The 101526-nt window shown below is 33.4% G+C and overlaps 4 protein-coding genes across 4 annotated transcripts; 1 reads left to right on the top strand and 3 right to left on the bottom strand.

Moving 5' to 3' along the window:
* Window positions 1-12369: 12369 nt before the first annotated feature.
* On the bottom strand, window positions 12370-37603 carry LOC145323671 (protein kinase C-like 1B). Its single transcript, XM_080166114.1, has 29 exons — window positions 37527-37603; window positions 37019-37046; window positions 35913-35944; window positions 35664-35721; window positions 35138-35210; window positions 34767-34843; window positions 34293-34342; window positions 33517-33642; window positions 33106-33160; window positions 32379-32496; window positions 31113-31215; window positions 30523-30597; window positions 30019-30111; window positions 28822-28906; window positions 27812-27893; window positions 27298-27397; window positions 26866-26939; window positions 26429-26488; window positions 19415-19463; window positions 19288-19339; window positions 19068-19166; window positions 18551-18601; window positions 18395-18468; window positions 16761-16816; window positions 16324-16378; window positions 14709-14779; window positions 13940-14006; window positions 13228-13290; window positions 12370-12566 (listed from the first exon to the last, which is right to left on the bottom strand). The coding sequence occupies exons 1-29, from the start codon at window positions 37539-37541 to the stop codon at window positions 12525-12527; spliced, it is 1983 nt and encodes a 660-aa protein (XP_080022240.1). The 5' UTR covers window positions 37542-37603; the 3' UTR covers window positions 12370-12524.
* Window positions 37604-40156: 2553 nt separating this feature from the next.
* Window positions 40157-95069, bottom strand: LOC145323670 (neo-calmodulin-like). Its single transcript, XM_080166113.1, has 11 exons — window positions 95036-95069; window positions 94295-94328; window positions 90764-90832; window positions 88522-88563; window positions 86705-86758; window positions 85227-85286; window positions 80696-80754; window positions 44542-44581; window positions 42468-42536; window positions 42172-42243; window positions 40157-40357 (listed from the first exon to the last, which is right to left on the bottom strand). The coding sequence occupies exons 1-11, from the start codon at window positions 95065-95067 to the stop codon at window positions 40256-40258; spliced, it is 633 nt and encodes a 210-aa protein (XP_080022239.1). The 5' UTR covers window positions 95068-95069; the 3' UTR covers window positions 40157-40255.
* LOC145323669 (uncharacterized) lies at window positions 55575-57389 on the bottom strand. Its single transcript, XM_080166111.1, has 2 exons — window positions 57278-57389; window positions 55575-56897 (listed from the first exon to the last, which is right to left on the bottom strand). Exon 2 carries the CDS (start codon window positions 56893-56895, stop codon window positions 55612-55614), a length of 1284 nt encoding a protein of 427 aa, XP_080022237.1. The 5' UTR covers window positions 56896-56897; window positions 57278-57389; the 3' UTR covers window positions 55575-55611.
* On the top strand, window positions 59203-62129 carry LOC145324033 (uncharacterized). The gene is made up of 5 exons (XM_080166663.1): window positions 59203-59263; window positions 59726-59818; window positions 60033-60157; window positions 60563-60622; window positions 62070-62129. Exons 1-5 carry the CDS (start codon window positions 59203-59205, stop codon window positions 62100-62102), a joined length of 372 nt encoding a protein of 123 aa, XP_080022789.1. The 3' UTR covers window positions 62103-62129.
* Window positions 95070-101526: the final 6457 nt, after the last annotated feature.

Genomic DNA, 101526 nt, shown 5'->3' with positions numbered 1-101526 from the left:
GCACGTTTGTCCATCAGGAAACTCAATTGACCCTATAAAATAATTGTAAATACTGAAATTGATGAAAATCGCTTCTTAGTAATATAATGTCATACTAACGACTGCGCCACTAGCATCTTGGGGATCTAAATCCATCCTTTTACCTATGTAAAGCTTTCCTAAAATAATTGTTAAAAATTAAAATTTCGACATATTAATTTTTTTAAAGGGAGCATAGGTTCCCTAAAAAAAGTATTCTCATTTTTTTTGGGGGGGGGGGGTGGCATTTTTAAATTTTAAAACTAAGAAAACGAAAAACCAAATCCAAGCCTGGAGGGTAAATAATGAAATAATAAAGATAAAGACATATACCCAGTATTTATAATTCTATGTTCTAATGTTAATTTTATAATTCTTGGTTCTTATCACGGCTGTAATGGACAATGGACGATAATTCAATTATTTCCATTTTTTAAGTAATTAAATCATGCCTTGTTATATGACCTTCCCATTATAGTGAGGAAGGAGAAGATAGACTGTAAATTACACTGGTACCAAAAGTATTATTACAAAATGTTATCTTGGCCTGAATAAGTCTCAACTCATTTTCATACACAGTTGTGATTTTCAGACAAAAGTCTTGCAATTAAAGGTGCTAATGGTCAAATACCCAAGGTGTTTGAACATATAAGGAGATAATGGCTTCCCCATATAGTTATCCTGGTTGTATGGACCTTATATTAAATTTAAATCATGGACAGCAGCCTCACCAGTATGAAGTAAAAGGAGGAATGAAAGGTATGTAGATTGATTTAGGCAACATTAATCCCGCAATCCCTGTGGTGTAATATCTAATATTATATTAACTGTCATCAGATTATTTTATTGGTGGTCTTACATAACAAAGAAATACTTTGAAGTAGCGAATCCAACTTCAATACAATATAATAAGATTCAAAAGATGATGGACTCCAAAGGGATAAGACAATGGCAGATATTTTGATTTTTATCCCCAATGATGATACACAAAATTACCCTTTCTGTAGAATACAGTTAGTGGCTGAAACGTTTGGACACTTAACTAAAAGAACAAATCAATCAAAATTCAATAAAAGTCCCTAAGGTTGTTAACCCAATAAATAAGAAAACGTTATTGACACCATGGAAACTGTCCCAATTTTGTATAACTTTTGCGGAACATGTTCCAGTTACGTCATATTTTTCTTTCCCGAAAAAGAGAAGGGGGGAAGAAAATCTCTTCAAAAGAGATGGGGAAAACCCCCTTTTCTCCCATCTCTTTTTTCTTCCCCCCTTCCCTTTTTTTTCTTTCCCCCTTCCCTATTTCGGGAAAGAAAAATATGACGTAACTGGAACATGTTCCGCAAAAGTTATATAAAATTGGGACAGTTTCCATGGTGTCAACGTTATTTAACTGTATAGAATTTGGGGACTAGTGTAATAAACAGCCTGAAAATAGATAGATTCAAATTTTTTCAGAAACAAACTCTCAGTAATACCTTAAATGGTAAAATAGAAAATGTGTTTTCCCCAAAAATACGAACAATTGAAATAATACAGTAATTTCGATGATTGAAATATGAAAAACTTAGTTTTTTTTGTTGTTGAACGAAATGATCATCGAGTATCTTTCATATATAATAAGCCATTTTTATAAGATTAAGAACAATCAGAAGAAGAAAAAGAATTAATAATTAAATCGCTAAAGTAAGTATGTCCATTATTGATTTGTCAATAGTAGAGAAGCTACTCTATGTTAGTGACTTTATTTATCTGTCTGGCCTTTTGTAAATCTCAATTCTCTGCTGTATGCTCTGCTACGTTATTATTAAAATCTGCTTTAATGTAATCACACTGTCAAACAAAAAATCATTTCTGCTGAATATTATAATAGTATTATCACAATAGAGTGACTAACTATCATAGGTCTGTGCATGTGTGTGATAATTCGGTTTTAACTAACCATAGACTTGACCTATAATCTTTAGAAACCTATCACGTTATGCAAATAGCAAATCGTAATGGCAAAATGATACTTAATCTATTTATGCTCAGGGGTGTAAGGAACAAAAATATAATTACTATCTTTGTATCAGAAGCTTTTTATAGTGCGTAAAAATGACGCCATACTGGTCTACCATTAGTCAATTAAAATGTATACTGGCCTGTTATTGATAATTTAGTCTGTGTATTGGCCTATTATTGGTCATTTGTATTGTATGACTTCATTTTTATATGCACTACAAACAGCCTAAAATATGAAATGCATATATCTTTTAATAGCTTTTGACATTATTTTGTTGATAAGATTTATTAAGAACAAGTATGACAACATCCATAAAAATGAAGCTCTGAAACGGTAGAACAGACGAACAATAACACTTGTAGAACTGAAAAAGCAGTATAGAAATGTATAAGTTTTGACAAAATTGTACGTAATTGCAAAACTCCTTAAATACTGTTAAAGGACAAAATAACATTTTTAGGGCTTATTTATAGAGATAATTCGCTTATAATATTGTACCTTGTTGTAATTTAAATCAGTATTCCAAAAATGAGATGAATAGGATAGTCACATAAAAAATTTATGTAAAGATCTAACCGTTCCGGACGTACTCTAATTATAGAAAAGTTTCCCTTATAAAATTGCTAAAGTATGGAACCACAAGTAAACAAAGTAGAAAAAATCCTTTTTGTGCAATTAATTTAATTTCTAGTAGCAACGCTTCTCTGTAAGCTGTTTGTATTAGTGACAATTAATTGGTCTGTAGTAATCTTCTAAAAAGTTATGAAAACTGCTTAAATCTTAATTGTTGATTCTAGAATCTAATAAGCAACACAATTTTTGAAGAGCTTACTTTGCTTTATTTAAAACTAGCAGCTACGCATTTATAGGCCTCTAGGGGATGATGAAGGACGAATTTTTAATTTAAAAAAGAAAGAAAAAATGAGGAGGATTTCTCTTGGGAGGGTGGTGGTAATCTTTCCCAAAATAGTTTCAAACCTCCTAGCACCTATAAGAAGATTTACTTTAATGGAAAAGCATATACAAATATAGTTTGAGATAGTGCCTGACAAGTTAATGCCTTTTTCCACATTTTAAAATAAGTTGCACTGAATGTAAAGTAATCATCCTTGTTTAACCTTTTAGTAAAGCGTTAAAGATGCAAAACCGCATTTCTATTTATTTGAAATAAACAAAAAGAAAGCAGTAGAAAGAAACTTATAAACTACTAGTTGATTAGCCCCTAGTCTAAAGGTAAAGAATCCATTTAAAAGGCTTCTCTTAAAGTATAACAAATTTTGGAAAATGGACGTACGAACATTCTGGTAATGATTATAGAGTTGATACGATTCCTAAATCGTACCTAACCACTAAAGGAATCACCATGTAAAGTTTGAAATCGGTATGACAATTTTAACATGCCTAACTTAACGAAAAAAGCTATTTGTCGGTTACGGACGTACGGACGGACCGACCTTAATTATAGAAAAGCCTCGCTTTTAAAAATACATTCTCTTAATACAGAGAGAGAGAGGGACAATAGGCTGTATATTACACTAGTCCCCAATGTTTTTCTTGCTCGTTAGCTTGACAACTTTGTGGACAACCACTAATCTAAAGAAAATTTTGTGTATTAACATTGGGAATAAACATCAATTTATCGGTCATTGTCTTAATCTTTTAGATCCCTGCTTTTAATATCTTCTTAATTAATACAAGAACCAAACAATTCACGAATTGGAACACAATCAATGCTTAATTAAAAATTTTAAGGAAAAAAGAATTTTAATTTTGATTTTAAACAAGGACCTTCATAATCAATTTATGAATAAACGAAAAGAACTGTTCTTGAGTTGCTTTTCTGGTATGGCTTCGAAACCGATTTATATCCGGTATATTAGAATTGGCCTCAGTCGTACTGAAAAATCATGTGTAGTTTCGAATTACAGTTAATTTTGCACGAATGTTAAAATAAAAATCATAAAATTATTACAAGTGTTGTTATCCCGGGCCTTCGACCCATACTGGAATTTAACTCACAATTTTTGATCCACGGAAAGCTGTCTATAATGTGATGCGATGAATAAATATTGTAATTTAAAATATTTCACCCATATTATAACGAATTTCAACAACATTCAAGTATCTAAGTGTCTCTCTGTCCGTATATCAGTAACGCTATGCATAAAGTATAAGTTACTTGCAGTTTTAGTGCTTATTCCTGAACCAAAAATATTCGTTGGTATATTCACAATGCCATAAAGAAGATTTGCAAAATATTATTTTCTTTTGGAATTTATTGGAGTTTATCGGCCACTATGCATCATAATTTGCTTTAATTAATTAAAATACTTTGTTATTATCATTTTCTTATTTGTTGTTACTTAATTTATCAACTAAGCTAAAAAGTTTAAGTCATAGAAAAGCTTTCCTCTTGGATGAATATTAATTTTTTGGCTCTCTTCATTCTACATTCCTAACATTTTAGAAATGTTATTTCTTTCTCACAAAAAAATATAAATAATAATGAATAATGCCTACATATAAAAGGTTAGGAAGTTCGTCTGTCTGTATGTCGCTAAAAAGCTATGATTCTCCTCTTTAATGAGATTTTTCTAGGTCCCAGATTTTTTCTTCTAGAATCTTTTTTAATGTATAATATTTTTAACTAGCTATGCTTTAAAGGGTGAATATAGGTTCGATATGAAAGGTGCCATTTCATACTTTTAGAATATCTATGCCAAATTTAAAAATTCAAAAAAATCCTTAAGTAGATTTTGCAATTTTCTATTTCAATTGAACATATGATAAATCAGATTGACGACAAACCGTTTATTTTAGCCTTTTACAAGACTTTTTTTGACTATTTTGCTTAAGTTTGATTGACTATTACATTGGCATGCACCTTAAAAGATGATTTAAATGTTTATTATTTTAGATTATATACTAGTTTATTTAATTTTTAAAAAGCGTAAAAATAATTTGCGTAGAAGGGCGTCAGGAGTATTGACAGGGTAAATAATACGTCAGAGATCTTTGATTAATTCATGATGATATAAACGGTTGTGGGGGAAAAGGTGGGTCCGGCTTTCTGGCATATCTCAAATTTGGCGAACTTAAAACTTTGCAACGCCTAGATAGAAATTAATTTGATTTTAAAAATTAGAGATGGTATCGGAAACAACTTCGCAAGAAACTAAATAAAATTCTTGTTACATCTAGGATGACTTTAGAGTTAAAGTTTTAGTAGCAAATTTACTCTATGTTTAACCCTCCTTTTTGGACCTTAATAGGTTTGGGGGGGGGGCGTTGAAGTTCCCCCCTATTAAACAAACATCCTGTTATTTTCTTATGAGGATTGCTAAATATTTTTTTTAAAAGCGAAGCTTTTCTATAATTAGGGTCGGTCCGTCCGTCCGTAACTGATTGGTTGGTACCATCACCCCAAATAGTCATAAACCTTCACTGAACCTATGAGAAGCTACCCTGTTAAGGAGAACTTGATTGGTTCAGCAGTTAGCGAGATCCTTCAGAACAAACACACAGACACACAAATAGACATCCTGTTACTTTAGTGTAAGGATAACTGGATGACATATTAATATTTCCTGAAAATCTGCCGCGGTTTATCTGCAGACTGAGGCAGCTGCTGCTCTCAAAATTTATGTTTTAAGGTTTCTAATATAAAGTTTACATACTTTGGCAAAAACCAACAAACATTCAAACACACGACAAACATCCTGTTACTTTTACCTTTTTTTTAAATTTTCCTTTACAGCTTTATTGAAATTTATGTTGAAAAAGTTTACTTTAAAAAAACAGGTTCATATCATAAGCTCAGAATTTTTATTTTTAGTGTGTGGGGGTCTTATGCTCCACTAGCCCTTAGAAGGAATGTCACAAATGAAATCTATGATGATAACTTAGTTTGGTTATGTTAAAAAAGTTTTCTGAAAAAAATCATCTCAATATCTCTAAAAATAAGCTGTGAACTTAAATTTTTAAGAGGAGGGGAAGAAGTCGTTGTAGAGACTTCAAGCATCTCATTGATGATGAACAACTTTTAGAGGCGGACAATTCTTTACTTATGTTTTATTGTCCTCTGGCTGACCATTTAGCCGTTATTCACCGCGCGCCGAAGGCATGATTTTTGGCGATTTTTGCCGTTTCCGAGGTTTTAATGGACAGTTTACTCTCTGTTCCTATGAAGTTTTAAGTTAATTATGCTCCATAATGATTTAAATGTTGACTAAGAATTTTTAGCCTTCTATCTTAAATGGCAGCTTAGAAAATCACATTTTCCCAAAAGTATTATTGACTGACAGACTGATGGACTGATGGACAGACTTACAGATAGATGGACAGACATCTCAATATCTCTAAAATTAAGCTCAGAGCCTAAATTTTTAGGGTTTTTTAGGGTCTTTTGCTCAACTAGCTCCTAAAAGGAAATTCCCAATATGAATTCTGTATTGATTACTTAGTACGGTTATATTAAGAAAGTTTTCTGGAAAAAAGCATCTCAATATCTCTAAAAATAAGCTCAGAACTTAAATTTTTAGTGTTTGGGGGTCTTATTCTCCAATATCCCCTAGAAGGAAAGTCCCAAAATGAAATCTGTAATGATTACTTAGTTTGGTTATGTTAAGAAAGTTTTCTGGAAAAAAAATCATCTCAATATCTCTAAAAATAAGCTCAGATTTAAAATGTTAATGTTTGGGGGGTCTTTTGCTCCAATAGCCCCATAGAGGGAAAGTTCCAAAATGAAATCTATAATGATTACTTAGTACGGTTATGTTAAAAGGTTTACTACAAAAAAAATCATCTCAATATCTTTAAAAATAAGCTCAGAACTTAATTTTCAGTGTTTTGGGGTATTTTGCTCCACTAGCCCCTAGAAGGAATGTCCTAAAATGAAATCTGTAATGATTACTTAGTTTGATTATGTTAAAAAAGTTTTCTGAAAAAAAAATCATCTCAATATCTTTAAAAATAAGCTTAGAACTTAAATTTCTAGTGTTTGGGGGTCTTTTGCTCCACTAGCCCCCAGAGGGAAAGTCTCAAAATGAAATCTGTAATGTTTACTTAGTTTGGTTGTTAAAAAAGTTTTCTGAAAAAAAAAATCATCTCAATATCTCTAAAAATAAGCTCAGAAAGAACCTAAATTTTTAGTGTTTGGGGGGTTCTTTTGCCCCACTAGCCCCTAGAGGGAAAGTCACAAAATTAAATTTTTAAAGTTTTATGGGTAGATCCAGTCATGTAAGAGAGCTTACAAAAAGAATTAGATTAATAACTAGAAAAACAAGCCAGGGCAAAATTTGGTATTGAATTTCATTTCCTATAAGTGTACTAACTTTCCCCCTCCCCCCTTATTTCATTTTTTTTTGCCAGCCGTTAAATATTAAAACAGCTGTAAAGCGGCCAATTCTAAAGCTATGATAACCAAATTTTAGGACGAACTCTTAGTTTACATAACAAAAAAAAATATTTTTCTGACCATCGCTGAAAAACGGCAAATAACGGAAACCGCCATTTTCGGCGTTTACGGCGGTTGCTGACGCCAATTAAGTTTTTTATATGTTTATGATTACAGTAATAGACTACATACAAAATTGGCTGGTCTAGAGCTGTTTTGCTCCACTAGCCCCTAGAGGGAAAGTCCCAGGATGAAATCTGTAAGTGTACAAAACTCCCACCTTAAATTTGTTTATGGAATATGGATATGATTATACATGAATTATATTAAAATTAACAATTGACTTCCTCACTTGGCAACATCCATATAAGAAAACCTCTGAAATGTAGAACAAACAAACATAAACACTTGTAGCGTATCAGAACTTAATGAGAAGAATACTAAACACAGGTCTAAAAAAATTTGAAGTAAATTTAGTAAATTTGTTGCAATCTTCTTTAATACAGGATAATTTTTAAGGACATACTGACATTTCAACTTATTTATAGAGATGATTTGCTTATAACAATGAACCTTGTTGTAATAGGAATCAGAATCCAAAAAATTAGCTGAATAAATAAAAAATCATCATGTTTTAGATGTACTTTTTAGTAACAATTATAAAGTTGCTACAATTCAAATACCATACCTAATTATTATAGGAATCATTATACAAAGTTTGAAATTAATAGGACAATTCTAACCTGTTTAAATTAACCAGAAGAGCTAACTCTGCCAGAATAAAAAACAGAATAATACTGATTAATTTTCCAATATTTTTCTCAACCAGAGTACACTTGAACAGAATATATTTGTTTTATTTTCTAATCTTTAACCATTTGAGGGTGAGGAGAAAGTTTAATGGCACTCAGCAGGAAAATGTTGGCAAATAAATTAATCTTTAAAAGCAAATCTACACTGCAACTAACTTTGTTTTTTCTCCCTGTTAATCTGTCACTCTGAAATCCTATAAAGAAAATACCTAAAAAATATATAAAATTAAAAATAAATGTAATAAAAAAGTTACATTAACAGACTGACAGACATCTAAATTATAGATAAAATTTGCCAACAATTTCAAGATCCATATTTCAACTCCATTTATCCCTGCAAACATAATTTACATTGATGCGAATACATTCAAACACATGCAACGCATGCAAATTAATTGATACTTTATCTAAAGTCGCTTGTAATAAAAATTTAAATATACAGTGTGTTTTTTTTATGAGCACTTTTTTGAAAGCAATTTTACCCCACTTATAGTTATCAGAATTTAATGATTAATAGCTTATTTTCTTCGTTTTTTAAGGGAAATTATGAAACAACAAAAAAAATTACAGTTTTTGTTGAAAAAGTACAGTAAAGTTGAAAATTAAAAACTTAGGTGTCAACATCTAAAAATGGTTTTAGCACATTTTTCTTATGCTCAAATAATCAACCTTTTGCAAGAATGGCTGCTAAACACTTCAAAGTTGAGATATAGAGCTAAAAATGTTTACAGATACTATTAGGGACATGTACTAGAACATATCAAAGTTTGAAGGTCATATCTCAACCAGGGAGGGAGTACTGGCCCCCCAAAGTCGACTACAGAAAATCCATTTTTTTAAGAAAAATGCGCTAAAACCATTTTTATATGTTGACACCTAAGTTTTTAATTTTCAACTTTACTGTACTTTTTCAACAAAAACTGTAATTTTTTTGTTGTTTCATAATTTCCCTTAAAAAACGAAGAAAATAAGCCATTAATCATTAAATTCTGATAACTATAAGTGGATTAAAATTGCTTTCAAAAAAGTGCTCATAAAAAAAAACACACTGTATCTATGTATATAAAATACATTAATATACAGATTTTTATTTTTGTTTAAAATTTAATTATTGGTGGTGTTTAAACCACTTTTTTGAACAACGCCCCCATAAAACGTTTCCATGTATAAATTGAAGAAAAGTACATTAAGTTATTAAGTACATCGATAAAGTATTTTTTTTCTTCATAGTATTTAAATTAATTTTTGAAACAAACTTAGGAAAGAAGCTTTTGAGATTTTAATAATCATTAATTAATTCTTTTTTTTTAAAATAATTTAAATATCTGAAAATTTGCCGTTAGTTCCCAGTTGGTATAAAACAAAATAATTTATAGTAGCGGGGCTACTCTATTACTATTAATATTACAGAAATTTTAAATGAGTAGTAAGTAAATATCATAATATTAGCACCAGTTTTATTAGCTCAGGCATTTGGAACCTTGTTTTCAATTATTATCCACGGAAAGATGTATATAATACGATGTGGTAAATTACTTAGCTAAATTTATTTAGGATCTACAATATTTTGATATACATGATACAAAATATATTTTTTTTATTTAATGAAAAAAATATATTTCTTTTATTTCATGAAAAAAAACATTTTCTACTTTTCATCCCTTTTGTCCTTGTTAACACAGTATAAACTTTGTACAGCAGAGAAAGAGTGGGCAATGACAATAGTCCCCAAAGTTTTAAATAACGTTTTCTTATTAGTTGGCTTAACAATTTAAGGGATTGAGTCAATTTGAATTGGTTGCATCAATAGGTTGAGTGTTCACACTTTTTAACCACAAATGTTAATCTACATAAGGGGTTATTCTAAGTATCATCATCGGGGATGTATATTAATTTATCAGCCATTGTCTTATCCCTTTAGATCCATTACACTCACTACTGTATACCCCTTCTAATTTAATTTGCTTTTGTGTATTGATAAAACAATATGCGTATGTGATAATATGCGGAAATGACCGCACACCGTTGAATTGGTCTTTTCCCCCCCAACTAATTTGTTTCACTACGCCTCCCACTGTATAAAAGTAGTCAGTAATTAAGAACGATAAATCATGAGATATTTGATCATGCACGGAATGCGTGGACCCACCATATTCCCCACAACCGATATAAACACCCTTGAGTACGCATTTTCAACACACACATACATGGCCACAAAAAAACAGGGATTTAAAATCATTCTTCCTCCAAGAAAATTTGATCGATTATTTTTTTTTACTTTTTACATTATTTGATGTTTTTTTTAACTTTTAAATAATTTACTTTATGAAGGTAAAAGGAGGGTATATTTACCCCTGATTAATTGGTTTCCACGTTATTACGACTTTCATTTAACGAAAGCTTTTTAATTCAACCTTGCTACGAAGCCTTGTGTGATACTAGGGTGTTTGAGTTCTTAGGGAACCACACTAATTACATAATATTGTCTTCAGATTGACGGGTTTTAAGCTATAAACAGGCTTATACAATTGACTATGTTAATATTTTTAAGTTATTTATAATCTATGGAATGGCACCTTTTATTTAAGCTAATCTCATATTCAACCTATATTCGCCCTTTAAACTTTACATTTACTAATACATATTACATATTTGAATCTCATTTACTTTATTTTTTTCTACCTGTTTTTCCGTATCTCAATAAATGGTTTTTCTTTCACAAGATAAACTGTTGATTGAAATAATTGGTTGAAAAGTTGGAGCCAACCAATCAAAATTCAATAAAATACCAAAAGTTTTAAGCCAAAGATAACGTAATTTCAAAACTATGGGCACCACAGTTTAATGTACAGTCCAATGTCCCCAACCCTACCTGGCTATTTGGCTGTTACAGATATTTTAATAAATTGTGTTCATATTTCTGTGCTTCTATTCGTATGGATTTTGTCTCCCTTGATTCTAGAAGGGGAGGGATCATTGGGCTGTTTATTACACTAGTCCCCAAAGTCTTATTATAACTTTTTCTTATTCGTTGGCTTAACAACCTTGGGGATTGGTTGGTTCATTTAGTTGAATGTCTAAATGTTTCAATTACTAATTGTAATCTACAGAATTGGTAACTTTTTTATCATCATTTGGGCATGTACATCAATTTATTGGCCATTGTCTTATCCTTTTAGACCCGTGCCTGAGTCACCCTATTTTTGTGGACACATAATTTTGTATTTTATTTTGTCTAATTTAGAAAATGGTCACAGACACAATATTAAAGTCTAATTTACAAGACAAGCAAATAAAAGAATTCTTTTTTCTTAAATATAAAAAAGTAAACCGAGAGTAGATTTAACATTAGAATATCTTACTTTCTCGTATTCATTCGAATCCGGTTCTCATCCATACGAAAAAAAGCTATGTCATGGTATTCTTTACAGTTTTCTACGAATACTAAAATGTACGTAAGATTAAAACCAGTTTTAGCCTTGCCTTCGGCACCTCGGGGCTAAAGAAACTGGTTTTAATGTTATAATTGTACATTTCTATATCCGCGGAAAGCTGTTTATAATACGATGCAAGAAATAACTATTATTATACCTGCTTTAAATAAAGAAAACAAAATAGCAATAATTTTTATACAAATCTGAGCCTTCGGCATCTCGGGGCAAAAAAATATATCCGCGTAAAGCTGTTTATACGAAGCGAGAAATAACTATTCTAGTATCAATTTACTTCCAACTTTTTTTATTTAGTATGACAGTGTGCATTGGGTGTTATATTTCATGTTGAGGAATGTAATAAAAAAAGAAGAAATCTTGCACAAAATTTATATTAAGGTGTATTGCAGGAAATCAGGGATAGATCAATGGGCAATAAGATAATCTTACTCTCAATACCTGTATTTTATACTTAGTATCTACTGCACTTATATCATGTTTTGTATTATAAAAATTCTATTTTAAAAACCTCATAAATAAAAACAAATTGTCTTATAACAATTAGGCTTTAATGATCTCATGATTGTATTTTCACAATTTGATCTTAATTAAGTATAGCAAATTAAGTATAGCAAAAGATCCGAATTAAACTCTATCTTTACGGGCTAGATATCCAGGCTTCGCTAAAAGAATGCATAATAAACTACATCAGATTTATACTTATATATTTTTTTATTAAATGATAAGCAATAATTAAGACATCTAAAAACTAAAACATTTATTGAAATAACATTGCAAAAAAGTAAGCAAAAATAAAAGTATAAATTTCAAGCAAGCAAAAACATATCTTTAAGTTTCCAAGATTATGCAGCACTGTCAAAATTTTTATTGTAGAAATCAAAATCCTAAAAATAAATTTTTTTAGGGCGTTTAGCTAAAATATTATTAGTTTATTTTTATTTTTTCCTTTTTTGCTATTCCTCTTATTGCAAAAAAAAAGAACGGAATACAACGTTGTAAAGAATGCATAGAGAGTGATATACTTTGTAGACACATTTATTATTGTGTATGAATTGAATTGGGGGCTCTCTGTAATTCGTTACATTTCACAAGAAGCAGCTTATAGTGCCTAATAAAAAATGACGTGATACAATACAAATGACCAATGATGGGCAGTATAAATTTTACCATTGGTCAATTAAAATGTATATTGGCCTTTCATTTGGTAATTTGTATTGTATGGCGTAAGTTTTTATTAGACACTATAAGCTGCTTCATTTCACAAACGTTCAGAACAAAACCTAAATAGTTATAAAGAAACTTGGTTGAGGAAAGTTAAATAAATGGATATAGAATATACGTGGATATTATGACAGGGGTAAAATTGTTATCAATTTATGTTGCTAACATTGATCTCATTTATTTCTAATGTCGTTTATCCGGTAGAAAGTGAGGGGGTGGGGTTTTATGGGGGTGTATCCTTATTTAGCCAGCTGGGAAGTATCACTATATTAGAGAACATGAAAATCTGGTGTAACATCCAAGTAATAATATATATAATGGTACCTTGAATGGATCGAATGTGTCATCATAGTCAGGTTTATCCACTCGAGAGAGTTGCGCAGGCTCCTGAAATTGTTATTCCAGTTTGGTTTCGAAACCGATTAATATCCACTAGATTAAAACTGGTTCTCAGCCATACTAGAAAATTATGCATAGAATCGTATTATAGCCAGTTTTCTACAAATATAAAAATGTACTACAACCATAATATGAAAACCAGTTTTTTTAGCCCGTGCCTTCAGCATTTCTGGGCAAAAAAGATGTCTTTAATTTTATAATTGTACATTCCTATATCCGCGGAAAGCTGTTTATAATACGATGCGATAAACAAGTTTTCTTAAATTATGGAATTAGTAGGGAGTATAAGGAAAAAGACAAGGAACCTAATGATGATAAACAAAATTACCTCTTCTGTAAATTAATTTATAAGTGGAAAGGTTTAGACATTGCAAATTTTAACCAAATTTAATCAAAGTGTTCAAAGTTTTTGACCCAGCGAATGAGAGAACATGCTTGCTTATGAAACTTGTGGTACTAGTGTAATTTACCGTCAAATGTCCCACCCCCCCCCCCCCCCCCCACTGGAAATTAGAAAATTTGTTTCAAAAACATATATAAATCAATATAATAAATATTAATCAGAAGACAGCTTTGCTGAAACTGTAATTAATCTATCAATGTTATTATGGACTTATTTTTTCTTGTTATAGATTACCGTTCTAGTAATTTCGTCATCTACGTTTAATTCTTCCTTGTTTGGTACATAAGGAGGAGTTACCATCCTAAATAGAAAAACGAATGTCCAGAAACTTTCTTGAGAAAAAATCCTCCTACTCAAAACAAATTCAAAAAGTAAAAGGGATAACGCCACTCTTATTTAAGAAGAAAACTATCCTTTGTTTTTTGTAGCCAAGCTACTCTGTGTGTGTTTGTGTCTGTATGTCCTTCTGTGGGTCTGGTTAATGCCAAGGTAGCCCCATTTTTACTATGGTTGCAATTGAATACCTTTCCCTTTTTTAACCCATCCCTGCACTTATGTTCCTGCCCTTCCACGTACATACGTCCGGAACGGTTAGCTCTTTACGTAAATTTAAACATATTAGAATTGTCCTATTGATTTTAAGCTTTCAATGACAATAAAGTACGATTAACCAACTCTATAATTGTTACTAATAAGTCCGTGCTTCCATTTAAAACATGCTGATTTCTAATTTTTTTGATCTACTGATTCTTAATACAATAAGGTAGTGTATTTTAAGCGAAGCATCTCAATAATAAATTCCTAAAAATGTAAGTATGCCCTTAAACAGTTTCCTTCATTTAATCAATTGGAAACAAATTTGCAAACAATTTTGTTTAGACTTTTGTATTTATACTCTGCTTTTTCAGTTCTAACACTCTACAAATGTTTATGTTAGTTTGTCCTACCGTTTTAAAGCTGTGCTTTTAAGGATGTTTTCATCCTTGTTTAAATGTAAACAAACCTCTTTTCATATCTATCCCAGTCAACGCCTTTGAAAAATTCATCTTTCTTAATATCATTGTATCTCCCATCCTGCTAGCAAAAATCAATTTAAAAATGATAATTAATATCAAATTGAATAATTTAAATGTTTAATGGTCCTAAAACTAAGGCACGAGTGTCAAACGTCGGAGTGGAGAAAAGTCGGATTATAACCTAACCAAATCTAATTTAAACAATCTTATAGGTTTTCAAATCCCTGACCTAACCTGTATAGATATACTTAATTAACCTAATATTATAGTCTCCTGGGATGGTAAAATAAATGGTAAAATGTTCACTTTAAACTTTTCAACCTTTTTCTCACATTTTCAACGATAGCTCCAAAAATACAATTAGCACAATTAGAGGAAAAAATACGCACATTTTTAAAATTCATATTGCGCGGCTTGTATTAATAGTAGAAAAATGTTATGCATACTGTTAGAATCGTCATAAACTCTAGTTTTTGGAAATATAAGTACTATTTTTGTGCTAATTGTAGTTTTGGAGCTATCGTTGAAAATGTGAGAAAAAGGTTGAAAAGTTTAAAGTGAACATTTTACCATTTAGCTCCTATACTATACGTAGCACAAGAATTGTCCTCATATTTCCAGAAACTTGAGCTTATGACGATTCTAACGGTATGCATAGCATTTTTTCTGCTATTAATGCAAGCTGTGCAATTCGAATTTTAAAAATGTGCGTATTTTTTCCACAACCTTTAAATCCATAAATCTTCAAAAATAAGGCCTTTGGAAAAACCGGTTTTTACGGCATAATTTGTTAAAATAATCGTTTTTAAATATTCAAAACATAAATGCACCAGAATCAGTTCTCCAAATAATAATAAATATAAAAAATAAATATATAATTGTTTTATTATCAATGCATACTTAAGTTTAAAAAAGACATTTCCCTTGAAACACCCTGTAGATTTTAAACGTCATTTGGACTGACAGACAGACATAGCTCTACTTTATAGAATAGACTAGACCCCTTGCATCTAGAGGCTTTATATCCAAACAGGCTAGAAAAATAGCTAATATCCACCCCAGGACATAAATTTGAAAATGTAATAGTCTAATACCATTACGGGACCTAAGTAAAACTTATCAAATTAGAGAACCCAATCAGTTCAGTAGTTAGCAAGATCCTACGCTACAGAAAAAATCCTTACTACTTTATATAGAGGACTAGCCGCTTCGCCCCTAGCCTCTGGGGGCTTTGCCCCAAGTGGTTTGATCAATCTAATTTTTCGTGTTTTAGATTTTAAAGAAAAATTTTTTTTTTAATTTTGGAGGGGGAGAAATTTTTTTTTTGGAGGGGGGGGGTAGTCCACCCCACTTTTTTATTTTAGTTTTAAAAAGAAATTTTTTTTTTTTTTTGGGGGGGGGGGTATTTTTCATTTTTTGGGGGGGTTAAGGGTGTCCCAGTCCCCAAGAAAATAGTTATAAACCTTCCCGGGACCTATGAGAAGCTACCCTGTAAAGGAGAACCTGATCGGTTCAGCGGTTAGCGAGATCCTTTGCTACAAACAGACAGACAAACAAACAGACAGACAGACATCGTTCTACTTTGTATTATAGATATATTGCCTGAGAAGCAAGTCTTTCTTCTGGATCCTTTTTTAACAACTTCTTTATCATTTCTCTAAAATAAACACTCTTTTATTTCAATTTTCTTTATGTCAGGTTTAAGGAAATCCATTTTACTTAGCTGCAATTGAAAATAAAAGGACAATATCTTTTTAGAAGAATTCCCCTACCAAACACCAGATTTTCTGTAATTAGTATAATATGTCCATGCTTTGAACATTGTTACTGTCTTAGAACCAATCAATAATCAATAATTGGCTCCAATATACATTAGTTTTTTAGGATAGTCTATCTCTCTGTGCATTAATATATTCAATGAAATATTGTTTAACGGATTTTTTGGGCAATGGGTATTTACTCAATTTGTTCGTCGATCTGTTTGGCTATTCTGGTAATCAAGAATTTATTTCTTTTTATTTTTAAGATTGAATAGCTACTTTAGTTGTTTAGACATCTCTGGAGGTTTGGGATACTCAGGTTCATCTTTTATAATCTAGATAGGTAAATAAATTATAGATAAGATTGATACTTGATCAGTAGATACATTAGTTTCATTGATAGATCCAATAATAAATATATTGAAAAATATATTATTAGATACATTTATAGATTATTATGCATTGATAGATACATTATTGGATATATTAATAGATACTTTGACAGATATATCAATAGATACATAAATAGATACATTTATAGGTGCATTGATATGTAAATTAATGGATACATGGATAAAAACATCAATAAATACATTGATAGATACAATGATTAATACATCGATAGATACTTTGATCGATACATTGATAGATACAGCAATAGATACATTGATAGATACATTGATAGATACATTGATTGATACATTAATAGATACATCGATGGATACATCAATAGACACATTGATAGATACATCAATAGATACATCAATAGCTACATAAATAGATACATTTATAGGTGCATTGATATGTAAATTAATAGATACATTGATAAAAATATAAATAGATACATTTATAGATACATTGATAGATACATTGATAGATGCATTGATAGATACATTGATTGATACATTAATAGATACATTGATAGATACATTGATCGATACAATGATAGATACAGCGATATATACATTGATAGATACATTGATAGATACATCAATAGATACATTGATATATACAATGATTGATACATTGATAGATACATTGATAGATACATTGATAGATACATCGATAGATACATCGTTAGATACATTGATAGATACATCAATAGATACATCAATAGATACATCTATAGATACATAGTCAGATACATTGTCAGATATATCGTCAGATACATTTTCAGATACATCGTCAGATACATCGTCAGTTACATCGTCAGATACATCGTCAGATACATCGTCAGATACATCGTCAGATACATTGTCAGATACATCGTCAGATACATCGTCAGTTACATCGTCAGATACTTCATCAGATACAATGTCAAATACATCGTCAGATACATTGTCAGATACATCGTCAGATACATCGTCAGATACATCGTCAGATACATCGTCAGATACATCGTCAGATACATAGTCAGATACATAGTCAGATACATCGTCAGATACATGGTCAGATACATGGTCAGATACATCGTCAGATACATCGTCAGATACATCGTCAGATACATCGTCAGATACATCGTCAGATACATCGTCAGATACATCGTCAGATACATCGTCAGATACATCGTCAGATACATCGTCAGATACATCGTCAGATACATCGTCAGATACATCGTCAGATACATCGTCAGATACATCGTCAGATACATCGTCAGATACATCGTCAGATACATCGTCAGATACATCGTCAGATACATCGTCAGATACATCGTCAGATACATCGTCAGATACATCGTCAGATACATCGTCAGATACATTGATAGATACATCAACAGTTACATTGATAGATACATCAAATGATATATTGATAGATAAAGCAATGGGTACATTGATAGATGCATCATTAGATAAAGACACATAATTACATACATCACTTAAAGCAATAAAGTATAAAAGTTTATAGGTGCTCACCATTCTAAAGAGTATGTCATCATCTTCATGATAGAATGGGGGATAAGTAGTTATCATCTCAAATAACATTATTCCTGGAATAGTTATCATTGCAATATAAAATTACAATTATTCCACAAATATGAGTTTGTCGGGAAATTTGAATTATTAAATTACCAAATGACCACCAATCACAAGAAGTTCCATATTTGTTTCCTTGTACAACCTCTGAATAAAAAAAGAGAATGATTGATTGCCAACTAAAAAGATAAAAGTATATTTTGGCTCTGCAAGTTTAGAGTCACAGCCTTTGTAAGCATTTATGGTCAAGCTTCCTATCTAATGAATGAATCATTTTAGCATAAAGCTGACCATAATCATGATGGTGAGATTCCAAAATCTATTATTGCAGGAGATTTTCTCTTGACATTTTGTAATTATATGCTCAGTCACAATACTGATGATATTTTGCCCTAATTTGATTTTTTTGCTACTAGCAGCTGCGCCCTTAGCATCTAGGGGCTAAGTATTTGATGGGATAAGAAAGAAAATAGCCTAAACCCATACCCAGACTTTTTATAAAAAATAAAATGGCCTAAAATTATTCTACAAGGAACTATAAGAAGCTTCACTTTACAAGAGGACCATATCGAGATCCTTTAAAAAAGCTTACTACTTTATATAATAGGATTACCTGGTGCAATATAATCAGGTGTACCACAGGGGGTTTCAGTGCGTTCGCCATCTTTGATACCATTCTTACAAAGACCAAAATCAGCCAACTTTACATGACCTTCATGAGAGAATTTGCAGTAAATAATAGGATTTCTGTGGCAATAAAATCTCTATTTCTTTTTGAGTCACATACTACATTAAAAGGTAAACTATTTAGAATAAATTATAATTTTGGTTACCTTCTTTATCAAGTAAAACATTATCTGGTTTCAAATCTCTGTGAATAATGCCCTAAAAAAGTAATCAAATTATTTATTAAGCAGTTTTTTATTATTATTAGATTAAAATAATATTAGTTTGTATAACCTGCTTATGTAAATATATTATAGCCAGGGATAATTCAGCAGCATAAAACCTGTTAAAAATTAATAATTAGAGAAGGAATTTTATTAAATGTAAGGTAATATTGTGGTATTCGGCAACCGTGAGCCATGCCTATGGCAACCCTGACCGGGGTTCGGGGAGGGGCCAAAGGCCCTCCCCCGAGTCCTGGGGAAGGGGTCTGCCGACCCCCTCCCTATGCCTAAAATTAATGATTGATTCTGACAGCCTTATTAGGGTTAAGCTGTATTGTTAATTCCCCCCACCCTTTCCAGGGATGGGGGATCATTATTGCCCAAACTGACTATTGTATATGTATTATATTGCTTTTAATTATGATTATTTATTCCTATCTGTGTAGTTATTGTTTGTTGTATATAACGTTAGTAATCCTTAGACCTTCAATAAAGGAACAACTGAATAGACTCTGTTTATTATTTAGTGATTGCTAGAGAAGCGTAGCTTCTCTATAGTATAGGTGTCCACGTCTGTTCACACTGCCGTAGTCATTTGAACTCTGGTGTCTGCCATTTATCCTAGGCGGATACCACAACTTTTGGTGACAGCTGTGTGAGATTACGGCAAACCACAAGTGTAGAGCAGACGCGCAGCTGAGGCTAAGGTACTCCCAGCAGTGAAACTGGCAAAACTGACACAAGCAACCTGAATTACCCACCCTGGATAGCAAGGTCTAACTCTGCATCCGGCAGTTGTGGAAGCGAAATCTAGCGAGATCGGACGAGAGACTGCGGAGAGCAGCGAAACTTGACGGAGAACCGCGAGAAGCGCCGACATCTAACGGAGAATTGAGCGCTCAAGGGCTGAAACAGGCCTGCGGACGGGCTGAAACAGGCCAACTAAGTGTAAACGGCTGAAAATAGGCCAACATTTACTGCAAGAGATAGCAGGATTCGAACCAGCGGCGCTGCAGGACGGGACATTCCCTGCCGCCACCAGCCGGATTCGGATACACGGCGCTGCAGGACGGGACATTCCCTGCCGCCGACAGACTGAAACAAGCCAAGGATTCGAACCAGCGGCGCTGCAGGACGGGACATTCCCTGCCACCACCAGCTGGATTCGGATACACGGCGCTGCAGGATGGGACATTCCCTGCCGCCGACCGGCTGAAACAAGCCAAATAGCTGCGAGCTGCGAGCAAACATACAAGTATAGTGTACCAAGCAGAGGAAACTACGTCAACTCCAAGTATCCTGAGAGGCTACAGCGCAGCCACCCATCTAGAAAAGCAGATATTATATCACATTGTAGGGATTACCACCCTAGTGTGAAGGCTGAACAATAGATTTATGAGCAAGGATTGGTAAACAATTTGTTGTGTATTGTGATAAAACTAAAAATAGAACAGGCTTGGTAAGCAAATCTGTTGTGTATTGTGATAAGGCCAAAAATAGAACCTAGATGTAATATAACAATGCATTGATAAACAATCTAACCCCCCAAGCCTCCAGCACAACAAATACACCCCTTATTCCAGAGGAAAGGGAGGGGCCCACCATCCATTGAAGAAAATACAATCGAGGTGACATAACAATAAGCCCAGGATTAAGGAAAAGGGCACAATTACCTCACCACACAGTTACCTCAAACCCACAGCACTCCCCCCTCTCCACAGGGGGAACGGACGGTTTTACCCCGTCCCCTCACGCGCTTCCCCCCTCCTACCCACACTTGACTAAGTCCGCCCACGGTGTGGAGATAGCGACCGGGAGAACAGAGCGCCATTTACGGGTCGCGCAGCAGAGTTCGGGACGCATAACAAAATTCAACGGACGAATAAGACAAAGCGGACCAATGAGAGAGCAGGTTGAGGGATAAGTGTGCGTTTTACCTGTGTGCGCGTTTTACCTGTGTGCGCGGATTTGACGGTGCGTAAGCGCGTTGCAAGGAAAGGATATTTCACGCACACACACACACACAGGAGCGGAGCTACTCCATAGCATCTAACAGAGATATTTTTAGAAAACAAGACTTACAAGCTTCTCCCTCCTATCTATAGTGTGATAAAGGAAAACCCAATCAGTTCCTGACAGCAGTTCAGACCCTCAACAGCTATCTACCCCTACCAGCCTACTCTACAACTCAAGAAAAAAACTAGTGACAAGTACATCTAAGTTACATCTTTGTAGTTAAACTATCAACCTAGTGATAAACAGTGTTGGCTGCTAGGCTAGAAAGCCTCAAGTGTAAACCATTTATAGTATTGATTTAAAACTTCGTGTCCCGCCGCTGAACCGTTGACCCGATGGAGCAGCCGCAAGCGCCAGGAGGCGACCAAGCCCAAGGATGGCTCCAGGATGATCCCCAACCGGCTCCAGCCGAGTACCGCAAGCTGATGCTGAGTAACCTGCCGGAGTATAGAGGACCGCCCAAGCAATCCTGGAGTTCCCACATCCGCAGACTCGAGATGTCATGGGCGGCTTACCGGCTGCCTCCCCATGACACACTAAACCGCCGCAACGCCCTTTTACTGTCACTGGTGGGGCAAGCGGCGGAGATGGCCTCTCATCTGTTTGGCGAGGCAGGCCAAGCCTTGACATACGAACAAGTCAAGGCCGAGTGTGAAATGTTATTTCGTCCAGCCTTTGAATCCCAGACTTTGAAGCAAGCCTTCAGGGATTACAGGCAACACTCGACAGAACCTATACAAGCATACATATCCACAAAGTGTGCCTTGTATAGGGAGGCCTACAGCCATGAGGACCTTGAATTGTTGATAGACGAATTAAATCGTGGCATTCGTAACGCTAATGTGAAACGTGAAATGATGAGTCATGAGATCGCCTCGGTACCTGAGTACACGAGGCGAGCCATGTTCACCGTCACAATGATTACCAAGCAGCTGAAGGAGGGTGTGTGCCTAGTGGACGCCACCGACGGGCTCACGGGATCAGCCAGCGTCCAGTTGCCCCACTACGACGAGTCGGAGCCAATGGAGATTGGGCCTTGGCTCCGGGTCTCCACCAGATGGGGAAGGTCGCCCCAGATGACAAGACTTCAGGCCGCTGTTACCGCTGCCAAGGGAAAGGCCACCAAGCCCGAGACTGTCCGACGCCTATGGAGGTCAGCCTAGAAGAGAGACGCACCCAGCCACGCCGTGACCGGCCTGCCAAGTGCGACCGTTGCCACTATGCCGGCCATACGGCGGCCGAGTGCAGAGCCGACTGGGACCAGGTAGCCGGCCGGAGGCGCACTGCGGACAACGAAGAACGTTGAACGAGAGAGGCAGGAGGCGCTAGCCAGCGCATCGGAGTCGATGTATGGGGCGCCATCCGGCGCCGCCACCTGCGATGACTGGGGGGTGCTATCCAGCGCCCCCACCCTGGTGCCTGGGGTGACAACCGTCGCCGCCACCGAGATACCTGGATCCTGGAACGAGCCAGCAGTCCCAGAGGAAGGGGTGACACCCGTCACCCCCAGTCAGCCAGCGTCACCAGCCCGTAGGGAGAGCCCAGCCATACACCATCCAGCGCCCACTGCCAGCCGAGGGAACCCAGCTGCCCATCACTTCCAGTCGAGCCAGGATAAGTTCAATTTAACAAATGTATTGTATCCAAAGTATTGTAACCCCCCAACCTTGCCTGTGCCTCCTGCACCAGAGGCTGGGGAGATTGAAATTTGGGGATATAAGGACTTGCCTGTGCCACATGCACCTGAGTTCCTAGGGCAGGGGAGGGACGTAATTCAGGGCGAGCCTGTGCCACACGCACTTCAGCCCCATGCCACTGGGCATGCCATGGACAAGGGAAGGGACCCCTTGGGGCTAGGGGAGCCGACACCCAGGCAGGCGCCAGTCGCCTGTCAGTCTGTCATTGGGGAGGGTATCGGGATGCCCCGGGCACCCAAAGATAACGCTCAATGGAAATTTGTATCTAGCCAGGAGCAACCCAGCCGTGTCCAGCCCCAAGAAGCAGCCGTGGCCCGAGCCGAAGATCCCCAGCCGCGTGCACGAGGTAGATGGCTGTCTGGTAGCTTCTCACACTGGTGGATGGTTCTGTGGGGACTACTGCTCGCAGCCGTGTGGCCTACAACTAGCTACGTCCTGGTAGGGTGGGACTGCGCCAACCCCACCCACGTCACCGCCTACAACAAGGAGAAGATGTGTAGCACGGAACCGCTACACCAGGAGGTGCCCCTGGGCCACGAGGTACATGTCCTGCAGCAAGTCAAGATTAGGGAAACAACAGGATATAGCTGTCAGCTCACCATGTCCCAGTGGACATTTAGGTGTGGGGTATGGGGTCACCTCAAGGTGACCTCGGTCCCCACCCTCATGAGGCCAACCAAGATTGATCCAGAAACGTGCCGAGACCTGGCCAGGAACCGAGTCTACACGCTGCCAGGCAAGACCCAGCCACTGACGTTCCAGCTGAACCATCCCCTGTTCTTCACCCTCGACATGGTGGGCGCCTTGGTCAACAGCCCCGAGGGGGTGGGTTGTGAAGGGGAGGACGTCCATTTCGAGGGCCAGCTGTACCGCAATGAATTAGTGCTCCAGGAACAACGGCTGCTGGTCAAGGAAGAGACCTACGTAGTGGAGGATGGACGGGTGGAGTCCCAATCTGACCACCTGACCCTAGAATGTCCCCATTCTGAGCTGTCTTGCATTACTGGGGAAGCCACCTACGTGTGGGACCACCTGGGGAGAGATTGCCCCTTGAGGCTGATCCGCAGCCTCCAGCCTAGCCTAGTGATGGATGCGTTCCTGGTTGACCATCAAGCCCAGTTCTTCATCAACATGACCACCCCCACCTCAATAGTGAACTGCGACTTTGAGGCCCATGCCACCAACCACCCAGCATTGTTCGTGGCAGCTGACCTGGCCGCGGCAGCGCTGCCCAGAGTATCGGCCAGGGATGTGGATGTCCCCCTGCAGGCCCAGATACATGCAGGTTACATTGGATTTACCCTGGAGACACGCATGAAAAGCACAGCGGCAGAAGAAGTAGCGGCCAATTGCTGGAAGCTCCAGCAACTAGACCCGGCCCACCCGGTGCGTGTCCAGGGGAGCACGTTCTCTGTGCTGAGGGGAGATGTACTGCTCCAGCTTACCTGCCAACGCAACAAATATGTTGTCCGTGAGAGCAATGAATGTTGGGACAAAGTACCAGTGGAACCCACAGGATTCGTAGACGCCGTGACAAGGGTGTATAGCGGCCACGCCACCAAGATTCCCTGCTCCTCCACCTACCCCCTAACTGTGCACGCTGAGGAAGGCTGGATAGAACTAACCCCCGCACCTAAGAAGAGGCCACCCCCGCTGGATACGCCCAAGCAGCTGCTGACAGAACCTTTGGATGACTTTAGTTCGGGAGGCTTGTATTCGCAGGCTGAGCTGAACGACTGGCAGCAACTGCTAGCGTTCCCAGCGTATAAAGCCGCCATGCTGACCGGCCTGTCTTATGGCTCATGCGTTCAGCAAGGTAGCTGTTCGGCCACCGGAGACCATGGGATCGTGTCCTACAATATCGACCGACTGGCGGAGGAAGGAGAAGCCGCCCTGGATGTCTGGGCTGGGTTCAGACAAGCTATTCACGAGTGGGGAGATGGCGCAGCCATACTGTGTTTGCTGTTGTTGATCCTCAAACTGCTGGGGGATTTAACCATCATTTCCCTGGCAGCCGCACAAGGAGGTGTACGGGCCGCCATGAATGCGATGTCACAAGTGTTCCTGTACCATCCAACCTTGTACAGGAAGGCCTTGGCCAGAGCCCGACTCACCCATGCCAAGTCCCGGGACTTTTCAGTAGACTGGGATGCCATTCCTATCGGCCGGGAAGCAGCCGAGGAAATGGTGTCCATGCAATCAGCCGACAGCGGGCATGACCGCCCAGGCAGGCCTGGACCACCCTCTGGAAAGCCCCGCGGCCCCTCGGGAGGCCAGGCTGTCGCTCAGACGGTCAACTTGGTAGCCAGTGCCCCAGCCGCTGCCAACAACAACCAGAATGCCCCGTTACTGACCGGCCCCGCAGCGGCTGTGCCCCACGCCAACCTGACACCTGCTGGCGCCGAGCTACGTGTCCAACCAAAGCCAGCCTCTACCTTCTATCCCACGTTGGGAGCCCATCAGCCCTGAAAATCACCACTAGGATTCCATTGAATCATTATCGTTTGTATATATCTTAGCCCTAAGGAGCGGGCCGAAGGCCTCAACCACTGTCGGAAGTCTGGCAGGGAGACCCCCTCCCAGCCTTCCGAGGGGAGAGTTGTGGTATTCGGCAACCGTGAGCCATGCCTATGGCAACCCTGACCGGGGTTCGGGGAGGGGCCAAAGGCCCTCCCCTGAGTCCTGGGGAAGGGGTCTGCCGACCCCCTCCCTATGCCTAAAATTAATGATTGATTCTGACAGCCTTATTAGGGTTAAGCTGTATTGTTAATTCCCCCCACCCTTTCCAGGGATGGGGGATCATTATTGCCCAAACTGACTATTGTATATGTATTATATTGCTTTTAATTATGATTATTTATTCCTATCTGTGTAGTTATTGTTTGTTGTATATAACGTTAGTAATCCTTAGACCTTCAATAAAGGAACAACTGAATAGACTCTGTTTATTATTTAGTGATTGCTAGAGAAGCGTAGCTTCTCTATAGTATAGGTGTCCACGTCTGTTCACACTGCCGTAGTCATTTGAACTCTGGTGTCTGCCATTTATCCTAGGCGGATACCACAATATGTTAACACACTAACTTACACAAATAATATTAAGGTGGGTTCTTAAAAAATCAAGCATCGCTGAATAGGCTATGCATGGTAGATTGGTAGGCAGATCACAAATTTGACTATAATTTTAAAGAAAAGTGTTCTAATTTTATGTGGGATTTAATAACATAAGATTTTATTTTATTTTTGTGGATTTTTTTATATGATTTTGGGGGATTTTTTTTACAAAAATCTGGCTAGCAGAGCTGGTTCAGTGATCTTTTTTTTTAAATCCACCTCTGTAGCTTTTTTAAGAACTATAGCAATCAACTTACTTGACATGATTTTCAGGAAAGCCACCTCTCTGAGTCATATGAAACACAAAATCTCCTCCACTTTAAAGAAAAATACATTTAACTTAATTTGTTCCTCAATTTATTCTATGTTCAGTTTGACTTTCAATATTTTAATCAAGGTTTGTGTCTTCTTAGAGTAAAACACTAGTCCCCTGTTAGTCCCCATCCCAAGGACCTTGTGTCGACTCTCAATTTGGTCTTTGAAAATCAACCAATAATGGCGGGAATATTAACAGAGCCAAGTAGCAGAAAACAATTTGCCTGCAGACGAAAAAGGTCCTTGGAAAATGGAGGGAGGTAGTTATATGTATATACATCTAATCTATAGATTGTTAATTCAACCACATCAGAGATAAAACCAGTTATGCCCATTATATATTATTATTTAGAAAATCTAGAGACTAGATAATACAAACCTGATGTACTCCATAAGGAAAAAGAGATGTGTGTCTGTTTGAAAAGCTGAATGAATTCCAGCCAAGAAATTTCCCTGAAACATTTTTACTAGTTACCTTTAAGTTCTAAATTTTAATCATCTTCTTTTAAAAAGTAGTTAGGTTTTTGTCTGAATAAAGGATCGCACTAACCGCTGAACCGATATGGTTCTCCTTTACAGTAAAGTTTCCCATGAAGGTTCTATAACTATTTTCCAAATAAAAGATAGCTTCCTACCCATTTATTTTTTTACTTTTTTTTTTAACTCAAATTGAGAATTTGGGATAGTCGACTTTTCCCCATCCCACCTTTAGTGCCTCTAGAGGCTTCTAGGGGGCATAGCCGCTAGTATAGATATGAAATATGTTAAGATTTTTTAATTATTTAAGTAAGCTAAATATAACAACACTTACTGGGTTTCCAAGTGATAAAACATATTTCTCCATTTGAATCATTTTTTCATCCCCTTCTTCAAATATCAATTGTTTAGCCATTGCTTTCAGAGCGAAGCTCCTAGATTATGCAATGATTAACGTATGATACTTCGAATTGGTCGTTTTTTATAGTGACAAATATTCGAATCCATTTAAGTTTCATCTGGAGAACCTAAGGGCATTATCCGCTTGAAATGGGATGCGATACTCTAACACCAAATGGTGGATATTGTGTTAAGTAGCATCCAACAAAAAACCAGTCCTTTGATTGCACGACATTTGTCTGAGAAGTCCAAACTGTTTAGGGGACAAGACATTCCCAACACTTGAACTATTTATGTTGCGCACCTGACATAGCAGCATTAAAAACCATTTTTAACGTCTTTAGTTTTCACATGCTGTCAGGCCGAGATTTGAACCTATCACCTCCCAGACGACAAGAGGATGCGCTATGAGTTGAGCTTCGGTCGCTGGTTTTAATATTTAAGTTTACCTCTTATTAGTATCTTTTCTGAGCTGTACTCTTAGAACTTTACCATAAGCTCCTCTACCCAACATATCCAAAATGTTCAGATCTAGCAAAACAATTTATAGAACACAAATACTCAACTAACGCAAAGTGGACTATGCACAAACTAGAGCAAGTGATTGTAAGCACCTTCAAGCTGTTAAATCTGAGTATTTTTTGATGAATATGTTTATAGGTTTATGTTAAATGAAGTAATGTCAACTAGAAAACTTAAGTTTTGCAATAGTTTTAGTCAGCAAATGTTTTATTGAGTTCATAAGACAAAATACGATAACACGGCAAAAAATCATCAAATGTTGTAAATTGCAAGAGTACAATACTTACAAAATTACATATAAATTTTTTTTCATGCAAAATCATGAAGAAACTTATTTTTTTAGTCGATATAATTATAACAAACATAAAGCTAGTATACTCAGGTCCCTACTAGAACAGTTAGGGAGTTGAATCCATTTTTATAGAAGCAGAAATATAATCTATGATTATGGTTTGGACCCTCTAAAACTGTAATCTACCCTTCCACTTTCCCCTCTCTTGGTGAAGATATCTTCAACGCCGATACGATTTTTGAAGATATCTTCAACAAGAGAGACAAAAGTGGAATCTTAAATTTCAAATATCGTATCGGCGTTGAAGATATCTTCACCAAGAGAGGGGAAAGTGGAATCTTACATTTCAAAAATCGTATCGGCGTTGAAGATATCTTCACCAAGAGAAGGGAAAGTAGAATCTTACATTTCAAAAATCGTATCGGCGTTGAAGATATCTTCACCAAGAGAGGGGAAAGTGGAAAGGTAGATTACAGTTTTAGAGGGTCAAAACCATAATCATAGATTATATTTCTGCTTCTATAAAAATGGATTCAACTCCCAAACTGTAGAAGGTGCTTAAAATCAATTACACTTTGCATAATATACATATTTGAAAGCTAGTTGTTATAAACATTTATATCATGAGTTCTATATTTTACTGACCATCAAGTGTTGGAATATCAAGAACCCCAGACTCCTCAACAAGGCCTTTGAACCATTCATCAACATCTCCCAAAGATTTAACAGACTGATTTTAATTAACATGAAATGCAATGTATAAGCACACTTGTAGCTTATATTACCAGGTTTTCAATATTTTATAACCAAAACAGTTGGAAAAGAATAGTTATTTATCGCATAGCATTACAGACATCTTTCTGCGGATTTTAGAATGAAAAATTATCAATGAAAAGCAGTTTTGTTAGACCAAACCCTGGCTGACAAAAATTGTATCAAGTTTATGATTTTTATTTTAATATTGTTGAAAACTGTCTGTAATACGATGCTTTACATGATCTTTCAGTATGGTTGAGAACCATTTCTAATCCAGCTGATATTATTTGGTTTTGAAGCCATTCTGTTTTTTTCAGTCTTATATTTGATCAAAAAATGTTTTTAAATTAAAAGGGTAAACAATGTTTGATAGAATTAAAGTGCCATGATTTCAATATGTTAAATTTGAAGAACTTGATATTTACAAATTATAAGTGAAGGTTAATGACAAATGAATCCAGGAATAAGGTGTATAGCCAACAAACGAAATAAATTAAAAATAATATTTGGGGGACAGATAAAAAGGACGTCAATTCTACTAATGGTTGCCCCCAACAAAAGCTGAAAATCACGTATAGATTTTGTGATTTTCAAAATTTGAATTAATTGTTGGTATAAGATGGCCTGAATCTATAAATTAAAAAAATGGATCTACTGCAGTTTATGATAAAATATTGCTGGTAAGCAATATTTCCAAAAATCTATGAATTTTAAATGCTGCTATCTGCCAAACGGCTGAACGTACAGATCATACCTGCAAACTGTTTTAAGCGGCATAAGAAGGCCTACAAATAATCTGGAATAGCCATAAATCAATAATACATAATTATCTCGCAGTACAGAGAAATGCGCGAAAAGACATATTTTACGCGTTTTTTCTTCAGTGAAGCTTTCCCTGTGCATAATTAGATCTTGGCTATTCCAGATTATTTGTAGGCCTTCTTATGCCGCTTAAAATGGTGTGCGGGTATGATCTATACGTTAAGCCGTTTGGCAGCTAGCAGCCTATAAAATTCATAGATTTTGGAAATATTGCTTACCAGCAATATTTTACCGTGAACTGCAGTAGATCCAACATAATCCTACCGCTACACGAGGAACTGTTCTTCTTTGTTGAGGAACAAGTTCTCCTCTTCTCTCTCTATCTGCCATAATTCTAGCCAACTCTTCTTCTAGCTCCTAGGCAGTTCAGAATTACAAAAATAATATTTATTTCTCGCATCGTATTTCCACGGATATAAAAATGTAAAATTATAGTTTTTTAACCCTGAGATGCCAAAGGCATTGGCTAATAAACTATTTTTAATCTTAAAATTGTACATTTTTATATAATTGAAAACTTGATATAATACGATACAATACATGATTTTTCAGTATGGCTGAGAACTAGTTATAATCCAGAGGATATTAATCAGTTCTGAAGCCATACTAAGAAAAATAATTATCATTTACATTTATATATTCTTCAAACTAATTATGAAATTAAATAAAGGTATTTAAAAAATGTTATGTACATAATAATTAAAAAATAAAAGATATTTAAATAAAGAGTATAACAGAATGATTTTTAATTCTAGGATTAAAATAAACCTGTACTCTAACACCACAGTTGTTAGGTATTTCCTTGAGGCCCAGATGATAAAAATGAAACACTTTTTTGCAGTCCTGAAATATTGGATTAAATTTAAAACAATGAAAATATTTTTATCTTTTAACTAATATTTGAAATCTGGTTTTTAATCTTAACTACTGAAATTCAAAAGTCCTTAAAACCCTATTATGCTTTGCTTCAGAAGAATGTAAAAAATCATAAGATATTGAAACTTTGATTAAAGGGACTGTGCATTAAAAAATTTCTCATCTGATTATCAAACCTTAACATCATCTCATTCATTCTATCTCAAAGATAAGGCAAAATGAGATACATATCCTTAAAATAAGATGAGAAGAAATTTGTCCGGAGTATATAAATGAGTAGATTTTACGTGGTTTTTTTTCCATTTTTTCCTCCCTAAATGCTGCAAAATCAAGACATAAATCATCGAAATTTTTGTTAACAAGACGTTTTTGGTTGATCAGTTTAGTTAAAGGTGCTAAGAAAATGTTAAGGTTTGATAATCAGATGAGAAAATTTTTCATGCACAAACCCTTTAAACTTGAATTATAAAAAAAGATATTACCGGCTTTTTGCACAGAAGAATTTTTTGAGAGAAAACATATTTGCCACAATAATCACAAACCTCCCAGGGTGTCACAGATGTTTTACCATTTCCATTACCAAAACTAATTATTAAAGGAACTGTTTAGAAGTTTCAACATTCATTTAAACTTAAAGGAAGCCTGCAAAAAATACACCGCTTTAACTGCTGAAATCTATCACAAATCAAAATGACATTTTTGGTATTTGAAAAAGTTTTGAAAGTTTTCCATTGCTCATGATAGAAATTTCAAAATTAGATTATGTTTTCTAGAAGCAAAGTAATGAGCTTATTTTAAGCATTGAAATTTCGGATCTACTGCAGTTCACGGTAAAATATTGCTGGTAACGAATATTGCCAAAAATCTATTAATTTAAAAGGCTGCTAGCTGCCAAACGGCTGAGCTTACAGATCATACCCTCACACCATTTTCAGCTGTAAATAATCTGGAATAGCCAAGATCCAATGATGCACAGGGAAAGCTTCACTGAAGAAAAAACGCGTAAAATAGGTCTTTTTCGCGCATTTCTCTTCACTGCAAGATAATTATGCATTATTGATTTATGGCTATTCCAGATTATTTGTAGGCCTTCTAATGCTGCTTAAAACAGTGTGCGGGCATGATCTGTACATTCAGCCGTTTGGCAGCTAGCAGCCTTTAAAATTCATAGATTTTTGGCAATATTCGTTACCAGCAATATTTTACATTGAACTGCAGTAGATCCGAAATTTCTTTCATGAGCAATGGAAAACTTTCAAAATTTTCATATACCTAAAATATAATTTTAAAATGCCTATACCATTTTTGTTATTGAAGCTGGAGGCTTGCAGGCTTCCTTTAAATATGCAGAAATATAACAAGAAATAAAACTCACCATTAAGGAAATAACTAAACTTTTAAGGCAGTAATTTTATAATTTAAAAGCTTATTTCACAAAGAAATAATTTTTTTAAAATTTAGATTAAATTTTTAGAAGCAGCATATTGTTCTCAAGGGGGATCTTATGCAGTTCCAGTATGGCTTCGAAACCGATTAATATCTGCTGGATTAGAACCAGTTCTAAGCCATACTGTATAATCAAGTATCATATAGTATTATATTCAGTTTTCTACAAATATAAAAATGTAACAATTATAAGATAAAAACCAGTGTTTTAAGCCCATAGATGCCGATTAAAATAATTGTACATTTTTTATCTGCAGAAAGCTGGTTAAAATACGATGCGATATATACTATTCTCTACTTACTTATGGCGTATGTTAACAGCATCACTTGTTGGCGCAGCTGCAGCTGGACATGGTTGTAATCTCAGAAACTGCATGTGGTGTTTATGAACTGATTTGTTGCATAGACTACATTGGTGACCTTTTCATATAGCAGAATTTATTTTATTGTATGAAGTGCAACAATGTTGACTTTATTGTATAAATAAGAGATACAACATTTTATATAGCTTTATGTAAGAAGAAAAACAGGTTATCTTAGTCTATTCTTTAGGTCCAAAAGTAACTTATAATGAAAGGGTTATGTAATATGTATGTCAGAAAGTTTACGGGTATCACTTAACACACTCTCATCTATTTACTCATTATTCAATTAATCTCAGGATTGGATTATTCAAAGTAATAGTGAATAAACTTTTCAACAATTAATTTGAATCAACATAGTACAGGAAGAGGGGTGAGAAATTTATAATTTCTTACCCTTATTCATTACAGTTTCTAAGATTTTCTGAATTAGTGAGGAGGAAGTTGAATTTTATATTTTTTTAGAATTAAAACATTTTTAGGGGGGTGATTTTTTTTCTAGCAGCAATTTTTCTAGGAAGGTTGATGGTACCCTCCCTCCCCCAAAGTAGTCTTAATCATCCAAGGACAAATTAGAAGCTAATATGTAACAAAGAAACATACTGTTTCAGTGTTTAGCAAGATCTTTGGTACAGACAGACACAGATCCTGTTTAAAAATGATTGACCTGAAAACATGAATTTATTGCAGTGGGTACAATTCGCATTCAAACCTCTTTCAAACTAAAATAAGGATAACCTTGTTAGTAGGAAGTGCAGCAATTCTGCTGCGGTGGTTAAAGTTATTTTGTAAGCAGTTTTGTTCAGAAAAAATCCTTTCTATTCTTTTGTATACCGCTGTACCAATTGGCCTCTACTCTTTAGGAAATATACATACTGGTCCTGTGGTGATTTTAATCTATTTTCTTATGAGTTGGGATACATGTGTTTAAAATTACATAATTTTGTACAGTGAAACTGATAAAACCTAGTGTATTACTTGTTGGGGCAAAGCCCCTAGAGGCTACGGGCGAATCCGCTAATGCACTTATAATATATTAAAAATGTAGGATAATTTGTAATACAATAAACTGTAATACCTCAAATGCGTGACCATATTTATGATGGACTTTCTTCTTGAAAGCTTGTTTCCTAACTCTTTTATTGACATTTTGTTGTTTTGCTTCAAACACTGGCTTCAGGGTCACTTGGGCTTCAATACCACCCTACAATAAGGCTTTGAGTTAAATTAGTTGTATTGATAAGGTTTAAGTTAGTAACACGTGAAAATTTAAAAACCTAACAATTATAGAATTTCTAATAATCCTTATATAAAAGGAACAGGATAAGGATATCCTGGACGGATAAGGTTTTCCTTTACAGAGAATCTTCTTAAAGGTTGAGTGAAGGTTTATAACTATTTTAGAGGAGGCTATCTCCACCCTCCCAAGAGAAACCACTCCTATAAAAGATACAAAAAAATGATTTCTCAAATGAAAAGTGGAGATTTGTTTCATTCTAATGCCCATAGAGGCAGAGAGCGAGGGCATAATGGGTTGACATTTATACCATTGGTCCCCAAAGTTTAATAATAACGTTTTCTTAATCGTAAGCTTAACAACTTAGGGGACTTAAGTGAATTTTGATTAGCTAGCTCATTAAGTTGAGTGTTTTAAACGTTTCAACCACTAATTTTAATCTACAGACGGAGAAATTTTGTGTTTCATCATTAAGAATATACATCAATTATCGGCCATTGTTTCATCCCTTTAGATTCCTGTCGTAGAGACCTCTAAGGCGTATCTTTTAATAATGAAATAAAATTATTTTTGAATATTTATGACTTGACGTAGGGGAGATTGTAAACCAAAAATACCTTTGGGTCAAGCTTTTCTACAACCAAGTGCTGAATCTGATTTTTCAGAGCTAAAAATATATAAATCAAGCTCATATTTTACTTTTTTTGGAATAGGGAGGGGTGATTGTTTTTTATCCTTCTCAAAACCTTTTTAAGACTTATATGATCTGCATATTTCCTATTTGCTTAAAAGCTTTCAAACTTAACACTCAATCCCCACCAGATATCTGATATTTCTTGCTGTGTAATTTAAAAAATAAATGCCATAATTATATATGTATAACCAAGACAACTACCTGGCCCCCTTTTTGGCCATTTTGTCTACTAGCAATTTGCCTTGTAGCGATTTATAGTGGCTGAGATAATAATAACAATGCTATTGTCTGGTATTCAAAGACCCGATCGAAAGTCGGCACAGGGTCCACGGGGTGGGGTAATTCAGTTATTTAACTCCTTCCCACTCTATTGTTTTCCCTAATATTTAAGATTTACTTGGAATTTTGTATTGAAATTTTCCAATAAGAATATCTTCTTTTTCTTCATCCTCCACTTTGTGCAGCACAAGAAACCTGGTGTAACAAAAACAACCATGTTTATAAGTAGTAATAGAGATAATTTAGAGGCATATTGTCTAAATTGACCAATAGGAGAATAGTGAAGGTACATCCCAGACCTGTCATTGGTTCAAAAATTTTACAGATTTGGGTACATAAGGGAATACTTTTTTATTTTATTTTGTATGCATTTAAAGTCATTTCTTGAGTAAAGCTTTTCTTGGGTAAATTACGTCAGGATGGCTAAGAACCGGTTCTAATCCATTGGATATTAATCTGTTTTGAAGCCATACTGGTAAACAAACTTACCTAATACACTCTGTAACAACTGTATCCCCAGACGAGAAGGTTTGATCCCATCTTGGAGAATTTTCTCCATACTAATGTCAAATTTAATATCAATAGTTTCATCTTTATAAGCGATGCAACTTTACTAAAAAAAATGCGCAGCTTGTGCTAATTGTAGAAAAAATTTAGTATACAGTTAAAATCATCATAAACTTATTCATAGTTTTTTGAAATAAGAGTACCATTTTTGTTTTATTTGTAGTTTAGGAAACTTAAAAATGTGTACATTTTAAATTGGTTATGGTTCATTTATCTTTAAATATAAGGCACTTTGAAAACCGGTTTTAAGACATAATTTGTTGAAAACCATGAATTATTTTTTTCTGATATTAATTGCCCCCTTTTCAATGAAGAAAATGAGTTATTGATTAATCAACTTCTGTCAATGGTAAGTGGGTTAAATAATCCAAAACACACTTTTTGATTGCTATAGATTTTAAGCGAAGCTACTCTATAAAATGATATTTTGACTGTTGAATTGTTTCCTTGACTGAAGTTCTATCCAACTCTCTCTCCTTTATAATAATTTTCACATATGGGTTTACCTGTAGAAAAAAAAATATTTGATTAATAACATTTGATTTTTATTAGTTTTGGAATCCTTGACAGTTTGCTTTTTTATTTTGATATTCGCGAAAATTGTCTGTAATACGATACATGCGATGCATATGGCTGAGAAACGGTTCTAATCCAGCGGATATATATCGGTTTTGAAGCCATACTGGAAATAACTTACCGGTGCCCTTGGGTCACCTGGCAACTCCAAATCTAGTAAAACAAATATTTTAAATTAATCAATCCAATGTAAACAACAGGACAAGTAAAATTAAAGAAATTTCATATCTTTATTACTATAGGAATACTAGCGGCTACGCCCCTGGAGACCTCTATGGACACTTGAAGAGGAGGGAGTTGGATTACATAACCTATTTTTTTAATTTAGATTTTAAAAAAAAGTAAATAGATTTTAGGTGTTTTTTTGGGGGGTTAGTTTTTTTGTTTGATTTCTCTTGGAAAGGTGGTGGTACCCTCCCCCAAAATAGTTATAAACCTTCCCCAAAACGATGAGAAGCTACCCTGTAAAGGAAATCCATACAGTTCAGAGGTTAGCGAGATCCTTCGATACAGACAAATAGACAGACAAACTTTAATATAAATGTTTTCTTATTTTCAATTTATTTTGAAATTAAGTGTTCGATAGTCAAATTACGGGCAAATATGGTAGCGGCTGCAGTTTGTCAGCCGCTTCCCGAGTCCGGGTATTACGGCAGTGTGAACAGACGTGGACAAGTATAATTATAGAGAAGCTGGGCTTCTCTATGTATCACCAAATAACAAACAGAATTTAATTGGGTGTTACTTTATTCAGAGCTTACAAGATACTGACTTATAATACAACAAAATGGTCAATGCATAGATTGGAATAATTAATGCTAAAATCAGAGGTTAAAGTTATATACATACAATAAACACAATAGGCAATATTTATCCCCCATCCCTGGAAGGGGTGGGTGAAACAAGCAAATCAGATTAAACATAATAGGATTGTCAAACTATAAATACTTTTAATACATGGGGGGGGGGTGGGGGTTCAAGTGTACCCACCCCCTACTCAGGGGAGGTCCCTCGGACCTCCCACAAGTTGGGAGCAAGGTTGCCATAAAACCATGGCCTAGGGGTGCCGAATACCACACAAACACCAATACATGTTTAATATATTTCCCTATTTTCTCACTAATTTATATAATCTTGTAAATAAAGAAATTAGCATTGAGGAGAAGATCTATTTGTTGTTCAATGTTCAATATTATTTTCAAAGGTTTTTTCATAACAAATTGATACCTTTTGCTGTATTTATTTTGACGTCAATCTAAAATAAATTATTACTCATTATAAATGTTAACAAGCTCTTCAGCTGCTGCCGTATTCAATTGGACTTTTGCAGCAAGAAGCAAATGCAACCTAGCCAACGTTTTTTAAACAAATAAGTCCACAATTAGATATTTGCCCTAAAACTTGTTGGCTTCCGACAGCTGAAATTTCTTTTTTTAAATAACATATGAACTGCAATGTATTATTAAACCAAATGCTATTTACATATTTAGGTTCCTAAGCCTCATATAAATAAATTGTAATAGGACAACATATTAACATATAATAAAATTATTGTATAGTTTACAATTTATTTATATGAGGCTTAGGAACCTAAATATGTAAATAGCATTTGGTTTAATAATACATTGCAGTTTTATTTATAACATCCTAAAGTTACGACCAGAACAACCCTTTGCGGAATGACGTATGAACCGACCCTAACTGTAGAAAAGCTTCGCTTAAAAAATAACTATACCTCCCCTCGGAACATGTTTATGTTTAACCAACTTACAACTAATAATTTGACTGTTATTTGATTCAAATATATAAGGAAACAATAATTTTGGTTATCAAATATATCAGGCTTGATAACAAAATTAATTACATTTGATAATTTCCAGGAATAAAGTATAGCCAACAAGTGAAATATATCTTAGATAATATTGACACAACCTCATAACTGAAGACTTTAATTATGGTTGCTACTGCTGCTGTGTCAGGTGCGCGACAGAAATAATTAGAGTGTGGGGGAATGTCTTGTACTAAAACACGCACAACTCATTACCATGCACAGTTAGGACTTCTAGACAATAGTTGTGCAATCAAAGAGTTGGTTGTCTTAAGTGTGTATATTAATACCCAAGAGCTCATCATCCAAAAACTACAAAAATTATTAATTTAGTTCCTCAGAAGGGGTAACTTTAATTTTAGCCACTTCGATAAATAACAATTTATCGTCCATTGTCTTATCATTATCACTGCTATTTATAAAATTCTTGTACTTCTATTTTCTTCAGCTCTTCAGTCTCCCCAAAGTTAAAAGGTCACGTCCGTGCATTACAAACAAGGATTACAACATCCATAAAAGCGAAGCTCTGAAACGGTATGACAAACGAAAATTCACACTAAACAAAATTGTAAAAATGTTTTGTATAGCTACTTAAATACAGGATACTGTTTTAAATGTACTTACATCTTTAGGACTTGATAACAATTTACCTAGTTGAAATAGAAATCAGTGTTCCAAAGATCTGATAATCATATCACATAAAAAATGTTGTCAAAAGGTTGAAAGTCAACATATTTTATATGGACGCACTGATATTCTTGTAAATATTATAGAAATGCTACGCTTCCGAAATCGTACCTAACTGTTATGGGAATATAATCATCATGTAAGGTTTAAAATCAATAAGGCAATTACAACATGTCTAAGTTAACGAAAAGAGCTATACGTTCTTGACGTACGGACGAAACGAACCTAATTATAGAAGTGCTTTGCTTTTAAAAACATATATAGTCAGACATATGATCAGTAAATTGAACGTGCAACATATATTAGGACTTATAGGATATAGCCATGCTAATAATCAAAATACTTTATTATATTTTATTTTTATTCTAGGTTTACAAAAATTATACAATGAAAATATCTCGCTTTAAAATTTGAAAATACACAATTTTGAACCTCTTTAAGCGATACTCTAAAAAATATCTTTTTAATACTGTTTTAGAGTCTAGCTTTTTTATTTCCATAGCTAAAAAGTATAGATTTACAAAACATAAAGTTTATTTTCAGAATGTTAAAATAAAATTCCCTTTAGGGAATTAAGCCTTTTTCAAAAAAATATATTTATTTATTTTATGTTATAGGATGGTCCGAATTAATTCGGACAAAACTTGTGAAGCTATGTACAAAGAATTTCCTTCGGTTTGTCTATCGTTCAGTCCGTCGAGGGGTAGTATCGGGTGAGAGAACAACCTTAATATTAAGGTGTTGAGGATTATAGAGGGGTGGACACCTAAAGGGGTGTATCCACCCCTCTATATCAACCTTTTTCACGTCTCTCTGAGTAGATATGAAAGTTTACAATCAATTCAAACACGTTATCCCAGTTTATTAGGTCCACCCTGTATATTCTTTAATTATATTTATTTTTGAAAAATTATAATCTTACTTTATTTAAAAGTTTTTAATTATTAAAGTTCTAACTGCCATTAAAATGGGGTAAACCCTGCCTAGAAATTTAATCAAGTTTCCCCTTAAAGGTTTTAGGACAAACGCAGGAGTCCCATACGTCGGAGTGGACAAAGGCAGGAGTGGACCCTTAACCTAACCTAACCTATTTTAAACCATGTTTAAGGTTTTTTAAATGCCAAACCCCTGCGGGGGGCTTATTTGTATATTCATATCTTAATCTAACCTAACCTGTATTGAAATACTTACTTACATTAATATTTTAACACTCCTGCGTTTGTCCACTCCGACGTTTGAGACTCCTGCGTTTGTCGTGGAATCCCCTTAAATATAACCTTATCATAGACAGACTAACACTAAGCTTCATTTTCATAATGATATACAAAAAAATATAAAATGAATATTTTATATAAACAATATGTTATAGTATATTAATGTTTTTTTCTAATTTCTATAAAAATACATATAGACATATTTCACATAAAAGTTTTGACATTTTTTTTACAAATATTTGGCATATTTTCACATATTCTTAATATCTAAGATTTTTCTTTCTCTTTGCAATATTAACAGTAAAGCATTTTTTTTAAAAGACATATTTAATTTCAGCACTTCTATGGATTGTATCATTAAAAAGTTTAGACACTTCTAGTTTAAACAACCCATCAAAAGTAGTTAAAGACCTCCTTAAAGCACGAGTTTAATTTACCGTTTAATATTCAATCCCTCATAAAAATCCTAATTTGAATTATTAAATAATTTTTATTTTACTTGTTAACCTTTTCATGACAAAAAATATATAAAATAAAAACATTGACCCAAATGTAGAAGCTAGTAAAAGTGGCTGACTCAGATTATGACGCCATAAAAAAAAAATCAATGAGAGGCCACTATAAATTTTACCATTGGTCAATTACAGTTTATACTGGCCTCTCATTGGTTAATTTTTTTGACGTTATAATCTGAGGCAGCCACTTTTACTAGCTTCCAAATGTACAATATTAAAATTATTTCAATGATGTGATGGTTCCTTCTTGACTTTGGATCGACTTTTCCTTGTCAATGGTGTTGGTCCCACTGCCAGGCTTCTCGTACGAGTGCAGGTCAACCTGAAATTGTCAATTCGTATATAAAAGTAACTACTCGATCTTTGTGTGTCTACTCTTTAGCTTACTAGCGGTTTCGCCCCTAGCCTCTAATTTTATTTTATTTTTTTGGGGGGGTTGAGGGGGGGGGGGTGTAGTCGACTTCATTATTTTTATTTTAGTTTTAAAAAGAAAAGAAAAAAATTGGGGGGGGGGGGGGGTAGGGGTGTCCCACTTCCCAAGAAAATAGTTATAAACCTTCCCGGAACCTATGAGAAGCTACCCTGTAAAGGAGAACCCGATCGGTTCAGCGGTTAGAGAGATCCTTCGCTACAAACAAACAGACAGACAATCAACAGACAGACATCGTTCTACTTTGTATTATAGATAGATGTTCTATCTATCTACTGGACCGACAAGCTTCTTATCCAGAAAATGTTTTTAACTTTTTGGGGGAAGGGAACCTTACCCTTCCAAGATAAATATACCCCTCTACCAAAAGTTTTTTCTTATTCTTTTTATAACTAAAGTGGAAAGTTGAGGGTCGACCTCCTCTCCTCCCCCCCCCCCCCCCTCTTTCCCTAAATAGTCATCTAGGGGCGGAGCCGCAGGTTCTATTATAAAAAAGTAGTAAGGTTTTTAAATTTTTACTTTAAGAAGTACTAAACCATTTTAGCTTTATGGTTGAAAATAGGTCATGGGTTAGTTTAGGCCATTTCATTTTCAAATCAACTGAAAATAAAATAACTATTAGGCTCACTACTTTATATGCTGGGGGCGCAAAGCTTTCAAAGCAGGATCATAATTACAAACCAATAAACTAAATTATAATAGATCCAACTAAATTATTATGTATAATAGAAATTAAAAAGAAAAGGAGTAACATTTGATTTAAACATCTATTTTGAATTTTTGAAGGTTTTCTATCCAATAAATAGTAAAAAAGTTAAAAGAATTACAAGATACAAAAATGTTTTGTATTTATAGTGTGTAAAGTTAGAATCATTTATCTAATAAACTATTTACCAAAAACAGGGTGTCAATTATTCCAATTTTGAAAGCACAGCAAAGCACAGCAAAGCACAGCAAAGCACAATGATGAAGTCAAGAATTGACAACCGGACAAAGTTATTTACAGAGCAGAGACGGATTCTTTAAAAAATTTGGGGCAAAATTGTTTTCGTGAAAAATCCACCAAAATCACATTAAAAATCTACAAAAATTAAACAAAATCATAGAAGGGTTATTAACATGTGATTTTGTTTAATTTTTGTAGATTTTAATGTGATTTTGGTGGATTTTCCACGAAAACAAATTTGCTCCACTAAGCGATTAGTGGGGCAAATTTTTTTTAAGAATCCACCCCTGATGTTAAGTGATCAATAATCAAAAATATTTTTTTTAGAAAATAACGAAACCTTTCATTAAGTTGCGATTTTTAGGGTGATTTCTCTTAAGTACAGAGAGTCATCTTGTTACTTTTATATAATACTTGGCATTTAAGATAAGGGAACCCTGTATCTAAGTCAACTTTATACAATTATTTCAACTTTGTCAAGCTTTCAGATCAACAAACTATATACATTATAATCAGGAATATAAAGGGATAAGACAATGGCCGAAAAATGATGTACATTTCCAATGATATTACAAAAATTTACCCATTTTTAAAAAATGATTAGTGGTTAAAACGTTTAGACACACATTGGACCAATTAATCAAAATTCATTAAAAGTTCCAAAAGCTGTTATGCCAACTAATAAGAAAATGTTATTATAAAAGTTTAATAACTAGTGAAATAAACAGCCCATTGTCCCCGTCCTTCCTGGAATATTTACCTTTTCATCAAATTTCTTGAACTTCTTTGTGGTAATATCAGGTAGGACTAGGGGAATAGCACCCAACATCACCTATACATTATTCATAATCAAAAAGTAGTAATTTGTGCAATAATAAATCACGCAACCTTCTAAACTGACCAAGCTAAAATATGCTTGATTAACTTTAACCATGAGATGCGATTGATAATAAGCATTTTTACTTTAATTAACGAGTAGAGAGAGAGAAAAAACTTTCTACTGTGTTAAAAAAAATGAAAAAAAGTTTTTCAAAAACATCACATATACATATATACCCTAAATTCAGAGTAGCTGATCTTCCAATCCTCGTTTTTATCCACAGTCGCGATCATCTCATCTATTTCCTAAAGTAAAATTACTATTAACAAATTAACCAATTATTGAGCTATATGTTCTATTGATACTAGAGAAATAATTTCTAATATGTATTCAAGTCTCCACGCAAATTTTTTTCTCTTAATTTATTGTGACTTCTCTTGGGAGGGTGATGGTACCCTCCCCCAAAATAGTTGTAAACCTTCCCAGGACCTATGAGAAGCTACCCTATTAAGGAGAACCCGATCGGTTCACAGGTTAGCGGGATCCTTCGGTACAAACATCAGACAAACAGACATCCTGTTACTTTAGTATAAGGATGTATATAATAAGGGTCTGTACAGCCCTTTATAAACTAGTAACTTGGCCCCTGAACTTTAGAGGCTTTGTCCCTGTATGTTTTTTGTTTTGAATAAAAAATATTTTTGGAATAAAGGTACTAAGAAAGAGAGGGAATGTCTGATTGAGCCAATAAATGAATCGCATCGGAGCATACATGAAATCTCATTGGTTGAATTAAACTGAAGTTTTCTAGATTTTTTATTAGAGTTAATTAGAGATGTTCTTTCAACTTTTACTCGAATCAAGTCCATCACATGAAGTACTGCCTTCATATTGTTGTTTCACATCTATGTTTTATCTGTGCATTAATAATAAATATGCTTCATCTATTGCAATCATTGTAAAATAATAAAAATCCCTTTATGAATTTAAGTTAATAAAATCATATTTTTTTCTTGAGTTTCTATTAAAACAAAAAAATAATATCTCGGAATTCAAATGTACATGATTTATAATCTTTAATTCGTAATTCGTATCTATTATAAAAATTTAAAATACATAAATTCATAGTTTGTTTCATGTTTACCTCGAAATAAATTATATAAAAATAAAATAACAATAAATAGCAATACAACAGTACGTTCGTTACGTTTTCAACAGGACCTAGCGTTGTACTGTGTATACACTGTACACATATGGGAAAGGGAAAGGGCATATTTTTTTCGTTTTGTTCATATAAAGAGTCAGCTGTAAATAGTCGCATTTCTTAAGATAAAGCTTTTCTCACGTAAATTATATCATGTTAAAATTTATTTTCTAGTATAGTGTAAAGCATATTACAAATCCTTTAATAAGTTAGCTATGAATTGTTGAATTCCTTAATATAAAGTTACCTTTCTAGAAATTATATACTCGAAAAAGGGAGAGGTCATTTTCTAGTAAATCCCGTAAAGGTGTGTGTTATAAGGCCTAAAAATAGTAGTAGAACGATAAGGTGCTCTATATATTTGTATTTCCTATTGAATAGAACAATAGGGTAGAAATTTTTTTTTTTTTTTTTTGATAACCGTACCTGGAATATCTGAAATTTCTATCAAACGCTTTGTTTGGCTCAAACTGACACAAATAAAAAAAAATATAATTATAATAAATCAACCTGTAAAGAATGACTTCTTCCTTTGTTTAATGGTATAGATTGTTCTTAACCTTTACCTTGTACCTATAGAAAACATTATTATTATAATTATATTTTTTTTTAATTTTTGTCAGTTTGAGCCAAACAAAGCGTTTGATAGAAATTTCGTATTTTTTTTAGATAATCCAGGTACGGTTATCAAAAAAAAAAAAAAAATTCCCTATTGTTCTATTCAATAGGGAATACATATATCTAGAGCACCTTATCGTTCTACTACTATTTTTAGGCCTTATAACACACACCTTTACGGGATTTACTAGAAAATGACCTCTCCCTTTTAAAGTTTTTTGTCAGCTGGAGGAGTTCCTTTGTCAGATTTACGAAAAAGGGGTTCACACTATAGTTCTTCTCTCCTATTTCTATTATTTTTGGGAAGTGTTTTGGTTCTTCAACCATATTCATATTCTGTTAAAGGGGTATTTTTTAGGTGAAGAGGGAATTATTGCAACCTTCCTTTAAGCATTACAGAACACTTTTAAAAATTGTGTCTTTAAAAAACATACACAAAACTTACAACGTAATTTTATTTTTATCTTTCTTGTTTGAAAATTACTAACCTTATAAGTAATTCTGCCAGGTAGATGCATCAAAACGAACCTAAACAAAACAAAAAATATAAAAGGGCAATGTCTGGGCTTAAATTCTTTACCTAAAGTCTCTCAGAAAACATGTCTTGCCAATTTGATAAGATCAAAAATTTACTTCTAAATTTTAATATAATTTTGTACATGTCTCAGTTCATTTACTTTTCACTTTTTTGTCTTTCCGAGAATTTGTTATACTAGAGATATTCCCTCTCTCCGAACCCATCTCGTGAAATAGCCTTAAACCATGTTATTATTTGTCATTCTAACTTAAGTGAATCTTTAAAATAGGCTTTAAGGTTGCGTAAAACATATCTTTACTTGTATTGATTTTTTCTTATTAATTATATTGTAGTATTCGGCAACCCTGGGCCATGCTGCATGGCAACCCTGACCTCGACTCGTAGGAGGGCGGAGAGCCCTCCCCCGAGTAACGGGGGAATGGGTACACCTGACCCCTCCCCCATGCTTTAAAATTGATTATAGTTTTGACAGCCGCATTATGGTTAATCTAAATTGTTTGGTTCCCCACCCCTTCCCAGGGATGGGGGATAATTGTTGTCCATTTTGATTAGTGCATGTATATTTATATTGAACTGTTGATTTAGTATTAATTATCCCAATCTGTGTATTTATTATTTGTTGTATTATAAATCAGTAACCTTTAGACTCTGAATAAAGTAACATCTTAGTAAATTCTGTTTGTTATTTGGTGATACCTAGAGAAGCCCAGCTTCTCTATAATTATACATGTCCACGTCTGTTCGCACTGCCGTAATCATGAACTTGGGAAGCGGCCGCTAAACCAAGGCCACTACTACAACTTGGTGACAGCTGTGTGAGATTACGGCAAACACAAGTGTAGAGCAGATGCGCAGCTGAGACTAAGGTACTCCCAGCAGTAAACTGGCAAAACTGACACAAGCAACCTAACTTACCCACCCTGGATAGCAAGGTCTAACTCTGTATCCGTCAGTTGTGGAAGCGAGAACCTTAGTAACTTGCCTGGGTAATAGTATCCAGCCGGCAGGAGACAAGCAGAAGGAGACCAAGTGGGCCTCCAGAGCTGCGGAGAGCAGCGAAAGCTAACGGAAGACCGCGGAGAGCGGCAGATTCAGAGCTGTGGAGAGCAGCGAAACCTGACGGAAAACCGCGGAGAGCGGCGAAATCGGACGAAGAACCGCGGAGAGCGGCAAAATCCAACGGAGAATTGTGTGTGGACGGGCTGAAACAGGCCCGCGGACTGGCTGAAACAGGCCAAGTAACTGCAGACGGCTGAAATAGGCCCATTACCACCTGCGACGGATAGCAGGATTCGAACCCACGGCGCTGCAGGACGGTACATTCCCTGCCGCCGACTGGCTGAAACAAGCAAAATAGCCGTGAGCTGTGAATGAAGTTACAAGTGTAGTGTATAAGTAGGAGAAAAAACTACGCTAACCCTAAGTATCCCGGGAGGCTACAGCGCAGCCGCCCACCGAGGAAAGCAGATATTGTATCAGATTTTATGTATTGTCACCCTGGTGTGAGGGACAAACAAAAGATTTATGGGCAGGGACTGGTAAACAATTGCCGGGACTTTTGATAAGCCAAAAATAGAACCCAGGTGCGAGATAACAATGCATTGTTAAACTTGGAGACACAACCCTGCAGCACGGCAAATACACCGCCCCTACCCCAATCGAAGGGGAGGGTCTTACCCCGTCCCCTCACGCGTTCCCCTTTCTCCCCGCACTCAGATAAGTCCGTCTACCGTGCAGAGACAGAGACCGGGAGAACGGAGCGCATCACACGGGTTGCGCAGAGAAGCAACGCAACGAAATCCGTCGGACAAAAGGGAGAAAACGGACCAATGGGAGAGCAGATTGAGGGATAGGCGAGAGTTTTCACCTGTGTGCGCGCCCTGACAGTGTATAGGCGCGTTGTGAAGGGGTATTACACACACACACACCAAGGAGGGGAGCTACTCTATAGCACACAAAGGATAGATCCCAAGGAATTGCAAAGCTCCACCCCCCTGTCTACAGTGTGATAAGGAAAACTAAATCAGTTCCTGACAGCAGTTCAGACCCTCAACAACTTCCTAGATCTGCCAGCCTACCTCAAAGCTGAGTGACTAGCAAGAAATTACCACAGTGTATACATATTTATATTTGTGTTCCCAACTATCAACCAAGTGAAAAAAAGGTAGTGATTGTTGGTATAGTGACCGAAAGCGTAAGCAACCAATAGCTTTTGCTTAAATTCGTGACACGACGCTGAACTTTTGACCATATGGAGCAACCACAAGTTCCGGGAGGCGATCAGCTCCAGGGATGGCTCCAGGATGACCCCCAGCCGGCTCCAGCCGAGTACTGCAAGCTGATGCTAAGTAATCTGCCGGAGTACAGGGGGCCGCCCAAGCAGTCCTGGAACTCCCATATAAGGCATCAAAATGGCATGGGTGGCTTACAGAGTGCCCGCCCATGACACGCTGAATCGCCGCAACGCCCTCCTACTATCCCTGGCGGGACAGGCGGCGGAGATGGCCTCCCACCTGTTTGGGGAGGCAGGCCAAGCCTTGACCTACGACCAGGTCAAGGCTGAGTGCGAAATGTTGTTCCGGCCAGCCTATGAATCACAGACCTTGAAACAGGCCTTCCGTGATTATAGGCAGTACTCTACGGAGCCCATCCAGGCCTACATCTCCACCAAGTGCGCCCTCTACAGGGAGGCATACAGCCATGAGGACCTTGAACTCCTCATAGATGAATTGAACCGCAGGATCTGCAACGCCAACGTGAAGCGCATTATGATGGGGCACGAGATCGCCTCCGTCCCCGAGTACACGCGCTGTGCCATGTTCACCGTGACCATGATAACCAAGCAGCTGAAGGAGGGTGTGTGCCTGGTGGACGCAACCGACGGACTTACAGGCTCGGCTAGCGTCCAGTTGCCCAACTATGACAACTCGGAGCCCATGGAGATTGGCGCCTTGGCTCCGGGTCTCCACCAGATGGAGAAGGTCGCACCGGACGACGCTTCCAAGATCCCTGGCCGCTGCTACCGGTGCCATGGGAAAGGCCACCGGGTCAGAGATTGTCCTACCCCCCAGGAGGTCAGCCAAGACGAGCGCCGCCCTCAGCCCTGCCGTGACCAGCCTGCCCGGTGTGAACGTTGCCACTACGCAGGCCATACGGCGGCCGATTGCAAGGCCGATTGGGACCAGGTGGCCGGGAGGAGGCGTCTAGCAGGCACAACAGGATGTACGGTGCGACAACCGTCGCCGCCACCTGGGGAGGACGAGAGGTGCTACCCAGCACCCCCAAGCCGATGTATGGGGCGACAACCGTCGCCGCCACCTGTGAGGAACGAGGGGTGCTGCCCAGCACCCCCACGCCGGTGCATGGGGCAACAACCGTCGCCGCTACCGAGAGACCTGACCCCCGAGACGAGTCCGCAGCCGCGGAGGAAGGGGTGACAACCGTCACCCCCAGTCAGCTCGAGCCCCCAGCCAGCCGAGAGTGTCCGCCCCCTGGCCGTCCAGCTGCCCCTCACCCTCAACTGAGTCAGGATAATTTAGAATTAGTAAATGTATTGTATCAAACATTTTGTGCCCCCCCCCCCCCAGCTTTGCCTGTGCCCCCTGCACCAGAAGCTGGGGAAATTGAGATTTGTGGGTATCAGGACTTGTCTGTGCCACATGCACCTGAGTTCCTAGGGCTGGGGAGGGATGTAAAGCAGGGCGAGCCTGTGCCACACGCACTAGAGCCCCATGCCACTAGGCATGCACTTGAGGAGGGAATGGCCACTTGGAAGCTAGGGGAGCCGACGCCCCACCAGGCGCCGGTTGCCTGTCAGTCCGTCATTGGGGAGGGTATAGGGAAGCCCCGGGCGTCTAAGGATAACACTCAATGGAAATTTATATCTAGCCAGGAACAGACAACCAGAGACGAGAACCAGGCAGCAGAGAACCCGCAGATGCAAGCGATGGGATGGTGGCCGTCCGGCCGGTGCTCCCACTGGTGGATGGTCCTGTGGGGCCTGCTGCTAGCAGCCGTATGGCCAACCGCCAGCTACGTCCTGATAGGGTGGGACTGTGCCAACCCCACTCATGTTACAGCCTTCAATAAGGAGCGGATGTGTAGCCAGGAGCCGCTACACCAGGAGGTGCCCCTAGGCCATGAAGTACACATCCTGCAGCAAGTCAAGATCCAGGAGACTACTGGGTATAGCTGCCAGCTCACGGTGTCCCAGTGGACCTTCAGGTGTGGCGTCTGGGGCCACCTGAAGGTGACATCGGTCCCCACCCTCATGCGGCCAACCAAAATTGACCCAGAAACTTGTCGAGACCTGGCCCGGAACTGAGTCTACACCCTGCCAGGCAAGACAAAGCCATTGACGTTCCAGCTGAACCACCCCCTGTTTTTCACCCTTGATATGGTGGGGGCGCTGGTAAACAGCCCTGAGGGGGTAGGTTGTGAAGGAGAGGACGTACACTTTGAAGGCCAGCTGTATCGCAATGAGCTGGTGCTCCAGGAGAGAAGACTGCTAGTCAAGGAGGAGACCTACGTAGTAGAAGACGGACGGGTGGAGTCCCAGTCCGACCACCTGACCCTGGCGTGTCCCCAGTCAGAGCTGTCCTGCGTCACAGGAGAGGCCACGTACGTGTGGGACCACCTGGGAAGGGATTGCCCCTTGAGACTGATCCGCAGCCTCCAGCCCAGCCTGGTGATGGATGCATTCTTGGTGGACCATCAGGCACAATTCTTCATTAACATGACTACCCCCACCTCTATAGTGAACTGCGACTTTGAAGCCCATGCCACCAACCACCCCGCATTGTTCATGGCGGCTGATCGGGCCACGGCAGAGCTGCCCAGAGTGTCGGCCAGGGACGTGGATGTCCCCCTCCAGGCCCAGATACACGCGGCCTACATTGGATTCACCCTGGAGACTCGGATGTGGAGCACAGCCGCAGAAGAGGTGGCGGCAAATTGTTGGAAGCTCCAGCAGCTGGATCCGGCACACCCGGTGCGTGTCCAGGGGAGCACGTTTTCCATCTTGAGGGGAGATGTGTTGCTCCAGCTTAGCTGCCAACGGAATAAGTACGTGGTAAGGGAGAGCAACGAATGCTGGGACAAGGTGCCGGTGGAGCCCACCGGATTTGTAGATGCCGTGACGAAGGTGTACAGCAGCCACGCCACCAAGATTCCCTGTTCCTCCACCTACCCCTTAACTGTGCACGCGGAGGAGGGGTGGATAGAGCTAACTCCAGCCCCTAAGAAGAGACCGCCCCAGCTGGAGACACCCAAGCAGCTGTTGACCGAGCCCCTGGATGACTTTAGCTCGGGAGGCCGAACTGAATGATTGGTAGCAGCTACTGTCGTTCCCGGCATACAAGGCCGACCGACACTATTACTACATATTTTTATGTTGTCAATAAAGTTATATTTTTCATGTAAAGTAGATCAATAGTTGAGATTGCTTTATTTCAGAGCAGTTACAATACAACAAATAATCCTTTTAAATAAAATAATAATGTCGGTAGATTTTATCATATTTATGAAATATCATTGCTGCGCTATTTCATATCAAACTGGCGGTTGCGCCCCTATAATCTATGAACTTTGCATTACAAAGGAAAGAAGTGGGCAAAAGAATAGCTTAAAGCTCTTCAAAGGCTTCAATTTAATAATAGAATATCCTCTACACATCCAAGGCCCTATGTGAAGCTTCCCTAAAAAGAAGAAATCAATCTGTTCAGTGATTAGTGATCTATATTCTAACGGACAGACATAAAAACTTTACCAATTTAAATAACAGGATTATTTTTGCTTAAAATTAGCTGTTTTATATGAGAACCTATTTATATTATATTGCAAAATATTTGCAAAGACTAAGTCTGTGAAAACAATTCCAAAAATTGCAAAGTGTGTAAAGCAGGGAAATACAGGATAGGGAAACTTTAATGTAATGGCAAAATTTCCCCACCACCAAAAAAGGATCAGAAAAATTTTTTGAGAGAAAAAAAAATATTTAGATGCTTATGTTGACTTAAGTTAGGTTAAAAGTGTTTAGAAGAGTCCAGCAGGTTATAGTACTCTGTACTAAAGTAATATGGTTTGGCAGATGATAGAAACGTTTTTTTTTTCAAAAGTATGTTGGGGGAATTTTTGGTGGAGTGGAAGTACTGATTTCATTTATTTTCATATTAATTATTATTTTAAATCATCCAATGAAAGCTTTTTTATGGGATGGATAATAAAAACAAGGATGACAACCTACATAAACGCGAAGCTCTATAGTCAGAAGGAAAGATAACCCAACAATAACTTTTGTCAGTACCTAATAAGCAGAACATTAATTTCTAAGTCTAATCGAAATTGTACATGGATTTGTTGCATAGTTGAGTAAATACAGGATACAGTAAAAGTTCATACTTAAATTTTTAGGATTTAATTATAGAGATGCCTCGCTAATAATATTGTACCCTGCTATCCAAAGAATCATCATTCCAAAAATCAGATAAATCGGAAAATTATATCATATAAAAAAATGTTGTCAATAGGTTAAAAATCAACATGTTTAAATGGACTTTCTGGTAACGTTTATATAGCCAGTGCCCCAGCCGCTGCCACAGCCAACCAGACCGCCCCGTTGCTGACCGGCCCCGCAGCGGCCGCGCCCCATGGTGGCCTGACAACCGCTGGCACCGAGCTACGGACCCAACAGAAGCCGGCCTCTACTCTACCTTCTACCCCACGTTGGGAGCTCATCAACTTTGAGAGCCTGCAGACCACCACTAGGATTCCATTGAATTGTTAACCCCTGTAAATAACAGTCCCTACACCCCTGAGGCCGATTAGGCCAACCGTCCATGAACACCCCCCCCCCCCCCTGTTTTAATTATTATTTTAAATCATCCAATGAAAGCTTTTTTATGGGATGGATAATAAAAACAAGGATGACAACCTACATAAACGCGAAGCTCTAAAGTCAGAAGGAAAGATAACCCAACAATAACTTTTGTCAGTACCTAATAAGCAGAACATTAATTTCTAAGTCTAATCGAAATTGTACATGGATTTGTTGCATAGTTGAGTAAATACAGGATACAGTAAAAGTTCATACTTAAATTTTTAGGATTTAATTATAGAGATGCCTCGCTTATAATATTGTACCTTGCTATCCAAAGAATCATCATTCCAAAAATCAGATAAATCGGAAAATTATATCATATAAAAAAATGTTGTCAATAAGTTAAAAATCAACATGTTTAAATGGACTTTCTGGTAACGTTTATATAGTTGCTACGCTTTTTAAATCGTACCTAACTATTAAAGAAATCATCAGCCAAAGTTAAAATCGCTGGGACTATTCTAACATGTCAAAATTGACCAAAGGGCTAATCGTTTTACGAAAAAAATCTAACCGTTTCGGACGGATGAACCGACTCTAACTATAGTAAAGCTACGCTTTTAACAGTGCTTATTAATATTTCACAATTTTCAGTCTTTTTATTTAATAAATATCCTCTAAAGTTTAAAAATAATAGTAAGTCTAGGCGTAATAACATAATATGGCATTGACACAAAAATAGACAACAGGGAAAGTTTCAAAAGCAAGGAAGACAACTTTCCTATAAAGCAATTCTTACATAAAAGTGTAGCTTTTCATTGGTTCTGGAATGGTTTTTGACTATTTTGGGGTGTGTATCACAACCATTCCAAGAGAAATTGCCCCCAGAAAAAAATACCCACAAATCTTATCAAAATAGTCTAAATATCAACATGCTTAAAATGGGCGTATGGTCATTTTGGTAATAATAATATAGTTGCTACGATTTTAGAATAATTTTCCTTATTATTCCAAACGGTAAAAATATCAAAATAAAAAATATTCTGCTATTTATATTGTCTATAATTATTCAGATTGTTGGTAATAATCATTATTGAGATCAAATGTTCTCTTTTACTTAGATGCTTTTAAGAACACAATTCTGGTCTTCAAAAACATTTAAACTGGTAATTTTTTTTCCTTTCAAGGTAAAATAAATATGAGATTACATTTTATTTTGTAATGATATAATTTCCAAAAAGGATTTGATATGTTTTCTCCCAATTCTAATAAAACGTGCCAAGTTTCAGAACAAAAAGAGAATACCAACCAAGTTGAAGCCAATCTCCAACTCATATGACAAAGCATAAACTTAGCTACCAATCCGAATAAGTTAAACGCAATATTGTCAAAGTTTACAACATTTAGCTGGTTAGACTAAATTGATTCAAGTGATAGATGTGATAAACAATTCAACTTTGCCAAAGAAAAAGCAGTTCAATTCAATACTTTAAACTTAGATTAAAATTATGTTATGAAGTACTTATAAGCTATAATTTGCAGGAATATTAAATAAAGCTAGATTTTCCAAGAATAAATAAATAAAGATTTATCCAATGCTTAATTAAACTCTAGCAAGCTACCAGGTGTATTTAGCTTTTCTTATAACAATAGAAACTCAGAGTAAACTGCATAGCCGGCTTATACAAGTACAACTTGATGCGCTACCGTACCCTTACTCCTAGAATCCAAGCTATTAAGCTACAGAGCTGTACTAATCAGTGTCCCAAAATCTAATTCAGCATGTATTATACAACTTAATATTTCTTATCAAGCATCCTTAAAGAGAGGTACAACTATAGAGGTTCCCATGTTCCGTTGTGCTCTAGGGCCTCTAGAGTGTCAACCGGTGCGAGTGTCCCCCTAGGGCCGCGACCAATGGCCACAAATATACTAGCATTCTCTAGGGCCTCTAGAGTGTCATCTAGTTGCAATTGCTTGTACACAAGGTTCTCAATTGCATTTGTGTCGTGCGTTTCAGTCCCTAAAGCTCCAAACGCCTACAGATAGCTGTCCTTTAATCTCTAGTAATTTTGCAAAACTTAAAATATTTGTATCTACTATATATGTAATTGCTAACCACGTTGATTCCTAACCCTCAACTAAGAATGATTCTATTTTTGCACGTGAATAATTCCTAATCAAGTTGGAGGAAAGAACTCCACTCTTTACTAACGTTTTCCAAAGGTACTAGGGCTTTCTAACAAGCTTTGATATTAGCAACTACTTTGAATTTCTAAATAAAAGGAATCATCAAAGTGTTTTTGAAGTTACTTTATATTTAGACAATATAGTAGCAAAGGTCCTTTAATAAGTTGTACATGTAGACTATCATAACCTAATGAATATCAACTATATACATAATCACTAATCACGCTATTCCCTCCGCAGGAATAACTCCGCTCTTTACTAATCGCTTCCAAAGGTACTAGGACTTTCTAACAAGCTTTAAATTAGTAATTATTTTGCTTTCTAAGAAAAAGTCTATTAGATAAAGAATATTTAAATAATAAACATTTACCAAGATAATATAGAGGCAAAGGTCCTTTAGTAAGTTATGATATGCTTATAAGTTAAGTTTTAAATTAGTTTTACTTTTACTCTTAAACTGCTCAAGTAATGGCAAAATTAATACAAAGACCTAAGTGTTGTAAACACTTCCACGCGAGGATCTCCTATTATTTATTAACTTTTGTGCAATAAAGAACTGTTGTCTCACAACTTTAAGTTCAAATTATTCAATATATACCAAAGTGAAAAATGTACTAAGTGTTTATTGTTTATACTTTATTGTTGATTAAATGTGAATATCATAGTTTAGTATTGTATTCTAACATAAGTATAATAATGTTTTTTAAGTTATTTTCAATTATTTTATATAAGGTTAAATATGTTTTATGACAGTTAAAACATATCTTTGGATTTGCAAAGTGTAAACCATAAGTTCTTAATAAGAAAGTAAACTTTAAACTTATAATATTTGATTCTTTAAGATTTTCTTTACACTTGACATGTAATTGTTTGTTATCCAAATACTTTGAAAAATAATCATCAAACTTCATTATGTTTTGTAAATTTACAAGTCCAAAGATATAATAGTTAAACTTAGATAAATTTGCTAAAGATGGATTTTTTTTAAGCAGCATAAGTATATGATTTTTCAGAACTTAGACTATTTCTCTAGTTTTGAGCTTCATTTGATTTTTACAAGTCCCAACAGGGAACTTGTAAAATTTCTATAAATCTCAATAAGAGTAAAACAGAAATTAAGATAAATGAAAAATTGATACACATAAAAATAAACACCATTCTTATCAAAACTAACAGAATGGTTAAGAAAAGAGATAGTATACAGATAAACACATTAGATAGGTTAAACATTAAGAGATACAGAGGTTAAATAAAAGGTTACGAGTGAATGAGTGTGCAAGGCTCATTAAAAACCAAATACTTTGCTGCTCTATTTATACTGAGATCTTAGAATGTTCTAGAATTTAGTTAATGGCATAATCTGATGCAATCCTAGCTTTTTTGTGCAATAAAAAGTATAACAAAAACTTCTACATCAGTTTTTGTCATATAATAAAGAAGATTCTGGAAACTTACACATGATGCAATATTAGCTGTTTGTGTATTAAAAAGCATAATAAAAACTTCTACATCAGTTTTTGTCATATAATAAAGAAGATTCTGGAAACTTACACATGATGCAATATTAGCTTTTTATGTATGACAAAAACTTATTCATTGGTTTTAGCTTGTATGATTAAAGTGTTTCTAAGAACATTCTAGTATCTATATACAATTACATAATACAAAATAATGATGAAATTATTGAATCACAGTAAATAACTATACTCTTGTTTCCTACAAAAATTCTAGAATATTCTAGATATAAAACACAATTATATAACTTTGAATTGTTGTGCAATCCTAGTTTTTGCTTTTGTAAAATTGTAGCAAAAACTGCACTCTCTGTGGGAAACTCAAAATATACTAATACTTGGTTTTTTTTTATTTATTTTAAAACTACAATTCTTTTTATGTTTTTTTTTAGAACTTTTTTTTTAATTTACTGGACGTTAGTCAAATTGATTTTTTTGTGTATTTTTTAATAAAAGTAAATCATCCTTCCCTCTCTGCATAAAAAACAAAAAAAAATTTTCAATTGACGAGGGTGAAATCATTTTGTCTATGTTTTAAAACAAGGGTAAAAATTAGAGCAGGAGTCAGTCTCAGGATACTTCCACTTGGAAGAGAGACAAAAAGTAAGTTGAATCCTGAGTCACTGAACAAATTTCTGATATTGACCAGAGATAAATCCAGAAACCTATCAACGTTCATTTTTCCCTCCCCTGAGAATTTAGCTCTAATCTTTGAGCGAATCTCGTCCCTTGTATGGGGCATCCAAAAAATGTCCTCAGGGAAATACCCATACAATTTGAGACACTGGGCACTCATGTACCCAGAGTCCACGAGATATAACTCTTCCCCTTGACTAAGAAGCACATTCAAGTCTCTAGGATTGTCCACTGGTACAATCCCATAGACCTTATCCACGAAGGTACATGAGTCAAGAATTTCCTGATCCTGTGCTCCAAGGCAAATATATTGGGAGCTGGGTATTGTTGTAGGACAACCATACACTTGGATCAGGTTTGTCTTAGTCTCATACAACTTCTGGTAATAACTGCTTCTATAGTGCTGTCTAATTATTAATTGATTACTTTCACTATCTTTAGCATTAGCATTAAAGAAACAATAATGTGGTGGAGGTGGTTGAGCAAAGAGATGGATATACTTCTTAGTCATGCTTTGTAATGCTGGCCTAAACCCCCCGCTACTTATGCTTGCCTGTTGAACTCTATGGATTCCCCAAGTTTCCCTAAACCTACTGAGAAGATTGAGTTCAACATTATTCTCATCAATTCTGAGCATGCAAGGAAGTATAGCTGCTCTTTTTTCAACTGCCCCTGTGAGTACAGCAATTTTATCGTAGTAGAGATTGTGTTTGAACAATGTTTCACTATCTATGTCTGTCAACTTATAATTGAATTTTTGTGTACAAGCTAAATAGGGTGTTAGAGCATAACTTGCTTTAAAAATCAATGACGTGTTTGTGATTTCTGACAGTGTTGATTTCTCAGAAAAGGGAAGTGAGAAGTAAAAAGGTGAGTAAAGAGCCCGCCTATTCTGAATCTTTCTTTCAAGAAGATTTTTCTCAGCTGGGGTGGAAAAAGACGTATTACAATTATCGCTGATGAGGACAGGGAAGGTTTTTCTAATCAATCTTGGACTATCAAACTCCTCTAAAATTTCGAAGTCGTCGAAATCTTCAGCTACCTCATACGAATTTTCACTAACCTCCTTGTTCTCTGACTCTCCCTGACCATTCTCCTTGTTGACAACATGATGACCGTTTGTTGTTGCAGGTGTACAGACCTCCATGTCTAAATAAAATATTTTTTGGTCACCCTGTTGTTAGATTATATGTTTCTTTAGTCTTAAAACAACTTCATTATAGTAAAGTGTTTTTAGGGTGTTTTCTCCATGATGCCACTTTTAAGAAATTGGCTTATTGACTTCAGTTATGAAAATGATGTACATGATGAGAAAGTGATGCTTTACACTACACAACCCAATCTATCTGTTAAAGATGCGTTGAATATTAGTGATTCCTCCTATGTTGATTTTTCCTCTGACTACTTTACTACTTTTCCATCTTCCCCTGACATTCCTTTTTTGGAATCTACTTTAGAAAAACCAGTTCTATTGCAAGAAACTCTAAACCAGCTTGCTACACATCTATCCACTGATAACTCAAAGTTACCTTCAGTCACATCTGAGGCTTCAACAACTGCTCCATCCTCTGTATTCTCACCAACCTCATCAGCTGCTTTGCTTTCAGTAGGGTCACCCTTATCCTCAGCAACCACTTTAGAATCTGATGTAGCAACGCTGTCTTCTCCGTTGCCAACGTCCACAACTTCGCCTCCATCATCAAGAATGGTCTCATCTCCGTCCACCACGACGATTACTTCAGGTTCCGGTCTCTCAATTATCTCTATGTCTACCTCCACCTCCTCCTCTCTCCGGGTCTTGGAGGCAGATTCTGAGGAACTTTCTGAGCCTGAAATTCGAAAAAATTTTAGGACCCAAGAAATGGTTTCAACTCCTTTTAAAGAAGTGAAATTGGATCCTCTAACCACTTATCTACCAAAAGTTCCTACCACTAAACTACCTTCTCCTAAACTCAGTGGTAAAGTTACAAATAAGCGAAAACTTAAATCTGGTCCTCAAACCCAGGTTGGAAACTTTACTACAAAAACTTTTAGTTTACCAAATATTCCCAGTTTTACCCCAAAACCGAGTCCTGCCTATAACAAATCTATCCACCGTGATTATGGTTTGGCTGCCAAGAATTCCTATCAGTCAATTTATGAAATAATCAGCAGGTAAATTTTAAAAGAAAAAAAATTGTTTACCTATCATTTTTAATAAAATGTATTTTTTTTATAGCCCAGGTTATTTCTCCATTTTGGTTATTGGTGGTACAATTCTAGTGGCCCTATTTCTTATCCTAATATTACTTGCTTTGCTTGCATTGGGTAAGATTTTATTTTATGCTATTTTATGAAATTAATTTGCAGACTTTTTTATTGGGTGCGAACGATTTTATAGTCTGTTAGTCTACATAGATTATATATATCTATGATACTATTATCAAAAAGATCAAATTTCAATTTTTAAAATGGCCAATATTGATCGCGTGTGTCCAAAAAATTGTAAGAATAAGATGGAAAAAATAAAATTAAACCAATAGATATTATTTTTAGACTTTAATTTGGTTTATTTTGCTTTTGTTATATTTTCTTTTACTTTAATTAAATTTCCTTATTCATAATGTCGTCTTCGTGTATAGGTTTCGCGATTTTCATTTTTCAAACTTCATAATTATCAGCGGCATTCTTAATTTCTATTGCGTATTTACTAGAACGGTTAAATTTAAAAGAAAACTTATTATTTTTGTTGTTAATTGATTTTTTATTCGTAGGTCAAAAGTGTACTAAAAAGATTAAACGGCGTTCCCAGCAGAGTCAAACGGCTAGCTCAAGAGTTCATCGTGCTACCCAGAAAAACCTTGATCCTACCAAATATTTTAATACTACTAATTTTGGCCCCAATTTGTCTACTATCCCTCCTGACTCTGTTGTGAATAATCTGCAAAAATCTTTTTCAATCTAAAGTTTACTTAGTGTTTCCTATTGTTCTTGAGATAAACTAAATTCATACTTTCTATTACAGTTTAGAATTTTCATCTCTTGTGTAACTGAAAAGTACCAACTGCTAATAAGTTTTTTTTACAGTAGTGTCAACAAAACAATTAAGCCCTGTAAGAACTATAAAAAATTGCCAACCTATGTTTTAACAAGGCGAATCCCCCTATTATACAGTTGTATATTATCCCAAAAAAAATGTTCTTTAAACACTATTATCTCTCTACTAATATTATCAATGCTTAAACTAATAAACACAAACATCAGTATGGATTATGCTTACCTATATATCTTTACTAATAATGTCAATAGATAAATTAATACCTATAATTATTGAGTTTAGATTTACTTACCTATTACTGTAAAAATTTATAATTTCAGATTTTTTTTACAACAATGAGTATTCCGGATGGAAGTTCCCAGATGATTTTAAATAAGATTAAAACAATTCTCAATTCCCTTCTGCAAGAAGAACGCAATGAGGCTACGACCGATAAGTTATTCCTTGCTGCTGTTGCCCTTGGACTTTTGGCTCTCAGGTAAGTTTATTATTTTATTCTCCCCCTCTATTTCATTACTAGAACCAAATCCCTTAGCTCCCCTTTCCTCTCTTAAATATTTTAATTCTGACATTTGCTTATTTGCATTCTCTGCCCCAAAACTGCGTATGGTTAATATTTTTGGATAACAGCTTTTTAGAAATATCATTTGACCTATTTTTTCACCCTTTTGGATGACATATGTTTTCCCTGATAAGTTATGAAGTATGAAATAAACATTACCCAAATAATCAGGATCTATGATCCCACCAGTGCATATTATATTTTTTAAACTTAAACTTGATCGCTCCCTAAGCATAGTAAAATGACTTTCGGGTGCTTTAATTTGGAAACGCAAATCTATTTTGACACAATTTCTTGGTAAAATCTTTATTAATCCAGGACTATAAAAGTCCAGACCTACAGATAGCTTTGTAGCCCGGGTAGGTTTTTTGATACTAGCATCTGAAGTAATTACAGCTGTCATTTTTTTTAGAACGGCGGCGGTATTGAGACTATGTTTTAAGAAGAGAAGGCAAAATATTTCCCAACCAGGTAAAGTTTTTTTTTTATCTCCTTTCTAATATGTTTATGACAATTATAAAAAAATATGAGTATAGTAGTATAGATTATAATTAGATTTTTATTTAGTTTATGGTATTGACGGCTGTTTAAAACCCAATATTCGCTATAAGTGATGTTACAGGGATGTAAATATTCTTTAATAATCATTTAATATAATTTAGTTAATAGTCTTTTTATATTTTAGATCCCGAACGAGATGAGAACCTTCAAGATAGCCAAGAACTAGAGTTGCGTCACCATCACCAACAACCCCCTCGGACAAATCAGGCGATAGAAATGATGCCCCAACCCCCTGAGATAAATCTAGAGGTATATCAAATAAGGCTTTTATATCTTCTGAAAGAAATTATTATTTTTACTTTTATAAAAGTCATTCTAAACTTAAATAAACTTTGATATACAGTAGGCTATTTTTATTTGATTGCATAGAATCCCTGCTAATTATTTATAGGTGTATTAAACTAATTATTAGCTACCTAATTCATTAAGTTTTACTTCGCTTCTGTAACTTTAATATACTAAAATTTTATACTAGGTTTTTGGTAATTAAATTTCTTTAATTCAAATGATTTAATTTACTTCCTTCTAATTTACTTTAAACTCATCAAATCTTAAGTACCCTTTCTATAATATATACTGACTTTTTTCTGATCATGTATACTTTCAGATATTAAAAACATAAATTCCTACCTAATAAAAATTTTTTATTTATAGACTCGTCTAGCTGCGGAACTGGAACAGTCAAGAAACCCTTTCTTGCTGCCCGTGAATAGAGTAAGAAAAGTTTTCCTTATAAAACAAATCTTAACTACAGTACCTAGCTTACTATATGTGTAATTACAAATTTTATAAAAGTTTTACAGTATTTTAAAATTAAACTTTTCACCTATTATTTTTCTAACAAATTATTTGGTAAAGCTAGTATTGTTTTTAAGTTTTTAAAGTTTTTCATTAAAGTTTTAACTACGTTAAGAAGCATTGCCCTCTGTACTTGCTTAGCTAAACGCATATTAACTTCAATGTATTCAAAAAATGTTGATGACTTATTTAAATCATCAGTTTGCTTATTCTTTCTAATGCAATGTTTACTTTTTTCCTTATTCTTTAAGTTACTAATTTTCTGCATTAATATTAATCGGGTTTGTTGAATAAGCCATAATAAAATTTCTTCCATGAGTCGTAAATCTATATTGGAAGCTCTAACTATAATTTCATCCCTGCCCCTTAAATTAGAGGAGTTATGTCTAACTATAAGTTTATAGTTCTTTAGTTTGCACATCTTAAAGGGCGAATATAGGTTCGATATGATATGAGCTTATATGAAAGGTGCCATTTCATACTTTTAGAATATCTATGCCAAATTTAAAAATTCAAAAAAATCCTTAAGTAGATTTTACAATTTTCTGTTTCAATTGAACATATGATAAATGAGATTGACGACAAACGGTTTATTTTAGCCCTTTACAAGACTTTTTTTTGACTATTTTGCTTAAGTTTGATTGACTATTACAATGGCACGCACCTTAAAAGATAATTTAAATGTTTATTATTTTAGATTATATACTCTTTAATTCAATTTTTAAAAAGCGTAGAAATAATTTGCGTAAAAGTTTTGACTAGGGTAAATAATACGTCTTAAAGTTTATTTTCTGTACAAAGATCATTGGTTAATTCTGGAAAATATAAAAACCCTGATGTACGCAATTTTAACACACACACACACGAACCTTAAAAAAAACAGGGATTTGAAATCATTCTTCCTCCAAGAAAATTTTATCAATTATTTTTTTTTTACTTTTTACATTATTTGATGTTTTTTTAAACTTTTAAATATTTTACTTTATATAATTTGTATTAAGGTAGAAGATGGGTATATTTACCCCTGATTAATTGGTTTCCACGTTATTACGACTATCCTTTACGAAAGCTTTTTAATTCAACCTTGCTACGAAGTCTTGTGTGATGCTAGGGTAATTGAGTTCTTAGGGAACCACACTTATTACATAATATCATCTTGAGTTAGAAAGGTTTTAAGCTATAAACAGACTTATACAATTAGATATGTCAATATCCTTAAGTTATTTATAATCTATATAATGGCACCTTTGAAATAAGCTCATATTATATCAAACCTATATTCGCCCTTTAAAGTTTTTTTTTTACTAAAAATTATTTCCTTATTACAATAAATGAATGCTAATCAATTTTAATTTTGTTTCAGATGGTTCCAAACCCCAATATACATAACTGGTAAAAAAAACTCTGCTTTCGGACTTTTTTCGGACTTTCAACTTTTGGACTTAAACTGTGATAAAAATTGTGATAAAATATACAAATTCAAAATTCTCTAAATTTCACCACCAAAAATCTCATAAAATTAGTGAAAAAAAGTTTTTTAAATCAAAAGAAATTCTTCATAAATTGTAACTAAACACTTCAGTTTAAAGTTTCTGGCTTAAGTGATAAATATTACTTTTTTTTAACTACCTCAATAATTCAAACATAATAAACTACCTCGTGTCTTTTCGTGATAGTAAGCAAACTAAGATCTCAAAGCTTAAATACTTATTATTCTATTTTCTTATATAATTTGGCATGTATAATAAAGATTTCAAAATTTCAAAATTACTCCATCAAATTCTTATAAAAACAGTGATAAAATTATAAACTAATTCAACTACTATGTAATTTATGAATAATGTTTTGTTTTAAAGTTTTTGGCCTAAATAATAACTATATTTTTTTTTTTAACTACCTCAGAAAATTCAATTTTGATAAGCTACCTTATATATTTTTTTCTCAAATTTATACTTTAAAAATTGTAAATAACCTTTTGTTTTAAACTTAAACTAAATCTTTCAAAAATTGTAAATAATATTCAAACTTAACTTAAGTACAGTGTTGTTTTTAAAACGTGATTCTTCTTAACAAATATTTGACCTCCTCAGTGGTAAAAACTTATTATTTTTTTAATTAGCGCAAAACTTATAACTAAATGTTTCGGTTCAATCTTTCGATATAAATTTTAAGTTCCTTTTAGATTTAAAATTCCAATCATACAAAAAATGTTAATTATGTAATAATCTTTTAATATACATTTTGTTTATAGGAAAAGTCTTAGTCTAGATAATTAAAGAATTAAGTTAAGCCTGCTAATTGGATAAATATGTTTATAAAATCTTGCTTCTTGATAAAATTTTCCCACTATAATTATTCAAAATCTTTTTTCTGTACTTCAATTCTATTTTAATTACCTTTTTATATCCTAATATATCTTAACCTAATCTTAATCTAACAAACTCAATATATAAAGTCTTATTCCAATAAACTTAATTAAACTTTCTTTTGGGAAGGCATTTAAGTTCAAACTAATATTTCTCTTACACTAGAATTTAGTTTTTAAAGTATTGTCCTCTCTCTTCCTTGTAGCATTTGTTAAGATCTTTACAACCTAGGTGTATTCAATCTTAAGTAGGTGTAGATATTCTACTACAGCTAATCAATTTAATGATTATTATATAGTTGATTTTCATTTTCGAGATATGTGAACAATTTTATTTAACTAAAGGTCTTTACATCCACAGTTATGGAATCTCAAAGACAAAGATTTTTTTATCCAATCTTGACAAGTGAGGTATTTTTGGAAAGAGGAATATATATAGAAAACGCCTATGAAAATTTGAAAATCCGCAGAAATCATATTTGCAAGTTATTTGCAAAAATCTGCAATGCTAATTTGCAAAATTAATTTCATGCCTTAAATGACTTATTTAGAAAAAATCTTTTTATGAAATGTGTTTATTTATAAGTTTAGAACATACTTAGGGCAAAAAAAATTTCTTTAGTGTTACTTTTTTCACCTTATATATGAAAAAAGCAGTTTCTCACATTTTATGATAAAAAAAAGGTATAGGAACAAAAAATATGTTTTTTCTTGATGTAAACACAATAATTGGCATAAAATCTATCATCCTAAATGTAAAAATCAGATATAGAATCCTTTTTAGAGCCAAAATAGTGCAAAAAGTAACCAAGACATTTTTGCAAAGTATGAAAATCTGAAGAAAATAGTTCTTTTTGATTTTGATATACATATCAGATAAATGTATATAAAATTAGTGATCAAAAACTATAAAACAAGTTATAACTTTTTCAATCCTATCATTGATTAAAATGCACTTTTAGGTTTACTTATTACCAAAGTAGCACATAAAAACTCTTTTTATTAAGTTATTAAACAAAATAAATTCAAATCAACAATTAGGCGTTTTTTATAATGCAGTAGACCATTTTGTAGTTGGTTTTTTGGCATTTATTTTGTTTAATTACATCATAAAAAGAGTTTTTATGCACTACTTCGGTAATTCTTAAACCTAAAAGTGCAATTTAATCAATGACAGTGTTGAAAAAACTTATAACATGTTTTATAGTTTTTAATCACTAATTTTATATACATTAATCTGATATGTATATCAAAAGCAAAAAGAACTATTTTCTTCAGATTTTCATACTTTGCAAAAATGTCTTGGTTACTTTTTGCACTATATTAGCTCTAAAAAGGATTCTATATCTGATTTTTACATTTAGGATGATAGATTTTATGCCAATTATTGTGTTTACATCAAGAAAAATCATATTTTTTGTTCCTATACCTTTTTTTATCATAAAATGTGAGAAACTGCTTTTTTCATATATAAGGTGAAAAAAGTAACACTAAAGAAATTTTTTTTGCCCTAAGTATGTTCTAAACTTATAAATAAACACATTTCATAAAAAGATTTTTTCTAAATAAGTCATTTAAGGCATGAAATTAATTTTGCAAATTAGCATTGCAGATTTTTGCAAATAACTTGCAAATATGATTTCTGCGGATTTTCTAATTTTCATAGGCGTTTTCTATATATATTCCTCTTTCCAAAAATACCTCACTTGTCAAGATTGGATAAAAAAATCTTTGTCTTTGAGATTCCATAACTGTGCATCCTGGTGTATTTAACCTATAGATAATGTCATTCTTTTTGTTAGGTATTCTTTTTGCCATTTTTTAGAGGGAATATACTTGGGTTCCAAAATTGTACTGCTTAAAGAAACACTAGAATTTATACTTTCATTGCCTCAACATATAAGAGTTTAATTAAGATGCTTAAAGGTCCTCTATATATATCTATTTATTTAAAGTTTAAATTTTACTTTAATAATTACTTAGAAAAAATTCTTTTTATGTTTTCAACTGAAACTCAACAGTTATTATATTTGGAAAGAAAAACTGGCTTTGTTAAATTTAAATGAAATAAACTTTCCTATATTGCTCTTTAATTTGTTTAAGATCATAGGGAATATTACACTAAAATATTTTTCTAATTTTACTTAGGAATCTACAATTTCAAACGTAAATCTAAAATCTTTTAATTAGGAGAAAAATTAAAGGAATTTTTAATAATCTTTCAAAAATTTCACTATGTAAAATTATGACAAAACTCAAGGCAATAGTTCTACAATTTTGTATTACATATATCTAGTTCTAGACTCCTTCCTAAAACATAAGATCCTATCTAATGTAAGCTATATACTCTATCTTATAAAATTTATTGAAAATTTAAATGATATTATAAAATAAAGCCTACCAGAAAATCTCTTCATTCTTTAATCACTTAAAGTTTTATGTTTCACCGACAAAAGTTTGTTGTAGACATAACTGCTTAAATAATTTTTCCGCCTTATATATTAAAACCAAAATATGATTGAAACAAAGAAAAGTTTTTATTTGTAGTCTCTCTTTAATCGAGCTCGGTCTTTAAAATTCTATTACAATGTTGAAAACACATATGATATTAGTTTTAAAGTTACTCAATATTTTCTGAAAAAAAACTTTTAATCGAAAATCCGAAAACGCTTAAAACTAGTTAATAATAACAGTTGTTTCCATGTATAGGGATGAGATACACTTTACTTTGAACATTTTAAATGCATTGGAATGAGATACACTTTACTTTGGATATTTTAAATACATAAGGATGAGATATTTTCACCTTGTTAGATTACCTATTTTGATTCAACTGGTTTTTTTTTTAATTATATTTTATATTTCCGAATAGATAATTTGCTTTTTAGGTTATCGAGTGAAAGATGAATTCTACTGGAAGGAGAATAACAAATGGTTAAAACATTGTTTTAACTAAAAGTTGTCAACCCCCCCCAAAAAAATATTGAAAAATTTACTTTTAAAACTGATACTTAGAACTACTGTTCAACTATAACATTGCTTAAATTTTAACGTCTACTTCTAGATCTCAAAGGTATTGTTTCCAATCTGTTTATTATAAGTTTTTTAGAGCTATTTCGAGGCTTGTAATGTGCTTTAATTTTTTCATATAATTCCTTGGATCCAACTCCCAAAAACGCTATTGAGGTAAACACAAAAATATTAATGAATATCTGATAATATGAATTTTTGAAGTAGTTACTTATATGTTTAATAATTGTAGCTTGTTCCAGATTACTTCTGGTATTATTAACTTTTAATTCCAATAGATGTCTTTGATCAGATGTTAACGAGGAAGAAATTACTTTAAAATTAGATTGTCTTTCTATTACCACATCTCCTTTGTGAGGTAGATTAAATTCCAATTTCCCATTAAACATAATATGTACCGGGTAATTTGAACTATTTAAATCCTTTTGAAGCCCTAACACAAATGCTTTACCTATTTTATCATCATGTTTAAAAAGCAAAATTCCCTCGTTTGTTATTTGAAATAATTTTGTGTTGCTAATAAACGGACAATATTGAATAATAAGGTCAAATTTCTTATCATTTATATGTTTCAAACAAAAAGTTATAGCTTCATTTAGTCCTAATTGTTTTTCATCTTCAGTGATAAATTTAGCAATCTTTTGGTTTTCTGTATTGTAGTAATAATAAGCATCCAAAGAAATTCCCGAGTATGGTATTGCAATCAAAGAATTATATTTAATTTTGTTTGATAAAATATTTAATTCTAAATAGAATGTTGGTTTACTATCAACCAGACCTGATCCTATAAAATTGATATTTACTAAGTCAGAGTGTTTATTTTCAGGAGTCAATTTTCTTCTAAGATCATTTGTTACAACCCCTTGGAAACAATATTTGAAAGTTACAATCCAATTTTCCAGAAAACTTATTAAAATTCTTGCAGGAATATAGAGATTATTAAATGTAAGATCTACCCCTCTAATAAAAGTATTATCTTTTCTCATTGCTTCAGTTATGGAAGGTATAGGTTGAAAAGCTTCCTTTAAATATTTTTGATGCATTTTAAAATTATCCAAATGAAAAGATTGTTTATTTTCATCTATTATATAATTTACTTCGAAATCTGAGTTAATTTGTTGATCTAGAGCTGTCATATGCGAAATTATTATATCAATTTCCTTTGATAATTGGTCATATCTATTTGTAAGTACAAGAAATTTATTCAGACTAATAGCTATATTTGAACCTTTTGCTTCAATTTCAGCATTATTAGTATTTAGTTCAGTTTTTAAATCATTAAAAGATGTTCGGAAGAGTGTGTTTACATCCTTCATATTTTGGTTGTAGTCAAAAATAATCTTTACCACCGATTTAGTCGAGTCTAGGTATTTATCTCGGTTTATTTTTTCATGATAGAAAAAATCTATCACATCTTCTGAACATGAAAATGTTATGAAAATAGCCAAAAATATGATGTTCTTCATGATGAAAAAGAATTTTTTTTTTAAAAGCCAAAAATGTTGTTTGCTGTTATATTGTTGCTCGTATAGTAAAAATAATTATATTTAAAGCATGAAGTAATCTAAAGGAAGTTTAAAATAAGAAATTGACACTTGTCATTGTTCATCTCTGGTTTGTGTTTAATAGATATACCACAAATAGAGTGATCAACAAAAATTTTAAATTTTATTTTACTTTAATAGAACTAAATATCTTAAATATCATACAATGTATTTTATTTTCTTACTACACAAATTAAAACCTTTATTATTACTTAAAATTATAAAACTAAAATTTTGGACAGAAATTTAATTAAATTAGACTTAAAAGTAATGAACCTACTCTATACTTTTTGTTCGTCTGTGTGTAAGTCAAACGTTATTTGTTTTGGTGTTTCTCCAGACTTTTCATGATCTTTTTGCTTTTGTTTTATTATTCCTTGTAATTTACTTCTTGTTATAGGCATTGAAGTCTCATCAATATCATCATTTAAAATTTGGTCCTTTATTTCACTATCTGAAATTAAATTTTCAGGTTTAGGTTTGTCAAACTCATTTATTGAATCAATAGTCAATTTATCCAATTTTTCATCATTTTTGAATAATTCAAAATTTAAAGGTGCTGATGAAATTAACTTCTTAATTTCTTCAGTGGTTAGATTTATAGGTTGCTGTTGAGCAATTTCTTTTATTTCTTTAGGTAAATCCTTAAATTCATCAGAAAAAGGTATATACTTTTTGAAATGATTAAATGGCCTAATTATGGTCAATTCATCAACAATTCTAGATATCCAGGCTGAAACTGGATTTACTTTTACAATAACAAAAGGTTGAGGATGATAATATGTTTTAAGAGGTTGTGTAGTACCCAATATTTTACTCATATCCTTTACAAAAATTACATCTCCTACTTGGAATGATCTAGTAACCTTATTTCTATTGGCTTTGTCAAGTCTATTATCTCTTTCCTTTGTTATGAAATGTCTCACGGAATCTAGATTTTTTGTTAAACTTAATTGTTGTGATTCAAATGTTTTTACACTACGAGAAATTATAGGATGAAATTTTGGCACTAAAGGATTATCTAGGAAACATTTACTTAAATGAGACTCTGTGCCAAATACTAATTGATTAGGTGTAAAACCGGTTTTTGTTATACGACTGGAATTATGCAATTGAGCTATTATAGATGGTAAAAATGTCCAATTAAAATTAGGTTGATTAGATAATACTTTTTTCATTATTCTTTTAACTAAACCCACATAACTTTCCGCTGCTCCATGTGACATTCCAGAAAAGCTTGATGAATAAATAAATTGACACCCTAAAAGAGCTAAAATTCGTATTGTTTTATTAGAACTAAATAAACCGGCATTGTCGCTAAAAACAGCTTTTGGGTGGAAGTGAACCCATATATGGTTAACAAAGAGATATAAAAACTCATTTGCTGTTTTTGTAACAACAGGAAGTAGAATCATATAACCAGATATTACACATCTTGCCATTAATATGTGATTAAATCCACTTGCTGTTGGTAAACCTTCAATTAAATCCATATGTATGCATTCTAAAACTCCAGCTGTAAGAGGAAAAACTCCTAATTTATTTGATCTATTAGGATGATTTGTTAACATACATGCTACACATATACTTGCATATTTGTAACATAATTTTTGTAAATTTGGATTATAGTAATTAATCAAATTGCTAATCATTTTCTTAGGACCACCATGGTTTACAATGGTATGCACCATAGCTATATATTTATCCAATAAACTATCTGGTACATAAATTCTAGGGATTTTATTTATAAATTTAATATATAAAATTCCTAACTGTAAAAAATAAAATGTGTTCTTATCTTTATAAGTTTTATCTTTACTGGTTACACAATTGGTATATATTTGTGTATATTGTTTTTGCTGCTCTTCTATTATTTTATCAGTTGTTAATATATCTTCTAAAACTCTTATGGGATTAAATACTGCCCTAGTATTACGCTCGGCTAGATTGTTAGACAATGCTGATCCAAAAACTTTGGGATCTAGTTCATTTATTATTATGTCTTCTATAACTTTTGAATTATTAATTTTCCAAGTGACTTGAAAACTGTTAGATTTTATTTCTTTCCCCTTTTCCTTTCCTTTTGCAATATTTTTATCTCTTTTGTTAAAACTTTCTAACTGTCTTTCTGTCAATCTTGTTTTGTCAACTTCAATAAACTGTGGGTTATTTTCAACCCATACACGCCAATCTTTTACAGTCATTGTTGTTTGATTAGGCATGTAATCATTTAAAGAATCCTTTACAATATATGGTAATTTAATGTGAGCAATTTCAGGCTTACTAACTTGAAAAACGCGACTCAAAAAATCCGCTGGATTATTTTCAGATTTTATAAAAACTAAACCTAAATTTGGATAATCATGTTCTATTTTAACTCCCCAATTATTAATTTTAGTATGGCTGTCTTTAACATCTTGATTATACAGATAATAAAGACATTTATTATCACAAGCTAATAATAATTCATCAGAATTAACCATTTTTCTAGTTGCTTGTAATGAACCTAAAATTGCATACAATTCTAGTTGCATAATATTAGTTTTTCTCATTTCTTCAGGAATTACTTTTGAGTGATATAAAATTATTTCAAAAGAACCCTTATGTTTACCTATATTATATTCTGAGTGCTTATTTAAAATTGTAGGCCTAACAATAAGATTCGAATTTTTCTCATACAATAAAAAGAAAAAAGGAGGTTTGTTTTTATCATTATTAAATCTTATAAGTTTTTTACCATTGAATTTATTTGTTGCATTAATAAGAGTTACAGGCCTATGTAGTACATTTGAAAGTGCGCTAAAAATGTGTAATCCTGTATCTATTTTAAGTACACCTTTTTTAATGTCCTCTAAATATAATTTCATACTTAGCTTATTACCTTTATGTTCAGTATCCAGAATATGGTTATACATAATATGTTCTCTAATATGTTTTTGTAGGTCAAAACAAATACTCTCAAATTTTGTTACACAATTTTGAAGTTCCAACATAAGTTTTAAACATACGGATAATGAGATCTTAAAGTGTTCTTGATACCCCAAGGTATCATCATTCAAATATTCATACTCAGGTGGATAATTACTCTCAAGATTTATTAAATAATCCTTGATTGTTTGGTTATCTTTTTTAAGAGGAACTGGTTTCACTGGTAATTTTAAATCAAAAATAATTCTATGGGTAGGATCGTCTAAATATATGTAAGATGGAACAAAGTTTTTTGAATATTTTGCTGGTACTATCTGTGCTAAAACGCAAGAGTATTGACTATACTTTTCACTTGCAGCATCAGTAAAAAGTATTTTAGGTACACCTGGTAAACATATTTTTGAGAATAAACAACTTTGAGTTAGCTGTTTCTTAAGTTCCTCAAATTTTTCTCTATGTATATTATTTGGATTATATTTTCCCAATTTAGTACTAGTAAGAGGTGTTAGATAATGAATGTTTCTTAAAACTTGAAAATTTAAAGTATTTCTTAACCAATTTACTTCACCCAAGAATGATTTCATGCCTTTGGCACTAGAAGGAAAAGTTTTCTCGTTTAGTTTTTCGACCCTTCTTGGATCGACCATTAAATAGTTATTACTTATAAGCCAGCCTAAAAAGGATATTTTAAACTTACAAAGTTGACTCTTAGCTACCTCTAGTTTAGCTCTATGAAATGCTAATCTAGAAACAACCTTTTCTACTAAATCAAAGTGTATTTTAATTGTTTCCTCATAAGTACGCCCAGCTTTTGAAAAAATAATTATATCATCATAGAAAATTTCTACATTAGGTATCCTATCATTAATCATTATTGGTAGTCCTTTTTCATTTAATTGTATTTTACCATTTTTATCTCTACTTGGGATATGATGTATCATTACATCGCAAAATCTAGCGAGAGCATTTGGAGATACAGACATTCCTGTAGCTAAAGTATTGAAAATGTAACTCCCCCACATACAACTAAATAGGGTTAATTTTTTGGATTCTGGAGTCAGCTCTATGCTTTGAAAAGCTGACTTCAAATCTATTGAACTATAACAATGTGCTGAGTGTAACCTATTTAATATCATGTCAAAATTTGAGATTGTTATTGGATCTTGACTTATACATTCATTTAAAAGCTTATATGATACTACTAATCTTGCAGCTGAATCCTTTGAAGACCTTTTTACTAAAAAACATGGTGAACTAAAATTTGGTATATCATCCCCAGTAAGACTTGCTTTCGATATTACTTTTAATTTACATAAATAATCTAAGACATCCCTCAGCATACTAGCGTCTGCAGAGGATTCATATATTATCTTTTTGTTTTTAGGAAGTACAATATTTTCTTTTAACCTTAAATTAAAATAACCTAAAGTTTTGGATAAATGTCCCCTATCTAAAGAATGACGTGAAACTATTTGTGGATATTTATCTATAAATATATTTTTAACATAAGGCCAAATTTTAGGATCATAATTACTTTCTTTAATGATATCTTTAGGAGTGTCTAAAATAGAAATTGGAATTCCAATACCTTCTGGTTGAAGATCTTTTTCTTTAATATCATTCCAGTTTGGTTGGAATCCCATTTGTACTGACTGTTCAGAATCATAATAGTTTTTAAGATCATAATTTGGTATTACTTTTTCTTTAATAGGATAGCGCTCATCTGTTAAACTAACATTAGGATCATTTACATTATTGTTTACTGCTGTATAATCAGATAAATCTGGTGAATGATTTGGGAAACTAATATCTACTTTATAACATTTTGACTTTATTTTAGAATCATTAAAAATTAGTGGCTTTTTTATGACAATGTTTTTAATTGAGACCTCTTTATCATCTGGTAATCTACATTCAGACATAATAGATACTTTATCTGTTTTAAGCCTTCTCATAGATCGCTTAATATGTTTAGAATTATCTTTAATGGGATACAACCTATATTGTTTATCAAATAAATCAATTGTTGCTTTAATTACCCCAGAAAAAGTTTTATTACTTAAATTTTCAACTAGAGCATTTACTACATACTGGTACTCTTTATAGTGTATTTTTGTTACAGTTGTAATTATTCTTAACCCATCCATTTCATCATATGGAACTTTATCTTGAGAAACTATTACTTTATCTTCGACTAAATATTTAGATGCTTTTGAAATGACAAAATCAACTTTTACTGTTTGCATACTTGAAATCTTTTCAACTACCCCATAGGCTGTGTTGAGCTCTAGCTCTGTAGCATAAGAACTAGTTATTACTCTATTCCCATATTTATTACGTTGAATTACTTTAATAGTATTTTCAAGACTACTAGGCATTAGAATAAGACCAAATAATGTTTGCATTCTTGAAGCAATAATAAAAGGTGATTCAGATGGAAATTGATCAAATTGATCAACTATCAAAAATTCTATACTAAGTACTGGCCCCCCTTGTAAAAACATGGACATATAAACTGAGCCAATAACATCAATCTTTCTATTTGTTATACCAGATACTTCATAATTACTTTCTTTTATTAATGACAATAGATCCTGTTTATTATGTTCAGAAAAAAGTCTAGAAAAATATGAAAATCTCATAATACAGGTATCAGCTCCTGTATCATACATGCCTGATGCTTGTTTAAATATTGAATCTTTAAATGATAATTTACATGGTATATATATTTTTCGCCCAATATTTACAGAAATATCAACACTTTTCAATTCCCCAGAGGGAGGGTTTTGAAAAGGTTGATTTTTAAATTTAGACATTTTTATTTTAGGCTAAATTACCACTCAATTGCTTATCGAGATGCCTTCTCTCTTCAGCACTAGGATATCTCCATTTACCTTGCATTTTAAGTTGCTTTGCAACTGGCCTATTAAAACACCTGTAAGATGGATGATATAAAGTTTTACCAATCTCTTTTTTACAAACAAGACAAGGTTCGGAAGTGGGAATTGTAAATTTTATAATTCCTTCATCATTTCTCATTTCATAACAAAGTTTGCTGCCAGCATGAGTGTTTTTACCACAAAAATTACATCTTAATCTACCATTTACTTCAGTATGAATTCCATAATCTTTGCGGTTAGTATTATTATCATTATTTCTGCTATTGTTTATTTTAGAGTTATCTTTTAAGGGAATGAAATTGGGATTTTGTTTTCTGTGGTCTCTATAGTTACTATTGTTATTATTATACTTTTGCTGATTGCCATTATACCTATTACTTGTAGGGTTTGTATTGTTATAAGACTGAGATTTAAAATTATGATCATTCCTTCTCCCTAAAAAATTCTGCTTATGATTGATCTCTGATATTTTTGCGCGCATATTATTTCTTACAGAAAATTTAGGAACAGGGATATCACTTGTTTTTAAATTCTCACTCCTACTATACCTTTTCCTATTATCATCCCTTCTATAATTTAAATCAATAGCACCTACATACTTTCTAAGTGCTTGTACTACTTCAGCAAAAGTTGGGAATCTACCTAACTCTGTAATTAAATCTGCTCTAATCTTTAACCCATCATTAATTGATCCATAAGGTAAATTTTTTAATAAATATCCAATAGCAGTTAAATTATAAATTTGAGTCCTAGCAGGCTCTCCATGTTCCAAACAAGCTCTTTGACATAGAGCCATAATTTTACTAACAACTTTATTAAATGTAGGATCCTTAGGCAAAACAAAATTCTCAAGTTCTAATTGGGCATGCTCAGGCCTCAATCTTGTATCATATTTAGTTAATAACGCGTTATAAATTTCAGAAAGAGATATATTTCCATCTACCATTGTAGCTACGCTATCATATACTTCTCCTGTTGTGCATCTTAGGAGTGTTTCTTTAAATGTATGCTCAGATAATTTACATTGAGCTTGTGCCGCATTCATATTTCTCAAAAATTCTACAACGGAAGGAGTGCCAAAACCGCTAAATTTATGTCTAGTAGGAAAAGTGTGATTGATTAGACCTATCTTTTCATCAGAAATAACTGAAATAGAATTGCAATCAAAACTTGGGGGGAAAATTGTTTCAGCATGATTGATATAGTTACTAAAAGTTTTTTCTCTAACATGTTTCTGTAAGGCCTCATTAACACGTTGTTCTACTAAGTCTTCAATCTTACCCACTCTCCTATTGACATTATCATTAATACTAGTTTCTAAGTCCTTTAAATGTTCATTAAAATCATTAACAGTTTCATCTACTGATTTACCTTTAGGTAGATTTGTTTTCTTATTCAAATCATTTATTTGAGCAGTTAATTCAAGCAATATACGGCCTAAGTTATTATCAATAGTATTATTAAACTTAATATCTTGCTTTAGTATCTCAACAGTATCATTCATATCATTGACTAAGTCTATGTCTTCTGCATTTCTAGACATAACTCTTTCAGTAATATTAAACTCAGGGCTAGTTTCATCTTCTACTAAATCCTGAGAAGAGATTGGTAAACTTTCTAAGTCCCCTTGTCCATCGGACTTAATAAGACTTGACATATTTCTCAAATAGTCAATATCTTTTTCCCTACTTTTACTACGTTTTCTTAGTGATTTCATTTTGAATAAGTATAAAAAGATCCTTAATAGATGTTAAGATATGACTGACTAAAACCACTATTGGTTTAAAAATTGTAGGGTCAAAAATTAATAAAGTAATAAAAAATATAGATGTTAATGAAATTATTAAACTTGAGATACAAAAATAAAAATTAATTTTGCTGGCTAAAATTTCTTTTTAATTAAACTTGAGATACTAAATTTTAAACTTGAGATTTTAAAATTTGAGATACAATTATAGAAGTTAGTCTAACTGATATAAAACTTCTTATTAAAGCTTATTAAAGAAGCTAGTCTAGTTGATATAAAACTTCTTAAAGGATTCCTCCCAATTTTTCTTTGGTACAATAATGCAAAAAGAAACCTTTACTCAAAACTTGCTGCAGACTTATTATACAAATGTAAAATTACTCTAACTGATATCAGAACTTATTTTAAGATTCCTCCCAAAAATTTTTTTTTTGGTACAATAATGCAAAAAGAATCTATCTCTAAACTTGCGGACTTAAAAATGGAAATATATAAAATTTTTATAATTGATATAAAACTTATTAGAAGATTCTTCCCAAAAATTTCTTTTGGTACAGTAATGCAAAAAGAATCTATCTACACTCCTTTTTATTTATCTTACCACCTGTCTGGTACTTATGATGAAGCAAAGAATATATCTCTTGTAGAAGTGAATCAAGCAATAATTTTTCAGATATATTCTTACCAATTTCTAAAAAAAATAAAAGTTAATGCAGAGACTTCACTCTAATTTAATTTGTATGTTCTTACAAATTAACTTATTCACTATTGAAAAATTATATATGTAAAATTTTCACTTCACTTTTTAGTTATATTACTTTGCACTTGCACTTATAACCTTCTGAATCTCTGTATAATGTAAAACCTGTTCAGCTTTAGTTTTTTTTTGATGTAAAAAACAAACTAATATGCACCCCCCTCTACACCAAAAAAAAATATTGAACAACCCGATGTTGCACCAAATGATATGTTTTCTCCCAATTCTAATAAAACGTGCCAAGTTTCAGAACAAAAAGAGAATACCAACCAAGTTGAAGCCAATCTCCAACTCATATGACAAAGCATAAACTTAGCTACCAATCCGAATAAGTTAAACGCAATATTGTCAAAGTTTACAACATTTAGCTGGTTAGACTAAATTGATTCAAGTGATAGATGTGATAAACAATTCAACTTTGCCAAAGAAAAAGCAGTTCAATTCAATACTTTAAACTTAGATTAAAATTATGTTATGAAGTACTTATAAGCTATAATTTGCAGGAATATTAAATAAAGCTAGATTTTCCAAGAATAAATAAATAAAGATTTATCCAATGCTTAATTAAACTCTAGCAAGCTACCAGGTGTATTTAGCTTTTCTTATAACAATAGAAACTCAGAGTAAACTGCATAGCCGGCTTATACAAGTACAACTTGATGCGCTACCGTACCCTTACTCCTAGAATCCAAGCTATTAAGCTACAGAGCTGTACTAATCAGTGTCCCAAAATCTAATTCAGCATGTATTATACAACTTAATATTTCTTATCAAGCATCCTTAAAGAGAGGTACAACTATAGAGGTTCCCATGTTCCGGTGTGCTCTAGGGCCTCTAGAGTGTCAACCGGTGCGAGTGTCCCCCTAGGGCCGCGACCAATGGCCACAAATATACTAGCATTCTCTAGGGCCTCTAGAGTGTCATCTAGTTGCAATTGCTTGTACACAAGGTTCTCAATTGCATTTGTGTCGTGCGTTTCAGTCCCTAAAGCTCCAAACGCCTACAGATAGCTGTCCTTTAATCTCTAGTAATTTTGCAAAACTTAAAATATTTGTATCTACTATATATGTAATTGCTAACCACGTTGATTCCTAACCCTCAACTAAGAATGATTCTATTTTTGCACGTGAATAATTCCTAATCAAGTTGGAGGAAAGAACTCCACTCTTTACTAACGTTTTCCAAAGGTACTAGGGCTTTCTAACAAGCTTTGATATTAGCAACTACTTTGAATTTCTAAATAAAAGGAATCATCAAAGTGTTTTTGAAGTTACTTTATATTTAGACAATATAGTAGCAATAAAGGTACTAAGAAAGAGAGGGAATGTCTGATTGAGCCAATAGGAGAATCGCATCGGAATTTACATTGGATCTCATTGGTTGAAATTATGTACACATTTTCCTACGAAGGCATGTTTTTTTTCATTTCATACATACATAAAAGTCAGCTGTTAACAGTATATTTTCTTAGTAGAAAGCTTTGCGGAATCAGAATTAATTGCCCAAAAATTTCGTTTACAATTTGAAAGCTTGAAACAAAGTTGGATTCTTAAAAAAAAAGTTAGGCTGGCAACTCGCTGGTGAGGCAAAATTATTTTTGTGCAAAATCCTCCAAAATCGAATAAAAAAATTTACAAAAATGAAATAAAATCTTAAGAGGGTTATTAACATATGATTTTGTTTAATTTTTGTAGATTTTTAATGTGCTTTTGGATGATTTTTCACAAAAATAATTTTGCCTCACTATCGAATAGCGAGTCTATCATTTTTTAAGAATCCACATCAGCTTGAGTCGAAAGTAAACAATACTTTTGTCTGCTAGGAATGTTCTCTCTTAGATTTGACGAAAAAAGGGTTCAGAATATTCTTCTACTCTTCTATTTCTATTATAGTAGCAAAGGTCCTTTAATAAGTTGTACATGTAGACTATCATAACCTAATGAATATCAACTATATACATAATCACTAATCACGCTATTCCCTCCGCAGGAATAACTCCGCTCTTTACTAATCGCTTCCAAAGGTACTAGGACTTTCTAACAAGCTTTAAATTAGTAATTATTTTGCTTTCTAAGAAAAAGTCTATTAGATAAAGAATATTTAAATAATAAACATTTACCAAGATAATATAGAGGCAAAGGTCCTTTAGTAATTTATGATATGCTTATAAGTTAAGTTTTAAATTAGTTTTACTTTTACTCTTAAACTGCTCAAGTAATGGCAAAATTAATACAAAGACCTAAGTGTTGTAAACACTTCCACGCGAGGATCTCCTATTATTTATTAACTTTTGTGCAATAAAGAACTGTTGTCTCACAACTTTAAGTTCAAATTATTCAATATATACCAAAGTGAAAAATGTACTAAGTGTTTATTGTTTATACTTTATTGTTGATTAAATGTGAATATCATAGTTTAGTATTGTATTCTAACATAAGTATAATAATGTTTTTTAAGTTATTTTCAATTATTTTATATAAGGTTAAATATGTTTTATGACAGTTAAAACATATCTTTGGATTTGCAAAGTGTAAACCATAAGTTCTTAATAAGAAAGTAAACTTTAAACTTATAATATTTGATTCTTTAAGATTTTCTTTACACTTGACATGTAATTGTTTGTTATCCAAATACTTTGAAAAATAATCATCAAACTTCATTATGTTTTGTAAATTTACAAGTCCAAAGATATAATAGTTAAACTTAGATAAATTTGCTAAAGATGGATTTTTTTTAAGCAGCATAAGTATATGATTTTTCAGAACTTAGACTATTTCTCTAGTTTTGAGCTTCATTTGATTTTTACAAGTCCCAACAGGGAACTTGTAAAATTTCTATAAATCTCAATAAGAGTAAAACAGAAATTAAGATAAATGAAAAATTGATACACATAAAAATAAACACCATTCTTATCAAAACTAACAGAATGGTTAAGAAAAGAGATAGTATACAGATAAACACATTAGATAGGTTAAACATTAAGAGATACAGAGGTTAAATAAAAGGTTACGAGTGAATGAGTGTGCAAGGCTCATTAAAAACCAAATACTTTGCTGCTCTATTTATACTGAGATCTTAGAATGTTCTAGAATTTAGTTAATGGCATAATCTGATGCAATCCTAGCTTTTTTGTGCAATAAAAAGTATAACAAAAACTTCTACATCAGTTTTTGTCATATAATAAAGAAGATTCTGGAAACTTACACATGATGCAATATTAGCTGTTTGTGTATTAAAAAGCATAATAAAAACTTCTACATCAGTTTTTGTCATATAATAAAGAAGATTCTGGAAACTTACACATGATGCAATATTAGCTTTTTATGTATGACAAAAACTTATTCATTGGTTTTAGCTTGTATGATTAAAGTGTTTCTAAGAACATTCTAGTATCTATATACAATTACATAATACAAAATAATGATGAAATTATTGAATCACAGTAAATAACTATACTCTTGTTTCCTACAAAAAGTCTAGAATATTCTAGATATAAAACACAATTATATAACTTTGAATTGTTGTGCAATCCTAGTTTTTGCTTTTGTAAAATTGTAGCAAAAACTGCACTCTCTGTGGGAAACTCAAAATATACTAATACTTGGTTTTTTTTTATTTATTTTAAAACTACAATTCTTTTTATGTTTTTTTTTTAGAACTTTTTTTTTTAATTTACTGGACGTTAGTCAAATTGATTTTTTTGTGTATTTTTTAATAAAAGTAAATCAGATTTGGAGTCATGCCATATAATATTAGAACAATTGACAAATACACATTTATTGAAAGTGGTCACAGCCCCCCCCCCCCCTTCCCATATATTATTATATAGTGATAAGTCGTCTATGGAATCATTAATTCATGATCAAATCAAAAGGGCAACTTTATCAGAATAACAAAAAATCTGCATTTTTAAAATAATGATTACTAAAGAGCTTTTTATTATGCCTTATCTTTAAAAGAATCTTCATAAAATGCTTTTGAATAAAGGGGTAATGTTGCTTAACTTTTTTAATTATGGATTTTGCCGAACAATTTTGCTAGTGTTTCGTGCTAGAGAAACATTTTTCAGATACTCGCAGCTAAAAATTTACCTAGCTATAAAGTAAATTGTTTATTGTAGTTTGCTTAATAGCTAAATCATTGAAGTTTTTTAATAAAAGGTTTAAACCAAGGATGGAAACATCCATAAAAGCGAATCTCTGGAACGGTAGGACAAACAAACAATTATACTTGTAGAGTGTCAGAACCAAATAAACAGAATATAAATGCATGAGTCTAAACAAATTTATAAGTAATTTTTTGTAAAACTGCTTAAATACAGGATTTTGTTTAAGGACATACTTACATTTTTAGGACTTAATTGTACAGATGCTTCGCTTATAAAAAATTATACTTTGATGTATTGAAAATTATTATTCCAAAAATCAAATGAATGGGATAATTATAGCTTATAAAAAAAATTGTTGTTAAAAAAGTTAAAAATCAACATGTTTAAAATGAAAGTACGGAGATTCTGGTACGATTATAGAGTTCCTTTTAAAAAGATAGATTGATAGGGTTAAATAGATAGTATTAGTCTATTAGAGATACTTACTTAATTTCTTCTGCAGGTATACATCTCTCCCCATCTTTACTAAACATTCGGAAACAGGGGGGGGGGGGGGGGGGTGTATAGGCCCACTGCTCCAGAATAGAATTAAATGAATAGAGATACTTACTTAATTTCTTCTGCAGGTATACATCCCTCCTCATCTTTACTAAACACTCGAAAACATTCCTGAAACATTTTTTGATGCAATTAATATTTTCAACGTAAGAAAATCTTTCACAGGCAACAAATATCAACAAATAACTCACCTAACAAAATTTAGGGAGGTGGATACACCCCCTACACAGCTCAGGGGTGTGTTAAATTTTTAAAAATTCACACACGGCTTAAAATTAAAGGGGTTTTAAAAAAATTAATAATCAAATTAAAAAGGCTTTGACGTGAATCCTAGTTCTATCCACCTTCCCCCCCCACTGCAGGCAAAATCGAGTGCACGTCAATAATCCAATAAGAATTTTTATAGTTATTTATCTCACCTTATTATAAAAAAAATTCGTGGATATTAAAATGAAAAATTATAAGGTTAAATCAGTTTTGTTATCCCCGAGGGGCCTATGGCCCGGAGTAACAAAGATGGTATTGATTTTATGATTTACATATTATCATCATAGAAGATTGTCTGTAAAACGATGTTATATATGATTTTTCAGCATGGCTGAGAACATGTTTTAATCCAGCGTATATTAATCAGTTTCAAAGCCATACTGGAATAGCTATTTCAATGAAGAGTTTTAAATTAAAACACAAGCCATTTTGTTATACTGGTAAAAAAAAGCTGTTCTGACGACCTACAACAGACCCTAATTATAGAAAAGCTCACTGTTTGAAAACATTATAAATATGATTATACATTTGTAATTTAGTAAAGTAGAAAATAGAAAGAGATAAATTAAGGAAAAAGATTCCTAAATAAAAAAATGGAGTTTTTTTCAGTAAAATAAAAATTTGTTATAAAACTAATGCTTGCGCCCCTAGTAATTAGAGGATCTGTATTCAAAGAGGTATAGAATAAGAAGAAAAATAGCCTAAAACAATCCCGAAACCTAAGTGAAGATATACTAAAAAGGAAGTCAATTAGTTTAGTAATTATTGATATCTTATGCTTCAAACAAAACAAAAAACAATTTATCTATGATACAAAGTAGCTTGATGTTTGTCCGTCTGTCTGTCCGTTCATCTGAAGCTTAAGATCTCGGCAAAAACTGAACCGATTCGATTCTACTCTTCAGGGAATATATCTACTGGTCTTGTGGTAATTTTAAGCTATTTTCTTCTGGGGTGTTACACTCACAACTCACCCCCCCCCCCCATCAAAAAAATGCTTCCAGTTTTTATGTACCTAAATTTTTTTCTTTCATTTTTTTAGGTATTTTTTCAATTACCTCTTGGGGCACAGCCCCTAGACGCACCGCTAGTTTATATAATAGGATTATTTGATACGTATGAAAAATATTTTAAGAACAATTATCTTATATCCTAGATAAAACTATGAAGAATTAAGTGTCTTATTTTGTGACACTTACTATAGATTTATAACATTATAAATTTGATTAACTTAGCAAATGTAAGAGATAGATAGATAATACTATAGAACTATAGTATATTAGATTTTTTGAACCTAGTAAATATAAGAGTCAGATAGATAGATACTAATAGATTTGATGATACTATATATACATATATGGAGAGAGAGTGAGCGAGAGAGAGAGATAAAAAGATAGATGGATAGATAGATAGATAGATAGATAGAGAGAGAGAGAGAGAGAGAGAGAGTGTGTGAGAGAGAGAGAGAGAGAGAGAGAGAGAGAGAGAGAGAGAAAAGATACAGAGAAAGAGATGGAGGGAGAGAGATAGATAGATAGAGAGATAAAAAGATAGATAGATAGATAGAGAGAGAGATAAAAAGATAGATAGAGAGAGAGAAAGAGATAGAGAGAAAGAGAAAAAAAAAGATAAAAAGATACAGAGAAAGAGAGGGAGGGAGAGAGATAGATAGAGAGATAGATTTATAACATTATAAATTTGATTAACTTAGCAAATGTAAGAGTCAGATAGATAGATACTAATAGATTTGATAATACTATATATATATGGAGAGAGAGTGAGCGAGAGAGAGAGATTAAAAGATAGATATAGAGAGAGAGAAAAAAAGATACATAGAAGGAGATGGAGGGAGAGAGAGAGATAAAAAGATAGATAGATAGAGAGAGAGAGAGAGAGAGAGAGAGAGAGAGAGAAAGAGAGAAAAAGATAAAAAGATACAGAGAAAGAGAGGGAGGGAGAGAGAAAGAGTGAGAGAGAGAGAGAGAGAGAGAGAGAGAATGTGAGAAAGAAATAGATAGAAGAAAATTGGAGAGTAGAGAATAGAGACCACCATTACCGACAAACAGACCGACAGACACAAACACTTATTGTGGATCTTCGCTACTATAATGAATCGAAACAAAAGAATAAGAATAAGATTCTATAATTTTCTATCTGTATAAAAATCTGTAAAAAGAAAGAAAATGTTGTTAATTGCAAATTTTCTGACTCATTTGGTTCTAATGAGGTCTAATACAGTTATATATCTTTCTTAATTTATCAAAGCAAAGCTTCTCTTTAATATTTGTGTTGGTCTGTTCAGAATAATACAAATGGCAGAAGCTTTTTATAGTACCTAAAAAATGTAGCCAACTGGCCTACTATTGATCAATTTAAATGTATACTGGCCTACCATTGGTAATTTAGTCTGTGAATTGGCCATTCATTTGTATTGTATGACGTCATTTTTTATAGGCACTTTAAACAACTGCTTGCAGCTTTTGCTGCGTTTTTGTTATAGAAATATAGCTGCCACAAAGCCGCGTGGATGAAGAGTAGATTTGGTGGCTGCATTAAAATTTAGTTGCTGCGGCTTAGGATGGCATATACTAAATGTAGCTGCGGCTTTAACTTACTTTTTTCCCCTAGGAATCAAATATAATATGCGACTTATTTACGGTGCCATGCCCAGATTTTTTAAGCTCCTTATAATGCATATAAATAAATGACGTCTTACAATACAAATAACCAACGATAGGCCAATACATAGAATAAATTACCAATGGCAGGCCAGTTTACATTTTAATAGACCAATGGTAGGCCAGTCTGACGTCATAAAATACAAATGACCAATGATAGGCCAATACACAGACTAAATTACCAATGGCAGGCCAGTTTACATTTTGATAGACCAATTGTAGGCCAGTATGACGTCATACAATGCAATTAACCAACGATAGGCCAATACATAGAATAAATTACCAATGGCAGTCCAGTTTACATTTTAATAGACCAATGGTAGGCCAGTCTGACGTCATACATTACAAATGACCAAAAATAGGCCAATACACAGACTAAATTACCAATGGCAGGCCAATTTACATTTTAATATACCTAAGTTAGGCCAGAATGACGTCATTTTTATAAACACTATAAAAAGCTTCCTGATTTTTAGATTAATTCTTTGAGCTTCGCTTTCATGGATGTTTTTATCCTGTCATATTTTCTATATTAATAAAGTTTTATAACAAGTTGGAACCAAATTAATTTGATTTTCAGAGAAACTTAAGAAATTATATGGTTATAAAACTAAATGCTTATAACAGTTATACACTCTTAGATATAAAAGAAGTTAAAGAATTTATCATCCCCCACCCCTCTTTAAATCTTTTTTTATAAATGTTTTAAAATTTAAGTTGGTGGGCCTCCTCCACCATCCCTCCCCCCCCCCCCCTTTGTTTTAGGTACGAAATTAATACAACCAAAATAAGTATTTAAATGAGAAAAATCAGCCAATGCAAAGTTCGGCATCTGAACCTTAAAGTTTGTGTGGGAAGATAATTGCATTGATAATATATGAATACTTTTAACCTTTACTTTATTCTTTACTTTAAACCAGTGACGCAGCCAAGGACGTTCAAGGGGGGGGGGGGGTAAAGTGGTGATTTCCCCCCCCCCCCCCCATAAAAAAAAAATTGCTCATTTTTACTACTAAATATTTCATAATTAGGTAGGTTTATTACATTATTAAATTATCCCCCCAAAAATTTAACCCGGAGGTAAATTTGGGGGGGGGGCAACAGATTTCAGGGGGGTAATTACCCCTCCAAGCAAATTTTACCCCCAGGGTTAAAATTTTTGAGGGGGCAAAAAAAATTTTACTCCCCCCCCCCCCCCAAATAAAAAAGCTTGGACTCCCCTGGACGCAGCTGCTAAATCAATTTCCATGCAACAGATGACTGTCAATATTTGATCCGCAATCAAGCCGCAATCCGTATAAACTAATGTTTAATACTTTAATATTCAGCCACACTGCCCCACCTGCCCAACAAAACTGGAATTAATCATTTTTTTCTAATTTTATTAACCACGGAAAACAGTTTATAATACGTTGATATAAATAAAGAGGAAAAGGAAATAAATTAGGGAAGCTTATCATAGGTCCCAGGATGGTTTTAGGCTAACTATTTTTTAGATTTCAGCCTTGGAGTGTTTTTTGGCTATATTTCTGTCCTCTCTTTAAATCCTTTTCAATACAGAACCTATGGATGCTAGGGGAACAACCGCTAGTAAAATACAAACAAACATCCTATTGCTTTAAAATGAAAGCGTATTACCTTGTATCCTAATTCTAAGTCAATATCTCTGGCTCTATCCTCTAGGATTTTACAGAAAACCTAAAATAAATCAAAACATAATGTACGGTTTTATAGACAGTTGTCCGCCTAGCTGTAAATAATGTGCTTTTAAGTTATGCAACAAGAGAATGCAGATTTTATTTACGTTTTGTCGACAATTTTTATAAAAAAAACACATAAAATCGCATATCCAAAACAAAAACAACCCCCCCCCCCCCTTCCATATTTTGAAACAAACTAATAAAAGGGGTTAGTTTTTGTTTGTTTGTTTTTTAATTTAGGCAAGATTAGGTTATATTAAACTGGGTACTGGGGAAGCCCACAGTGTTAGGGAAACGCTGGTACAGGCCCTGAAGGATTTAGGCCCCTGCAGTAGTCAGTAATAGAACTAATAAAATGATATTTCATGGATTATAACCGGTTTAATTTCGGTGGAAAAAATTTATTATCCAAAGGAAATTAATTGCTTTAAAAATATTTGAAAAAAGATTTATTTCTATTCTATTTACATCTCCCAGTACCCTAGACCATATAAAAGTGTCGAAAAATGGTCTTTAAAACTGAATTGATATAGGAAAAACAGTTAAGTTTCATAGAAAGTTAACTTTAACAGAAATGGATTTAGTTTATTAATAACAAGGACAATTATGTTCTAAATTAGTAAATTGTATTTGTATCATCAGAACAATAAAATGTAATACAGTTAATATCCTAAAAAGCTTTTTAATAGACTCAATAAAAAAAATGTTTTGATCCCAATGAGTTAAAATAGCAAATCTTTAGCAACAAATAATTGTTTCTCTTTAAGTAAGTTTTGATGTACACAATTTGTATGGCTTCCTTTGAACATTTAGGTCTTTTATTCCTCTTAACACTACTTAATGAATAGGCTGCGACTTTCCCCCAACTCTTACTATTGATGAGCTTAACAATATAACATCGTGTACCATTTTTAACGTCTGTAGTATGATAATACCGCGGATTAATTTTACTCTTTCTCCCTATAAATTATCTTGATATATTAAATCCGTGTCAATGGCTTTGTCTCCCATTCCGAGTGTTATAAACGATAAAAATGTCGCATTTAATTTAGATGAATTGACACTAACACAATTTATAACTTCTGACCAAGTATTTTGGGAAAATATGGAACATAAAACAAGGATGACAACATAAGTAAAAAACGAATGGCAGAACTGTGTTGGAGATCAGGGTGGAAGGGGATATTGGAAACTTTTATTGAAATTTTATTGGTTGATTCATTAAGTTCAGAGTCCAAACGTTTCAACCACTAATAGAAGGTTATTTTGTGTATCATTATAAGAGATGTACCTCAATTTATTGGCCATTGTCTTATCCTTTTATAACCCTGGTTGTATCTATATCTGAAAATCTAGGTAACCAGAACCATGGTGTATATTGTGTCCGAACGTTTCGACCACTATTTTTAAAATTACCTGAAAGTCTAGGTAACCAGAACCATCGTGTATATTGTTGATCAAATCAGATACCTGTAGAACAATAAATCTATAAATATAGATGTATAACCAGACAACTACCTGGATCCCTCTGTTGGGAACCTTTTTCGTCTGTTAGCAGATTGCTTTTTGCTCTTTTGTAGCAACTTGGCTGTGTTAATATTCCCGACGCTATTGGTTGATTTTCAAATTGAAAGTCGGAACTGGGTCCTTTAGGTGAGGACATACCGTTACTTAAATCTTTCCCCCTCTATTGTTTTACTCTAATTGCGTAAAACACAATTGAAATAAGGTTTATTTCAGTTATAGAATATAAAAACAAGGATGACAACATCCATAAAAGCGAAGCTCTGAAACGGTAGGACAAACGGACATTAACACTTGTATAATGTCAGAACTGAATAATCAGAATGCGAATGTATAAGAGTCAAAGCAAAATTGTAAGTAAATTTGTTGAAAAACTGCTTGATATAGGATAATGATTATGGACATACTTACTTTTTTAGGACTTGATTATAGAGTTGCTTCGCTTATAATATTGTACTTTGTTGTCCCAGGAATCAGTATACCAAAAATCAGACCAATCGGATAATTAGGTCACATACAAATTTGTTGTTAAAAATGTAAAAAAAATCAACATGTTTAAAATGGACGTACGGACAATCTGGTAATGATTATAGAGTTGCTACGCTTTCTAACTCGTACCTAACTATTACAGGAATCACCATGCAAAATTTGAAATCGATAGGACAATTCTAACATGCCTAAATTAACGAAAAAAGCTATTTAAAAAAGTAAAAAAATCAACATGTTTAAAATGGACGTACGGACATTTTGGTAATGATTATAGAGTTGCTACGCTTTTTAAATCGTACCTAACTACTAAAGGAAGCACCATGCAAAATTTGAAATCGATAGGACAATTCTAACATGTCTAAATTAACGAAAAAAGCTATCCGTGACGGACGTACGGACGGACCGACCCTAATTATAGAAAAGCTTCGCTTTTAAAAATATTCTTGTTGTATTTGCAATTTTCTAACCGTACATGTCTTAACTTATATATTAATAAGATTCTATCCAAGTATTTGAACACAGTAATAGTGTCTGACTGATTATGACGTAACAAAAAAAATTAGCCAATGAGAGGCCGTTATTGACCAATGGTAAAATTTATAGTGGCCTCTCATTGGCTATTTTTTTTTGTTACGACATAATCAGTCAGACCCTATTACTGTGTTCCAAGTATTTTTTTAAAGCGAAACTTTTTTTGTAATTAATGTCGGCCTGTCCATCTGTACTCCTATCCTAGCGTAACAGATAGCTCTAATCGTTAATTTAGAATGGTCCAATCACTTACAAACTCGGCATGATGACTCCTGTAATAGTTAGGTAAAATGTAAGAGCGTAGCAACTCTATTATCCAAACCCAAAAAGGTAACAAATACATTTTAAAGAGGAAATACAAACTTTCCCGATTTTGTATAATTTTTGAGGAACACGACGTCCAGTGACGTCATATTTTTCTTTCCCGAAAAAGGGAAGGGGGGAAGAAAAAAAGAGATGGGAGAAAAGGGGGTTTTCCCCATCTCTTTTGAAGAGATTTTCTTCCCTCCTTCCCTTTTTCGGGAAAGAAAAATATGACGTCGCTGGGCGTCGTGTTCCTCAAAAATTATACAAAATCGGGAAAGTTTGTATTTCCTCCATTTTAAATATGTTTATTTTTTTTATTTTTGATGAATTAAAACAGCATACTTTTTTGTAATATATAATTGAATGTTGACCAAATAATTTACCTCTATGTCTGTGGGATTTTGTCCTGCTCTTCGCATTGCAGACTAAAAATATAAAAGTACAGGGTGAGTCAGAAAAAACTGAGTTTTTCGATTTTCAGAAACAACCAGAAGGAATACAGAAAAAATAATTATATATCCTTGTTCTCTGTACAAAAGCACATCAAACTTGTAAAAGGTGTTTTTCATTATCTCTAAAAATGCGGCCTCTATGATAGGTGTATGGTATCAAAAAATGCCTTGTGTGAAAAATGTTGATTAAGAAAAATTAAAATAACTCATCTATTTTGTATAAAAAAATCTTAAAATTTCAATAATTATTTAGAAAAAGGTCTAAGAAAAGTACTTTAATGAGTTTTAAAGGTGAAATGCTTTTTGGCTCCTCACACAAGCATTTTTAGAATACTGCAATTTGTCATTTTTTCATATTTCTTGATTGTGATGCATGTGGTTTAAAAGAATGTTATATAATAACGTAGCTCATAGTAAAAAGAAAAAATAAGCTTTTTATTTGACAAAAAAATCTCTTAAGATAAAAAAGTTATCAAGGTTTGAATTTTTAAAATAAAAATGCCTTTTAGAAACCCCACCCTATTTAAGTGAAGTTATTATAATGGATTATAACACACAAGTATAATTTGTCAAAAGGGGGCGGAGATTTTGGAGATTAAATCCAGTCTTGCACCAAATATAGAGGAAATTCAGGGGGAGGAATTTGGGTAACAAGATGAAATATTTCCGGTCATGAGCTAGTTTTCTGGTCATGGGGTATTAAATCTTAATAGATTACAACAAAACGTTTGATTTATAATGCGATAATTTAATTTAAATAAATTATATTTTTAAAATGTTAAATATTTACAATTTGTTGAATAAAAATTCTAATAATCAAAAAATATGTTTGTTTATCTTTTTAGAATGGTAGACCTTTTTTATTATAAAGAAATCTACCTAAAAAGTACAAAATAATGGCCGAAAAAGTCATCACACACACTTTTTGAAATCTTTATGCTCTAAAAAGCGCTGTTGTTTTCAGAGATATTCAAAAACACCTTTTCTAAGTTTAATGTATATTTTTATAGAGAACAAGAACCTATAATTGTTTTATTGCGTAGCAATATATAGAGTCAATATAAGAAGGTTTAAAAGTGGTTATTCCTTTAAAAAAATAGGCACATTGTTAGTTTTTCTATTTATCTAATTTGGTGCGCTTCGCTATTATAGATATAATTATACTTGATGATTCTATAAGCAATGAAATACAATATTTATTTCTTCTACTCTCTCTTTCTCTCTCTCTATAATATCGATGATTTTATAGGCAAAACTTTTATATAATTATGGTAAGTCAGTACGTTAGTTTGTACGTCCGGACTTATGTAAGAGATTTCTATATCCTGTACAATTAAGAAAGCACAAATCTACAATCATTACCAGAAAGTCCATATGTTTATTTTGAACATTTTTATCTTAATACTTAATATACTACATATTATTATCATATATACTTGAATTTTATATATAGATTCCTAGGACCATTAGGTATTATATTATAAGGAAAGCATCTCTATAATCAATTGTTAAAATTCAAGTAGGTCAATATAGTGCATCCTGTAATTTAATTACTTTAGGATAAGTTTTTTAAAAAGATTGTAATTTATATTTGCTAATGTTCGTTTGTTTGTCTTTTCTGACTGATTTGTAAAATTTAGCTTTTATGGTTGTTGTCATCCTTGTTTTATTGGCTAGACGAGTAACTTGCCAAAACTGCATCAAATATTTTATAATTGTTTGTCAACAATTTCATTACATTTTTCCTCTTTTAAGACAAAAATATAATTTTTTAACATTTTAAGTAATTTAAAATCACTTTTTGATTGGCCAACTACATTTCATTTTGTTTTTAAATACAATTTAACTCTTTTGTTTTGATGGCTTTTTCAAAAGATATAGCCTCTAGTGACTTTGCCAAACTTGTCGTGGTTTCACCCCCCCCCCTTATCCCACCCCCCCCCCCTCTACAAAAAAAATATATTCTAGTCTCTTAGGAGTGGGGGCATTTTTTCTCGGGACTAGGGGGGAGAGGGGCTCCGCAAATGCAAAACTTTGCTTAGAATTCTTAAATCAAAATGAGATCTTATCTGGCATACATATACACAGACAGATAAACATTTATCCTGTTACTTTAGCATATAGTATAATTAACTACAAAAAAAATGATTAGATAGAATAGACAACCACTTACCTGTAGAGAACTGTAAGGTATTTGTCCATTGTGACTCCAATCAAAACTATCAAACGCCTGTTTGTATGCCTAAACAAGGATATCTCCAATCAAAACTATTAAATGCCTAAACAAGGATAGCTCCAATCAAAACTATTAAATGCCTGTTTGTATGCCTAAACAAGGATATCTCCAATCAAAACTATCAAACGCCTGTTTGTATGCCTAAACAAGGATATCTCCAATCAAAACTGTTAAATGCCTGTTTGTATGCCTAAACAAGGATATCTCCAATCAAAACTATTAAATGCCTGTTAGTATGCCTAAACATGGATAGCTCCAATCAAAACTATTAAATGCCTGTTTGTATGCCTAAACAAGGATATCTCCAATCAAAACTATTAAATGCCTGTTTGTATGCCTAAACAAGGATATCTCCAATCAAAACTATGAAATGCCTGTTTGTATGCCTAAACAAGGATATCTCCAATCAAAACTATGAAATGCCTGTTTGTATGCCTAAACAAGGATATCTCCAATCAAAACTATTAAACGCCTGTTTGTATGCCTAAACAAGGATATCTTCAATCAAAACTATTAAATGCCTGTTTGTATGCCTAAACAAGGAAAGCTCCAATCAAAACTATTAAATGCCTGTTAGTATGCCTAAACAAGGATAGCTCCAATCAAAACTATCAAATGCCTGTTTGTATGCCTAAACAAGGATATCTCCAATCAAAACTGTTAAACGCCTGTTTGTATGCCTAAACAAGGATATCTCCAATCAAAACTAATCTATGGTCATTTATGAAATACATACTTTGACGTACTAGTGGCCTGACAATAAATACCTGGTTTTTAGAGAAGCTTCGCTATTAAATAAAAATACTATACAATTGAACAGCTTGGCATATCTGATCCATTTGAAACCATGGGATTGCAGATTTAAAAGCTTTTTCAATTCAATTTTATAAAATGTATTTCATCTTGGTTTGAATAAAACAACAAACTTATTGTATCAGGAATTAGCAAATTTATTTATAAATTTGTGTTTCATCTTTATTACAAAACAAATTCTAGATTGCATCTAACTGTTACGGGAATCGTCTTGCCAATTTTCAAATCGATACAACAATTCTAACATGCCTAAATTAACTATAAGAGCTATCTAAAAAGTACGTATGAACCTACACTATTTAAAGAAAGTTTGGCTTTTAAATTTATTAGGCAACTAACTTTTTGACTATCACAAAGGATTATATTTATAATGCCATTATTAGAATAGTATTATTCTTTTGGATATAATCATTTATTTCTATTTTCTTAACATTTAGCTGATTTGAATAAATGTACTTTAAGATATACACTTGACTCTCTCTCTCTCAGTACTTCAAGTTCAAATGGTTTTTATAGATTTTATTGGCTAAATTTTAAAGAATTTTATGTCTTACACAAGGTTTAAGTTTTGTTAAAGGCTTTGAATTTTAAAATCATTCGAATGGACATAAAAGTTTTGACAATCTAAGCGAAAACAGTAAAGGTGTCTGACTATGACGTCAGAAAAAATTAACAATTAACCAATGAGAAGCCAGTATTAACAATGGTAAAATATATAGCGGCCTCTCATTGGTTAATTGTTAATTTTTTCTGACGTCATAGTCAGACACTTTTACTGTTTTCATCTAAGCGGATTTTTTTAAGGTAAGATTTGTTTTAATTTATTTTTGGAGATTTTAACACTTTCCTAACCAAGATAAGATAAATTTGAAGAAAAGCTCCCCACCCCCGCAATCCCCCCTCTTGTCTAAAACCTTTATTACATACTAGTGACTGTACCCCATGCAACAAGGGGTTCTATATTCGAAGGGATATGAAAGGGCAGAAAAAAAGCCTAAAAACCATACCCAGACTTATTTATGAAAATAAAATAGCCTGAAACCATCTAAGGACCTATAAGAAGTTTTACTGAAATGGAAAACCATATCAGTTCAGCGGTTAGCGAGATCCTTTGCTACACACAGAAAAACCTTACTACTTTATGTTATAGAAGTTGATTTTTAAAGTGAGGGGGAAGTACCTAATAGGTTGTTATGACCCCCTTATCAAGAAAACAGGGGTATAGTCTCTTTCGTGACAATGCGTGTTAAGGGGCGTTTCGTCATATTTTCACAGTAGCTTTTCTCCTGAGGGGCTCTAACCCTGCGGGGCAATCACCAAACCTAACTAAACCTAAACTAAAATAACCTATCAAAAGCAATGAAACGCCCTTTAATAGGCGTTGCCACGAGAGGGACTATACCCGAAAACAAAAGCAAGCCTACAATTTAGATTATAGCCATTTTAGGTTTGCATCCTTGCTTCTTTTTGTTCTTTTTTATTCAATAATGATTAATTAACGACAATAACTTAATTTTTCAAAGAAGGTATTTAATAAGGTACAGGGTGCGCCACATATCTAGGGACTTTTTTAAAACGGCCATAGCGTCAAAACTACTTGACCAATCAGGACGTTTGACCCCACTATAAAAAGCTTAGGTAATGACCTTTTAGCACAAAAAAATCTTTGGGCGAAGATGGGCTCCTACTCCGAGCTGGCCGCGCTTATGTTCAACAAGGCAGATTCGAAGTGCGCCGATGGTATAATCTGGATTCTCAACTAGGTCCCACTAAATCGGACCTCAGCCTATCTGTAGATGAGCTAGAGTTATGCAACTTGCTGGGGATACTGTTAGATACATAAGTAAGACACTAGAAAAGACTAGAGCTCTCTATCTAAAATGACTTGGCTGTAGTACTCCGGCAAAGTGAAACGTGACAGATTTAGAGATGTCAAAAATCGTGTAAAATCGTGAAAATTTCTCGTTTTTCGACGTCAGAGACCCATATCTAACCTAAAAACTCATTTTAGACTATGGGTTGCGCTGACAACCCTAGATGAATCTTCCTGCCATTTCCAAAAAGGTGTAGAATGTCATTCTAGCTCAACTGTGGTCCAAATAAGAGCCTCCGTAGCAAAGGGTAGCTTGAAAGTTGGCTGAATTTCGATCCTGCGGTTACTCACATTCCTAAGGAAATGGGGCCTCCCAGCAGCCCGATCTTAATTCAATGGACTTTTGGACCTTGGGCTACTTTGAAGCATGCACCAATAGACGTACCCATACCATAAAGACCTCCCTCATTGCCACTATCAAGGAGAACTTCGCCAGCTTGGACAGTTACATTCTGACCTTGGCCTGCCGGCGGTTGAGGAGGCGGGTAGAGGCGGTGATTGATGCTGGCGGCGATTTTATTTAATGATCTAATAGTCATATACCTAATTTGCTCCCCAGTTTTTAAAATTTAATAAAATCTTTAAAATTGACGATTTTATGTTCATTTGTTTACAATTTAGAAAAAGTCCCTAGATATGTGGCGCACCCTGTATATAATTATTATATTATATTATAATTATATTAAGGTATTATTTGATATTACATAATACATATGACATCTTCAAACAGACAGTTAGTGTAATAGCAGAGTAGCTGTACTTTATAAAAATTATAATTATACCTCTAGATCTTCTTTGGGAATCTTATACTGGGAACTAAAATTATATATAGTTATAAACCATGAAAAAATAAACAAACATATGAAGCATATTTTTAATGTATAATTGATTAAGGTTAGGAACTATATTGTATCTTTAATTTCAATAACTGTGTTTTTGCATATCCTTATACTAAAGTAACAGGATGTTTGTGTGTTTGTGTGTCTGTGTGTTTGTACCGAAGGATCTCGCAAACCGCTGAACCGATCGGGTTCTCCTTAACAGGGTAGATTCTACTGGGTCCCGGGAAGTTTTATAACTATTTTGGGGGAGGGTACTACCACCCTCCAAAGAGAAATGACAAAATAATCGAAAAAAATTTAATATTTGGAAGACTTCAAACTAACATAAAGAAACAAAAACATTTAAAGTGCCACTAGAGGCCTCTAGGGGCGTAGCCGCTAGTCTATAATACAAAGTAGATTAATGCCTGTCTTTCTGTCCGTCTGTCTGTACCCTGAATTTAATTTTGCTAAAGAGTAATTTTTAAAAGAAAAATTTTTTAATGATATCTCTAAAGCTTTAAGAAAGATTCTATATAGGAGGGAAACTTCCCTTTACCTCTTGCGGCTAAGCCCCTAGAGGCTAGTAGCGAAGCCGCTAGTTATTCTAAAAACTACATAAATGTTATTAGTTTGTTTTTGCTGCGCTACTTATTGAAATGACGAAACTTCTGTAAGGATGATTTTAATAATCGTTTTTACCTTAACGAAGGATACCGTCTTGCAAAACTCATTATTTTCTGAAAATATAATTCTTATTTTATATTTAAGTATGTTAGACTTAAGTAAGGCATTTGATGTAAATAGTTCCCTTTGATTTTGTTGTGTTTCTTAAAAGACCTCGTAAACGGCGAAACTAAATGCAAAACAATTTTTAATTGTAACGGTTTAATTTTTTAGGCTATTGGGTTAGAGGATGCGACCCCCTTCTCCCCCCAAATAAAAATAATCCAGAAGTGGCTAGGGGTTTAAGCAGTTAGTCTGTAAAAATTTTGTTCGTTGCTTAGTATTTTTCAATCCTTATAACAAACGTTTAGGTGTCATTTTTTTCTCAGGAATTTCAAAGGATAAGAAAATGGAAGATAAATTGATGTAAACAAAATTACCCCTTATGTAAATCAGGATTATATAAAAGTACTCAAAAGTTTGAACTCAACGAAAAACTTTGGGTACCAATTAGAGTCCCCATCCTCTATGCCTGATTTATGTGAAGCTTATCTGTTTACCCATGATTACCTCTTAATAACAATGCTATTTATTACTTTTGTGTAGTATGGTTAAAAACATACAAATCAAAAAATTTGATTCGGAAAAAATACAATAGGCTCTTCTTGTCGGTCTGTCAGTCGCATATATATACATTAATGATAAAAAAATAAATGAGAAGCGCTAGAAAGTTTCATATGTAACGTCATAAAAATATGTCTCTTTCTATCTCTTTTTTTAGGGGTTTGTTTTTCCATTTATTCTAGCGCTTCTAAAATGATCTAAATATTTTTGTGAATATAAATAACAATAAAATATTCTTTTTTTAGATCAATTATTTTGTAATAATTTAAGCCAAACGTCAAAGCAGGTTATTTTAGTTACTTTCAAAATTTTAAACCTTAGAAAAAAAATATGGTTTACAAAGATGTTACATCTCTAAACAGAAGACAATAAAAATAGATAATCAATCCCTTAAAATCCCCAATTGTATTACAATATTGGACCAATCCAGCTATATTATTAGTTGAAAATTGTACACATTTTGAACGGCAAGGCAGTTTTCAATACATGATAAGTTATAACAGGTTAAATTTATTGGGATAGCAGTAGTTATACCTTCACAAAATTGGGATTCTTCGTCTGCTGGAAATTCTTTAAAATTGATTCTGTTTGACCATCGATGATAATACACCCAGCCGACAAATTTGCGAAATTTTCGCCAACTTTCGCAAATAAATTGCGAAAAAATGGCGAATTCGCGAAATATTTGCGATTATATAATGCGAAAATTAGCGAAAGTTTGCAAAATCGCATATTTTGCGAAACCTTGCGAAATCACGACAAAACATGCAAAAAAAAATTAGCGAAAATGTGCGAAAATGCTTTTTTTTGGCGAATTTTTTTGGGTTGCTAAAATATACAAAATCGCAACAAAAAAAAATTAGATAAAAGTTGCAAATTCGCAATAAATCTTAAAATGTGCTAAAACTTGCTAATTCACTTAAAATGAAAACTTCCAAATTACCTATCTTGCTAATAATTGCTAATGATTGCAATTTAGCACTAATTAGATTTATTCCCAATCTTGCTAATTAGCAAGTTTTAGAAAATTTTGAGATATAGTGCGATTTTGCAACTTTTATCTTAGCTTTATATTTGCGATTTTGCATACTTTATCAACCCTAAAAATTCGCCAAAAAAAAACTTTTTCGCTTATTTTCTTCCTAATTTTTATAATTTATAATCTTGCTAATTAGCTAGTTTATCACATTTTGAGATTTAGTGCAATTTTGTATATTTTTGCCAAATTTTTCAAAATTCCCAATCTTAATTAGCAAGTTTAGCATATGAGATTAAGTGCGATTTTGCATATTTTCGCCAATTTTTGAAAATTTTCAATCTTAAGCTAATTAGCAAGTTTAGCATATGAGATTAAGTGCGATTTTGCATATTTTTGCAAATTTTTGAAAATTTTCAAGCTAGCTAATTAGCAAGTTAAGCATATGAGATTTAGTGCGATTTTGCATATTTTTGCCAATTTTTAAAATTTTCAATCTTGCTAATTAGCAAGTTTAGCATATGAGATTTTGTGCGATTTTGCATATTTTCGCCAATTTTTTAAAATTTCTAATCTTAAGCTAATTAGCAAGTTCAGCATATGAGATTAAGTGCGATTTTGCATATTTTTGCAAATTTTTGAAAATTTTCAAGCTAGCTAATTAGCAAGTTAAGCATATGAGATTTAGTGCGATTTTGCATATTTTTGCCAATTTTTTAAATTTTCAATCTTGCTAATTAGCAAGTTTAGCATATGAGATTTTGTGCGATTTTGCATATTTTCGCCAATTTTTTAAAATTTTCAATCTTAAGCTAATTAGCAAGTTTAGCATATGAGATTAAGTGCGATTTTGCATATTTTTGCAAATTTTTGAAAATTTTCAAGCTAGCTAATTAGCAAGTTAAGCATATGAGATTTAGTGCGATTTTGCATATTTTTGCCAATTTTTTTAATTTTCAATCTTGCTAATTAGCAAGTTTAGCATATGAGATTTTGTGCGATTTTGCATATTTTCGCCAATTTTTTAAAATTTTTTATCTTGCTAATTAGCAAGTTTAGCAAATGAGATTTAGTGCGATTTTGCATATTTTTGCAAATTTTTTAACATTTTCAATCTTGTTAATTAGCATGTTTAGCATATGAGATTTAGTGCAATTTTGCATATTTTCGGCAATTTTTAAAATTTTTTTAAAATTTTCAATCTTGTTAATTAGCAAGTTTAGCATATGAGATTTAGTGCAATTTTGCATATTTTCACCATTTTTTTTAAATTTTCAATCTTGCTAATTAGCAAGTTTAGCAAATGAGATTTAGTGCAATTTTGCATATTTTCATCATTTTTTTAAAATTTTCAATCTTGCTAATTAGCAAGTTTAGCATATGAGATTTAGTGCGATTTTGCATATATTCGCCAATTTTTTTAAATTCCCAATTTTGCTAATTAGCAAGTTTAGCATATGAAATTTAGTGCAATTTTGCATATTTTCTCCAATTTTTTTTAAGTTCCCAATTTCCCTAATTAGCAAGTTTAGCATATAAGATTTAGTGCAATTTTGCATATTTTCGCCAATTTTTTAAAATTTTCAATCTTGCTAATTAGCATACATATACATATATTAAAACGCCTAAAAAAAAGTTTTTCTATAAAGTAAGAGACACCTAGCGGCAAATATTTGAACTATATAAAGTAAAAATTTGTTTCACTCTATTTTAAATGTGCAATGGAAAAGACAGCTCTCCACAATTTTATACAAAGGGAGGGAGGGGACATTGGGCTGTTTTTTACACTAGTCCCCAAAGTCTTAGTATTGTTCCTTGGCTTAACAACTTTAGGGACTTTATTGAATTTTCATTGGTTGTGTTATTAAGTTGAGTGTTTAAACATTTCAATCACGAAAACTAATCTACAGAAGAGGTAATTTTGTGTGTCGCCATTGAGGATATGCAAATCCATTTAGATTTTATTGTGAACATTTCCCGTTAGATAGACAATTGATGTTTGTGGGTATTAATAGGGATGATGTGAATTGTCTTTCTTATATACCCATTATTTAGTTCAAAGATGAAAACGCACGAGCATTGTCGGTCAAATATGCGCACTAGACCAATAGCAGTTACATGAGGTGCATGTGAGAGCATATGAGCGGTCAAACTGGACACGTAATAAACAGGGAGGGATTGGGGATTGGAATTTAAAATATGCTGCTACCCAAATTTTATAAAACGTTTGCTCATTTTGGTTGGCTTTTAAAAGTTGGATACTTTTCTAAAATTTATATAAATATTTATCTCAAACTAAATCAAATACAGGATGCTTAACATTTTAAAATTAAAAAAAACAGTGGTGCTTCGCTGATAACTTTGTGTTTGTTCGTTAAGATCTCGGTAATCATTGAACTGATTAAGTAATTCATTTTAGGGAAGCTTCCATAGGTCCGTTTTCAAGCAATTTTAGTTTATCATCTTATCTTGTTTATCAAAATTGGGAATGTATGTATATCAATTTATGATCCTCGGCCTCTCAGGGCTAATTAATTTTATCTTATAATTGTACATTATAATATCCGCGAAAAGCTGTTTATAATACGATGTTAGCTTATGAAATAAAATCTTTATGTTTTTTCTTCCAATATGTGAATAATATTCAAAAAGATGCATATTTTGTTTTATAAGTTGACCTCTAACTCATCAAAAAAAGTTGATTTTTAACTTTTACCTGTACAGAGACCACCTGGAGGCCTGGAGCTCCGGAACCTGGAGGACTATCCAAAAAATCTTTAAACTTGGGAAATTCATCATATAAGAATGATTTTACGTATGTAACATAAATTGTGTATAGAGAGAGAGATAGTTGTGTATGTATATTTATATATTTTTAAAGCGTCCGAGATAGATAGCTTTTATTCGTTAATTTAGGCAGGTTAGAATTGTCCTATCGATTTCAAATTTTGCATGATGATTCCTGGAGTAGTTAGGTACGATTTAGAAAGCGTAGCAACTCTATAATCATTACCAGAATGTCCGTACGTCCATTTTAAACATGTTGATTTTTCTACTTTTTTAACAACAAATTTTTATTTGATCTAGTTATCCGTTTGATCTGATTTTTTGTATATTGATTCATGGGACAACAAAGAACAATAGTATAAGCGAAGCAACTCTATAATCAAGTCCTAAAAATGTAAGTATGTCCAGAAACATTATCCCGTATCAAGCAGTTTTTGAACAAATTTACTTACAATTTTGCTTCGACTGTTTCAATTCTTTTATATTCTGATTATTCAGTTCAGACACTATACAAGTGTTAATGTCCGTTTGTCCTACCGTTTCAGTGCTTCGCTTTTATGGATGTTGTCATCCTTGTTAAAGAGCAATTGAAAATTTAATGCAAACTCAGGGATCTAAAGTGATAAGACATTGAATGACAAAATTACCCCTTATATTATCAAAATTAGTGGCTGAAACGTTTGAACACTTAACTTAATTAACCAACCAATCAAAATTCTCCAAAGAAAAAAAATATTACTATAAATATTATAAAACTTTGGGGACTAGTACATTAAACAGCCCATTGTCCCCTCTTTCTCTTCAAACTTTTCCAACAAATAATCTAATTGTTCATAAGGGGTAATTGTCAAAAAAAATCAATCTTTTATCTTTTATAAGAGCCGAGAAAATCACGTTTCCCCCAAACTAAAACAGACGGACATTTCAAATTATAGAGTAGCTTCGCTACTGATAAAAAAACAACAATAAATATCAGAGAGAGAGAAAGGGGACAATGGTTATATTACACTGGTCCCCAAAGTTTTACAATAACGTTTTCTTATTGGTTGACTTAAAAACTTTGGGGACTTTAGAATTTTGATAAGTTGGTTTATTAAGTTGAGTGTTCAAACTTTTACACCACAAATTTTTAATCTACAGAAGGGGTAATTTTGTATATCAATTTATCGGCCATTTTCCTATCCCTGTATAACATACACTTAATCATAGAGTAGTTGCATTTATTCAATTGTTCATTAAAATTTTTCCAGTTTGGCTTAAAAACTGACTATTATCCCCTTGATTAGAACCGGTTCAATGTTCTGAAGCTTAAGATCTTAATAACTACTGAACCGATTGGGCTTTCTATTTCAGGTAAGCTTAATATTTGTCTTGTGATAGTTTTAGGCTATTTTATTTTAAGTCGTGGATTGGTTTTAGGCTATTCTATTTTAAGTCTTGGGAAGGTTTTAGGCTTTTTAACTCTCCCCTTTGAATACAGAGCCACTAGAAGCTAGGGGCGTAACCGCTAGTATTATATAATGGATTATTATTACATGGATTTTACACAAGATTATCATGTTCTTTAATAAATTGAAACTATTAGCTGGCTAAAAGAACAAAGGCTTTTATCCACCCACTTTACCCCACTTTTAAACTATTTTTGGAGAGGGTGTCTTCACTTCCCTCCTCCCAAAAAAATATTTTTAAAATTCTTTTTAAACTCAAATTTAAAAAGTGATAAGGTCAACTTTTCCCCCTCCTACCAGTGCCCCTAGAGGCTTCTAGGGGCGAAGCCGCTAGTCCTTTTATATAAAGTAGTAAGCGTTTTTTGTCTGTACTGAAGGATCTCGCTAACTGCTGAACCGATTTTGTTCTCCTTTACAGTAAAGCTTCTTATAGGTCCTAGGAAGGTTTTAAACTATTTTGGGAGAGGGTGTCTTCACCCCCCTCCCCCCCCCAAATATCTTCTTTATCTTTTTGAAACTCAAATTTTAAATGGGATGAGGTCGACTTTTCCTCCCCCTACCTTAAGTAAAGTGCCCCTAGATGCTTCTAGGGGCGCAGCCGCTAGTATACATATATAGCAAAGCTTTCTGTCCCTATAGGTTGAAATCTTTATTTTCATCAAATCCTAAAAGGAATAGATTATTTCATCATT

This window comes from Acartia tonsa, chromosome 7 (assembly GCF_053477335.1).
Source record: "Acartia tonsa isolate MP-2025a chromosome 7, ASM5347733v1, whole genome shotgun sequence".
NCBI lineage: Eukaryota > Metazoa > Arthropoda > Copepoda > Calanoida > Acartiidae > Acartia > Acartia tonsa.
This window is presented reverse-complemented; position numbering and strand designations above follow the sequence as displayed.

Coding starts and splice junctions, on each gene's coding strand:
- LOC145323671 (XM_080166114.1), bottom strand. Junction 33,161..33,516: donor AATATGGTCACGCATTTGAG/GTATTACAGTTT, acceptor TCCTTATTTTAG/TTTGAAAGAGGTTTGAATGC. Junction 26,940..27,297: donor TTTTATCACTTGGAAACCCA/GTAAGTGTTGTT, acceptor AAAATGTTTCAG/GGAAATTTCTTGGCTGGAAT.
- LOC145323669 (XM_080166111.1), bottom strand. CDS start 56,895: ATGGAGGTCTGTACACCTGCAACAACAAACGGTCATCATGTTGTCAAC.
- LOC145324033 (XM_080166663.1), top strand. CDS start 59,203: ATGAGGCTACGACCGATAAGTTATTCCTTGCTGCTGTTGCCCTTGGAC. Junction 59,264..59,725: donor CTTGGACTTTTGGCTCTCAG/GTAAGTTTATTA, acceptor TTTTGATACTAG/CATCTGAAGTAATTACAGCT. Junction 60,623..62,069: donor TCTTGCTGCCCGTGAATAGA/GTAAGAAAAGTT, acceptor ATTTTGTTTCAG/ATGGTTCCAAACCCCAATAT.
- LOC145323670 (XM_080166113.1), bottom strand. CDS start 95,067: ATGAGTTTTGCAAGACGGTATCCTTCGTTAAG. Junction 85,287..86,704: donor CTGGTTACCTAGACTTTCAG/GTAATTTTAAAA, acceptor GATTTATTTTAG/GTTTTCTGTAAAATCCTAGA. Junction 44,582..80,695: donor ATACCTGCAGAAGAAATTAA/GTAAGTATCTCT, acceptor TGTTTTGTTTAG/GTTCGTTTTGATGCATCTAC.